The sequence below is a fragment of the Mustelus asterias genome, chromosome 29 (assembly GCF_964213995.1).
Source record: "Mustelus asterias chromosome 29, sMusAst1.hap1.1, whole genome shotgun sequence".
Lineage (NCBI taxonomy): Eukaryota > Metazoa > Chordata > Chondrichthyes > Carcharhiniformes > Triakidae > Mustelus > Mustelus asterias.
Window position 1 is genome coordinate 1,833,712 of NC_135829.1, and position 121,970 is coordinate 1,955,681.

A 121,970-nucleotide genomic window follows, 5' to 3' on the forward strand; every position below is an offset into this window, starting at 1 on the left:
GCAATATTACATTTAGTGCCAGTGCTGTTTGAAACGCAGGAGGCTGATGTTTGTGTCAGGTTCCCCAGATTCACATTTCTAAAAATGCCTTCCTAATCTCGACTCCATGTTTGTGGGTCCACAAATCCATCATCGAGATTTAACAATAAAAACACAGGGAATTGGCTCAGGGGAACAAGCAAACTAGAGGACTTGGCTGGATAACGTCACCTTTGATGACGTTAAGAAGCCTCACTGCTACTGAAGATGCCACAATGCCAAGCACTGTTATTAGCTTCATTCTGCTTACCAAGGATTTCTCCTTCGCTGAGCCCGAGAACATCACAATTCACTCAGATGTCAACTTACTGACCAGGGAACAGGCTGCTGCAACCACATGTGGTTTCTATGACATTGCACAACGGTCACCAGGGCCTAACTTTGATCCATTTCTTGTAGAAATGCATTGTGGTTATTGTCTCCCATTAAAATTGCTCAAGCCAGTTATCAAAGATAGATATTTCTAGATGGGAGGATCCGTTAACTCCAGCATGTGAAATCATGTTGACAATGCACCCTTACCCCAAGAGCTGACACCCTTACACTGTACATAGGCCCATTATCGCCCCCACAGCAGACAATTTTACCTTTCCATTAGTTTCTCCTTATCCCAGTTGAAGTGGCTGAGAAGTATCCTCGTGATTGTGGCTGGATTCTGGGGGGGGTAAAAGACAAGATCAAATTACACAATGTCCTTTGTTTGAAGCACGCTTCCTGTGATTCAGATCTTTAACTGCAGACAGAAGTTGGTGCTAACTCTCCTCTAGGTTTCCTCCATTACTTAACAGTTGACGCACAAATGACATCCAAAATTGTCATATTGGTGCTAAAGCTCTACAGTTGGAAGAGAACACTTCAGCCGACGCACTGAACTACCGCACGATGCATTTCAAGTATCATTCCCACCTCTGAGTCAGAGGAGGGTTCAACACACAAGTGAACATAATCTAGGCCGACAGTAGGACAGAGGCCGTGCTGCTATTGTGGAACTATTAAGTTGTAGCCCAGACTGCTTGTTCCAAAGGTTTAACTGCACTGTCTGAAAGAGAAAGGAGCTTCCCCTTAAGTCCTGGTCAACGCTACTCACTTAATAACCACCACAACAGGGTTTAGACACAAGATAGCTGCTGCAAAAAATCCAGTGCACCTTAAAGAGATTTGCTTTCTGTAAAACAACTATTTCAGATATATATGACATTGCGTAAATTCAGTTATCATTCACCACCGCCATCAGTTACAGACCTGTATCCACTCTTAAAACTGGGACTCCTAACAATGAGTAAACATGGACAATCCCACCCTACCTAGCAGCACAAGTATAGGAATCCACCAAACACAATCATGCATTATAATGTAGCTGAGGTCATGAGTCTCGGGTTGCCATGTAATAAGACACTGGTGTACTATCAGGACCAAATGACATGGAATTATTAAAAACATACAATGGTCTTCAGAGAAGCTGACAACTCTCGTTATAGGCGAATGAATTTTGGTACATACAAGGCTTTTTATTCAATTTTATTTATTCAGTTAATAGCATTACCATACGTCCTATCTCACAGGAACTTATGAGCAGTGTGTGACTCAACCATCACAATCTGGAGTTGACAAAGCTGGGACTGCAAAATTGTAAATAAAAGCACTCCATTAACACAGTGATCCTACCTTGGTTAACACATGGCTGATATACACATTCATCAGCTCTTCATGGGAAGTGGACGTTACTGACAAGATAAGCATTTATTGGCCGTCCTTAATTGCTCTTAAGATGGTGAGCTGCCATCTTGAACCGCTCTAGTCTGAGATGTACGAACACCCACACTGCTGCCAGGAGGGAGTTCCAGTATTCTGGTAGAGCGACGATGAAGAAACAGCAAAATAGTTCCAAGTCAGGATGATGAGGGACTTGGAGGGATTGTGCAGGTGGTGGTGGTATCCCCATGTGCCCGGCGTCCTTGACTTTTCAGGTGGTAGAGATGGCGAATTTGGATGGAGTAGTTGAAGCCTTGGCAGCGTATCTTACAGATGGTGCACGCCAATGTCACTGTGCGATGATGGTGAAAGGATGTGAATGCTTAAGGTGGTCAATGTGTAAATAAGCAGCCTGCTTTGTTTTGGAGTGTTGTTGGAGCTACACTCCTCCAGGCAGTTCCATCATACGCCTGGTGGTGGAAAAGTTTGGACAGTCAGCTGGTGAGTCACACCCCCACAGAATACCTCGCCTCCGATCTGGTCTTGTGGATCTAGTATTTATGCGGCTATTTCAGCCAAGTTCCACCCTAGTGGGTGAAGAGACACTGTTCCTTCAAGGGTAGGGTATCGTGCGTGCAGTGTGAGCTGTTCCTACCCCATGTGTATTGCAGATGACATTATGCAAGATGGTTAAAAAAACCTCAAATGAGGAAATGAAGTGCCTCAGATGCCAAGAGAAAACCTGAGGCACGGGTCGGACACAGAACAGAAAGTCCTACATAAAAAAGTGCTAATTGTTCTCCTGTATTGTTCATTTAGCCAATAGGTCCAAACTGGCTGTCACATTTCCACATGTACACAAGTTGGTACACAAGTGCCCTGAAAGTGCTTTAGGACCCCCGAGGTTGTGAAAAAGACTATAGAAATACAAATGGTCTTTCTTTTTAACCAATCTGCTGAATCTGCAATGAATGAGGACAGAGTGGGAAGGGAGAGCATATCACAAAAACCTTGAAAAACCAGTCAATTCTTCAGGAATGATATTCCTCACTTAATAAAAAATGATGAGTCGATAAAAAGAATACAAGCATACGAATTAGAAGTAGGCCACTCAGCCCCTCGAGCCTTTGCCATTCAAGAAAATGATAGCGGACCGGAGTTTAACCTCAACTTCACATTCCTGCTCATCCCCAATAACTTCTCACTCTCTCGCTCATCAAGAATGCAGGAAGCTTTCCTATGCACCATGAGGTACTGATGGGCATTGATTTAAATAGTTGAACCAGTTCATGCAGCTTTGGAACGGTGTTCAAATTCCCATAAGAGCCTTTGTCGCTAATGTTTTATTAAGAATTTATTTATGGAATGTGGGAAACACTAGCAAGGTCAACATTTATTGTCCAATATTGAATTACTTCTCATTGTTAGTACAAGGGTAAATATAGCAGCTAATTTGCCCATTAAGAGAAAACTGAGGGGAAAAAAAGCACAATCAGTTGTGACGGTGATGGTGGCCGAGGGAGGAATGTTGGCCAGGACACCAGGTGAGGTGCGAGCTTTTCTTCAAACAGTGCTGTGGGATCTTCCACATCTATCCCAACTGGCAGGCTTCCATTTAATATCCAAAAGGCGGCACTTCCAACAGCGTTGGACAAGCTTAGATGCTCACATTGTATAGAGGGGTTGGATTGAGAAGCAAGTGCGCTACCAAGTGCCTGACATCGGATATAGAGACCAAAAGCACACAAGCAAACAGGCAACACAGCAAATGCCAATTTCAAAGCTGCTGGAAAAGACTCCATGGACCTTTGTGAGCTACGAGACTTAACCGGTCATGGCACAAACCTCATGATGCAGAGAAGCACCACCATCACCTCAGCCCACCCCCCACACCAGCTACCCCCTGTGAAACTCGGTTTTTGCAACAACATTTTAAAAATAGCTGAATAGATCATTGCAACCAGACTCGGGTACAAATACCTTACAGCCCAGATAACATACATTACACAGAACAAATGAGTGGGTGGAAACCATCAAAAACACATCTCACCAAAGGGTTCAAAGTATGCTGTAAACCTTAACAGCAAACCTCTATGTAACTCCCAACAGAATTACCTCCCTAGAGACTTTGTCCCCTGTAGAACAATCCAATTCAGTCAAGATATAAGATTACAGTAACTAATGTTTTCTAATGTGAAGTAGCACTCATTCACAGATGTAGTCATCTATTCAAATACCCGTGCCCTTTCCTGTATCTTTCTGTAATCTTCCTTTGAAATATTTCTCCAGTTCCCTTTTAAATAACATTATCCTCTCAACAGTCACTTGCGCTAAAACATTTTAGCCATGGTCAATGAATAAACCCAGTGTTCTGTCCAGGATTGTTAGCGACTTGGTATATACAAGGGGCTAAGCGTGTGATAATCTTCATAGTCCCTGAATCTGCTACCACTTTGCTGTACAACTCAACATGTTTGGAAGGACAGAAGTTCAACAGGATGCAGGAAGAAACTCCTTACATAATAATACATGAAAGTCATGCTAACAGCTATAATGCTGTGTAAATGAATATATACACAGCCAGCAAGTGTGGTTTTGCCATATTATTGTACACAACGAATCTAATTTAAATCCCGATCCACAGAAAGCTGCAACAGCAAATAAACATTTTAAAATCTATTTACAGACTGTACACTGGCTGTAGTGACTGTTGGTAAAGAGCAATAACATCACTCTGCAGACATTTAAATGCACACTTAAACAGTCCACCATTTTGACGATTGTTTGATGGCCCTGGCAAAAAATGTCAAACTCCCAATAAACCGAACTACACATTGTAGTAAGCCTTTGCTGTTGTTAGTGGCCGCCTGATTCAGATGCAAATGGCCCCACCCAGACACAAATTTCAGTTTCTGCTGGGCAGGACAAGCTGCCACCCTGGCTACCTCTGGGAGAAAGCGGCAGAATAGTTAACCGCGAGCAGCCAAGGATTGGACCACAGCCAGCAGTCTGCCTGCACGCTCACCATAGAGACGAGCTCAAAAGTAATGACGGGCAGGCTTAGCATCATCTCACCCAAACAAAGGAAGAATCATCCATACTGATCCTGGCCAGCGCAACATTAGAGTGCTGAACTGAAGGCCGCCCATCACTGTTCAGAACCCATGTCCGGGACTCCAACACCATTTAAGGTTGCTCCAGAAGTGCTCCAGCCAGCAAGGTTTATTTTGATCAGCCACTTGTTTTGGGTAGAAAATCTGAGGTCCCCTTCTTCTAATGAGATCAATGGAAACCTGTAACTTTTGGAGAAAGTGTCCAGGCTAAAAACTCCTCTCGAGCTTGCTGCACAGAGGAGTCACAATACTTTTACAAAGAATGTACATTACACAAGGAAATAAACACAAATAAGTCAAATTTCATATTATTTAGTTCACCCCTTCAAAATGCTCCTCAGTGACTAATCTGTAACCCCAGCACTGCACTAGGTCAAAACGCTCCCTCCAACCGCAGCCCAAGTTTAGAATGACAGAACCTGGAGATGTACTGTTGACATATTAAAGAAAACGCCATACTCCAACCAGCAGGTTGTGCTGAAATCCTAGTACATCATGCTAAGCCACTGCCTGAAATGTGAGAGCACTCAGCCTCACATTTGGTAATAGGACAATTCTGGGAAATCAATTTCCTCTTCTGCAGAAAAAGGGGAAGACTCTCTGGGCTTGCCACAGCACGCCAGATATTTGGCTATAAAATTGATTAGTCAGGGCCAATCCCCAAGTCACTTGCCCCAAGCTAACTTCTGAAAAATGCCACCATTTGATGCAGGAACTAGAATATGATGAGCAGAATTAAGCTGCACATATCTCAATATAAATCAAAGTCATGCAGTAATGCATATCAAGTTATGAATTTAACTGTTGAACTGAAAACTGTGCTCTCACAGAGCATTAAACTCAAAGGTCAGCCTTCCTGATAGTTCAATCAGGAAGACCAAGAGCGTAACTCAGCCAGCGATGGCCAGATTTGACCCTCAGGAGGGCAGCTGAAGTTCTGATGCCAGGTCAATTAAGTGTGCACATAAGCAATGTGGCACCTCTCCCTCCGTGGCCAGATATCCCTTTGGTATCCACCAAGAGCACAAGAATGGCCATTAGAATCCTACATGGATGTGCAACTGGCACATATGGAACTATATACCAGCAAGGACTGGTTCATTCCAGAAATGGGGAGCAAATTGGAGAGAGAGAGAGAGAAAGAAATCGACTTGTATTGAACTGGAGCCGGAGCTTCAAATTCTGGAAACGCATCCCTGGAGGCCAATTAAGCTTCTGCTCAAAATAGCAATTGCTTTTGTAAATAACTTGGGGAATTTGATTTTCATCACTCTAGAGGTTACTGGCTTCACTTCTAGTGGTTCTGGCATTGCCAACCAAAAATACACCCTCCCCCCCCACACCCTCACCCATGTACTGGGATCTCTATTGAAAGAAAGCAGCATAATTGAATTTTCTAATGGATCACCAAATCCTTCAGCTGAATGACACAAGTGGTCAACACTTCAAATGTCAGGTTCCAGTCACCGCTGGATGTTAGTTCCAAAAGGATACTTCCCCACGACAGTTCAGTATGTTGACTGGAATTCCAAAGGTTGCCCCAAGGTCAGCCCTGACAAATCAATGTGGACAAAGGATTTAAACAACGTTTCCATTCCTGATTGTTCAATAACCCCATGGACATGAATCTCCGGCAAAGAGTGGATCAGGCTCGTAGTAAATAATTCATCCACACTTGTTAACTTGGTCTTTGAGAGCTCACTAGGTTTGAAAATCTTTTGTTACTACAAATTTAGCAAATTAATGTTTCACATTACCCAATGAAAAACTTAAATATAGATTTGCTGAAAGGGCAGTGAAAGAGACCCATATTAATATAACTAACATGCTGAATCCCAGAAGGTTGGTGACCTTCAGTGTTGGCATTTAATCCAAGATCTATTACCAAGCACATCAATGATAACAAAAACTCCAAAGCACTTCAGGTCTTCAAAGATACATGGCCTGATTATTAAAACCTGGCCAGTTCTCATGAGGCAACCTGAATCTTTAAGAGGGAGGATGTGGCACCAATTAATGGGCCGCTTTGTTCTGGATGGTGTCAAGCTTCTTTATTGTTGTTGGAGCTGACTCATCCAAGCTAGTGGAGAGAGTATTCCATCACACTCCTGCCTTATAGATGGTGGACAGGCTTTGGGAGTCAGGGTGGTCAAATCACTCATCACAGAATACCCAGCCTCTAACATGTGTTACTAGCCACAGTATTCATGTTGCTGCTTCAGTTAAGTTTCTGGTCAATGGTGACCCTAGCATGTTATTGATGGGTGTCCCAAGATTCAAACATGGCTGCTATTTCTGCTTTTTCAGGTGATGAGGTACCATAACCTTGCAGAAAGTTTGTTTCCATCTGCTGGGAATACAGTCTGTGTTTATGGATTTTCAGTGTCAGGACCTGCAATAAGATCTTCATGCAGCCCAACCCTATTTTGCTTAGGTCCAAGAGTAGCTTATGTACAGGATTAAGTTCAGTATTTTGCCCATTAATTCCTACTATAATTCACTTTATCTTCTTCTCGGATTCATTTTTACTATGGTCATGGCATGTCATTTCTTTAAAAGGACAGCCATTGCAGATTGGCATCATGGTCCAAAGAATATCCTGCACTGACTCCAACTCAAATCATTCAATACTAACACTAGAATTCCCCCACTTTGTGAAGTGAAACATTTTAAAATGAGCATTGCCTCATTTTTCCCAACCATGGCTGTTGGATATAAATAAAATTAGAAAATGCTAAATAGAAATATTCAGGTGGTCAGGCAGCATCTCTGGAGAAAGAAACAGAGTTATGTTTCAGCTTGAAGACCTTTTGGTCAGAACTGGTTTCCAAAGCCACCGAGTCGAGGGATTAGGGAAACCTGGTTTAAACCTATTGGATTTAAGCAATTCAAATGTTGGGGCCAGCAGCATCACATGTTACACATCAATTTTGGTTAAACATCATTACAATGTCTATTTCAGGCAAACTCTCACTTTAATCTCTTCCACAACTAAGTCCAAACTCCCACATAAAGACTCAACTCAATGTTCCCATTCATCCATTTCCAAGTGTTGCAGACAGAGCGCTATAGGCTAGCTTGTGGTGTGATCACACCTTTGCCAATAGTTGCATGCAATGCTTTCAAGAACACAAAACTTGTGTCAAGTTGAACAATTCGATTTTCTTTTTTATTGAGACGGTTAGGTGAAGTGGCAAGGACAGCGCAGGAGACACCAAGGCAGAAAACTGCTGGCAAGAAGACAAGATAACTCGAAGCGCAGCAGCCAACTTGGTTATTACTAACATTAGTTGCTCAAGCCAAGTGATCCAAATATCAATTTCATCCAGTACAGTAAAACTGCAGTACAATCAAAAGGACAGGCAGAATAAAAACCTATGAACTTTAGCTAATAAATTAAAAACTACCCCCATTGAGGGGAATTGCCTGAACCAGGAATATTGAGCAGAAGAGGAAAACATGCAGCTGACTCTGTCCACATACCTGCAAACAATCAGGGGCTCAGGAAGATTTCATTGTGTTTCCCCAACACACAATGAGCACAGAATTCGTGTCAATATATTTGACAAAGCCTGGGATCAGACTGACCAAAAAAAAATAAGCAAACTGGCTGCCCTCCTGGCACTTAAACTCCCAATGAAGCCCAGAAAACCCTGATCAAAACTGGTCAGTCATACCAAGCCCCAGGGAGAAACCACTCACTCATTCTGCCCACACAGACTGGCTGACTGTCCTCCCCACATTCTGCCCCCGGCCTCTCAATCCGCTCTGCCCCCACCACAGCTCTGCCCCAGGCTACTTTATCCCCACACTGGAGTCCAGGCCTCATGTCTGAGGCCTGCTGCCTCAGGCTTTCAGCGGGTTTTCCTGCGGCGCCCTGGCCGGCTCGGCCTTACCTCGATGACCTCGTTGACCTCCCGGATGCACTCCACCATGTGCTGGACGATCTGCTCGGCGCTCAGCACCTCGTAGCGGTAATCCTCCTCCTCCTGCTCGGCGCCCAGGCCGCCCAGCCCGCCCAGGCCTCCCAGGCCGCCGCCTCCTCCTCCGCCAACCCCGTCGCCATCCTGCCCGGGCTCCAGGCCCGGCTCCTGCATCTCCACCTCGCCGATCTCGAAGTTATCCTCGGGCTCGCTCTCCTCGCTGTACTCATCCTCATCATACATGTAGCCCTCGTCCGAGTCCATGTTGTTGTGTGCGTGTGTGTAAGGGTTAGTGTGAGGGCTGGTGTGTGGGGGTTTGTGAGGACTGGTGTGTGGGGGTGTCCCTGCCTCAGGCTCCGCTCTCTCTCTCTCCCCCCAACCCCCTCCCCCCCGGGCAGCGTTACCGCAACAAAGGGACTGGGCCGCGCTCTCTCTCCCGGCGACACCCGCGCCACGGCCTGCGCCCACCCGCCAGAGCCGCGCCGTCACTTCCGCCCCTCCAGCGAGCCGCTTCCGCTACACAATTTGCCCCTCAGTGACATGGCGGGATTCCACTGCGCGCCTACCTCGGGCTCACCGCGCTCCCAAGCCCCGCCCCCACACGCAAGCCGCGCCCCCACATCCGCCTCCTCTTAAATAGCCCCTCCTCCCCCCTCGCTGCACGACCCGTTAGCCCCGCCCCTTCCAGCGTGCCCCCCCCTCAGCCCCGCCCTCCTCGCTGCACGACCCAGTAGCCTTGTCCTTTTAGCTCCGCCCCCTGACGCGCACCCCCTCAGCCCCGCCCCCTCAGCCCCGCCCACCTCGCTGCACGACCCGTTAGCCCGGTTCTTTTAGCCCCACACTCCCCCCTCAGTCCCGCCCTTTTCGCAGCACGACCCATTAGCCCCGCCCCCTCCACTCCCCTCCCCCCGCTGCCTTGCCTCCCCCTCCTCACCACCTCATGTCTATTTCCTCGACCCCCAACCGGCACGCTCACATGGCCCCGCCCCCTCACCCCCAGTCCCGCCCCTTCCCTCCCTCCCGCGCGCCCCGCCAAGCCCCGCCCCTGTTGTCGCTGACAGGTTGCAAGCTGGCGGAGTTTTCTCAGGGAGCGGCAGTTTTCCCGCTCAGTCTCCCGCGCCCCCACCGCTTTCAAACATCCGGTGTTATATCTCCTCAGGATTATCCACCTCACACACTGAGAGAGCTTTGCACAGCCCCTCACTGATTAATGCCCATCTTTCTGGGAGATATTGTCGGGGCAGACTCGCTGGGCCTTTTCTGGACTCTGGCGGGATTTTACGGCGTCGCTCCGGCGAGACCGGAAATTCTCGCCCGAACTCAACGGAGATTTCCGTTGTCGGAACCTCGCCCGTTCCGATTCCGTGGCGGGCGAGTTCTGGCCGATATAGGGTGGGATTTTCCGGTTTTAGGGCGAGCGCGCCGGAGAATCCCGCCCCAGGTCAATGCACCTTTGCGTGGCCCGCCCTCTAGGATGGTCGTGGCGGGCGGGACGGGAGAATTCCCCCGTCATGACTCTGAGTCTCTGCTGTGGGTCCCCTCAGCCCATGCCCTGATTCACACATTGAGCCATGGTCCAGGCTGGCCACAAACAGACACCCAGCAGCAGCCAACAACAACAACATGTCCAGTGCCCCCAGCCCTGTTCAGACCCAATCCCCAAGGAGCAGTTCCCCAACACTGGAAAGTACCATGAACAGAGAGAGCGAGGTAAGAAAATGGGTAGAGTAATAAGAGAAAGCAAGGAAAAGTGAGGCTTAACTGAGAAAATGAGCCATAAATAAATAAAGGCTGGGATATTTATGGAAAATTACAGATTGGTTTTCAAAACTGAGTTGTTTGGCATGAAAGAAGAGACAACTTCTTGGAACTGCTGCAATTACTATTTTCTCAACTGAGGGAACATGAAGTTTCTTCCATTCACACTTTTTAATGTTGTCTCACTGACTCTCAATCTTTAATCTCGCTTTTTTTTCTCCCAAACACTGTCTTGTTCTCTGATGTGCACAGTAATACACATTCATGCTGATACAATACACTCAAATTTCATACTTTTTCCTCCCACCCAGTCTCATTGTTTTGTGCTCAGCAACACTACCGACTAAACCTACTCTCAGTAATCTACCTGTTGCACCTGTCTGTTGAAGTATTCATAGGAATGACCAACGTACAGTCCTTGTGGAAACAAGTCCCGTCTTCACATTGAGGATATCCTCCATTGTGTTGTGTGCTCAATCAGATAGATTCAGAACAAACCTAGCAGACCAAAGCTTCAGCATGTTTTCAACAGCAGCAGAATTTTATCAAACCACAATCTGTAACCTCATGGCCCAGCATATTCCCCACTCTACCATTTCCATCAACTCTGGCTCAATGAGGAACGCAGGACAGCATGACAGGAGGCAGAACCAGGCATACCTGGGGAGTCGGTTTGCTCAGTTGGCTGAATGGCTGGGTCGTGATGCTCAGTGATGCCAACAGTGCTGGTTCAATTCCCGTACCAACTGAGGTTATTCATGAAGGCCCCCCTTCTCAACTTTGCCCCTCGCCTGAGGTGTGGTCATCCTCGGGTTAAAATCACCACCAGTCAGTTCTCCCCCTCCAAAGGAAGAGCAGCCTATGTTCATCTGGGACTGTGGCAACTTTACCTTTTACTTTACCAGTGTCAGCCTGGTGAAGCGCCAAAACTGGATTATCTATGGAAGCAGCATGTGATATACAGAGCTAAATGATCCCACAAGCGTTGGATCAGATCAAAGTTCTGCAGTCCTGCCACATCCAGTTGTGGATGGTGGTGAAGAATTCAAAAACACACTGGAGGAAGAGGAGGTATCTCCACAAATACTCCTCCTTTAATGATGGGGGAGCCCAGCACATCAATGCAAAAAAAGGCTGAAGCATTTGCAACTGTCTTCAATCAGAAGTATCAAGTGGATGATCCATCTCGATCCCCTCCAGAAGTCAGCATCACAGATACCAGTCTTCAGCCAATTCAGTTCGCTCCACAAGATATCAAGAAACGGATGAACGCACTGGATACTGCAAAATCTATGGACCCTCACGATATCCCAGCAGTAGCACTGAAAACCTGGGCTCCAAAACTAGCTACACCCCTAGTCAATCTGTTCCAGTACACTGACATTTATCTGGCAATGAGGAAATTGCACTGTCATGTCCCATCCACAAAAAGTAGCACAAATCCAATCCAGCCAATCACCACCCTATTAATGTACTCTTGATCATCAGTAAAGAGATGGAAGGAGTTGTTGTATGTTGGTTTTGACTGGTGAAAGAATAGTAGCAGAGACATAGATATGTCTGAACTGTAACTGTATTGGATGATCAGATCATCAGCAATTGCTCCAATAAAGTATAACAATGTAGTGACTTGTTCCGCATCGGATTTACTTAATCCAGACGCAATTTTCAATCTTAAATATAACCTCCTCCATAATACCAAAGTCTGTGTCTGATCTGCCCCTTCCATGTGTCCTGGTTGGTCTGGCAAAGTGAATTTAAAATCCATAGTTGTTTTAAGCTCTTAGGAGGTTTGTTTGGATTTTGAAAATTTCTTGTCACATGAATGGAGTTTCCCCATGCTGCTCAGGCTTTTCCTGATACCCACTGACCCTCTTTTGAAAATCGTTCCTAAACTTTGCAGACTTTGAAACTGATCAATGGTTTCATTAAGGCTAGTTCACTGCACACCTTTCTTTGGGGAATCAGTAAGAAGTCTCACAACACCAGGTTTAAGTCCAACAGATTTATTTGGAATCACAAGCTTTCAGAGCACTGCTCCTTCCTCAGGTGAATGAGTCAACTGATGAAGGAGCAGCGTTCCGAAAGCTTGTGATTCCAAATAAACCTGTTGGACTTTCACCTGGTGTTGTGAGACCTCTTACTGTGCCCACCCCAGTCCAGCACCCGCGTCTCCACATTTTGGGGAATCATTTTGAGAAGTAAATTATTTTCTCTCCCAATTGCTGCCTCGTGGTTGCCACGTGTAATGGCACCAACCTCAGACCTAGGCTGTGGGGTGTATCCAAATCCTTGCTCGGTAAAATTGACTTTCTCCCTGTGCTGCTTGCTTACTGTGCCATAATTTTGATGCATATCAACCTGTTTCAAGGTTTACTCACTCTTCCTTGATTATCACCAGGCTTTTAGACTCTGCTGTTGAAGTGGAATTTTTCCCAGTGTCCTATGATGTGATTAATAGAAAGCTAAACAATTGATTTCTTCTCTGCCACTCAGCCTCCTTCTATGACGCCCTTTTGGTAACTGTCTTACCGTTTTGGTGCCTTTTTTCTGGTCAGACTTCCACACTTTTTTAAAGTTGATTTTCGGAAATTTCAGGGTCATTCACTGCTGCCACTATATTTTATATTGGTTGTGACTAGCTGAGGAACAGTAGCAGAGACATAGGTATGTCTGAACAATAACTGTTTATTGGATGAACATACCTTTTTAAAAAAAGTTTATTTATTATTGTCACAAGTAGGCTGTAATGAAGTTACTGTGAAAATCCCCTAGTCGCCACACTCCTGTTTGGGTACACTGAGGGAGAATTTAACATGGCCAATCGACCTTGCCTCTCACTTTCCTCCTCTGAAACACTCCTTAAAATTTACTTCAGCCAATCTTTTGGTCATCTGTCCTAATATCTCCTTTGGAGTGTGGGAGGAAACCGGAGCACCCGGAGGAAACCTACGCAGACACGGGGGGAATGTGCAAACTCCACACAGACAATGACCCAAACCGGGAGTTGAACGTGGGTCCTTGGTCCTGTGAGGCAGCAGTGCTAACCACTATGCCACCATGCCACTCGTACTGATATACAAGACTAGGTATTATTCAATCTGAGCCACCAGCATTCTCTTTCTAGACTCCTAGTCATGTATTTTCATCTGTTTCCTCAGTCCCACACACTAATACTTTCAACCCTGAACACCCTAAAACTCCAGGAGTACTATCATGTGTCACGCTAGACAGCAACAACCTGCTCACCAGTGTCCATTTTGCATTTGTCCAGGGCCACTCCTAGTCTGGCAACACATCAATTTTAAAATATTCATTCTTGTTTTCAAAACACTCCCTGGCTTCATCCATCTTTTCTCTAACCTCTGCTGATCCTACAACCTCCAACATCTCTGCGCTCATCCAGTTTAGGTCTTATGAACATCCTTGATTTTAATTGCTGCATCATTGGCACTTCTGCTGTCCAAAGCCACAAACTCGAGAGTTCATGCTCTAAACCTCTTTGCCTCTCCACCTCACTTTCCTCCTCTGACACGCTCCTTAGGGCGGGCATGCCGGTGGCACAGTGGTTAGCACTGCTGCTTCACAGCGCCAGGGACCCAGGTTCGATTCCCGGCCTCGGGTCACTGTCTGTGTGGAGTTTGCGCGTTCTCCCCGTGTTTCCTCTGGGTGCTCCGGTTTCCACCCACATTCTGAAAGATGTGCTGGTTAGGTACATTGAATCGAACAGGCGCCGGACTGTGGCGATTAGGGGATTTTCACAGTAACTTCATTGCAGTGTTAATGTAAGCCTTACTTGTGACTAATAAATAAATAAACTTTACTTTAAAATTTACTTCAGCCAATCTTTTGGTCACCTGTGGCATGTCTCTTGTGGGATGGTGACAAGTTTAATTTGATAACACCACTGTGAAGTGTACTGGGACATTGACTTCATTAAAGACACTAAATAAATTCAGTTTATTATTGGATTTGTGAATTTGCAGTTTTCCTGGCTGGGCAATAACCTGAATTATTTTCAATTGAACTGCTGTCTACACATATTCAGATGTTGCCCTCATAAAGACACAGAACAAAGGAAAGATACAAAGTTGTAGGCAATGAAGAAAGAAAGAGAAATAAAACAAACGCATAAAAGGAAGCCGAGATTAAAGATATAGAAATGTAGAATCTTACACCACAGAAAATGGCCTTGGCCCACCTTCATGCTAGCTTCCTAAAAGAGTTATACTTAGTCTAACCGCTGACCATTTCCCCATATCCCTTTGAAATACTGCATTTCCTTTTTAAAAATACTGTGAATCGTGGGAATTACTATGAACATTGAATTGGGAAGGCAAATGCAATCTTGGCCTTTATTTCAAAGGGAATGGAGTATAAAAATAGGGAAATATTGCTAAAACTATACAAGGCATCAGTTAGACCACACCTGGAATACTGTCAACAGTTTTGATTCCCTTATCTGAGGAAAGATTTACTGGCATTAGAGACAGTCCAGAGAAGATTCACTCTGGATCCCGGGTGTAGAGGAATTTTCTTATGAGGAGAGCCTGGGTAGGTTGGGCCTGTACTCATTGAAGTTTAGAAGAATGAGAGGTGACCTTATTGAGACAAATAGGATTCCCAGGGGGCTTGACAGGGTAGATGCTGAGAGGATGTTTCCTCTTGTGGTAGAGTTTTGGAGCAGAGGGCATAATCTCAGAATAAGGGGTTGCCCATTTAAAACAGAAGCGAGAGTTGTTAAGTATGTTCAAGATTTTTAATCAGGAAGGGAATCGAGGGTTATGAGGATAAGGTGGGAAAGTGGAGTTGAGGATTATCGCATCAGATCAGTCATGATCTCATTGAGTGGCAGTGCAGACTTGGTGGGCCGAATGGCCTACTGCTACTACATCTTACTGTTCGCAGAACTCAGAAATATGAGCCTACAGGAGTCATTAGAACTTTATAAAATGACCATATGACACACAATTGGCAGATGGAGTTTAATTTAGACAAATGCGGGGTGATGCATTTTTGTAGATTGAAGCAGGGCAGGATTTACTCAGTTAATGGTAGGGCGTTGGGGAGAGTTACAGAACAAAGAGATCTAGGGATACATGTTCATAGCTCCTTGAAAGTGGAGTCACAGGTGGACAGAGTGGTGAAGAAGGCATTCGGCACGCTTGGTTTTATCGGTCAGAACATTGAATACAGGAGTTGGGACGTCTTGTTAAAGTTGTACAAGACATTGGTAAGGCCACACTTGGAATACTGTGTGCAGTTCTGGTCACCCGATATAGAAAGGATATTATTAAACTAGAAAGAGTGCAGAAAAGATTTACTAGGATGCTACCGGGACTTGATGGTTTGAGTTATAAGGAGAGGCTGGATAGACTGGGACTTTTTTCTCTGGAGGGTAGAAGGCTGAGGGGTGATCTTATAGAGGTCTATAAAATAATGAGGGGCACAGATCAGCTAGATAGTCAATATCTTTTCCCAAAGATAGGGGAGTCTAAAACTAGAGGGCATAGGTTTAAGGTGAGAGGGGAGAGATACAAAAGAGTCCAGAGGGGCAATTTTTTCACACAGAGGGTGGTGAGTGTCTGGAACAAGCTGCCAAAGGTAGTAGTAGAGGCGGGTACAATTTTGTCTTTTAAAACGCATTTAGAAAGTTACATGGGTAAGATGGGTACAGAGGGTTATGGGCCAAATGCGGGCAATTGGGATTAGCTTAGGGATTTTTAAAAAAAGGGCGGCATGGACAAGTTGGGCTGAAGGGCCTGTTTCCATGCTGTAAACCTCTATGACTCTAATTCAGGAATAGATGAAAACACTACTAGCCCTTCGGAACTCAGTTCATTCCACAAGAGCACAAGGAAACAAGTGTAGACCATGGAGCCCATCAAGCCTGCTCTGCCATGCAATATGATTATGATTGATCCTGGGCTTCAACTGCACTTCCTGTACATTGTTCGAAAGAAAGGTCATCGACCTAAATCATTAATTATTATTTTCTCTCCACAGATACTGCCAGACTTGCTGAGTATTTTCAGCATTTTCTGTTTGTATTTCCGATTTCTAATATTCACAGTATGTTGTACAAATATTTGAGCTTAGAATTCGAACAAATTGGAAATTCGGTCACTCAATGTTTAACTTGGTTAGGAATAAGAAAGGGTATGTTTGGAATATACACATGGGAAAGCAGTACTTGGCCACCATTCTCTCAGAATCTAAACTAAATAACATTAACATCAAAGCACTAATAAATAGATTAATTTTGGCACGGTGGTGATCAGGATAGGCACAGTGGTTGTCACTGCTGCCTCACAGCGCCAGGAACCCGGGTTCAATTCCCGGCTTGGATCACTGTCTGTGCGGAGGCTGCACATTCTCCCCGTGTCTGCGTGGGTTTCCTCCGGGTGCTCCGGTTTCCTCCCACACTCCAAAGATGTGTGGGTTAGGTGGATTAGCCGTGCTAAATTGCCCCTTAGTGTCAGGGGGAACTACCTAGGGTAAAATGCATGGGGTTATGGGGATTGGGCCTGGGTGGGGTTGTGGTCAGTGCAGACTCGATGGGCCAAATGGCCTCCTTCTGCACTATAATTCTATGAATTTCTATTGCATGTTCAGTCTCCACTTTTTAATTAAAATATCTTTTATGAGAAAAACACCCAATTTACGGGTGGACACACAAACATGTTTAACTAAAAAGGTTAAAGATAGTATCAAACATTAAAAACAACATATAATTGTGCAAAATTGAGTGGCAGGTCAGAAGATTGGATAGGATATAAAAAAAAGCAAAGAACAATTAAAATATTTACAAGGAGCAAAAAATTAGAGTAGGAAAGAAATCTAGCTCGATATATAAAGACAGATTAGTAAGAATTTCTGTAGATAGTTAAAAAAAGAAGGGTTAAAGTGAGCAGTGGTCCTATAGAAAGTGAGTCTGGGAAGTTAATGGAAAATAAGACAATGGCAGATGAATTGAACAGGTATTTTGCATCAGTCTTCATTATAGAGTCTACAAGTAACATCCCAGAAATAGCTGCAGATCAGGAAATGGAAGGAAGGGAGGAACTCAAGAAAATTATAATCACCAGGGAAGTAGTACTTAGCAAATTGTTGTTAAAAAGTCTCTGATGTGATGTTTGCAGGATTGACTTCAGGAGGCTGTGAAAGTTCAGTGACCCCTGGTTTTTTGAACTCTCTGCCAAGGAAAACAGGTTTCTCCTGTCTACTCCATCTCTACCCCTCACAATTTTATACACCTCAATCACGTCCCCTTCTCTGTTCCAAGGAAAACAAATCCAGCCTCTCCAATCCTCTGCGAAGCTACAATTCCCCAGCCCTGGTAACATTCGAGTAAATCTTCTCTGTACCCTCTCTCCGGAGCAATTACATCCTTCCTGTAATGTGGTGACCAGAACTGCACACAATACTCCAGTTGTGGTCTCACTAGTGTCTTACAAAGTTTCATTGTTATATCCCCACTTTTGTATTCTATACATCTGTCAATGAAGGAGAACAGAACATTCTGTATGTCTTCTTTACAACCTTATCTATCTGTATTGCTACTTTAGGGACCTGTGCACTTGCATGCCAAGATCTCGCACATCATCTACCCCTCTCAGTATATTCCCTTTTATTGTGTATTCCCTTTTATTGTTTGACCTTCCTAAATGCATTACTGCATTACATTCATCAGAGTTGAACTCCATCTGTCACTTTCCTGCCCATTCCACCAACCTATCTATATAATTTTGGAGCTTACAGCTATCCTCGACACTATCCACTACAAGGCCAATTTTTGTGTCATCTGCAAATTTCCCAATCGTGCCCCCCACGTTCAAGTCCAAATCTTTAATATAAAACAAACAGCACGGATCCCAATACCAAATCTTGTGGAACACCGCTTGAAACAGCTTTCCATTCACAAGGACAGCCATCAACCACAACTCTTTATTTCCTGTTATTAAGCCAACTTTGGGTCCAATTCGTCACATTACCCCGTATCCCATGGGCTGTCATGTGGGACCTTGTCAATTGCCTTACTAAAATCCACAACATCCACTACACTACCCTCATCAATCCTCATTGTCACTTCCTCAAAGAATTCAGTCAAATTTGTCAGGCATGACCTTTGTGGCATAGACCTTGAACCAGGGTTTACTCCTGAAGCCTTGCCTTGAAGCACTCTGTCCATTACCTCAGAAAGTATTGGATCATTTTGGGCATGCTTCCTCAATTGTCCTGCGGCTAGAGGAGTATTATCTACCTGCTCAAAGTAGAAAATGTTTTCACACAAACTACTTATCGATGAACTATTTGGTAAGGTTAGTCGTTAGTTCTGCGCTACCATGACAGCTTGACTAACAATACTTGACAGTATACATGTGTGCTGACAACAACAATGCACTTCTCTGCATCCTGCTGCCCGTCAGTGATGGAATCCTGGTATGTGGTCCAGAATTGTCGTTAATGGATGATGGTCTGTCAATAATATGAATTTTCTCTCGTACAGGAATTGATACAATTTTTTTTGTCCTAAAGATAATTCCCTTAAGGCTTCTTTCTCTCTGCACGTAATTGCGTTTGGCTTTACTCAATGTCCTGGAGCAAAGGTTGTCGGTTTCTCTTCACCTGAAGGCATAATGTGGGATACCACTGCCCCAACACCGTAGGATGATGCGTCACACTCTTAACTGCAGGTTTGGATCAAAATATGTCAGGACTTCTGACTTGAGCAGTACTTCCTTGGTTTGTACATTGATCCACCCACTTCCACTTTTCATTTTGATGCAGTAATTATGCAAAGGCTTTAAAATAGTCTCAAAATTGGGGACAAACCTTCTATAGAGTAAGCATAAGAAAGATCAAAGTTGATTAACATTCTGAGGTGCGGATGCCTTGGTAATAGCTTTGACTTTCGAAGGCGACTTATGCAGTCCCTTGGCATTGATGACATGATCCAGATATTCAATCGAAGATTGGAAAAATTTGCAATTGTCCTTTCAGGCTCTTAAACCATAATCTTCTAATCTTTGCAATGTGTCATCCAGGTTGTGGGGATGTTCTTTCTCGTCCTTCCTATAAACAGATGTCATCTAGGTAACACTGGACTCAGTTTAACCCGCTTAAGATTTGGGCCGTTGCTCATTGGAAAAATGCCAGAACTGAAGTGATGCCAAATGAAGTGTATCAAAATAACCCTTTGTGTGTGTCACAATCGTTAGGAACTGTTGTGATTCCTGATTCATTCGTAGATATGCTCGACTGAGGTCAATCTTATTGAAGTGTTGGCCTCCAGCCAACCCTGTGAACAGGTCATCAATCAAGGGTACAGAGTATTGTTCCGCACAAAATACAGGATGGATAGTTACTTTGAAGTCACCACAAATCTAGATCTGTCTTTTTTTAATACTGGTATAATCGGTGTAGCTCATTCACTAAAGTTAACAGTTTTTAGGACTTCTATCTTAACCAGTCATTCTACTTCCGCCTCTACTTTCTGTCTCATTGCATAAGGCACTGACCTTGTCTTTAAGCATTTTGCCTGACTCTCTGATCTTTGATCTTCAACTTTACTGAGATGTCCTTCATACTTCCTAGTTCACCATTGAAAACAACAGCTTGCTTCTTCAGGATTTTAGTGAGGTCTGATTTGGAATCAAAAGAGAAAATGCTGGAAAATCTCAGCAGGTCTGGCAGCATCTGTAAGGAGAGAAAAGAGCTGAAGTTTCAAGTCCAGACGACCCTTTGTCAAAGCTAAAAGGCATAATAGAATCTGTCATTAGGTTTACTTCGGCCCAATTTAACAGGATCTTTTCCAACCAAGTTCTTTCCATTAGTGCTAGATAATTTCTTTGGACTATGTGCAAGGACAGATCTGCTGTCTGTCCATTTAGTTTTACTGCTACGTCATTACGGCCCCTCAATGGAACCATTTCTCCATTGTAATTTTTTAACACTATTTTCGAGGGTTTCAGAGAGATATGCCAGAGCTTTTCTTTCACAATGTCTGGCACCAGTGAGATTGTCCACCTTCATTTTTACCGGCTGAGTAATGGAGTGACCTGGTATCATCAGCAATAACTGGTACATTTAAAGACAATTCATCTTAGGACTCAGTTGAATCTCTCCTCTCATCCTTGCTGTACTACATGGACACTCTTTCCTTCGTTCTGTTTGCCAGTTGTTTTATTCAGTTCTTGCTTTTTGCAACTTATGCCTGAAACTTGCTTCTTTTTCCAATATGAGTGTTCAGTGTGGCCCTTTCTTCCACAATTTATGCACATGATTTCTTTGCACCCACAATCCGCTGCTGAATGTCCAGTCTTTGCACACCTATGTTAAGTATCAGTCTGGGTTTCAGCTAACATCTTGTGAATCCTTGTGTTTGAACGCAACTGCTGAGCTTCTTTGGCTGCTAGTTCCATTGATGCAGCAACTAACATAGATTTTTTTTCGGTTAACAACCCCCGCTTTTGAATTGCCTCACTCCTCAAACCACAGGCCAGTCTATCCCAGTTTGTATCATTTAATACATCCCCGAACTCGCAGTAACCAAAAGAGAAAATGCTGGAAAATCTCAGCAGGTCTGGCAGCATCTGTAAGGAGAGAAAAGAGCTGATGTTTCCAGTCCAGATGACCCTTTGTCAAAGCTAAAAGGCACAGAAAGTGGGAGATATTTATACTGCAGGGGGAGGGAATGAAAGATGAGTCATAGCCACAAAAACAAGGGGAAAGGCTAAGAGGTGCTAATGGCAGAATAGAAGGTGCGAATGGCCAAACGGTAGAGAAGCTGAAATAAGAGGGTAAGCAATGACAATGACTTTTGGTTTCAGATTCCAGCATGCACAGTAATTTGCTTTTATCCCAAACTCGCAATGTTATGTCAACCTTTTCAGTGTGTCCACAAATTGTGCAATCAATTCCTCCTCTTGATTGCGCTTCTGAAATCTAAAACTTTCTGCAATGACTAAAGGTTTTGGTGAATAGTGGCACTGCAAAATTTCCACTATTTCTTCATACGTCTCTGTGCCTGGTTTTGCCGGCTGCACCGGACCTTAGGAGGTAAATGTTTTCCATTCCATTATGCTCAGGAATAGGGAACTTTTATATCCTCTGCTATCTTGTTAGCCTGTACAAAATAGTCAAACTGTTCCATATACCAGCTCCATTGCTCTATATTTTCATCAAAAGGTTCTATGGCACCCGAAGTTCTTGCCATTGTCTCTCTATGGAAGGACCTGTGTGTGCACAGTGTGCCATGAAATTTTAGCACTACCTTGCTTCATTTCTCCTAAACTAAGGCACAACCGAGCCTCGGCCTGCCTATTCCTTTGTTTTAAACACCCTCTGCTCTAACTGTGCTGTTGCAGAGTAATTGCTACTCACAGTTACTGAATTCATTTTGGGCGGAGCATGTGGTGACCTTCCCTTCAAAGTTATTTTTTCAGTTTCTTTTCAATGATTTTAGGTTCCTCTGGGTGGCTGTTTGCCCTTGTCTTTGACAATGTTTGTGTGGTGTTCGCAGGATTGACTTTAGGAGGCCATAGCTTTATTCAGGAGATGTTAACACTACAGGCTGCGATCTTACACTGTCCAGTTACCAGCACAAACAGTCAATCACATCGTCTCTGATGACACAACGCATTCTCTTAAAGTGCCCCAGTTCAGCTGCAAGGTCCCTGATAAAGAATCGCCATGAATAATATAAAAACACAACACCTGCGTCCTGATGGACTTCATCCTGGGGTCTTAAAGGAAGTGGCTCATGATATAGTTGATGCATTGATTTTAATTTACCAAAATTCATTAGATTCAGGGATGGTTCCATTAGATTGGAAAATAGCAAATGTAATTCTTTTGTTCAGAAAGGGAGAGAGACAGAAAGCGGGAAATATAGGCCAGTTTGTTTAACACCTGTCATAGGGAAAATGTTAGCTCTTGTTAAAGTTGTTACGATGTGGAGATGCCGGCGTTGGACTGGGGTGGGCACAGTAAGAAGTCCAACAGGTTTATTTGGAATCACGAGCTTCCAGAGCGCTGCTCCTTCATCAGACTTTAATCTAAAGTTGTTATAACAAAGCATTTGGATAAATTCAAGGCAATCAGGCAAAGTCAGTATATCTTTGTGAAAGGAAATCATGTTTAATCAATTTATTGGCATTCTTTGAAGGAGTAACAGGTACTGTGGATAAAAGTGGATGTACTGTATTTAGATTTTCAGAAGGCAATGGATCAGGTGCCTCATCAAAGCTTATTGTCGAAAATAAAAGCTCATGGGGTGGGGGAGGGGGTCACATATTGGAGGGTCGGCACGGTGGCACAATAGTTAGCACTGTGCTTCACACTGCCAGGGACCTGGGTTCGATTCCTGGCTTGGGTCACAGTCTGTGTAGAGTTTGCATATTCTCCCCGTATCTGTGTGGGTTTCCTCCGGGTGCTCCGGTTTCCTCCCACATTCTAAAAGATGTGCTGGTGAGGTGCATTGACCCGAACAGGTGCCAGACTGTGGAGACTAGGCGAATTCCGCTGTAACTTCATTGCAGTGTTAATGTAAGCTTTACTTGTGACTAATAAACAAACTTTTTAAACTTTTAACAGGAAACAGAGAGTAGACATAAATGGTCCATTTTCTGGTTGGCAGAAAGTGATGAGTGGTGTGCCTCAGGGATCAGTGCTCTGGCCTCAACTCTTTACAATCTATGTAAATGATTTGGATGAAGAGACTGATGGTATCTTTGCTAAATTTGCTGATGACACAAAGACAGGTAGGAAAGTAAGTTCTGAAGCAGACATAAGGAGGCCACAAAAGGATATAGATTGGTTAGGTGACTGGAGTTAAATCTGGCAAATGGAGCATAATGTGGGAAAATGTGAGGCTGTTAATTTTGGCAGGACAAATAAAAAAAGAAGTTCTTTATCTAAATGATGAGAGATTGCAGCGTTCTGAGATGCAGAGGGATCTGGGTGTCCCAGTGCATGAATTATAAAAGGTTAGTATGCAGGTGCAGCAAGTAATTAGGAAAGCTAATAGAATGTTATCATTCATTACAAATGGAATTGGATACTAGTATAAGGAGGTTATGCTTCAGTGATACAGGGCATTTGTGAGACCACATCTAGAATAATGTATATAATAGTGGTCTCCTTATTTAAGGAAAGATATAAATGCATCGGAAGCAGTTTAGAGAAAGTTTACTAGATTAATACCTGGAATAGCTGGGTTGTCTTATGAGAAAAGGCTAGACTTGTATCCATAAGATCCTGAGGGGTATTGACCGGGTGGATGTGGAGAAGACGTTTTCTCTTGATGGAGAATCTAGAACTAGGAGCCACTGTTTAAAAACAAGGGCTCACCCATTTAAGACGGAAATGAGGAAAACAAAATTCTGAGGGTTGTGAGATTTTGGGATTCTCTTCCTCAAAAGATCATTGAGGCAGAGTCTTTGAATATCTTTAAGGCAGAAGTAGATAGATTCTTGATCAGCAAGGGAGTGAAAGGTTATCAGAGGTAGGCAGGAATGTGGAGTAAGGTTAAAATTCGTTCAGTCATGATCTTATTGAATGGTGGAGCAGCCTCAGGGATTGTGTGGCCTACTCCTGCCCCTAATTCATATGTTCAGATGTTTAGTTTTGTGATTTAAAATAAAACAAGTTGCCTAATCCAGGGTTGTGGCTTTTCTAGCAACTCAGCTCAGAACACATCACTTAGCAGCACCATTAACTTGTGACGATGACTCACAGGCTTTCACAAAACAGGTGAGTCAAATACTCGATTTATACTCGAGCACTGTCATCTGAGGCAGATCACCTGGGGCGGCACAGTGACACAGTGGTTAGCACTGCTGCCTCACAGCGCTAGGGACCCGGGTTAGATTCCCGGCTTGGGTCACTGTCTGTGTTGAGTCTGCATGTTCTCCCCGTGTCTGCGTGGGTTTCCTTCGGGTCCTCCGGTTTCCTCCCACAGTCTGAAAGACGTGCTGGTGAGGTGCATTGGCCATGCTAAATTCTCCCTCAGTGTACCCGAACAGGCGCCAGAGTGTGGGGACCAGGGGATTTTCACAGTAACTTCGCTGCAGTGTTAATGTAAGCCTACTAGTGACACTAATAAAATAAACTTCAAATAAATAAACTTCGAAGGCAGAGTTGTAATTACAAGCTAGGCAAGGCCAGTGAATTCCAAAGGTCATGAGGGTAAACTGGACACATTTTTCAAAGAGCTAGTACAGGCACAACTGGAAGAATAGCCTCCTTTCACGTTATAAAGTTCTAACGGCCGTGAAAACTCAGAGCCCAGGTGTGAGGGAAGATCATTCTGAAGGGTTGTCACTAGGGGGCAATATCAGTCTGTAGGCCTGGTCAGGGCAGCAACAATGTGACTTCGAACAATGGCGAAAGAGACTTGTAGAAACATGGTATAGCTTTCCATTTTCCAACTTGTTAAAAAGTGCTGAAGGATAAAAAATTTAAATTACTGCCTGCAGCCTCCAATCCAATCCAATCCACTCCTCTTGTCAGTGCAAAAACCAGAACTTTGAACTGTGACTAACAACATGAGTACATGGCAAGAAATATTATTTTGCAGATTAGTAATTAGAAATGGAGTTTTACCAAATACTAACAGAATAATAGTCATACGCACCGATGTGAAATTAATCCCTCTGGAAGCTCATCGAAGTGTAGACTCTCTTCAGTCAAATAGAAGTGTTGGTTGAGTGCACCAAAGAACCCTTACGATAAGTCGTTGCCCTCTAGTGGAATTGCTGAGCAATGTTTGAAGCAGGGTCTGACTCCATTCCACACATCAACCCTGTTAAAGAGAGACCTGAACCACACTCAGGTGCTTTGCTGAGGTGCCGATCCAACCTGAGAGTGTTGTCAGCGAGTTCCAGCAGCCTAATGGACAATGGATATTGTCACAACTAAATGGGGGTTAGACATTATTGAGTTGCCACACAACAATGTCGAATAGAGTTTTAAAGGGTTTTCTCAACAAATCAAAAACTCGCAATGATTTGCTTATCCTACCTTACAATTAATTTTATGTTTCCTGTGTAGCCAGAGGCAAAAATATCATTTTTAAAAATTTGTTCATGGAATATGGCCATTGCTGGCTGGGCCAGCATTTATTGCTCATTCCCAATTGCCTCTTGAGAAGGTGGTGGTGAGCCGCCTTCTTGAACCCGCTGCAGTCCATGTGGGGTAGGTACACCCACGGCGCTTTTAGGAAGGGAGCTCCAGAATTTTGACCCAGCAACAGAGAAGGAATGGCAATATAGTGTGTGACTTGATATCACAAATAAAATTTATACAAATATTATAGCCCCTTCAGAGAGATAATAATTTCGATCTTAGCTACATTTAATGGGGTCGGCACGGTGGCTCAGTGGTTAGCACTGCTGCCTCACAGCGCCAGGGACCTGGATTCGATTCCCGGCTTGGGTCACTGTCTGTGCGGAGTCTGCACGTTCTCCCCGTGTCTGTGTGTGTTTCCTCCGGGTGCTCTGTTTTCCTCCCACAGTCCAAAGATGTGCTGGTTAGGTGAATTGGCCGTGCCAAATTCTCCCTCAGTGTACCTGAACAGGCGCTGGAGTGTGGCGACTCGGGGGGTCTTCATAGTAACTTCATTGCAGTGTAAGCCTACTTGTGACAAATAAACAGACTTTTATTTAGCTGGAACTGGGTACGTACAGTCAGGCCCAAAAGAAGAAAATATTAGGCTGGCTTGCACTGCAGCTTTCCTTTCACGCCACATGGGAAATAAGAGGTATGACTAATAAACTGCTACTATTTCCAAATTCAGGTCTGTTTTGCTAAAATTCCGCCCCTGCAAAACCCCAATAAACGCTGCTGCATCTCAGTGTATCAGCAATTGCACCCTTTGGCAATTAGATTTTTAAAGACAGCTGTTGATCATTGACTCACGTAGAAATTGGATTAAAATAGTATAAATGAACACAAGCAGAACAATTGGCGTGAAAGGGAATAGAAAGCATCTGTCTCTCACTGCCGATAGGCTTAAGATAGAAGACAAGCTTCAGAAAAATCTTCCTTCTCCATATACACTTACTGGAACCAACAATGCAGTCCTTCCAGGATTCCTCTTCTTTAACATAAACACATGACTTTTTTAGAAATGTTTTTGTTATTGATTTTAAAAAGGGGCAAAATGATAATTCCTGATCATATTATAAAATAAACAGGTGATATAAAATTTTAAAATATCGGTTTCAGCTTTTTGATAAATTCAGTATCCTCACCCCATACTTGCTGGATATGGCCCGGAAATGGTATTTCTTTCCTCAGCCCAGTGACTCTGAAGCCAGTTGTTGTGGCAGACTCCAGAGGCAGACTTACAATGAAACACGTCATGCCTGGGCACAGGGCCCCACCTCTGCCCCATGCACAAGGCCCCGTGTTGGCCAGTGGCTGTGGGGGCACCAATCAGTGCCTGATTGGATGCAGAGCTCTCAGCAGGCAATGCAAAGCAACATCGGACTCTGGCCAAGACCCCTTCAAACGAGGGACTCAATTAGAGTCACGTTTCACTCAATCCCCCATTAAAACCCTAGGACTTGGGTCACAGTGTGCATTGGCAATAAATGGAAAGGTGCAAATGTTGCAACCGCTCAGCAGAATTTTAAAAGGGCAATTCCAGAAACCCAGGTGGCAAAAAGGTGTGGAGCATCCATTGCCAATGCCATTCCTGGTTTCCATGCTCCTGTTCAGCCTGCTGTAGGCAGCTCTGTGCAACTCCCAGGCCCTCCTGCACCACCCTGTCTCCCTGAGTCAACAAGTGGGGAAGGCTGAGCCCCGACTCCCAGCACAGTCGAGTGGAATGACAAAAACCGCGACCATTTCTTCACCAAAAGAGACAAGAAGAAGAAGAAACACAAAACCAGAGATGCCATGGCGGCACCTCCTGCCGGGGTGACCAAAGCTGCAGTGTCGACTAAGGCCCCCGGCTCTTGCACTGGCTCTGGACCCACTGCCACCGCCGTCTCCCTCATGCTTGTATTCCATCCCAGGTAACTAATCGACATGGAACCCATCCGTCTTCACCCCACAGTGCCAGAAATGAAGCATCTGCAAACCATCATGGGAACTCTAAGCTTGAAGCACAGTAACTGTTATCATCGACTATAGACTGGAATTGATAACAGGTTTGAATGAAGTGTCACTCACTTGAGCAACGTTTTGGATAAAGAGTAAAAATGCAGTCATTAAGTGGTCCATTTGTTTATAGTCTCGCTTCCCATTTGAATGATGAGCTTCAGCAAAGGTGACTAGCTCCCAGACCAAGCCTTTGGCCACTTACATCAACCAATGCTGGTTTATGAAGGAAGGGATGAACAGGATCCTAGTCAGAGAGGGCAGGATCCCAGGGACCCTCTTCATCCCTCTGGGTAACACCTGATTTTAAATTTATTGTCAACTTTATTCTGAGTTTTCCTCATCTTTTGCTTTCTAATGGTGGCAGAGTGGTTAGCACTGCTGCCTCACAGCAACAGGGACCTAGGTAAGATTCCTGGCTTGAGTCACTGTCTGTGTGGAGTCTGCACGTTTTCCCTGTGTCTGCGTGGGTTTTCTCCGGGTGCTCCGGTTTCCTCCCGCAATCTGAAAGACGTACTGGTTAGGGTGCATTGACCCAAACAGGCGCCGGAGTGTGGCGACAAGGGGAATTTCACAGTAACTTCATTGCAGTGTTAATGTAAGCCTTACTTGTGACTAATAAATAAACTTTTGCTATTGATAGCTAAACTCTGGGCAGAGCCCCAATGCTGTGTGGATACAAAGTACTCGGACCCAATCATCCCAAATAATATGTCCTCTTCTTTTAAAAAATCTTCTGAAAATTAAGGTTCATACTACTTTTGCCTGAGAGCATTTCAATAATTGTACTTAAAGTGGGAAAAAACAGAATTTGAGTTTAGAAATTTTGAATACAATATAAAATTGATTTTAACTGTTTTCAAAAACCTGATTTTGTTTGCACCTTATATTATAGTCTGGCTTGAATTTATACATATGAGTAAATTCAATTTACCAACACAAGTTACTTTTTAGGAAGCTTTTCAAACTACTTATGAATATTTACATTGTCACATTTAGCAATATTAATAGGAAGTGTAAAATCCTGATCTGAGTAGGCAACTTCCATTAATTCTTGAGGGGGTGAACTTTGGCTAAATTAAGACCAATAGATTTTTAGCATTTGAAATACAAATTCCATTGGGGACTAGGCATGGCATCATTGGGGCAGAAGATGGCATCATTGGGGGCATGTTGCCATTGGGGCAGAAGGTGGCATCATTGGGGGCAGAAGGTGGCATCATTGGAGGGCGTGATGCCACTGGGGCAGAAGGTGGCATCATTGGGGGTGTGATGCCACTGGGGCAGAAGGTGGCATCATTGGAGGGCGTGATGCCACTGGAGCAGAAGGTGGCATCATTGGAGGGCGTGATGCCACTGGGGCAGAAGGTGGCATCATTGGAGGGCGTGATGCCATTGGGGCAGAAGGTGGCATCATTGGGGGTGTGATGCCACTGGGCAGGGTGTGGCATCATGGGGGCAGGGTGTGATATCCTTGTGTGGGAGGGGTCCAGAAATGAAGGTAAGCATGGGGCCCCACAGATTGTAAGTTCACCACTAGCTGACTCAACAACGATTAAGAATTGAACCTGGGACCTTACTGCCCAATTTTCTGCTGGCGACAAATACATTCTTTTATTTGTACATGGAACGTGAGTATCACTGACAAAACCAGCCTTTATTGACCATCCAAAACTGCTTTGTGTCAGTCTCTCCTTAATCCTAACTCCCCCCCCCAACACATTTATACACACCTCCCCCACCCCCCCATCCACCGTCCCACACAAGAAAAAACGAACATGAGTAATATAAACAAAAGGAAAGGGCCCAGGAGACAAGAAGACAACAAGCTACAATAGAAGGGCAAGGCAACACAGGGGGCAAAAGGAGTTGGGCTGAAAGAAGAGGGAGAGCACAAAGGGGGCATGTCCTCTCTCTATTCTTGATCTTTCATTCTGCTCTTTCCCATCTCCAACTATATAATTTGTCACGTTTATATCCCTTTTCAGTTCAGCAATGTGGTTGACTCTCAACTTCCCTCCAAGGGCAACTAGGGATGGGCAATAAATGCTGGTCAGCCAGTGACACCCATGTCCCACGAATGAATTAAAAAAAAGAAGGGTCATACAAACTCAAAACCTTAACTGTGTTTCTCTCTCCATAGACACTGCCAGACCTGTTTATCCAGCATTTTCTGTTTTTATTTCAGATTCCCAGCATCTGCAGTGTCTTGCTTTTATAACCATGGTAAACAGACTTGCTTGAAAATGCTTGAAGGTTCCTTTAGTTAAAATTTATCTACAGAGTAAGCTGATCACCGGTGCGGGGACAGTCAGGTGAGAAATGCGGGGTCGGGGGTCAAGCAGTTGCTGAGAATTCACTTGGCGGGATGTCAGTTTCTGCCCCAGAGGATCCAGAGCAGTCCACAGAGACTGAGGAGCTGGACCAAATTCCGCACAGCTGCAGAGGACCGAGAAAATCCCAGAAATCCCACAGGGGACATAAGTAAGGATTAAGAAGGCTAAAGGAAATCTAATAGAATTTACAGAGGCCAAGACTAAGTCAGAGGAAAGTAAAGGTGCTGGATAAACACAGCAGAGGTTGAAGGGAATCCACCAGAGTTTTGGTTGGCAGGAATCTTTAAATATTTAAATAGGGACAGGGAAAGTTCCCAAACAGGCAAGCAGAAAGTGAGGGAGACGCCTCATTTAATTGAAGTGCCACAGTGGAGTTCAGCAGAGAAGGACATCCAACTGCGAGCAGTGGTTTTGCAAAGGACATGGGACAGACTGAGGGAAAACCCATCCCTGGAGTAAGGGAGAAAGGGAAAGCAATACACCCGAAGGAAAAAAACACTTGTGAAAACTACAAGGAAAGTAGAAGTGAAGTCATCGTGGATTTGCCCACTGAGCATCAAATGGTCAGGTTCTAAATCCAAGGTTAACCGAACCCAGCAATTTAGCTTCAAAACCCAGGAAAGACAAAGTTTAAAGTTTATTTACATTAACACTGCAATAAAGTTACTGTGAAAATCCCCTGGTCAAGTGCAGGAGGGGAACCAAGATGCCTTATAAGAGCTAAAGAATAGTTTATGTCCCAATGTCTTCCTAGAAATACAAATTATCAGTATGTCAGAACATGGACTATTGAACCTATGAGTTGTGGAAACAGCTATTAAGGGATTAAAACAGTCTGTGCAACAATGCAGCAACAGAAGTTTGTCATACACCTTGGTACAGAAAGGATATCTCTTCAGCAACCTGTGGAATTCAATCCCCTCAAGGACTGGAGGGTTGAACTTGAGTTTCCATTTAGTCCAGAGCACACCAAAGACCCTGTTACAGAAAGGAGAGAGAGAATCTGAACTTCTTTATCCTCTGCCCATCTGCCCCTGAGCAGAAGTGTTTTTGAATTATTTTTAAAGGATTTCCCCAAACTCTCAGTTTGTGTGATCCAATTTAAAAATAACTTGCAGAAAACTCAAATTATGGTGAACTCAGAAGGTTAGTTGATTCACATTCAAACCCAGGTGGGGAGTAGTATTTGCAACCTCACACATATTCAGTAAGAGGGTAATAGAAAATAAAGAAGATTTACAACCATGGGCAAAAGCAGCAGAATTGAATATTAGTTCATGTGATTTCCAAAGTCCAAAAAGTCAAAGCGCAGAGGATGTTTCCTTCATTACAGAGTTCAGTCCAGATGAGTTCCTGGGTGGAGACAGCAACTCAAAAATCCTTGAACCAAATTATGCTGCAGCACGGTGGGGTTTCTGTGCTTCGACCACTTGGCAGGTGATGATCAGACTTACACAATCCAACATGCTTCAAGGAGTTGAGAGGTGGTGGCCGGCCGCTTGTTCAGCTGGGATCTGCTGGGGTCCTTTCCAGTTGGCGTCAAATCAGCAGTCTAAGATGCGGGGCTAGAAATGTATTATTAATATGATCCCAAAAGCTAGAAACATGGGGTCATGTGATGCACCGCCCACTAAGGAGTTAATTACAGCCTTGCAAGAAGTTTCCGTGCTTCTGGCCAAAATCCATTGTTTCCCTTAGGAGTGAAACGGTGGTTGTTAACACATCTTTGGGTATAATGAATTTTGATGTCTGTGTCCTTGGTTATTGTTCCAGCTGGGAGAAGTCAGTTTATCTGTTGATCATTGTGGCCTTACAATGGAGTGTAAGGTTCCACAAGGATGAGAATAGAACTCTTTTGTTTATGTTATAACTCCCAGAACAGGTGGTCAATCTTCTGAACTAGCAGCCATTTTGTGGTTCAGTAGAAATTCAGTTTAAAAAAAGTAAAAAAAGGAATGAAGTTTGAATACACACAGTTTTGATTTCTTTTCATGTCTTTTGACAGAACAACCCTAAGGCTGTTGATAGAAATCTTCCCAAAGTATGACAAACAGATATCAATGAAAATCCAAATCTACAAGATGACACATAACTGAAATGTAGAAGGGAAAAAAGGACAGAAGTCACCAAGTCTAGGTCCAGACCCCAACAGTAAAAAAGAATTATAATTATGCCTCCTCAAAAGGGATGGTGGGAAACTTGAACCAGGAAAAATGGCTCACACAACAAAAACAGAAAATGCTGGAAAATCTCAGCACGTCTGACAGCGTCTGTGGAGAGAGAATAGAGCCAACGTTTCGAGTCTGGATGACCCTTTGTCAACTCTAGGGAAACCAATAGATTCATCATAAGGTTATGGCCTGTAACCTGGTTCCCCAGCACTGGATTTGTGGGGATGCGCTGGGGAATCCCTCTCAGAAATTTCCAAGTAAGCATTTATCTGGGGGCAGCACGGTGACCCACTGGTTAGCACTGCTGCCTCACAGCGCTGGGGACCTGGGTTTGATTCCCAGCTCAGGTCATTGTCTGTGTGGAGTTTGCACTTCCCCCCGTGTATGCGTGTGTTTCCTCCGGGTGCTTCAGTTTCCTCCCACAGTCCAAAGATGTGCAGGTTAGTTGGATTGGCCATGCTAAATTCTCCTTCAGTGTACCTGAACAGGCACCGGAGTGTGGCGACTAGGGGATTTTAACAGTAAATTCATTGCAGTGTTAATGTAAGCTGACTTGTGACTAATAAATAAACTTTACTTTAATGAATAATCTATCTTTCACAGGCTAAGTATTCCAGTTCACGAGGTTCTGTGAAAACTTGTGTGTGACTCCTATCTTAGAACATAGAACATAGAAAAGCTACAGCACAAACAGGCCCTTTGGCCCACAAGTTGCGCCGAACATGTCCCTACCTACTAGGCTTACCTATAACCCTCTATCTTACTAACTTCCATGAACTTATTCAAAAGTCTCTTAAAAGACCCTATCGAATCCGCCTTCACCACCACTACCGGCAGCCAATTCCACGCACCCACCACCCTCTGAGTGAAAAACATACCCCTAACATCTCCTCTGTACCTACTCTCCAGCACCCTAAACCTGTGACCTCTTGTGGCAACCATTTCAACCCTGGGTAAAAGCCTCTGAGAATCCACTCTATCAATACCTCTCAACATCTTATACACCTCTATCAGGTCACCTCTCATCCTTCGCTTCTCCAAGGAGAAAAGACCTAGCTCTCTCAACCTATCCTCATAAGGCATGCCACCTAATCCAGGCAACATCCTTGCAAGAAGTTTCCGTGCTTCTGGCCAAAATCCATTGTTTCCCTTAGGAGTGAAACGGTGGTTGTTAACACATCTTTGGGTATAATGAATTTTGATGTCTGTGTCCTTGGTTATTGTTCCAGCTGGGAGGAGTCAGTTTATCTGTTGATCATTGTGGCCTTACAATGGGGTGTAAATCTCCTCTGCACCCTTTCTATGGCTTCCACATCCTTTCTGTAATGAGGCGACCAGAACTGGGCACAGTACTCCAGGTGGGGTCTGACCAGGGTCCTATACAGCTGCAGCATTATCTCCCGATTTCTAAACTCAATTCCTCTATTGATGAAGGCCAGTATTCCATACGCCCTTTTAACCACAGCCTCTACCTGCGACGCTGCTTTGAGCGTCCTATGAACCCGGACCCCAAGATCCTTCTGATCTTCCACACTGCCAAGCGTCTTATCCTTAATATTATATCCTTTCATCCTATTTGACCTGCCAAAATGAACCACCACACACTTATCTGGGTTGAAGTCCATCTGCCACTTCTCCGCCCAGTCTTGCATCTTATCTATGTCTTGTTGCAACTGCTGACATCCCTCTACACTATCCACAACACCAACCTTTGTGTCATCAGCAAACTTGCCAACCCATCCTTCCACTTCCTCATCCAGGTCATTTATAAAAATCACAAAGAGCAAGGGTCCCAGAACAGATCCCTGGGGCACTCCACTGGTGACCGACCTCCATGCTGAAAAAGACCCATCTACAACCACTCTTTGCCTTCTGTGGGCAAGCTAGTTCTGAATCCACAAGGCAATGTCCCCTTGTATCCCATGCCCCTTCACTTTCTCAATAAGCCTTGCATGGGGCACCTTATCAAACGCATTGCTGAAATCCATATAAACTACATCTACCGCTCTTCCCTCGTCTATGTGTCTAGTTACATCTTCAAAAAATTCAATTAGCCTCGTAAGGCATGATCTGCCTTGGACAAAGCTGTGCTGGCTATTTCTGATCATACTATTCCTCTCCAGATGTTCATAAATCCTGCCTCTCAGGATCTCCATCAACTTACCAACCACTGAGGTTAGACTCACTGGTCTATAATTTCCCGGGCCATCTCTTCTCCCTTTCTTGAATAACGGAACCACATCCGCAATCCTCCGGAACCTCGCATCTCCATTGATGACACAAAGATCATCGCCAGAGGCTCAGCAAACTCTTCCCTCGCCTCCCACAGTAGCCTGGGGTACATCCCATCCGGTCCCGGCGATTTATCTAACTTGATGCTTTTCAAAAGCTCCAACACATCCTCTTTCCTAAAGTCCACATGCTCAATCTTCTCAGTCCACTGCAAGTCTGCACTGCAACTACCAAGATCCTTTTCCACTGTGAATACTGAAGTAAAGTATTCATTGAGTACCTCTGCTATATCTTAAGAGATAAACTTGAAGTGCAAAAGTTTTACCAACAAAGGGAGAGGCTCAGCTGATTCACTCGAAGGAATGTTTTTATTCTATTTGTGTCACTGTTTGAAAAAGTTACATTTAAATTTTGTGGACTACTTCCAGTTCTCTCGTAAGTATTGTGGTGTTCAACATTTGCCTTTGTATTTTTATGCTTTTGTAAATTAATTGGTCGTTTGGTAGTCATCATAGAAATCATAGAAACCCTACAGTACAGAAAGAGGCCATTCGGCCCATCGAGTCTGCACCGACCACAATCCCACCCAGGCTCTACCGCCATATCCCTACATATTTTACCCACTAATCCCTCTAACCTACACATCTCAGGACACTAAGGGGCAATTTAATCATGACCAATCAACCTAACCCGCACATCTTTGGAATGTGGGAGGAAACCGGAGCACCCGGAGGAAACCCACGCAGACACGAGGAGAATGTGCAAACTCCGCACAGACAGTGACCTAAGCCGGGAATCGAACCCAGGTCCCTGGAGCTGTGAAGCAGCAGTGCTAACCACTGTGCTACCGTGCCACCCCAAGTATAGAACTATAGAAGTATAGTAGTATAGAACTTGCGTACTGCTGTCCAACCAATCAGCACTTCTCTTCTCATGCAGTATGAATTGTTGTCCCCTTTGAAATGTGGCATTCTTACATCTGTCCTGATGAGTGCAAGTGGAAAAGCTGCGACAGCACATCTCTTTTTTCAACAAAATTTGTATTTAATTAACCCAGACTTGTGGTTTAGCGTAAAGTGGTGTCATAAATCTGGATTGACAGGATAGTAAGGGTTCGCCAGGAAGCCACTTACTGGAAAGTTGATATTTTATTGGATCTGAACTATGCTATCTCTTTTTCAATGGATTGATTCAATAATCCGATTGCAATGTTTGTGGGCTGGGACTGTGGACATCAGAAGGGTCAGGTCAGGTTTGGGGGTGGTGTGTCCTGTGTGATTGGGGATGGTTTAAGGCAATACTGCGGGAGAGTGCTTAGTGAGGGCAGGCGGGGGAGTTCCGTGGGTCAGGAATGTGGGGGTGTCCCACTGGGGGCTTGGCCTGTTGATATTTAACACACACAACTTGGAAAAGGTTTTATTTCTTCTGATTTTTACAGACTAACTATTAGTATAACACCAGCAGAACCATCTGAAGTTAACAATTTAAATCACTTTGTGGGATGTTTCCCTTGGCAGCGCTCTTGTCCATGAGAAGTTAACGCTTCTGCACAATTGTGGTGCAAATGTTTATTTGGGAATTTCTGAGAGGGATTCCTCAGCGCATCCCCACAAATCCAACGCTGGGGAACCAGGTTAAGGGCCGTTAACTCTGTGGCTCTCTCCATCGGTGCGAGACCAGTTAAGTATTTCTAACATTTCCTGTCTTTATTTTGGTATCTATACTATGTTGTTTTCCTGTTTGAACTGCTGCATTCCTAATAGTGATGGCACAGCCACCATGGGGGAAACACCAGGAGGTGACCCAGATGGCAGTGAAAGAATGCTAATAAATATCTGAGACAGGCTCGTGAGAGGCTTGGACATGATAGTGCTCTCGCAATATTGCTGCTCTTGCCCTTCTTGGTGATGATTTGATTTGATTTATTATTGTCACATGTATTAGTATACAGTGAAAAGTAGTGTTTCTTACGCGATATACAGACAAAGCATACTGTTCATAGAGAAGGAAACGAGAGGGTGCAGAGCGTAGTGTTACAGTCATAGCTAGGGGTGTAGAGAAAGATCAGCTTAATGCGAGGTAGGTCTATTCAAAAGTTTGATGGCAGCAGGGAAGAAGCTGTTCTTGAGTCGGTTGGTGCGTGACCTCAGACCTTTGTAAGTTTTTCTCGACGGAGGAATGTGGAAAAGAGAATGTCCGGGGCACGTGGGGTCCTTGATTATGCCGGCTGCTTGGAGGGCAGCTCCTGCTCTGCCCAAGACCACAAGAAACTACAAAAGGTGGTGAATTGTAGCCCAATCCATCACGCAAACCTACCTCCCATCCATTGATTCGGTGTGTGTGTGTGTTGGGGGGGGCGGGGCGGGGGCCTTGGCTCATTTTAGTCAGACCTGTATCTTACTTCTGGCTTTAGTCCTGTTGCACCACTGGGCAATTAGGACGACCTTGATGCAATGTGGAAAATGTGAATTTTGGGGGCAATCGCATCAAGAACGGGATTCCCACCAAAACAAACAGCATGGGTTTCCAAGGCAGCAGCCCCACCCAGGCGGCATGGTTGTGGTTCGGAGTTCGTTTTCTGCACTTAATTTAAACATCGGATGAAACCACACAGGGAACGGTTGGACTGACTCATCTCTTTATGAATGAAGCTGTGTTGAGCCCCCAGAGCTGTATGGCCTTTTTAAAAATATCCTGGGATTGTAATGTGAGAGAGCCTCTGTGCTGAGGGGCTGGTCCCTGGAACAGTGGATTAGTCACTCCCACCATATACATGCTGGCTGCAGGAGAGAGAGAAAAGAAACTTTTAGAAGGGAGTTGGGAAGTGCATGTGGGAGACAGATGGCTCCGATGCGGGGATCGGTTTCGTTGGCTATATCTCCAATGCTGCATCTCTTACCCATTCTACTGTCAAGTATTGCACTGACCTCTGGAGGTGAGTGATCTTAATTAATAATTGAAACAGTTCTATAGCTCACTGTGACGGTAGCATTTCTTTAGATCAAATCTTGTGAGATGAAATCAGTATTTTGGCGATAGTTAAGTCTGAGGTTCGCTACTGACACTTTAGTTGCAAAGGCATTTTCCTCCTCTTGGTCCCTGCGCCTGATTCCACTTGTTACAAATATCTCCAGTTTATCAGATCAGCGCAGTAATTATCTGCCTGATATCTACAGCCTTAATGCATGAGAGGTTCCGGTTAAATAGTAGTGATTTAGAGTAACGGTTGTCAGCAGTCACTCCATCAGCAGTGCTCCTTGCCTCCCTCTTAAAGGGGTAATACTGTCGGGGGTTAGAGCAGAATTTATTGCAGTTAAATGTTAAATATATTTGCATGTCCCTTTATAAAGCTATCAACAAAGTAATTGTTTTTAAGTACCTTCCAGCTCAGCTCTTGGGTCTGCAATTAAATATGGCCCTGCATTCATACTATTACACCTATATTTGCTTAGTGGGGTGGCACAGTGGTTAGCGCTGCTGCCTCACAGCGCCAGGAACCGGGTTCAATTCCCGACTTGGGTCACTGTGCAGAGTCTGGACGTTGTTCCCTCGTGTCTGCGTGGGTTTCCTTCGGGTGCTCCGGTTTCCTCCCACAGTCTGAAAGATGTGCTGGTTAGGTGCATTGGCCATGCTAAATTCCCCCTCGATGTACCTGAACAGGCGCCAGAGTGTGGCGACAGGGGGATTTTCACAGTAATTTCATTGCAGTTGCCTACTTGTGACATTAATAAGTAAACTTTAAACTTTAGTACTGTCCACTGTTTAACTGTGAGGCAAGTAGATAAAGCACAAGAGTTTACAGCATAGAGAGGCCATTCCAATCCATTGTATTCATGTCCTATTGTTGTTACAGAGGGTTATAGGTACAAACCTAGGGCAGGACTCTCCCAAAACCTTTCCAAGTGTCATAACAGAGAGAATCATGGAGTGATGTGCGCTGGTCTCAGACGCACGCCATACTGCAACCCTCTCACACTCGGTCACTTTTTGGAGAGGTGACAATTCTGCGCTGGTATTGGGAGGGCGGGGCCTTAACGCACTGGTGAGCCTGGCTTCAGAGCGCTCGGGCACCTTTGAGCAAAGGTGCCCCGATCTCACAGTACATTGGGAGACCCTATCCCTCACCCCACGGACATCAGGACTTCCCCTCTCATCGGGAGCATGTTCCCCTCCACTCCACCCACCAAACCCCTCTCCGACATGGGTCCTGGCATCAGGGCCGTCCCGATGGATCCCCTGCCCAACCTTCAACATGTCCCCCCCATCAGGACCCCCCCCGACATGATCCACCCCTGCATGACCCGCCCCCAGCATCACCCTCATGGCCCCCACTCAGGCCGTGCCCCCCACTATCCCGGGGCCTGTGAGCCCCCCTGATGTGTCCATCACACCAGGCCTCTGCTTGTGGGGACCAGTAGTGATCCTCGCCGTTATCACGCCCACACCTGAAGGCTGGTGAATTCCGTGTGCTAGGATTTGAATGGACCATGCACATTTAAATGCTGCTTTAAATATACGAATCAGACTCTCGCCCTTTCTGGGCACAATCTGGTTTGCACTATTAGGAGGGCCAGGAGACTTGCCAACTATTTGGCGCCAGGTGCAAAACAGATTTTTAGGCATGCATGCTATTCTCCAGCACTGTGCGATCGACTAACAGCTTGGCAAGATTGGAGAATCGCACCCTTGATGGCTATATTACAACAGTAAAGCTCTTATAATCAATAGAGAAACTTTAACCTCAGTTAGCTGAACCCTATAATAAGTACTCTCACTTAGTTTTGATAATGAGGTTTGAGTGTAAAGAGACGATGGCATTTGACTTGAATTCACTTGATCTGAATGAGCGGGATTTGAGCCTCATTGAGAGTAGATCTGTAGGCAGTACAGCAGCACAGCAATTACGTTACTGGTCTTATAATCCAGAGGTAAAAACTGAAAATGTTCAGCAGTCAGGCAGCAACTGTGAAGAGAGAAACAAAGCTAATGTTTTAGGTTGACGACCCTCTCTAATCCTAGACTCGTGATCCTGGGACGAGTTCAAATCTCATCACAGTAGTTGGAGAATTTAAATGCAATTCGTTAAATAAATCTGCAATGAAAACCTATCATCAGTAATAGAACATAGAAAAAATACAGCACAAACAGGCCCTTCGGCCCACAAGTTGTGCCGGTCATGTCCCTACCTACCTAGGCTTATATATAGGCTTACCTATAACCCTCAATCCTATTAAGTCCCATGTACTCATCCAGAGTCTCTTAAAAGACCCTATCGAGTTTGCCTCCACCACCACTGACGACAGCCGATTCCACTCACCCACCACCTAGTTTGGTGACCATCAAACTACTGGATTGTTGTCAAAACCCATTTGGTTCACTGGTGTCCTTTGGGAAGGAATCTGCCATCCTTACTTGGTCTGGTCTACATGGTTGACTCATTGCTGCCTCTGAAATGCCCCAACAGTTCATTCAGTTGCCAAAGAGACTGCTCACCAACTAATTGCACCAAGGGCAATTAGGGATAAATGGTTGCTTCAACGATGACCCCACATTCCATGAATGAATAAAAACAAAAATATGGTTGAGAAAATGTTCACTACAGTTGTACAATTGATCCCTCTTTGGAATGACTGTAAGTGGGAACTTCCTCACTCAGTAAACCCAATTAACCACATAGTGGCACAAAGAAATCGATCAATAAGAACTTCGAATGGTTAGGGTGAATCTAGGCGTGGTAGCTTAGTCATGAGTTAGAATGACTCAGTGGTTAGCACTGCTGCCTCACAGCACCAGACACCCGGGTTTGATTCCCGACTTAGGTCACTGTCTGTGTGGAGTTTGCACATTCTGCCTGTGTCTGTGTGGCTTTCCTCCGGGTGCTCTGGTTTCCTCCCACAGTTCGAACATGTGCAGGTTGGGTGGATTGGCCGTGCTAAATTGCCCCTTAATGTCAGGGGGACCAGCTAGGGTAAATGAATGGAGTTATGGGGATAGGGCCTGGGTGGGATTGTGGTCGGTGCAGACTCGATGGGCTGAATGGCCTCCTGCAAAAAAAAAAGAAAATGTGCCTAGCCTACGGTTGGAGTTACTCATGGAGGTGTGAGTATGGCTCTGAAATTCATTGAACCAACACATGGTTCGAAAATGGTGTACTGTTGGGACTGGTCAAAGTTGTATTACTTCCAGACCTTCTGAGTTCAAGTACTTCTGCTAGACTTCCTTTCCATAAATAGGCCTGATTCTGTGAGCATACACAGTCCACAGCACTCATAATTGTTGCTATAAACTGACATCAGAAGTAATGTTTAATATCACTGAGGTAATCGCATGTAAATAGATTTGCAATAACACGGCGAGAGTAATGGAGCCACTGTGCACTCTTCAAAACTCTTTGCTCTTTATTCTTTACGGCTTTGAAACCATATAAAGCAGAAAGACTGCCCAGATGTTGGCTCCTGCTTTAGAAATAATAACTTTAATGGAGGCAAATTTTCAGAGAAATTGGTTGTTGGCCAACACAAACACTACAGCCTGTTTACCATTCAACGGAAAGTTAAAAACTCTCTAAAAATACTCTAATAATCTTCGTATTTACACGGTCTTACTTGTGTTTTTTTTAACTTGAAGACTGGGAATGTGTAGACTGAGCACACACCCAAAGTGTAATCAGGGAAGGCAATGAATAACTAACTTGTACATTTCATTTGGATTGTATCTGCAGCAGAGGAATGGCCAACAGGGACACTTGGAGGAATCATGGTCTAAACATTGGCTTGCACCTGTTTAGAAGGCATTAAAAAGAAATCCAGTTTGGCAGACACATTCTGTGCTGGATGGAGTTAGGGTGTTGGTTAGAGTGTCCTGTAGTCACAGGGTCTTTGCCTGAAACAGTCATTAGGATCATTACCAATGGAAATGAGAGCTGTATGTACCTTCTGGCTACTTTCTAAAGTTGGTTAACAGCTGACCACAGAATGGATGATTGATGCAGTGCTCCGTTTTATCACTGGTCTTGAAAATTGTTTACTGAACTCTACAACAAGTCATGTTTCTTTGTTAACGTTTTTAAGTCATTGGTGGATACTGCTGATTACATTCCCCCCCACAACACGCACACACCCCCACAACACACACACCACCGCCGCCCCCACAACACACACACACCCCCCACAACACGCACACACCCCCCACAACACGCACACACCCTCCCCACAACACACACCCTCCCCACAACAGGAACACCCACCGCCACAACACGCACACCCCCCCACAACACGCACCCCCCCCACAACACGCACACACCACCCACAACACACACACACACCCCCACAACACGCACGCACCCCCCACAACACGCACACACCCCCCCACAACACGCACACCCCCTCCACAACACGCACACCCCCTCCACAACACGCACACCCCCCCCACAACACGCACACACCCTCCCCACAACACACACACACCCCCCACAACACGCACACCCCCCCCACAGCACGCACACACCCCCCCACAACACGCACACACCCCCCACAACACGCACACACCCCCCCACAACACACACACACCCTCCCCACAACACGCACACACTCCCCACAACACGCACACACCCGCCCACAACACGCGCACACACACCCCACCACAACACGCACACACCCCCCCACAACACACACACACCCCCACACAACACACACACACCCCCACAACACGCACCGACACCCCCACAACACGCACACACCCACCCCACAACACGCACACCCCCACAACACGCAGATACCCCCCCACAACACGCACACACACCCCCACAACACGCACACAAACCCCACAACATGCACACACCCTCCCCACAACACGCACACACCCCCCACAACACGCACACACCCCCCCACAACACACACACACCCTCCCCACAACACGCACACACTCCCCACAACACGCACACACCCCCCCACAACACGCGCACACACACCCCCCCACAACACGCACACACCCCCCCACAACACACACACACCCCCACACAACACACACACACCCCCACAACACGCACTGACACCCCCACAACACGCACACACCCACCCCACAACACGCACACACCCCCACAACACGCACATACCCCCCCACAACACGCACACACACCCCCACAACACGCACACACACCCCCACAACATGCACACACCCTCCCCACAACACGCACACACCCTCCACACAACACGCATACACCCTCCCCACAACACACACACACCCTCCCCACAACACGCACACACCCTCCACACAACACGCACACACCCTCCACACAACACGCACACACATCCCCACAACACGCACACATCCCAACAGGCACACACCACCGCACCCCTCACAACACGCACACACGCCCCACAACACGCACACACGCCTCACAACACGCACACTCGCCCCACAACATGCACACCCCCCACAACACGCACACACGCCCCACAACACGCACACACCCCCGACAACACGCACACCCCCACCACAACACGCACACCCCACAACACGCGCACCCCACCACAATACGCACAGCCCCGCCACAATACGCACAGCCCCGCCACAACACGCACACCTCCGCCACAACACGCACACCCCCCCCACAACACGCACACACCCCCACCACACGCACACACCCCCACCACACGCACACAACCCCACCACACGCCCACACACCCCCCCATCACACGCACACACCCCCCACAACACGCACACCCCCCACACAACACGCACACACCCTCCCCACAACACACGCACACATCCCCACAACAGGCACACACCACCGCACCCCTCACAACACGCTCACACCCCCCACAACAGGCACACACCCCCCACAACACACACACCCTCCCCACAACACGCACACACCCCACCCACAACACGCACACCCCACCCACAACACGCACACCCCTGCCACAACACGCACAACCCCGCCACAACACGCACCCCCCCCAACATGCACATCCCCCCCACAACGCGCACACCCATCCCTCAGCACACACACCGCCCACAACACGCACCCCCCACAACATGCATACAAGCCCCCACACACACCCACATAACCCCACACACACCCGTACACATCCTCACACCCCCCCACACGCCCCTCACACTCCCACACACCCCCTCACACTCCCACACGCCCCCTCACACTCCTACACGCCCCCTCACACTCCCATACGCCCCCTCACACTCCCATACGCCCCTCACACTCCCACACGCCCCCTCACACTCCCACACGCCCACTCACACTCCCACACGCCCCCTCACACACTCCGTCACACCCCCACACACCCTCACAAACCCTCACACACCCTCACACACCCACACACACACCCGCACACAGATCCCCTCACACACACCCCACAACACGCACACACCCTCCACAACACGCACACAACCCCCACAACACGCACACACCCTCCCCACAACACGCACACACCCCCCACAACACACACAACCCCCACAACACGCACACCCCCCCACAACACGCACACGCCCCCACAACACACACACCCTCCCCAGAACATGCACACCCCCCCACAACACGCACACACACCCCCACAGCACGCACACACCCCCCACAACACGCACACAACCCCCACAACACGCACCCCCCCCCACAACACACACACACCCTCCCCACAACACGCACACACTCCCCACAACACGCACACCCCCCCCGACAACACACACACACACCCCCACAACACGCACACACCCCCCCACAACAATCACACCCCCACAACACGCACACACCCCCCAACACGCACACACCCACCCCACAACACGCACACACCCCCACAACACGCACATACCCCCCCACAACACGCACACACACCCCCACAACACGCACACACCCCCCCACAACATGCACCCACCCTCCCCACAACACGCACACACCCTCCACACAACACGCACATACCCCCCACAACACGCACACACCCCCCACAACACGCACACACCCTCCCCATAACACGCACACACCCTCCACACAACACGCACATACCCACCACAACACGCACACACCCCCCACAACACGCACACACCCTCCCCACAACACGCACACACCCTCCCCACAACACGCACACACCCTCCCCACAACACGCACACACCCTCCCCACAACACACACACACCCTCCACACAACACGCACACACCCTCCACACAACACGCACACACATCCCCACAACAAGCACACATCCCAACAACAGGCACACACCACCGCACCCCTCACAACACGCACACACGCCCCACAACACGCACACACGCCCCACAACACGCACACTCACCCCACAACACGCACACCACCCACAACACGCACACACCCCCGACAACACGCACACCCCCACCACAACACGCACACCCCACCACAACACGCACACCCCCGCCACAATACGCACAGCCCCGCCACAACACGCACACCTCCGCCACAACACGCACACCCCCCCACCACACGTACACACCCCCCACAACACGCACACACCCTCCCACAACACGCACACACCCCCACCACACGCACACACCCCCCACAACACGCACGCACACCCCACAACACGCACACCCCCTCCACAACACGCACACAACCTCCCCCCACAACACGCACACACCCCCACCACACGCACACACCCCCCACCACACGCACACACCCTCCCCACAACACGCACACACCCTCCCCACAACACGCACACACCCTCCCCACAACACGCACACACCCTCCCCACAACACGCACACACCTTCCCCACAACAGGCACACCCCACCACAACACGCACACCCCACCACAACACGCACACCCCACCCACAACACGCACACCTCCACCACAACACGCACACCCCTGCCACAACACGCACAACCCCTCCACAACACGCACCCCCCCTAACACGCACATCCCCCCACAACGCACACACCCCTCCACAACACACAAACCCTCCCCAGAACATGCACACCCCCCCACAACACGCACACACCCTCCCCACAACACGCACACACGCCCCCACAACACGCACACACCCCCCACAACACGCACACACCCCCCCACAACACACACACACCCTCACCACAACACGCACACACTCCCCACAACACGCACACCCCCCCACAACACGCACACGCACCCCCACAACACGTACACACCCCCCCACAACATGCACACAGCCTCCCCACAACACGCACACACCCTCCCCACAACACGCACACACCCCCCACAACACGCACACACCCCCCACAACACGCACACACCCTCCCCACAACACGCACACACCCTCCCCACAACACGCACACACCCTCCACACAACACTACACACACCCTCCACACAACACGCACACACCCTCCACACAACACGCACACACATCCCCACAACACGCACACATCCCAACAACAGGCACACACCACCGCACCCCTCACAACACGCACACACGCCCCACAACACGCACACTCGCCCCACAACACGCACACTCGCCCCACAACACGCACACCCCCCACAACACGCACACCCCCCACAACACGCACACCCGCCCCACAACACGCACACACCCCCGACAACACGCACACCCCCACCACAACACGCACTCCCCACAACACGCACACCCCACCACAACACGCACACCCCCGCCACAATACACACAGCCCCGCCACGACACGCACACCTCCGCCACAACACGCACACCCCCCCCACAACACGCACACACCCCCCACAACACGCACACACCCCCCACAACACGCACACACCCCCCACAACACGCACACACCCCCCACAACACGCACACACCCCCCACAACACGCACACACCCCCCCACAACACGCACACACCCCCCACAACACGCACACCCCCCCACCACACGCACACACCCCCCACAACACGCACACACCACCCACAACACCCACACCCCCCCACAACACGCACACACCCTCCCCACAACACACGCACACATCCCCACAACAGGCACACACCACCGCACCCCTCACAACACGCTCACACCCCCCACAACAGGCACACACCCCCGACAACATGCACAGCCCCCCACAACACGCACACACCCTCCCCACAACACACGCACACATCCCCACAACAGGCACACACCACCGCACCCCTCACAACACGCTCACACCCCCCACAACACGCACACACCCTCCCCACAACACGCACACACCCTCCCCACAACACGCACACAACTTCCCCACAACAGGCACACACGCCCCACAACACGCACACACCCACCACAACACGCACACCTCCACCACAACACGCACACCTCCACCACAACACGCACACCTCCACCACAACACGCACACCCCTGCCACAACACGCACAACCCCGCCACAACACGCACCCCTCCCCAACACGCACATCCCCGCCACAACGCGCACACCCATCCCACAGCACACACACCCCCCACAACTTGCATACAAGCCCCCTCACACTCCCACACGCCCCCTCACACTCCCACACGCCCCCTCACACTCCCACACGCCCCCTCACACTCCCACACGCCCCCTCACACTCCCACACGCCCCCTCACACTCCCACACGCCCCCTCACACTCCCACACGCCCCCTCACACTCCCACACGCCCCCTCACACTCCCACACGCCCCCTCACACTCCCACACGCCCCCTCACACTCCCACACGCCCCCTCACACTCCCACACGCCCCCTCACACTCCCACACGCCCCCTCACACTCCCACACGCCCCCTCACACTCCCACACGCCCCCTCACACTCCCACACGCCCCCTCACACTCCCACACGCCCCCTCACACTCCCACACGCCCGCTCACACTCCCACACGCCCCCTCACACTCCCACACGCCCCCTCACACTCCCACACGCCCCCTCACACTCCCACACGCCCCCTCACACTCCCACACGCCCCCTCACACTCCCACACGCCCCCTCACACTCCCACACGCCCCCTCACACTCCCACACGCCCCCTCACACTCCCACACGCCCCCTCACACTCCCACACGCCCCCTCACACTCCCACACGCCCCCTCACACTCCCACACGCCCCCTCACACTCCCACACGCCCCCTCACACTCCCACACGCCCCCTCACACTCCAACACGCCCCCTCACACTCTCACACGCCCCCTCACACTCTCACACGCCCCCTCACACTCTCACACGCCCCCTCACACTCCCACACGCCCCCTCACACTCCCACACGCCCCCTCACACTCCCACACGCCCCCTCACACTCTCACACGCCCCCTCACACTCTCACACTCCCACACACACATCCCCTCACACACATCCCCTCGCATCCCCACACACACCCCCCTCACACACCCCCCTCCCTCACACACCCCCCTCACACACCCCCACTCTCACACACCCCCTCACACACCCACTGTCATACACACACAACCCAGCCCCTCACACACCCCACACACATCCACACACCCACTCTCACACACCCCACACACACCCCTCTCCCATACACACAATTCCAACATTTTGTTCAAGGTAAATAAATACTTCAATTAAAAATTGACATTCAAGTGGTTCTAAATTTGTTCCAAGTTTTTCAGAATTAGTTTTTCCAAGTTCTTCTTGTGCTGTCTTGGCACCGCTGGAACGGGTAAATTGGTATTGTGGTTATATGAAGAAGCAGGGAGATTATCAGCCCATTTGCTCACTCCTTTTTTTCTTTATAATTGCAGAACATGACCTATTTTCTATAACTAATTCCTGAACTAGGGCTAATAGCCAATGGACTCAGTGACAGAATCAGCAGGATACTTCCCTGTTGAAATTAGCCTTTTACAAAAGTGTCCCAGAGGAACTTTCTCCATCTTATACACACAAGTATATCTTTTAAAAAATCTTTGGGGGTCATGTGATGTGAATGTGGAAGTGGCTGCATACCGCAAGCTCTGACACTACTCATCTATTAATCCTCTCTTATATCCTAATGCACAACCTGTAATTAGTTGATCCCTGATATATATATATATTTCATCTGTAGAATGTTTTTGGAAGATCCTAGTTAACCACAGCAATGTGGTTGACTCTCAACTGCCCCCCAAGGGCAACCGGGATGGGCAATAAATGCTGGCCCAGCAACACCCATGTCCCACAAATGAGTTTTAAAAAAAACCTTTTGACTGCGGGTAGCCGAATTAAGTTGAAGAAATCCTTGTTAGTGTGATGCGGTTGGAACTGACTTGGGTGGGGCCCGGTTCACAGTGACAGCGTTGCTGGTGAGGAGGTCCATGCTTGCGTGGTACTGTTGGCACCAAGACGAAGACCACTTTCAAGAGCAAAAATATGGAAGCCTTATTCTGCTCCTCGGCACATTGAGAGTGCACCGTGGTGAAGTGCGAGATACCCTACAAAGAATGAATGGTGCGAGATGATAATCCTTTCAGCTGAGAAGAAGGTTTCCTTGGTGAGGGCTCACCTTTGGTCCTTGGAAATCCTGCTGCATGGTACATCAAGCATCCTATTTGCAGTGTTAACCTAAGCCTACTTGTGACAAACTGAAAACTTAAAAAGTCAAAGGACATGGCTGGATGAGGGCTGCTCGTGAGCTAGATCTCCCCCCCCCCCTCCCCCCCCTCCCCCAGGAAGAGGAGCTGTGGTGAGATTGCTGGTTGATTTTGAGAACTGGCTGCCATGCTTTCGCAATCTCATTTTGAGAGCTGGGCGTCTTGAATTTGATGGAGCAATTTCAACCGATTTTCCAGGCCTGGGTCCAGCTGGAGACCCCAGCCACTGGTGTTGCTTTGTTCTGACGTCAGTGCCTGTTGAGAGGAGGTGGATGGACATGATGGACATTCCCTGCCTGCAGCGGCCAGGACTCCTGCCCATCTGGGCTCTGGGACAGCGGCATGATGGACGAGTGGAGACTTTGGTGAAATCCTGGATGATTCCCGGATGTTCCTCACCTCTGCGGTCATGGCTTTGGCCTTTTCTAACTCTGTGGATGGTTTGTAATCCTGCAGTTCACCATCATTCCTAAATCTTGTTCCTTGTTATTTTACTCCTGATTGTGTGATGTTGTCTCTTATCCTGATGAGCACGATGTGGAGATGCTCCTTCATTAGGACTCACCTGATGAAGGAACAGTGCTCCGAAAGCTTGTGTTACCAAATAAACCTGTTGGACTTTAACCTGGTGTTATGAGACTTCATCCTGATGAGGGCATGTGTTGAGCACAGAGGCTTGGGATTCTTTCTTCTTTTCCTTTGCCTGTTATCCTGTAAATTCAGGATCACTATTTTTTATATCCTTGCTGATGGCTCTTCCACTGGTTTGCTCTGGTGATGGGAGGCACAAAGTGCCTTGGTTCTCTGTCTGGGGCCCTTTTCTTTTTATTTTCTTGTTGTGGAGTGCTTGGAATGGGTTGCGTATCTTAAGAACATAAGAACATAAGAAATAGGAGCAGGAGTAGGCCATCTGGCCCTTCGAGCCTGCCCCGCCATTCAACAAGATCATGGCTGATCTGAAGCGAATCAGTTCCACTTACCCGCCTGCTCCCCATATCCCCTAATTCCCTTATCGATCAGAAAACTATCTACCCGTGATTTAAACATATTCAACGAGGAAGCCTCCACCACTTCAATGGGCAGAGAATTCCAGAGATTCACTACCCTCTGAGAGAAGAAGTTCCCCCTCAACTCTGTTCTGAACCGGCCCCCCCTTATTTTGAGGCTGTGCCCTCTAGTTCTGGTTTCCCTTCTAAGTGGAAAGAATCTCTCCACCTCTACCCTATCCAGCCCCTTCATTATCTTATATGTCTCTATAAGATCACCCCTCATCCTTCTAAACTCCAACGAGTACAGACCCAATCTGTTTAATCTCTCCTCATAAGCTACACCCCTCATCTCCGGTATCAACCTGGTGAACCTTCTCTGCACTCCCTCCAAGGCCAATATATCCTTTCGCAAATAAGGGGACCAAAACTGCACACAGTACTCCAGTTGCGGCCTCACCAGTGCCTTGTACAATTGCAGCAAGACCTCCCTGCTTTTATATTCTATCCCCCTCGCGATAAAGGCCAACATTCCATTCGCCTTCTTGATCACCTGCTGCACCTGCAGACTGAGTTTTTGCGATTCGTGCACAAGGACCCCCAGGTCCCTCTGCACAGTCGCACGATGTAATTTTCCTCCATTTAAATAATATTCCAATTTACTATTATTTCTTCCAAAGTGGATAACCTCACATTTGCTAACGTTATATTCCATCTGCCAGATCTTCGCCCACTCGCTCAGCCTATCGAAATCTCTCTGCAGACTTTCCGCGTCCTCCACGCAATTCGCTTTCCCACTCACCTTCGTGTCATCAGCAAACTTGAATACCCTACATTCAGTCCCCTCCTCCAGATCATCTATGTAAATGGTAAACAATTGAGGCCCCAGCACCGATCAAAGGTTGCACAATAAATATTTACATTTTTTAATGTGTTGTAATCCTTGTATTTGCACATTCTTTTGCGGTATGCTTCGCTTTCATTATAAAAAAGATGAGTAGTGCCACAGCAGGGTGGTGGGTGAATGGATAGATGGAGAGGTGATTAGTATGGCTTCAAGTCCTCATTTTAAGAACAGAAAGGCCCCACAATAGAAGTATTGGTGTCACGTTTTTCTCTGTTGAGTTATTCTGGGTTGAATAAATCCTGTGCTTATTCTGTGGTGGTGCAGACAGACTAAATAACCTGGAGTGGAACTGGACTTCTTTTCCTTACTGTTGGTGCTTCTGATTGGTGGGAGTGTGGGGTAGGTGTGTGGGGGTGCATGCGCAAGCACAGTTGATAGGTCCTTGAGTTCTGAGTATCTTTGGACTGGTTTTCTGAGGTTACTTGACTGGAATCATAGAATCATCAAACCCTACAGTGCAGAAGGAGGCCATTCGGCTCATCGAGTCTGCACTGACCACAATTCCACCCAGGCCCTATCCCCATAATCTCATGCATTTACCCTAGCTAGTCTCCCTGACACTAAGGGGCAATTTAGGTTGGCCAATCAACTTAACCTGCAGATCTTTGAAGTGTGGGAGGAAACCGGAGCACCCGGAGGAAACCCACGCGGACACGGGGAGAACGTGCAGACTCCGCACAGACAGTTACCCAAGCTGGGAATCGAACCCAGGTCCCTGTCGCTGTGAGGCAGCAGTGCTAACCACTGTACCACCGTACTGCCCCAGGATAAGCAGAGTTGAGAGCTGTCTGGTTACTTGTTTGTGAGGGGTATCTTCTTAGTATGCGCTTTCCCCTTTGTGTAGAGGGTGAGCCGCATTTGGGGCTTTCCCTCGTCTCGATGGTGCCTTCCAATGAGCCTTGTTCTGAGAGACTTTCTTTCTATTTTGTCGGTCTGTGGAAGACGGTGCCCCATAGTGCCATGTTTCCGTGGCCTTATCCTGTTGTCTTGATTCCCCACATACTTCTTCTGTTATCCTTTCAATATCTGTACAGGAGGAAACGCTGACCCCAATGGCAGGATTATGATATCTTAGTCTTTGAATTATTTGTATTGATCTTTGCTGGTCTTCTCCATGTCATAGAATATAATCCCTACAGTGCAGAAGGAGGCCATTCAGTCCATCAAGTCTGCACTGATCACAATCCCACCCTGGCCCTACTCCCGTAACCCCACATATTTACCCTGCTAATCCCCTAACACTAGGGGCAATTTAGCACGGCCAATCAACCTGACCCGCACATCTTTGGGGTGTGGGAGGAAACTGGAGCACCCGGAGGAAACCCATGCAGACACGGGGAGAACGTGCAAACCCCACACAGACAGTGACCCGAGGCCAGAATTGAACTCGGGTCCCTGATGCTGTGAGGCAGCAGTGCTAACCACTGTGCCGTCCTCTGGAAACGATGACTGTTTTGTACTGTGCTGAATCGCAGCAAATTGTGTATCACACTTAATATAAAGTTGAAAATTCTCAATAAAAATATTTTTTAGTTAGAACAGATTGAGAACATGAGACACTTTTTATCCATTAATTGAACATGATCCCACTCAATGTGCTGTTAAGCATGTTTTAGGAACAGTATACCTCAAGTTTAACTCACATCATATTACTGGATTGAGTCACGTCTCTTGTGAGATACGCAAATTCTCCTAACTGTAATCTTCCTCCCATGTGTAATTTGCAAACATCTGCAATGCTGGTGAGATTAACTTAGTTTTATACTGCCTCTAATACAAAAGAGATTGATACCACATGAGTTTGGCATTGGAGTTCTGGCAAAATGTCTGGAACAACATGTTCTGAGCTCCGATAGTTTCTCAAATTAACTTTTAAAAGCACTAAAGGAGAACTCTGCTTGTGAGAGATCTCCACTGGCTGGATGGGAATTTCTAGCAATGGGTTTCTTGACGGATTGGCTACTGCAGGTGACAGGAGAGAAATTAGTTCAATTTGAGTTTACAATGAGAAGGGTCCAGTGATTAAATTCTCCAAATCTAGAGGTTAAACGTAACATGGACCACATTTGATTGACCATCTGAACGGAGTAGAATGTGATGGTTCCTCAGCTACAGGACCCATGGTACTGCCAAGTTGAGAATTAATAATATAGGATTTTCACTCTGGGTTTTCGCCTCTCCCTGGAGATCACATGGTCTGGAATGGGGGGGTGGGGGTGAGTTAATAGTTGTGATGAACAAAGCATCGTAGCTGTGAGGGACAGCTCGGTGGATAGGATATTGGTATGTAGATAGGCTGGAAAATTGGGCGGGGATCCTGGATTCAGGATTCAATCCTGGACCGGGGAGCGGCGCGGGCTTGGAGGGCCGAAGGGCCTGTTCCTGTGCTGTATTGTTCTTTGTTCTTTGTTCTTGTTCTTGATTAGTGAGTCTCACTATATTTGTCTCTGGAGAAGGAGCAGCAGTGATAATCTTTGCCAAATCTTTCTTCAGGAGATTAATAGTTTCTATTTGTGGGGCCGAAGGGCCTGTTTTGTGCTGTAGTTTTCTATGTTTCTATAGCAAGCATAAGAATTAGGATTATAAATGATCTGTTGAAGAAACTGGCAGAATTCAGATTCTCACTCCATGCAATCCTTCGAGCATTAGGAACCTGGAAACTCACAAAAAGAGAAGATTTTTCTCCCCAGCCCTAGGATGTTGTCAGACCTTCATAGCCGTAGCACTGGATGTTGGATTAACATTTGCTTACCACTTCCCCTGGCCAGGAGATGTAAGCGATTGTCTTCTGTAATGTATAAAATGGCAAGCGCTGGCAATTTTCTTTCAACTCAAGTCAAATATCAACATTTCTGAATTTAGAGTTCTGCCTTCAGTTTGAATCTTGCTCTGCCAGATTGGCTGCATATCCCTAACATATACTTTGGCTTTGTCTGTCCCTAATTGTGTTGAATGTTAACTCTTTGTGACCATTCTGTGAAAGCTTTTCATGACCACTGGGTGTGGTACAGCTATGGTTCAGCTTCTTAAACACTGACCTTCTCCACTCTCAATAATACTCTTTTCATTCTGTTTTAAACTGTGTGAAGCCCATTTCCTTTTTGTGGCTGTTTTCCTTACGGCAGGAACTTGGTCTGCATTTGTGAGATTGAGTGAGCAGCTCAGTTCGAAATTAGAACCTTTTTGCCTTGTTCTGGATTGAGTTATAATTGAACGCTGATGAATGTGACTCTTTCTGTCTTCACTTGCAGAAAGAGAAGATGTATGTGAGTGAGACATAGGCAGTTGGGATCATTCGGTAAGGGATTGAGTGTTGCAATAGGAGAAAAGAGCAGGAAATCACTCATTGTCACTTGTGGTTTATCGTGCAGTATTAGATGGTGGTGGTGTGTAACAAATCATCGGGGAATCTGAGTTGCTGGAGCAACATGCATTTTTATATGTAGCGTGGAGCTCCAATTTTCTTCCTGACTGACCAGGAATTTCTGAGGTTCTTGCCGCCAGCCATTGGTGCGTGTTGGATGGGTTTGCAGGCTTGGCCACAGTGTGAACACCTTTACTGGCCATCGTGTCCTGGGGTGGGACTTGAAGTGGAGATGCCGGCGTCGGACTGGGGTAAACACAGTAAGGGGCCTAACAACACCAGGTTAAAGTCCAACAGGTTTATTTGGTAGCAAATGCCACTAGCTTTCGGAGTGCTGCTCCTTCGTCAGGTGAGTGGGATCTCCCACTCACCTGACGAAGGAGCAGTGCTCCGAAAGCTAGTGACGTTTGCAGGGATGCTGTCCACTGCACCATAAGACCTCCCAATGCAGCGTTGGGTATTTTTCTCTTGTTCGGATTCAGCACTCATGGGGGTTGATGTTGACTTTTACATTACTGTAAAGCACTTGATAGCGAGTCAGCAACCCATTTTACATTCTCCTGGTTTTTATTTTCATTAAAAACAGGCTGCTGACTTGCACTGTCAGCATCTATTCAATCGTTTTTTTCCCAATTAGAGTCCATAAAATAAACATTGCATCTCCCCTGTAGAAGAATTGCATTGATATGGGGCGGGGCGGCACGGTGGTTCAGTGATTAGCATTGCTGCCTCACAGCGCCAGGGACCAAGGTTTGATTCCATCTATGGGTGACTTGTCTGTGTGGAATCTGCACGTTCTCCCCGTGTCTGCGTGGGTTTCCTCCGGATGCTCCAGTTTCCTCCCACAGTCCAAAGATGTGCAGGTTAGGTGGATTGGCCATGGTAAATTGCCCCTTAGTGTCCCAAGATGTCCAGGTTAAGGGTATTAGTTAAGTAGAAGAATTGCATTGATATGGGGCAGCACGGTGGCACAGTGTTAGCACTGCTGCTTCACCACCAGGGACCCGGGTTCGATTCCCGGCTTGGGTCACTGTCTGTGTGGAGTTTGCACTCCACGTGCAGGTTAGGTAGATTGGCCATGCTAAATTCTCCCTCAGTGTACCCGAACAGGTGCCGGAATGTGGCGACGAGGGGATTTTCACAGTAACTTCATTGCAGTGTTAATGTAAGCCTGACTTGTGACTAATAAATAAACTTTAACTTTTAAATGCGTGGGGTTGCGGGGGTAAGGCAGGGAGTGGGCCTGGGTAAGCTACTCTGGACCTGGTGGGCCGAATGGCCTTCTTCTGCACCATAGTGATTCTTTATTTAAAATGCAATCATTCATATTATAGTAAATGTTTCTTTTACCATCTCTCCTGAAGGTGATATATTTAATTGGGATACATTTCACTGGCTGCTGAACACTGAATGCTTTCTTCATGTCAGCGAATAAAGTGAGCACTGGCAGACTGGTTGACAGTTGAGGCCAATCTGTCCACACCCTATGTTTACTAACCCGTACATTCCACCAGATGTCACGTGCATTGTTTCAAAGAAGGGAATCAAGACTAAAACATGGGCTTAGGAACTTAGCATGAAAAGAGACTTGTGGAATCAATCACTTCTGCTAAAATAAAGTATTCACAAGACTAGCAACTAGAATTTGGGAGCCTTTCAACCATCATTTATAACCTTGCCAACGAGAGACAGAAAGGATAAACAATAGCAAGCAATATTAAGCTTTATACCTTAAAGGATAAAATACAGTGTGCAGTTTGTTCCAAACACATCTCGCCGTTGATGAATAGCTCATAGCTCTTAGATGATATCTCAACCTATTGTTTTTTTACTCTCCTTGAATCTATTGTAAATGTGCAGCTTCGATAAAACTAAAAGGGATAACTTCTGACTTTAGGACATCTCAAAGCTGCTTTACTGGAGATAACAGTACACCACATGTCTTGAAATGTGTCTCTGCGCTTGGTGCAGGAGTGCAGTTTGCTGCGACACTGTCAACATTCTCACAATCAATTGACCGGCAATTCCCACGAGCAACAAGTGGAATGAATGACCAGATATCCAATATTTTAGTTGAGGGAGGAATGTTGCTCAGGAGAAACCTTCTGCTCTCCTTCCAGTATTCTGTTGCTATGGAACTTCTTGGGCGGAATTTTACCGGCACGTTGGCCCGAGGTTCGTATGATCCCGTCCGAGGCCAACAGAGAATGCGGAATCGGGGCGGGCGTGCCGGTAAAATTATGGCTCTTGTCTCTTCAACCACCAGAACAAACAGCTTAATGTCTCATCTGAAAGTTATCACCCCTAACTTTATCTGGCCACTATTTATTCAGCAACCAACGTGTATCTCTCAATCAACCATGAAGAGAAATAGATTATCTAGTCGTAGATTACTCTTTGTTGGAGCTTTCTCTGCACAAATTAGTTATCATGTTTCCTACATTGCAACAGTGACTACGCTTCAAAAAGTACTTTGGTTAAGTGCTTTGGGATGTCCTGAGGATGTGAAAGATATATTTTAAATTCAAGCCTTTTTTTCCTTTCTATGTTGCACTGAAATGTCAGCCTCAATCATATCCTTATGCCCTGAAGCTTATTTAATATGTACTGGTACCATAGACCCCAGTAGTCAATACATAATAGTATACAATCTTTATATATGGCTTTTGCTTCTCTTTCAACTCTTCTTTTTTAAACTCATTCATGGAATGTGGGCATCGCTGGTTAAGCCAGCATTTATTACCCATCCCTGATTGCCCTTGAGAAGGTGAGCCGCCTTCTTCAACTGCAGCAGTCCATGTGGTGTAGGAATACTCACAGTGCTGTTAGGAAGAATGTTCCAGAATTTTGACCCAGCGACAGTGAAGGAACAGCAATATATTTCCAAGTGAGGGTGGTCTGTGACTTGGAGGGGGACTTGCAGGTGGAGGTGTTCCCCAGGCATCTGCTTCTTCTCGGTGGTAGACGTCGCGGGTTTAGAAGGTGCTGTTCAAGGTTCTGTCTGAATTGTAATGCCCTGACATGGAAGAACATCACCGTGAAAAGCACGCACAATTATCAAGCTGACAAAATTAGCTATTCCGGCAGTTCCACAACAAACTGCACTCCTGCACCAAGTGAAAACACAAATTCCACCCTTTCAACACATATTCAATTCTGAGGTGTTGTATATTAAAGTGGTCAGCTCACTTTAACAACAAAGATAAATGAATGAAAAGGTTGCCACATAGTGGTTACTTAACCAGTTAGTGGAACTTTATTTGATATGTGGCGCTTGCAGTCCAGGATGGAAGAGGGGGGAAATCTCCCAAATGCGTCTGACGATGTCACCGCGTAATCATATGACACAGAGATGCATTGGGTTACAATGCATAACATGAGGTATGTTGTTATCTGCAGCAACGTGGCAGACTATTTTGCTAACTGATCAGTAGATATGATGTTACACAGTAGAGATTCTGGCAGGGGTTGGTGGAATAAGCTCTCTGTGGGGTTTGACCAGCTGCATTGTGGGCATAACCTTTTAAAAGCAGGGCTGCATGTTATTTCTGTTGTAGTACCTGACATGTACAATACCTGTATAATGTGAGAAATATAATTCTCCTTCTGCTTCTACAATGTGTCCCGGCTCCTTCTTCATGTTACCTGTGTAGTGTCTTTACTGTTTGAATCATGGCTGCCCCAGACATTCCTTCATGGCAGAGGTCACATGACTATGGCAAGTCGGGGAGGATGTGTCGTAACGATTGCATTTTAAAACCCAAACATCCTCTTTTCCGTGATGAACAACCGATAACCTGCCATGCACTATCCTGTGTACCTGTGAATTGCCCAAGTTATCCACCACACCACAACTGTTCTCTTCCATAACAAACTGTTCATTATTCTCATTAGTTTCTGCAACTGCATTGTAAATCTAGTTGTTCAAGCATTCAGATCTCTTCACGGTATACTTGTGTGTTGAAATTAGCTGTTCATCTGGATGTTGTTCCTTCTCCAGGGAGTCTAGTTCCCATGGCACTAGTTGCTGTGCTACCTGTGAACTTTCAAGCATTCTACTATCTCTCCTGTCTTTGTTGAAGTCAGTTGGTCTGCCTCCCAGTAGTCAGAGTAGTCGTCTATTGTGACAAGGTAATTAGTTCCTGCTATAGTGAAGAGGTCTACTTCCAGTTTCATCCATGGTCAGTCTTGAATGTCATGTGTCATCAACAGCTCTCTGACTTGTGTAGCTTGGTATTGGTTACTCACACCGCACTTGCCGACGTGGTTTTTAATTTCATTGCTCGGGTTTGACCAGAAGAGCACTTCACTCACCTTCCTCAGAATCGATTCAGTTCCTTGGCGGTTTGCATGGATGCATTTCAGCACCCCTCATGTCATCTCCTCAGGGATGATCACTCTATTTCCTTGGTACTAGATGCGAACTTGGGCTGTCAATTCACCTCGGTATGTCCAACACACTCTTGTGACCACTGGTGTGTCCTTGATGATATCAGGTCATCCTTCCATCAATACTTCTTGCAGCACTTGGAGATTTGCATCTTGTTGGGCAGTATTTTATTTTGATTCAATGGGTGGAATAGTAGGTCATGAAGCGGCGGGGGCTGGGGCTCAAAAATCCATTGACTTTGGCAGGACAGGAAAATCCTGCTGACGGAAGGGGCTGTAAATTAAAGTAAAAGCAAAGTTTATTTATTAGTTACTACAAGTAAGGCTTACATTAACACTGCAATGAAGTTACTCTGAAAATCCCCTAATTGCCACACTCCGGCCCTGTTCGGGTAACACTGAGGGAGAATTTAGCACGGCCAATGCACCCTAACCAGCACGTCTTCTGGAGTGTGGGAGGAAACCGGAGCACCCGGAGGAAACCCACGCAGACACGGGGAGAACGTGCAGACTCCGCACAGACAGTGACCCAAGCCGGGAATCAAACCCGGGTCCCTGCCGCTGTGAGGCAGCAGTGCTAACCACTGTGCCACCACGCCCCAAATTCCATCCAGTGCCTCTCCTGGGTTCATGACTTCAGAGTCTGATGAACTGCTGCTTCATGTTGAATCTGGAAGATTTCACATTCTCTTGTAGCCCCCTCAAAGTTCCTCATGGGGAGCGCCACCCTTGATACCATGGCAACGATATACATCCCTTCCCTGTATGTCCCATCCAGATAATATCACTGCAAAGAAAGTAACATTTTGGCAGACACTTTGGAACAGATAGTAGTGGTTTGAGAAAAATGCTTTGAAGTGGCTTGTGGTCAGACTCGACTGTTACTCTGACTCTCCCAAGCAGGTACCGATGAAAATGCCCACAAGGCACAGTGGTTAGCACTGCTGCCTCACAGCGCCAGGGACCCGAGTTCAATTCCGGCCTCGGGTCACTGTCTGTGTGGAGTCTGCACATTCTCCCCGTGTCTGTGTGGGTTTCCTCCGGGTGCTCCGGTTTCCTCCCACAGTCCAAAGATGTGCGGGTTAGGTGGATTGGCCGTGCTAAATTGCCCCTTTGCGTCAGGGGGACTAGCAGGGTAAATACATGGGGTTACGGGGATAGGGCCCGAGTGGGATTCTTGTCAGTGCAGACTCGATGGGCCGAATGGCCTCCTTCTGCACTGTAGGGATTCTATGATGAATAGCCAAGCACTCTTTCTTGATAGGAATGTAGTGTTGTTCAGCTTGCATTATTGCCCTGGATGCAAATGCTACAGGTTGGCCTTGCTGCACTAGGACTGCTGCACTAGGGTTACTGCATTAGGGCTGCTGCATCAGGGCCGCTGCATCAGGGCCGCTGCATCAGGGCCACTGCATTAGGGCTGCTGCACTAGGGTCGCTGCATTAGCGCTACTGCGTTAGGGCTGCTGCATTAATGTTGCTGCATCAGGGTCGCTGCATCAGGGCTGCTGCATTAGGGTCTGCATTAGGGCTGCTGCATCAGGGTCGCTGCATTAGCGCTGCTGCATCAGGGTCGCTGCACTAGGGTTGCTGCATTAGGGTCACTGCATCAGGGTTGCTGCATCAGGGTCACTGCATCAGGGTTGCTGCATCAGGGTTGCTGCATTAGCGCTGCTGCATCAGGGTCGCTGCACTAGGGTTGCTGCATTAGGGTCACTGCATCAGGGTTGCTGCATCAGGGTTGCTGCATTAGGGCTGCTGCATCAGGGTCGCTAAATTAGGGTCACTGCATTAGGGTCACTGCATCAGGGTTGCTGCATCAGGGTTGCTGCATCAGGGTTGCTGCATCAGGGTTGCTGCATTAGGGCTGCTGCATTATGGCTGCTCCTAGGACAGCATAACACCGGACGTTGACTTCATCATTGATGTCACAGTACTTCGGCACTAGTTTGTAGTCACTAGTTGTTGTCACCAGCTTGTTAACTAAATCTTTTGCAGTCTTGAAACTTTGCCACTGCCAGTGGAAAAACCTCCGGTCTGTCACACGTTGCCTTTCATTTCAACAGGAGCTGGGAGTGGAACGCTTACAACCATTTTTGTCTTGCCCAGTATTTTACTTGTAGCCTTTGCTTTTTGTTCGCTTTTCCTTTTGTCTGTGTTTGTTTTTCTTCAGCTTTTAGCAGGTTAGAACATTTCAGTGTTCCTCTTTTCATAGCTTCTCCTCCAGCTTTCCAAAACTGAGTTACAGCTCCAGTTCTCACACCACGTTACCAGCTCAAAGACGATATACCCTCTAGCGTAGCGTCTTGATTGAAATGGTTGTATTATACCTGTCCCCAGAAATTCCCTCATGACAGGAGGACACATGGCTATGGCAAGCCAGGTAGGGTATGTTGTAAAATGATGGCATTTCAAACCCCAAACACCTCGGAGGGGCACCAACCACTGGATCCATGTGACATTTTTCTGTTTCCCAGTGTCGGTCTTTTTGAAATTGTCGTTTTGTGTAGCGGTTTCAAGTCCAGTAGGAACTGAACTGAGATGACACAAACTCAGCTGGGAAGTTTACAGTCAAAAGGCAAGGAAGATTTTCATGCCAGCTAACTGGGCTGGAACTGGACATGGATCCCAGAGACAAAGGGAGAGTCAATCACCCAGTCCTTCCATCGTCTAACATATTCCATGTTAGGAATATAAACTGTGTAAAGTAACTCCAGTAGAAGGGTGCAATAGAATTAAATGATTCAATGGTTAATATACACACCTTCTGGGACTTGAATCCAGTTCCAATCTGGAACTGGCTCAAATATCGTGACTGAACGCATTGTAAATTAGAAACAATATTACTATAAAATAAATCATAAATCCACCTTCGGAGAAACAGAATAAGAATCAATTTATGCTTTAAGGGAAACAGAGCAACATTTTTTAGCATGAATTGGAAATGAACAGTATTTATTATCCTGACCTTTCCGTGTGCCAGTGACCAAGCCCAGTTTTCCTTGGAGTTTTCTTTCTTTACATCTTTTGGCAGAAATGTATTTTAGGCATACATTATGAAACCAAATCCTGTTTGACTAAACTCATGGAAAGCAAATTATCTGTTAGTCATCCTTTCCAACTTTTAATGAAAGGCCAAAGTTGTTTTAGTCGATGTCACAGCCACCCGACCAGAATATTCCTCAGTTCGCTATCCACAGCTAAAAATACATGGGAAAGAATAAACTTTCCACAAATAAAGGCCTTCAGAGCTCACATTACACCAAATATGCTGGGGTTGCCAGCCTGTGTAATTGCATGGGATATAGATTGGGATTGTCTGTGGAATTCCATCAGAAACACTGGGATTGTCTCCCTGTCATTACAGTACATCAGTGTCTTTCGCTAACAGATGAGTACCATATGTCACTGCCACTAATTGACAATCGAATTCAGGGCAAAAACTTGGTGCCTGCCTTTGACTGCGATTAACCATAAATTAGTCTGTGAATCTGATTGTGTCAGATGAGTGGGAATGTTAATATGTGAGACTATTTCTGTGCTTAAGTGGCACTGAGACAGGGTACATTGATCAATGACTGTGACAGCCTGTGAGTGAGTGTCAGTGATTATGAGTGCGTTCATCGGTGAATGTGAGAGACTGAGTATATGCATCATTGAGAGAGTTTTAACTTCCAAATGGGTTAGTTGGGGATATAGGAGAGACGGTAAAAATGGTCTAAATCACGAACCAGGCCCCCAACCCATCTCCAACCTGCCCACACAAAAACTTTATTCGGACAGAACAGAACAAAAAGTGGGCAGCAAATCGCTCTCAAAAGGTGACTAAAATCTTTTTAAGGAAGCTGTAGGCTTTCTTTTTAAATTAATTTTTATTTTTAACAAATAAGAACAGTACAAAGAACAATACAGCACAGGAAACAGGCCCTTCGGCCCTCCAAGCCTGTGCCGCTCCTTGGTCCAACTAGACCAATCGTTTGTATCCCTCCATTCCCAGGCTGCTCATGTGACTATCCAGGTAAGTCTTAAACGATGTCAGCGTGCCTGCCTCCACCACCCTACTTGGCAGCGCATTCCAGGCCCCCACCACCCTCTGTGTAAAAAACGTCCCTCTGATGTCTGAGTTATACTTCGCCCCTCTCAGCTTGAGCCCGTGACCCCTCGTGATCGTCACCTCCGACCTCGGAAAAAGCTTCCCACTGTTCACCCTATCTATACCCTTCATAATCTTGTATACCTCTATTAGATCTCCCCTCATTCTCCGTCTTTCCAAGGAGAACAACCCCAGTCTACCCAATCTCTCCTCATAGCTAAGACCCTCCATACCAGGCAACATCCTGGTAAACCTTCTCTGCACTCTCTCCAATGCCTCCACGTCCTTCTGGTAGTGCGTCACTGAGCTTTCATTTACCCAGTGCTCTGCAATAAACACAGCAAGGAGATAGCAGACTGTGTTGAGTAGCTGAGTGGTTAAGAGGTTCTCCACCCTTCAGAATAACTGTACTTTCTTCACTGCTTCCTGTCTTTTCTTTATTGTAACCATCTGTGTCAGCAGGCCTTTACTCTTCAGAGACTCCAGCCCCTGTAAAATAAGCACGAGGATGGCATTATGGACACTTTCCCTGGATCTGTTACTAATTAGTCCAGCTTTCCAGTAGTGACTGTTAGTAGCCTTACTGGCGGGAGAAAAGATTCCTTGTGTGCAGTATCTGACAAAATTGGAAATTTGTCACAAAAATCCAGCTTTAAATATATCATGCAAAAGCAAATCTATTCCATGAGAGGCCCCAAATGTGTGAGGTTCCTCCAGGGCTAGATTTCAGCTTTATGCTTGAAATAAATATATCTAACATTTTTTAATCGTTTTCCATTGGTGATTAGAAGTATTAATAGTATGAAAAAAATTACCTGCCATTCAATTTGAAAACACAAATATTAACTTGAAGGAAAAAACACACATTAAGCTAGATGAATAACTAATACTTTTTTTTCATTCATTTATGGGATGTGGGCGTCGCTGGCTAGGCCAGCATTTATTGCCCATCCCTAATTGCCCCTTGAGAAGGTGTTGATGAGCTGTTCTCTTGAACCGCTGCAGTCCATATGGTGTAAATGCACCCACAGTACTGTTAGGGTGGGAGTTCCAGGATTTGACCCAATGACGGCGAAGGAATGGCAATATATTTCCAAGTCTGGATGGTGTGTGGCTTGGAGGGAACTTGCAGGTGGTGGTGTTCCCATGTATCTGCTGACCTTGCTCTTTTAGATGGTAGTGGTCGTGGTTTGGGAAGTGCTGCCTAAGGAGTGCTGGTGAGTTCCTGCAGTACATCTTGTAGATGGTACACACTGCTGCTACTGTGTGTCAGTGGTGGAGGGACTGGATGTTTGTAGATGTGGTGCCAGTTAAGTGAGTTGCTTTGTCCTGGATGCTGTCAAGCTTCTTGAGTGTTGTTGGAGCTCCACTCATCCAGGCAAGGGAAGAGTATTCCATCATACTCCTGACTTGTGCTTTGTAGATGGTGGATAGGCTTTGGGGAGGCAGACGCTGAGTCATTCATGCAGAATTCCCAGCCTCTGACCAGCTCTTGTAGCCACAGTATTTGTATGACTAGTCCAGTTTAGTTCCACCCAGATAATTTGCTTCCTATACCAAGGATTTCCTCAATTCCTCTGTATATTTGACCAAGTACTTCAGTTCTCCTCGGTACCTAAAAGCTAATTTTTAAAAAATTTGCGAGTCGTGCATTTCATTCTGTAAATCGGAAGCCAGAGACTTGAGCACGGTGTCAGTTCTGTATAGGATACCTCTTCATTACTCAATTAACAGAGATTTTTAAAAATGAATCATTTACAGACAGGATGTTTAAAATGCAGATTCACTTTGTTGTTCGGATTTCCTGTGAACCCCATTTGGGTCAGCAACTTTCTATCCAAACAGATGGATTTAAAGAGTAATTTTATCAGTCTGGGAATTGAAGAGGGGGAGGTATTTGGTCATTCTAAAGTTGGAGGAGCGTTCCCTTGGGGTGAATGAGAACCTAACTTCCCACATTCAGAATTATGCAGGCAGCTATTAAGGGAAAGTAACAGTAGTTGGGGACCATTTTTTTTTCATTTTTATTTGTAAAATATCTGGAAGAACATTTCAAAATGGCCATCACAGAGATTGCAATAACATTCCATAAGACATAGGAGCAGAATTAGGCCACTCGGCCCATCGAGTCTGCTCCGCCATTCAATCATGGCTGATATTTTTCTCATCCCCATTCTCCTGCCTTTTCCCCATAACCCCTGATCCCCTTATTAATCAAGAACCTACCTATCTCTGTCTTAAAGACACTCAATGACATGTCCATGTTTTCGACATGGATCAGGTTGCAGTCTGAGGTGCTTCCATACAGTTGTGATACATGTAATATTAACCACATGCATTCAATGTGAGTCATATGGCTCGAGGGATCTGACACAATTCCTTTCCCCTTGGTGAACTTCTGATGTGGGGATGCCGGTGTTGGACTGGGGTGGGCATGGTAAGAAGTCTCACAACACCAGGTTAAAGTCCAACACGTTTATTTGGAACCATGAGCTTTCGGAGCGCTGCTCCTTCATCAGGTGAGTGGAGAGGTGGGCATCACAAACACAGCATATATAGACAGAGACACAATTGCAAGAGAATGGTTGGAATGCAAGTCTTTTCAAGTAATCAAGTCTTTACAGGTACAGTGCAAGTGGAGAGAGGGATAATCATAGGTTAAAGAGGTGTGAATTGTCTTAAGCCAGGACAGTTGGAAGGATTTTGCAAGCCCAGGCAAGTCGTGGGGGTTACACATAGTGTGACATGAACCCAACATCCCGGTTGAGGCTGTCCTCATGCGTGCGGAACCTGGTGAACCTAGACAGCGACCTTCCCCATTGCGCCTCTGTGGCAACTGACCCGAGCTTTAGTGCGTCTCTCAGCATGTGGTGCTGGGCTTTGGAATGTGCCAGTTTGCAACACTCGGTTGGGGACAGTTCGTCGCACTGGAAGACCAAAAAGTTTCAGGTAGACCAAAGAGCATCTTCCACCAAGCTGATGACCCTCTGGCAACAGCTGATGATTGTCCCGGTGAGTGTCCCTGGGAACAGCCTGTAGAGCACAGAGTCCTGCATCATGGAGCCGCACGGGATGAACCTCAATGAATCTGTCTCCAGACCTTCTTTGCAAAGGCACAGTGGTTGGGAACCATGTTAGAAGTGTTCTGTTGCACTCCTTAAACCTGACAGCTATTCTGCAAGGAAATGACTGGCCCTGGCAAATCAGCATGATTGCATTTAAAATGAACTTTCCGTTACTCAGAGGCAGAGCATTTATTAACAGATTTTATAATGGCAAATAAATTACTCTTTTTTTTTGTTATTCATTCATGGGGCATGGGCATCGCTGGCTGGCCAGCATTTATTGCCCATCCCTATTCTCCATCTAAATTTATATATAAATAAATATAAATTTATCAAATATGTCCCCTGAAACATTTTTGATGGTGATTTGAATCCTGCTGGATGCAGCCTTTCAGCAGGAAACATTAATAATCAAGAGCAGATTTGCACGGTTATCTGCCAATTTTCAAAGTGATTCAGAGGATGAGCATATTCCATGAGGTACAGTCGCTGGGCTGAAGCGTAAGACTGAATTAGATTCACAATGTTGTTTTATTAATGTATTAATTAATAGGATCGGAGAGATGAGCTTTGCAGTTGTTTATCTTTGAATACCGGCCCCTCGGTGAAGTTCCAATTGTATTACCTTTCTCCCTGTTTGCCTCGTCTCTGCTAAAAGTGCTAACTCTTCCTGCGATACAGTTCTACAGACAATAGAAAAACCCTTTGGTGTATTAGCAAGTGATCGTTCTCTGTGCAGTTCACCAGCACATTGAGGGATACGTGTACTTTCAAAGACATCTGGGATGGGAGGTTGCTTTGTGTGTTTGGGATTAAATATTCTAGTGAGCACATATTTAATTTGCAGCTTCTGTGCCACATACGGATAGTGACTAAGCTCTGGTGGAATGTGCGCACTGACAATCAAAGTTGTCTTGTTTCAGAGTTAAGGTTGGCTGATATTCTTCGTGTTTCTTCAACATATTTTGTTCAATTCCTCTTTGGCTGCATTTTTTCCAATAGGTCTAATAGTTTTTGGGCTGTCACCAAAACTACTGCTTGCCACATATCCATCCAGTGCTTGCATTAAATCCTCATTAACACTGTGCAGCATTTGACTCTGAATATGCGAACTTAAGAAGGAATTGACTGTCACGAGAGGCTTACACATGGCTATCGTACTTCAAAACTAATAAATATGTTTGATGTTATAAGATGTCATATTAAAAATTCCTTCTCCAGTGGTTTCTCTCTCTGCTGCTGACATTACTACGTAGTAGATAAATGAATATTTGAATGCATTCCTTTAGTATTACTATTAGTGGTTTTGATGATTGGAGTACTCTACTGTAGACTGGAGCTCGTAGACAGATTTCAGAGCATCAGCATGTCTCTCCCAGTTTTTGTGGTCTGGTGTATATATCTCGAAGCTGAGCTAAATACACCAGGACTGCACTGCGTAAAGAGACCAAGAAGATCTGAACTTCAGTCTCCAATCTCTGTTCAACAAATAAGTTTCACCAGAAGTATTGATTGGTTCGAAGATTTACCTAACCCTAATCTCTAATTTACCTATTTTCTTTCAAAGGTCCTCTTGTTTGCAAAACCCTTCACAGCCTCAGCATGGCACGGTGGCACAGTGGTTAGCACTGCTGCCTCACAGCACCAGGGACCCGGGTTCGATTCCCGGCTTTGGTTACTGTCTGTGTGGAGTCTGCACATTCTCCCCATGCCTGTGTGGGTTTCCTCTGGGTGCTCCGGTTTCCTCCCATAGTCCAGCGATGTGCGGGTTAGGTGGATTGGCCATGCTAAATTGACCCTTAGTGTCAGGGGAATTAGCAGGGTAAATATGTAGGGTTAAGGGAATAAGACCCGGGTGGAATTGTGGTTGGTGCAGACTCGATGGGCTGAATGGCCTTCTTCTGCACTGTAGGCATTCTATGATTCTATGAAAAGCAAAATACTGCGGATGCTGGAATCTGAAACAAAAACAGAAAATGCTGAGAAAATCTCAGCACGTCTGACAGCATCTGTGGAGAAAGAATAGAGCCAAAGTTTCGGACTCTGATGAAGGGTCTTCCAGACTCGAAACGTTGGCTCTATTCTCTCTCCACAGATGCTGTCAGACTTGCTGAGATTTTCCAGCATGTTCTGTTTTCCTTCACAGCCTTGCCCCACCCTTTTGGGTTGCATCCTCTAGCTACAGACATGAGACTGTACCCTTTGTTATTCCAGTCTGCTCTTCCTGTCTGTCGCCCTCCATGCCACTATCGGTGGTCGTTTTTTGAATGAGGATGGCTGGTCCCCGGGAACTGCCGTTCTCACGGCCTTGTCACCATTATCCCCGCCTGAAACGGCATCCAAGAAATCTCCCAACTCAATCTCCCGAACTTCCTTAATTTCTAGTCAGCACCTGTTGCTCTTGTCAAGCAATGTGAGCTAGTTTAAAGAAGAAGAATGTATAACTATAAGCTGTTAAATATCAAGATTATAGGACAATGTCGCAACTAACCACAAATGAGTCCAAAAGCAAAACAATTGGAAAATAATATGTTCCCTCAGAAATTCAATAGAAGAAGGTCAATAATCAATTAAACAATTGCAGAACATGTTAAAATTCCACTTTGAAATAATACACTGAATATAAAAAAAGACTTTGCCGCCTCTTAATGGAGACAGATGTAAGTTGTGGAAATATTGATATTGGCAACAGGTCATGGAGAGTTTGAGTGGGTGGGTTAATTTAAGAAGATTTGTGAGAGGAGAGAGAGAACGATTAGCATGTTGTGTTAGCAATACATTTTTCACATCTGGGTTCAAATGTGATTCAGACTGATGGGTTGAAAATCTATACGGATGCTTTGTGAATTGGATTTGTGCAGTCTCCGTTCACCCCTGCTGGGTATGGACCAATACTCAATCTTTGTCCTATTCAGCTGACCCGACACTGAATTGGCAGCCACTTTCAGAGAGGCCACAGGAGCCTGCTACCTTGCACAGCACTAACAAAGTATAGGCTGGCTCTGAATAACCTAGAAAGATGGCATATTCCAGAAGCCTTCAGGTGTTCTTCTTTCCATCAACACCAGAGTCACAATCCTGAACAAAAGAATGCAAAAGACAAAGGCATTATGTTGGCCTGGATTTTGTGGTCAGCGCTGTTCAAGGCCTTGGTGCTTGTTAACTGAGAAAAAATTAACCTGGGTTCATTCCCCAATACTGTTCAATGAGCCCTGCTGGAAAGTGTGCATTTTGGGCATTATGTAGGCGACGACTGGGATAATCTTCGTGGTGAAATAGCTTACCAAATCTAAATACCAAGGTTAGAATCATAGAATCCCTACAATGCAGAAGAAGGCCATTTGGTGCATTGAGCCTGCATCGGCAACAATCCCAACTAGACCCTATCTCTGTAACCCTACATATTTACCCTGCTAATCCCCCTGACACTAAGGGGCAATTTAGCATGGCCAATCAACCTAACCAGCACATCTCTGAAGTGTGGGAGGAAACGACACGGTGGCACAATGGTTAGCACTGCTGCCTCACAGCACCAGGGACCCAGTTCAATTCCGGCCTCGGGTTACTGTCTGTGTGGAGTTTGCACATTCTCCCTGTGTCTGCGTGGGTTTCCTCCAAGTGCTCCCGTTTGCTCCCACAGTCCAAAGATGTGTGGGTAAGGTTGATTGGCCATGCTAAATGAACCCTCGTGTCAGGGAGGTTAGCAGGGTAAATATGTGGGGTTATGGGAATAGGGCCTGGGTGGGATTGTGGTCGGTGCAGACTCGATGAGCCAAATGGCCTCCTTCTGCACTGTAGGGATTCTATGATTCTAACCTCGGTATTTAGGGATTCTCGGGATTCTCTGAAACTGGAGCACCCAGAGGAAACCCACGCAGACACGAGGAGAACGTGCAAACTCCACACAAACAGTCACCTGGGGCCAGAATCGAACTCGGATCACTGGCGCTCCGAGCCAGCAGTGCTAACCACTGTGCCACCCTTGAGAATGTCTGAAGAATGGCAATTTGATGAAGGCACATGAAAAGGTGCCCAACATCATGGTACATCAGCCAGGTCAAAAAGGAAAGCACATTCGGGGAATTGGGGCCAGACTAACATTAGTACCAAGTGAAACAGCAATGTCATAAAAAGTGATAGATGTTATTGATGCCATGTATTGACGTTCCTGTCATTGTTGAATACAGCGCAAGGACAAAATACATTGAAAGCTGCAGATTCTATTTAAGCAGCTGAAATGTCAAACGCTCACCCTAGAACTGAATGTACATCTGAAAAAATGCCCTGTAGTATTTGAAAAGGACACTGTTTGTGGTTATTCTTTGATGTACATTTGCTTTTGAAAGCATGCCTGCTCTGCAAAGTCTCTCAGTGGATTGGTGCTACAGCTGCAAGCAGAGCTCCTTTGAGTAAATCATAATCGCTCGCTACAAAGCACAGAACGGCTGGGTTAGTCAGGGCGGGAGTGCCCACTATCCTCAAGCAAGGCTTTGTGATAATGTTGGATCACATTTTAATGGCACCATTGCCCAACAACCTATTTCAGTCTTTTAGACGTTCTGTCAGAGAAACAAATAATCTGGGGGGAAACTAGTTATTCAGGAAATGGTGAGTCATTCTATTGGGCCCATCATAAAACAGCACTTGTATTCTCACATTGCTCCTGCTCTGCTCAAACTGATGAATAGCAGACTGCAGCCAAGTCACCGAGATTTTTTCCGTGCAAAAGAATAGAGCCTTTTTAGCAACTTAGATTATAGATATTCTGGAAAAAGAGTGCACACACCCTCTTTCTTCCTCTCCCCAGCCACCCACAATGTATCTTACTTACACTTATTCACCTCTACCCAACCGTTGGTATTCTCACGTGTATTCTTTTTTCCTCAAACTTGCTTACAGTGTGATGAAGTGTTTTTCCTCCACCTCAGGCCCTCTTGTTAATTTTCTCTCTTCCGCGTAGGAGAGAAAGAGGGAGAACTTGTATTTCTCTCGCGCCTTTCGCAACTTTGAGACATTCCAAAGCGCATTACGGCCAATGAGGGCCTTTCTGAAATGTGGCCACTGTTGTGATGCAGCAAATATATTCTTCCATGGTGTTACTTAAATACTATTGTTTGCAAATATCCAAGTTTGATCTCCAACCTATACAGAGATCACTGATCAGGGTCATAGTGGAGGTGCAACAATTGAACTTGGCATCAATGGTCTAAGGAGTGGAAAATCAGCCACGCGTGATATCCAGCAGTCTTTGCTGGAAGGGAGACTGTGTGGCTAGCAAGCAAGAAGAGAATTGGGTTCTGCTGTGATATCTCCAGTCGTTGAAAAGTTCTCTTAGATTTAAATAAGAATAATTACTACTAAAATCATAGAATCCCTACAGTGCAGAAGGAGGCCATTCGGCCCATCAAGCCAGCACTGACTCACCCAGGCCCTATTCCTGTAACCCCTCATATTTACCCTGCTAATCCCCCTGACACTGGGGGCAATTTAGCATGGCCAATCCACCTAACCAGCACATCTTTGGATGGGAAGAGAAATTGGGAAGAGAACAAGCTGTACTCACTGAATTGTACCCCAGCCGGGAGTCAACTTGTTCAGACATAGGAAGAGGGGGATTAGCGAGAAGAAAATGTATGTATTTTGTGCTCCTTTCTTTTGTGCTCCTTTAGACTGACATTTTATTGTTTGTTGCAGTGTCATTCTTTGGAGACAGTTACATGGAGGTGAGGGAGCTTGGGGCTTTTATCTCCAGCAGGCTCTCCATGAAGTTCCTGACCAGTAGACAAAATGGGCTTCTTTTTCTGGCTTCAGGTCACAGTGACTACTTACTGATGGAATTGTATGCTGGAGCATTGCAGGTACAGTATTATGTGGGATAATCTGTATTTAAACTCATTCTAAATACAGCCATGATAACCACACTCAGTTCATTTAGTGAATACTTTTTCACGTTGAGTAGAATATTTCTCAAAATAATTATCATCATTGGATTAAGTTTAGGTTTATTTATTAGTATCACAAGCAGGCTGACATTAATACTGCAATGAAGTTACTGTGAAATTCCTCTAGTCGCCACACTCCGGCGTCTGTTCGGGGACATTGAGGGAGAATTTAGCGTGGCCAATGCACCCTAACCAACACGTCTTTGGACTGTGGGATGAATCCGGAGCACCCGGAGGAAACCCACGCAGACGCGGGGAGAACGTGCAAACTCCACACAGTCACCCAAGGCCGTAATCGAACCTAAGTCCCTGGCACTGTGAGGTAGCAGTGCTAACCATTGTGCCACCGTGCCGCCCTGAGCAGAAGTCCTTGGTTAGTATTTTCAGCATGTAGACGTACCTTGCTTTCCTGCCGCATAACTGAGCCATGTGAGCGCCACTTGTATCCCAGTCTGCTGTGCTAACTTTGTATTCTGGGTTTAATTCATGTACATTTCAGAATGGCCCTGTGAACTTATGTGGGAGTCTACGCTTCAGACTGATTTAGAGCAGGAAAATAGCAGTGCACTCAGCCACAAATAAATTTCCTGACTTGGGTATTTCCGGATTGAAGTTTAAAGTTGGTTTTGTAGAAGTACATAAAGCTAGTCTAGCCCCAAGACATTGCTCGGGCCTTCTCCCGCACCTTGGCGGATATTCAGCAGAATCTCCATTTACACACGCAGACGAAGCTCGCACCAGTGACACGGCAGGAGAAACCATGAAGAAATTCTGGGTACAGGACTTTTCAGGATTGCCCGCATGACCAAAGGAAATGAGAACTGTCATTGTTCAGCCTGTTTATTCCCCAGTCGTATATAACATGGTCTATCATGGATCCGATCCAAAGCAATTTAATCTCTTGAAAAAGAATTTTCCCACCCCCCCCAAAATAAGCAGACCAAAATCCAAGGCTATCTAGCTAACTTCACGTTCTGTCCATCTGCTGTTCCCGAACCCATTTGCTTAATTCCTTTCACCTTTAAACTTTCCATTTTTTGTATATACAAGTTAAGCTGGTGTGTAATAAATGTTCCACCGGATGATGGATTCATATGTAGAATGCAATAATGTTTATTTCACAGAAATGTTTGTGTTTAGTCATTGCTGTGAGGCCCACAAACTCCTGAGTGTTAAGCTCAAATATGCAAGTACCCTGTTCTTCCTCTGTCAGTCGTATGCTGTGCAGAGGGACCTGGGTGGCACGGTAGCACAGTGGTCAGCACTGCTGCTTCACAGCTCCAGGGACCTGGGTTCGATTCCCGGCTCGGGTCACTGTCTGTGTGGAGTTTGCACATTCTCCTCGTGTCTGCGTGGGTTTCCTCCGGGTGCTCCGGTTTCCTCCCACAGTCCAAAGATGTGCGGGTTAGGTTGATTGGCCATGTTAAAAAAAATTGCCCTTAGTGTCCTGGGATGTTTAGGTTAGAGGGATTAGTGGGTAAATATGTAGGGATGTGGGGGTGGGGCCCGGGTGGGATTGTGGTCGGTGCAGACTCGATGGGCCGAATGGCCTCTTTCTGTGCTGTAGGGTTTCTATGGTTCTATGGTTGTGCAAGAATCACAAGGAGTTGGTTTGCAGGTGCAGCAGGTAATTAAGAAGGCAAATGGAATTATGTCCTTCATTGCTAGAGGGATGGAGTTTAAAAACAGCGAGGTTATGTTGCAGCTGTATAAGGTGCTGGTGAGGCCACACCTGGAGTACTGTGTACAGTTTTGGTCTCCTTACTTGAGAAAGGATATACTGGCACTGGAGGGGGTGCAGAGAATATTCACTAGGTTGATTCCGGGGTTGAGAGGGTTGGCTTATGAGGAGAGACTGAGTAGACTGGGGCTATACTCATTGGAATTCAGAAGAATGAGGGGAGATCTTATAGAAACATATAAGATTATGAAGGTAAGAGATAAGATAGAAGCAGGGAAGTTGTTTCCACTGGCAAGGAAAACTAGAACTAGGGGGCATGGTCCCAAAATAAGGCAGAGCAGATTTAGGACTGAGGAGGAACTTCTTCACCCAAAGGGTTGTGAATCTGTGGAATTCCCTGCCCAGTGAAACAGTTGAGGCTACCTCATTGAATGTTTTTAAGGCAAGGATGGATAGATTCTTGAACAGTAAAGGAATTAAGGGTTATGGTGAGCAGGTGGGTAAGTGGAGCTGAGTCCACGAAAAGATCAACCGTGATCTTATTGAATGGCAGAGCAGGTTCGAGGGGCCAGATGGCCCACTCCGGCTCCCAGTTTTTATGTTCTTATGTTGATCACAGTGGGATTGATTATGGGGTCCCGTCTATAATGGCCACTGCTGTTTAAGCGTTGCACACACCTCTAGTGCAGTAAACTGGCTTTGCTCCTTAAAATGGCACATCCAAAGCCCAGGACTACATGCTGAGTCAGTCCAATCTGTATCATTCCACTAAACAGACATATGTATCTTTAAACTCTGTGGAAGATGAGACTTGAAAAGCTTGGGGCAGCAGCTGCAGAGACATAGTGGAGAAAAATCACTGTATAAGGCCTTTCAGCCGTAATGCACTAAAGGGCTGGAAATTGAACAGACCCCCCTTGAGTTTATGACTCATATTGAATGTAATCAGTGACTATTACATGGATCACAATTATACTGAAGCACCTCAAGAGTGCAATCTGATCTTTGTAGAAGATATAAATACCATTGCACTTTCTGCAATGACCATTTTGTAATGTTTTCCAATGTTCTCTTAGAAACTTTATGAAAAAATATTTTTTTGCAAAAACTAAATGTGGGCAACTTAATGGGGAACTGGCTCCAAAAGTGCCAAGGCGTCAAACTCTGGGATGTGGCATTAAGAAACTTTCTGTCAGGGGATTTTCTTGCAAAGCAAAGAGATGATCAAGAATAAAGAAGCATTGAAATTCTTGCACAGAAGTGCAGCATCTATTGACAGCAAGGTCCCTTTTAAGCAAAAGAGCAGAAACATAGGAAGGAGTTTTCCCTGCAAAAGGTTCCATTCGAACACTTTATCGAGATTATTGTGCAGACATCTCAAAAGCACTAACGGGTGATTTCCACATTGAGCCTGGTGAGTATACACCACTGTGGGTACTGGCAACAGGTGGTTTGTGCGCTTCATCTTCATCAGCTCAGGAGAATATTTCATTTATTAACATTGAGGGTGGCACGGTGGCTCAGTGGTTAGCATTGCTGTCTCACAGTGCCAGGAACCTGGGTTCAATTCCGGCCTTGGGTCACTGTCTTTGGAGTCTGCACGTTCTCCCCGTGTCTGCGTGGGTTTCCTCCCACATGCCAAAGATGTGCGGGTGAGGTTGATTGGCCAGGCTAAACTGATCCTAGTGTCTGGGGGGGGTTAGCAGGGTAAATATGTGGGGTTCTTAGAAAGAAATCTTAGAAACCCTACAGCACAGAAAGAGGCCATTCGGCCCATCGAGTCTGCACCGACCACAATCCCACCCAGGCCCTACCCCCATATCCACCCACTAATCCCTCTAACCTATGCATCCCAGGACACTAAGGGCAATTGTAGCATGGCCAATCAACCTAACCCGCACATCTTTGGACTGTGGGAGGAAACCGGAGCACCCGGAGGAAACCCACACAGACACGAGGAGAATGTGCAAACTCCACACAGACAGTGACCCAAGCCAGGAATCGAACCCAGGTCCCTGGAGCTGTGAAGCAGCCGTGCTAACCACTGTGCTACTGTGCCGCCCTGGGGATAGGGCTTGGGTGGGATTGTGATCAGTGCAGACTTGATGGCCTCCTTCTGCACTGTGGGGATTCTATGATAATTGATTCAGGCATTATCTGTAGAAAGATTTTCCACTCTTCAAACCTGCTTTATTGTTTTAGATTTCAGGATCTGTTAGAGGGAGATGAATTGTGATGAGGACATCCCCATCACTGCTGCATCTGAAGTAGTTAAATTGGTGCTTCAGCTGAGGGAACATGGACTGGAGCTGCAGTGATAGAATATATTGGTAGACTAAGCTGTACAACCATATTAGTAATTATTTATACTTCATGTCCAACTAGAGTCAATGCAGACCACACATTTCCAAAGCAGAATAAGTAATCCAGGCATCGCCTAGAACACTGTTCCTGGAATGCAATTCAAAGATGAAAAATTATCCATCACTTATCAAACCAGGGGTTTTCAAACACAGATTGGGTAATAGGAACTGTGATAAAATAGCAATCACTAGCGTTAATTCCTTGAGTGATCAGACTATAGATGTATTGTCTTTTCATGCCACCAAGTGCATACAGTAAGATAAATATTTTGATTTTGAAATATTCAGTCGGAAATATTCTCTTTATTGATGTGCAGCCAGTTCACCACAACTCTCTTTTATTCTGTAATTGTCTGATTTTTAGCTCAGCCTCTGCTCTACTGACTGGAGCTCCCCCCAATCGATATCCTAACACCAAACAGACATTTGTATCTTTAAGCTCGATCGAACATGAGACTCCCCTCTTGTGTGCTTTCCAATCCCTGTGCTGTCTGCACTCCCCCACTTCAGTCTACTCTCTGCTTTACTATTGGTGGAAGACTAATTCAGCCCCACAGGATAGAGCAATCGCAGCTTACATAAGAACGTAAGAAATAGGAGCAGGAGTAGGCCATCTAGCCCCTCAAGCTTCTAGGCCATCTAGCCCCATCCAGCTTCACCAATCTTGCTGTTTCCAACCTCCATTATTCCCGTTAAATGTCTATTTTTTTTGTGTCTTTATCTTTCAGGTGAAATTAGAACTTGGATCTGGAGAGGTTGTATTGCATTCTCAGCCTGGCCTGAAGCTTAACAATCTTGTCTGGCACGATGTTTCTCTTGTGCATGAGAACAAGACTCTAAGTTTGACTGTAGATGAACTCTTCACATCTTCAGTGAAGGTACCTGGCCATCTTAATAAACTGAATATCGACAACAGCCTATATGTGGGTGGACCTGGGAAGGTGAAGATCCCATACTTATCGAGGCAATCCAGTCCTTTCAGAGGCTGTATTTCCAAGGCTGAGTTCAATGATTATGACATCTTATCCTCACTTACTTCACTCTCTGGGTATAGAACTGTTTACGAGATAGAGGATGGATGTAGTAATGTAATTGTAGCAGAGGACGATTATCCTATCAACTTTCGAGGGCCAAAATCCTACATCTCCTTCCCAAGCTGGAATGCAAGAGAAGAAGGAACATTTGAGTGCTTTCTGAAGACAGTGGTTCAGCAAGCTCCTTTGCTTTATCACGCAGGATGGCAGACAGACTTTATTGTCTTAGAAATTGCAGATGGTCATTTCCGTGTTTTACTTGACAATGGAAGTGGAATTGTTGTACTAGAAAATATTCGATTTGTTAGCGATGGAAAATGGCACAGTGTTCAAATGTTTTTTAATATGAACCATATACGACTTAAAGTGGATGATGAGTTATCTCAAAAGCAACTAATTGTCAATAAGAAGGCCTATCTGGATCTCCGAGGGCACATGTTCATTGGTGGAGTAAACAATGAAACTTCATTGGAATTAATTAAACGTGGATTGTCCTATGTGTTGGTGGAAAGAACAGTATCTGGCTCCTTCATTGGCTGTATTCAAAATATCCAGGTAAACTTAGAGAAGAAAGGTTTGGCAGGTGCACTCGTCACCAAGGGTATTGATACCGTATGTGAAGATGAAGAGAGTGAGGAAATGGAGATCGGCAAGGATAAACTGGAAGATGAGATTTCAGCAATACCAATTCCAAGTTTTTTGAAGGTTCGAACAACTAATGCATCTTGTGTGCTCAGTAAGAACCTATCTAAAGTCTTCAGTAATTTTACCAGACTCTTAGATCTGAAACCATTAACTGTAAAAGAAGCAGGAATTTCTACCTTGGAGCTCAAACACATGCATCCCACTATTGACCTGAGTAGAATTGGAGTGAGAAATTCCCAAGTAGTTTTCAAGATAATTGAGGATGCAAGACATGGGCACCTGGAACTTAATATTCCAGGTGCGAAAAATAGGAAAGCATTTACCCTGTTAGATGTGATTCACCATCATATAACATACCATCATGATGGCTCTGAAGGGTCACTTGACCAGTTAACCATTGATGTATCTATTCGTAGTAAACAAGAGATCCCTAACTGTTTAAGACAGGGTCAACAGTACATTTTTAGGATAAAGATAATTCTTATCAATGACCCACCAGAAGTAGTCTTCCCAAATGGAAATCTTATGATGATTCTTAAAAATACTTGGAAAACCCTTGGTCCAGATGTCATTCATATTGTAGATGCTGACAATGTTTGTTCTGAGTTAAAAATTATTATAATTAATAAAGATGATCCAGGTTATATTGAAGACACGAGAAACCCTGGCCAGAGAATTGGAGAATTTTCATGTCAAGATTTGAGAGTGGGAAATATTCGCTATGTTCACAGTGGGGCCAAAGTTTCTGAATTATTGCTTCAGGCCAGCGATGGAGAAAGAATAAGCGACGCAACTCCTTTGAGAATTGTGGCCTTGAAACCTGATGTGCAAGTGGGCAACAACACTGGTTTAATTCTTTCACAAGGAGGTGTCAGTCTAATCACCATCAGCAATCTGTCTGTCGAGACGAATGCAGTCAGGCAGAAGGTGGACATTTTGTATAACATAACTGAGCCATTATATTACGGTGAGGTACAGAAACTTGACAACAACTGGGAATGGAAACCGGTGAAGACCTTCCATCAGGATGATATAGAACATGGCCATCTTCGATATTTCAGCACAGATCCTGAGTTTCGCAGAGAAGACATAACAGAGAAACTTAAGTTTGACGTAACAGTGGGAGAGGAAATTCTTGAAAATAATATATTTTTTATAAAAATAAAGAGGGCAAAAATAAGTCTGGTAAGGATATCTCCAAATGAATTAAATAATGTCAGACGAGGAAAGATTACACAAAATGAACTGCAAGCTGCAATAGAAGGCCATACAATCCCTGCTGATCTGTTCAGGTATGTTATTCTAAAATCTCCAGAGAAAGGAAGGTTGCTGGTTCGAGATGAGGAGCTAAAAGTAGTTTCCAGCTTCACACAAGAGGATTTACAGCAAGTAGGTCTCACCTATGAAGCAACAGTGAGAAATGCTGAGGAAACCCAAGATAGCTTCCAGTTTCAAGTTTTTGTTGGAGATCAACACTCCCCAGTATATACTTATCCAATATTGATTGGCATTGATCCAGAGGTACCCATTTTGATGAGTAAGGCATTGATTGTGGTAGAGGGAGGGACACAAACCATCACCAAGGATCAACTCTTCACCATAGGTCAGAGCACCACTGCTTTTGTGTATGAAGTCACCCAGGGTCCTCAACATGGACAACTGATGATGCAGACCAATCCTGAGAAAGCTGTCACAATGTTTACCAATGACGACATTCTCCAAGAGCGGCTGATGTATAAGCACGATGACTCTGAAACTTTGGAAGACGAGATTGTCTTTGTTGTTGTGGAACAGTTTAATGATGGTGAACCTGAGGCAGATGTGATTCTTGGCAAGTTGAGTATTTCTATAAGACCAACCAATGACCAGCCACCAGTGCGAGTGGTGAACAAGACATTTAATGTGACATTAAATGGGCAGCACTTGCTAACCACAGCCGAACTCCGTTTTCACGATGCGGACTCGGATTTTGATGATTCCCAATTGATTTATACCAAATGGGGAATCTCCAATGGTAATATTGTCTCTGCAGATGACACTGCTCATGAACTCTCGCGATTCAGTCAGGATGACATGGAGAAGAAGCATGTGTTGTTTAAACATCATGGAGCTCGTCAAGGAACTTTCCAGCTCCAGGTGTCTGATGGTGTGCACCAAACTATGACTGTTTTGGAAGTGCATGCATTAGAACCATATCTGAGAATAGTCAATACTTCCATGTTCTTGGTTCACCAAGGGCAAGAGTCACCTATCCTTGGCCATCTCCTGAGCGTGGAGTCCAATATGGACATTTGGAGTGAAGAGGAAATAGTATACCAAGTGACATCTCCACCTAATCATGGAGAAATTCTAATCAGTGGTCATCCGGATCATTCTTTCTCGCAGAAAGATATAAGCGATGGCCTCGTGGTCTATCATCATGACAACAGCAGGCATTCAAGAGACTTTTTCAACTTTGTAGTTGTAGTGAAAGAGATCAAGGCAAAGGGAACATTTCCCATTTTAATCTTCAAGGAAAGTCATCAGTACCCACTGATCGTCATCCATAATGAAAAGCTCTTTGTAGACCAAGGAGAAGCAAAGAAAATTTCGGATGAGCAACTCCTCGTAAGTCTGGTTAAACTTTTTTTTAAATTCCCCCCAATTTTCTACCCCCTTCTGAATGCACCAGCTCGCACTGTCCTGAAGTTTCACGGGATTCTCTAAAATGCTGTTTTGCCCCTAATGAGTAAGGCACTACAGTTATTTAGAAAGCAGCTAAATTGGCAGCATGCAGATTGACACACATGCAGCCATTTTGCAACCCAAGCCGCTGAACATAGCTCGCTCAGCTTGATGCGAGTGAGTGCTTCGGTCCTGTGAGGTATCACATTCCCAATAAAATCAAGTGGACAAAGATTGCTTACTGCTGCAGAGTGATTCAATGTTCCAGTATTTCTACTTGAAAAGATTACCTGTGCACAAAGATGTGTCTGTTGTGACCTGTTGAATAGTTAGTCTCCTCCTGGAGTCTGCCACACTGCATGCTGAAAGAAATTCTTGAGGTCACTAATTAACAGCAGAGAAATGTGGGATTATTTGCCTGGATTTTTTTTAATTGAATAGTTGCTCCCAGATGGATCTGATTAGCTACATCTGCTTTTGATCAACGGTTAGGTTGAGAACAGTTCATTACTAGAACTCCAAACATCTAGTTATTTTAAGACTCTGTAAGAAATACTTTAAATTACATCTAGTTTAGATCACAGGAAGCCCTTAAGGTGTTAATAAATTAAACGGGATTGGTCGCTAGTGAAAAATTGACAATCTCTTACCAGACAGACCCCTGGGGTTGGAGAGTGTTTCTATATTATTTACTTATGGTCACTGAGTTGAAGTTGCAACGTGCATCGAGGACTTAGTTCTCAATCACAGAAAGATAATATTGGACTTGGCCTTAGTGAACTGTTTTGTTGATGACATCATTTAGTTTGATTATTCCTGACTTATTTAACTATTGTGGCCAATATTTTTCTTGCAAACACTGACTTAAATAAGCAAGAGAAGTGTCAGGTTGGCTTAGTTAATAGGAGTTCAAGTCTCATTATATGTCTAAGCACGTAATTTGCACTGACAATTCAGTGTAGTACTGAGGGAGTGCTGCACTGAAGTGCGATCTTTTGGTTAAGATATTATAGCCGGGTCGTTTGTTTGTTCCGATGGATGTGAAAGATTCCACTGATCTAGTCAAAGAAAAGTTTGAAAGTTCTCTCAAAATCAACACTCTATCAACACCAAAACATAGCAGTTATTCATTTTCTGTTTGTGATATTTTGCTGTGTGCAAAATTGTCTATTGCTTCCGCTGAATAACAGCGACTACAATTCTATAGAAATTTGTTGGTTGATAAAACACTCTGGGATGACCCATTGACCTGATTAAAGCATTATATCAATCCGGATTCATTTGTTCTTAAACAGCATGGTAGCCTCACAGTGCCAGGGACCCAGGTTCGATTCCCGACTTGGGTCACTGTCTGTGTGGAGTTTGCACGTTCGCCCCGTGTCTGCGTGGGTTTCCTCCAGGTGCTCTGGTTTCCTCCCACAGTCCAAAGGTGTGTGGGGTAGGTGGATTGGCTGTGCTAAGTTGCCCCTTAATGTCCTGAGATGCGCAGGTTAGAGGGATTAGCGGGGTAAATATGTGGGGCTACGCGGATAGGGCCTGGGTGGGATTGTGGTTGGCGCAGACTCGATGGGCTGAATGGCCTCCTTCTGCACTGTAGGGTTTCTATGATTTCTATTATCACTGTCCCAGTATGTTAGAGTACTGCCCAGTTTGGAGAAGGATGGAGTGCTGTGAATCTGCTGGTGGTTTGTGGGTTAATATATTTTCCCTGCCTCCAGACTCTGATTAACAAATAGAAGAATTAAAATTCAAAACTCCTGTTCCTTTCTTGCTATTCAGGTTTAACACACACAGCGCCACCCTCCCCCCCCCCCCCCCCCCACCCCCCCACCAGCCCCCCAGCAATATCTGTGTTCCTATCAATCAAATAAATAATTATTAGGAATAATTCACATTCCTGCCACTTCAGCTCTGAATTTTATCGATGATAGTTAATTACTCTCCAATCCGTTAGTCCAGTATAATTAACAAACTAAATTGAATTTTGTTACTCTTTGCTTCTCCAATTAAATCAATAAATAATGGATTGTTTACTATCTCATCTCCCCTTGTCATTATCTGCCTGAGTAATAAATTCTCATTCTGTCAGCCTTCCACATTGACAATAGAGATGCTTTAGCTGCCCCTTAATTTATTAATATTTTCCCCTCTTCTCTCACTTAAGTACATTAATTATGCCTTGTATATCCAGATGAAGAGGAATTTCTTCAGAGGGTTTGATTTGATTTATTATTGTCACCATGTATTAACACACAGTGAAAAGTATTGTTTCTTGCACGCTGCACAGACAAAACATACCGTTCATAGAGAAGGAAAGGAGAGAGTGCAGAATGTAGTGTTACAGTCATAGCTAGGGTGTAGAGAAAGATCAACTTAATGCGAGGTAGGTCCATTCAAAAGTCTGACAGCAGCAGGGAAGAAGCTGTTCTTGAGTCGGTTGGTGCGTGACCTCAGACTGTTGTATCTTTTTCCCGATGGAAGAAGGTGGAAGAGAGAATGTCCGGGATGCGTGGGGTCCTTAATTATGCTGGCTGCTTTGCCGGGGCAGCAGGAAGTGTAGACAGAGTCAATGGATGGGAGGCTGGTTTGTGTGATGGATTGGGCTACATTCACGACCTTTTGTAGTTCCTTGCAGTCTTGGGCAGAGCAGGAGCCAGACCAAGCTGTGATACAACCAGAAAGAATGCTTTCTATGGGGCATCTGTAAAAGTTGGTGAGAGCCGTAGCTGACATGTCAAATTTCCTTAGTCTTCTGAGAAAGTAGGGTAGTGACTCTTTGGAATTCTCTACCCCAGAGGGCTGTGGAAACTCAGTCTTTGGGCAGAATTTTACCGGAGGTTCGTATGATCCCGCCCCAGGCCAACGGATAATGCCGTTCTCCGAGCCTCACCCACCTCTGGAATCAGGGTGAGTGTGCCGGTAAAATTCCGGCCATTTTGTCTGCTCTAATTTGAGGTTGATAGATTGCCAGATACCAATGACATGAAGGGATGAGGGGATAGTGCAATAGATGGTTTTGCATTAGAAGATCAACCATGATCTAGTAAAATGGTGCAGCAGGCTGGAGGGGCCAAATGGCCTACTCCTGCTCCTATGTTCCTATGAATTGCTTTCAGCCATCATCCATTGAATAGGTTCCAGACGGTGCCGAATGAGGCCATTCGACCTGTCAAGTTAGCACTGACTCTCCGAGAAAGCATCTTATCCAGGCCTCACCCCTCCCCTTTCCCCACAACCCCTCCCACTTTATCCCAGCTTGGAAACTAAGGGGCAATTTAACATGGCCAACCCACCTAACCTGCACAGCTTTGGACTGTGGGAGGAAATCGGAGCACCCGAAGGAAACCCACACAGACACGGGGAGAATGTGCAGACTCCAAGTACCCATTCCTTATGTGAGCACTTTGACAATGAGTGTCAGCAACTCTTCAGCTATCGGAAGCACCATACCAAGCTGAACTATACCAAACCTCATGGAGGATCAGTACTTTCCAGCAGGGATTGTGATGGTGACCTGACTGGGGAATCCTGGTCTGTTTGTCCCCTTCTTATTTCTAGGGACACGAGGACAATTGTGGCACCCATGATCTGCCCTAGTTGAGATCAGCTGATGTCGCACAGACCCGGCATTCGACTTTGAGACATTGGTCCACATGGTTTTGCTGTAATCTGAGATTCCCAACTGAGTTATCAGGGTGCTCGTTATCTGACTGTTAAGCAGCTATTAAACCCTGCGATAAATAAATCTTCAGATTAATTAATACTCTTCCCACAACTCTATAACCCTGATCTGATTTGATTTGATTGAATTATTATGAGTATACAATGAAAAGTATTGTTTCTTGCTTGCTATACAGACAAAGCATGCTATTCATAGAGAAGGAAACAAGAGAGTGCAGAATGTAGTGTTACAGTCATAGCTAGGGTGCAGAGAAAGATCAACTTAATGCAAGGTCGGTCCATTTAAAATTCTGACGGCAGCAGGGAAGAAGCTGTTCTTGAGTAGGTTGTTACGTGACCTCAGACTTTTTTATCTTTTTCCCCGACGGAAGAAGGTGGAAGAGAGCATGTCCAGGGTGCGTGGAGTCCTTAATTATGCTGGCTGCTTTGCCGAGGCAGCAGGAAGTGTAGACAGAGTCAATGGATGGGAGGCTGGTTTGCGTGATGGATTTGGCTACATTCATGACTTTTTGTAGTTCCTTGTGGTCTTGGGCAGAGCAGGAGCCCATACCAAGCTGTGATACAACCAGAAAGAATGCTTTCTATGGTGCATCTGTAAAAGTTGGTGAGAGTCGTAGCTGACATGCCAAATTTCCTTAGTCTCCTGAGAAAGTAGAGGCGTTGGTGGGCTTTCTTAACTATAATGTCAGCATGAGGGGACCAGGACAGGTTGTTGGTGATCTGGACACCTAAAAACATGAAGCTCTCGACCCTTTCTACTTCGTCCCCGTTGATGTAGACAGGGGCATGTTCTCCTTTACGCTTCCTGAAGTCGCTGACAATCTCCTTCATTTTGTTGACATTGAGGGAGAGATTATTGTTGCCGCACCAGTTCACCAGATTCTCGATCACATTCCTTTGAGTGAAGTCGTTCCCTTAACTTTCCTCCCCTGCCCCTGCTGCCTCATTTTCAATTCATGTTTCTTGGGATTTGAACCTTTTGCCACCAGGAACAATTTGCTTGGAACAAAGTATGAATTCCCTTCATAATCCTAAAAAACTTTTCGATATTGTGACCTTGGAGACTTCCCTTTCCCAAGTAAAACAAACCGTTTCCTGAAACATAAATGAAAGTGGAATAATCTGGAATGATCTGAGGAACTGCTCGATATGAAGCTTTGATTCAATCCTTGTTCAGTTCATTTTTTGACCATTTGTATATTTTGTTATTACATTTAGTTGACATTTTCATTATGTGCAACGCACACGAGGCTATTAACTCTGCTTTTGACTTTCAGCAATGCAGGCAACTCCTAATATTTTGTTCGGTTTCTAAGCTATTGATAAGTCAGTTAAGCATTGGACTCAGAGCCAGCGATCCCTGGGCTTTAATCCGATGGGGTTTTTTCCACTTCCCGTCATTCTGAGATGGCTGAGCCTTAGGATTTAGCGATAGGCAGCAAAGTGCTTGATTATCACATGTAGGATCTATAGATATCCTGGGTAATAACAATCAGCACTGCCTCACACTACCACCTGGTGGTGATGTGACAGCTTTTGCTCTCTCTCACTCTACTGCTTTGACAGTCTGGCTGTTTTAATAGTTCTTGAGTTGAGGAAATGGGTTTGATTGCTTCCGAAGTTCTTTCAGAGAGATCTGATTCTGCCTCGAGATAATTGATACCACTTGCTTGGCCATTCCCCACCACTGCAAAAATGTGCCCCCCCATTATTTTTGCTGGAAGATTTGGATTTGACCTTCTTCTTTATGTTCAGTCCACATTAATGAGGTGAAACGGTTGTATATCTGTCTTCTTGCTCACTGCAGATTCTGGAATTAATTTAATTAATCTATTGCCTCGAATTTAAATATCTAGCTGACAGTTGTCTGTGAGAAAGCAGCATAAATGCTGCATGTCAGCTGTTCAAAGCTGTTTCATAGCCCAGCGCTTGTGTCGTTGGGTTTAAACCCAGCTGGATAAGTTTGGAAAGGGAAATTTAATACTTGGAAAATGTTCTCTCAAGTATGACCTTACTCTAATTTAACTCCTGCCTACCATCTTTTATTTATGGTTAGCGTAAAGTGTTCATTCCACAGATTGAGCAGAAAGTTCCCGGTTGTGTAATATTTCCATCTAATTTCACTGTTAAGAAAATGTTTTCCTGTTTTTTAAACTTTTTATTTATGGTTTTTTTTATCTCTGATAATTAGACGACCCAAGGCTCAGTGATAGCCACACTGAGCACAATTCAGCTAACAGCACAGCAACTTGCAGTTAGATAAAATATTTTATATACAAAGCTTTCCGACATCAGGGGTCAAAGCTGTTGTCGGTGCATCAGATTTACAGCACAGAAAGAGGCCATTCGTTCCAGCTGGTTCATACTAGTTGATGCTTTGCATGAGCCTCCACCAACCCTACTTCATCTAACCCAATCAGCATCTGGTTCGATTACAAAACATACCAAACAGGAGCAGAAGTAGGCCATTCGGCTCCTTGCGTCTGCCCTGCAACTCAACAAAGATTGTGGCAGATATGTTTGTGTTTCGAGTTCTACATTCCCATCTACCCTCGATAACCTTTGATTCTCTGGCCTAACAAAAATCTACCTTAAAAAATATTCAGTGACCCCCGACTCCTCTGCCTTCTGCCGGAGAGTCCCAAAGTCACACAAACCCCACAGACAAAATATTCTTCTCATCTCTGTCCTACGAGGGTGATCACTAATTTTAAAACAGTGCCCTCTAGTTCTGGATTCACCCACAAGAGGAAACAGCCTTTTAACATCCACCTTGTTGAGACTGTTCAGGATCTTATATACTTTAACGAAGTCACCCCTTCACTCTTCTAAACTCCAGTGGAAACAAGCCCAGCCTGTCCAGCCTTTCCCCAGAAGACAACCCACCCATTGCAGGCATCAATCGAGTAAGCCTCCTCTGAATTGCCTCCAGCGCATTTACATCCCTTTTCCCTCATCTGCTTTTTTGATTCCCCTTAAATATATCAATTCTATCATATTCACCTCAACTATTTCCATTTGGTTGTAAGTTCCACATTCACAACACTCTCTGGGTAAAGTCTATTGAATTCTTTGGTAGATTTGACAGGTGGCACAGTGGTTAGCATAGCTGCCTCACAGCACCAGGGACCCGGGTTCGATTCCTAACTTGGGTCACTGTCTGTGTGGAGTTTGCACATTTTCCCCATGTCTGCGTGGGTTTCCTCCGGGTGCTCCGGTTTCCTCCCACACTCCAAAGATGTGCGGGTTAGATGGATTGGCCATGCTAAATTGCCCCTTCGTGTCAGGGAGAACAAGCTAGAGTAAATCTATGGGGATAGGGCCTGGGTGGGATTGTGGTCGGTGCAGACTTGACGGGCCGAATGGCCTCCTTCTGCACTGTAGGGATTCTATGATTTATTATATTTATGGCCCCTTCATTTGGTCTCTCCCACAAATGGAAACATATTTTCTATGTCTACCCTATCAAACTCTTCCATGATTTTAAATATCTCTATTGGGTGGCACAGTGGTTAGCACTGCTCCCTCACAGCGCCAGCGACACCGCTTTGATTCTGGCCTTGGGTGACTGACTGTGTGGAGTCCACACGTTCTTCCTGTATCTGCGTGGGATTCCTCCGGGTGCTGCGGTTTCCTCCCACATTCCAAAGATGTGCGAGTTAGGTTGATTGACCGTGATAAATTGCCTCTCAGCATCCAAAGATGTGTAGGATAGGTGGATCTTTCGGAGAGTTGGTGTAGACTCAATGGGCCGGATGGCCTCTTTCTGCACTGTAGGATTCTATAGATCGCTCCCTCAGTCTTCCATTGTCCAGTGAAAAGCAAGCCAGTCTATTCAGTTTGTCCTGATTGTTATAACGTCCAGTCTCATACTTGTAAATCTATTGTTTGACACCTCCCCCTGTCTCCCTGTCGGTTCAAAGCTAATGAAAGTGCACTGCAAAGCTGGACAGGGGAAACAGCAGGAGAATCTACATCTAATTGGGAATTGGGCAGACAGGTGGCAGGTGAAACTCAGTGTAGAGAAATACATAGTGTCTCACAAGAGGGACAAAATTTAGGAAGGATGATTTAAATGAATAATGTACATGGAAAATGAAAGCTATCTGGGTGATCCTGTTCGAAACTACCGCAACAATGCTTAGTGGAAGTGAGTAAAAGAAACCAGATGTTGGGATGTACTAACAGGTCAAAACTGAGCTGAAATTATAGAGTAAATCTGCAACTTTATAAATCAGTGATGTGACTGCACTTGGAATAATGTCGAGTGTTCTTTGATTTGATTCATTATTGTCACATGTATTAACACACAGTGAAAAGTATTGTGTCCTGCGCGTTATACAGACAAAACATACTGCTCATAGAGAAGAAAACGAGAGAGTGCAGAATGTAGTGTTACAGTCATAGTTGTAGAGAAAGATCAACTTAATGCAAGGTAGGTCCATTCAAAAGTCTGACAGCATCAGGGAAGAAGCTGTTCTTGAGTCGATTGGTACGTGAGCTCAGACTTTTGTATCTTTTTCCTGAAGGAAGAATGTGGAAGAGAGAATGTCCGGGGTGCGTGGGGTCCTTAATTATGCTGGCTGCTTTGCCGAGGCAGCGGGAAGTGTAGACAGAGTCAGTGGATGGGTTGTATGATGGCCTTTTGTAGTTCCTTGCGGTCTTGGGCAGAGCAGGAGCCCATACCAAGCTGTGATAACAACCAGAAAGAGTGCATCTGTAAAAGTTGACTCCCGAGAGACGGTGGAGGCAGTTAATTTCCCTCAGAAAATAGTATTTTGGGATCCAGTATGTGAGTAATTTGAGACGTGATGTGTGTTGTGATTGGGAAGAACCTGTGACTAGGGGTCTAATTGTTTTCAAAGATTTCCACCACTGGGGCTTTTCCTGGCCTCATGTCTGGATCTGTTGTAGACTCGTTGGTAGAGATTGATCGTTGTTTCTAGTCAATAGCTCCATTATCATTGTACCAGGCTGGTAGTAGGTGAACTGATAGATCTTGGATTGTTTTCATCCAATGATCCCAATGTTTCTGTTTACCCAGAGTGGCACAGTGGTTAACAATGCTGCCTCATAGCACCAGGGACCCGGGTTCAATTCCAGCCTTGGGAGACTGTCTGTCTGGAGTTTGCACGTTCTCCCCCTGTCTGTGTGGGTTTCCTCCCACACTCCAAAGATGTGCAGGTTAGGGGGGGATTGGCCATGATAAATTTGTGGGGTTACAGGGATTGGGTGGGGAGTGGGGCTGGGTAAGATACTCTGTCAGGGAGTTGGTGCAGACTTGATGGGCCGAATGGCGTCTTCTGCACTGCAGGGATTCTCTGATTCTATCCAGCTGAGGATATCTGAGCAATGTTGTCAGGCTGAAGAGTCTGTGATGATTTTACGCCAGGGGAGGGAGCCAGGAGAAATTATTCAAGAATAAAGATTCTTAAAGGACTGGAAGATTTGAATTTCACTAACCTGTTTGCGATGGTCACAGACTCCAGGATTGGAACATGGGGCTGACGTTTAAAAGGAGGATGGTGCGCAGACAGTTAATACTCAACCACTTTGCATTTGAGAAGATTGAACATGTGGAATAGTCTCACTGGGGCCATGACGAAGGCAGGTTGTGTGGAATGTTTTAAGAGAAGGTTTGGTGGGCGTTAATGCGGGTGGGCAGCTGAGACTCTGGGATCAGGCAGATGAGTGGAGGAGTATTCTCTGCCCCTGTACTTTCCTATTTTTCTTATGTGGGAATTTTAAATAATGCGATCCTGATGTGAGAGATTAGCATTTGAACGTTTTGACAACTGTATGGATTTCTGCTCTCTCCCATTTTGCCATGGCGTTACTACAGCTCTTGTTAAAGTAACACACACAAGAGATTTCCAGAAAACTATGTTGTTGGCCAGAGGCCATTGTGAGAGTTTTATTTTGTGCCGATGACTCCTGGTGTATATTTCTCACGTAGCTGGCTGTAACCCAGGATTAAACTTGCTGAGATGCACCAAGGATCCACAAAGGATGGTCGACCTATTGAAGGCGAATCTCAGCAATTCGACAAACGGGAGGCTATTAACTTTGAGCTAAAAAAGGATAGATCAGAATGGTGAAAAGTTACAAGGAGTGGAGTTCTAAAGAGACTTTAGGGGCCCAGGTACACAGACCATTAAAATGTAATTGCCACGCACAAACAACAATCAACAAGGGTAATGGAAGACTGGCCTTTCATATCGTAGAATCTATACAATCCCTACAGTGCAGGAGGAGGCCATTTGGCCCATTGAATCTGCACCGATTCTCTGACAGAGCATCTTACCCAGGCTCCATCCCTGTAACCCCCACGTATTTACTCTGCTAATCCCCCTAACCTACACATCTTGGGACACTAAGGGGCAGTTTAGCATGGCCAATCCACCTAACCTGCACATCTTTGGACTGTGGGAGGGGAAACCAGACCACCTGGAGGAAACCCACGCAGACAACATGCTAACTCCATACAAATAGTCACCCACAGCTGGAATTGAACCCGGGTCCCTGGCGCTGTGAGGCTGCAGTGCTAACCATTAAATGGCAGAACAGACTCGAAGGGTTAAATAGCTTCCTCCTATTCTGATGTAGAAGAGCTTTGGGACATTTTTATTAAACTAAAGGGTTTATATGTGACAACTTGAATACAAGGGATAGAAATGACGCTTCAACAATACAAGTCCTGGTTAGACCACACCTGGAGTTACTGTGTTCAGTTCTGGGAAGCACACCTTTGGCGGGAATGTTGGCCTGGGGGGTGTGGGGAGAGGGTGTGCAATGTAGATTTACCAGTACTCCAAAGGATAAATCACAGGAGAGATTACACAGCGTTGTATTCCCTGGAATTTAGGAGGTTAAGGGGTGACTTGATCAAAGTTTTCAAAACATTAAGGGGAATTAAATGATAGGTAGACAGAGAGAAACTATCTCAGCTGACTGGGGAGTCTAGGACTAATCTTTCATGGTGGAGTTAGGAAATACGTTTACACTCAAAGGGTAATTGAAGCTTGGTCAATTGTTCATTGTAAATATGAGGCTGACAGATTTTTGTTAACAGAAGGTGCTTCGGGATATGAGGCAAATTCAGGTATAAGGAATTAGGTCACAGATCAGCCAGGATCTCATTAAATGGCAGAACAGACTCGAAGGGTTAAATAGCTTCCTCCTATTCTGATGTAGAAGAGCTTTGGGACATTTTTATTAAACTAAAGGGTTTATAAATGTACGTTGGTGTTTACATTCAGAAGGCCACCCAGTGTCTGAACTATCTGCCTTACAGAGACGGCCCGTGATTTATGAAGATCTAATATATAATTCTTTTAAAATATTGGTTGTGTCACATCATTCCATTTCATCATTCATAGAAAATTCCTTTGGGCAGAAACACATTGTGCAATTATCCAGTTAGACCTGCAGGAGGCGCTATAAATGCCCAGTCTCCATTTTAAACCTGCCATGGTCATGTTTGGTGGAACAATGGGTTTCGGTCTTGCGACTAAACTTGTATTCATTCCCGGATTTGGGCATCGCTGGCTAGGCCACCATTTATTGCCCATCCTTAATTGCCCTTGAGAAGGTGGTGGTGAGCTACCTGTTTGAATTGCTGCAGTCCATGAGGTGTAGGTACACCCACAGTGCTGGTAGGGAGAGTTCCAGGATTTAGACCCAGCGACAGTGAAGGAACGGCCGATTATATTTACCAGTCAAAAAAAAACTCAAATCTTAATTAAAGGCCAATATTTCTGGATGTAATTCAATGTTTTCCCTTCATTATTAGGACAGTGTTCCCATGAGCTTGCTGCCCTTGAATTTCTAGATGGTAGTAATCCATGGGTTTGGAAGGGGCTGCCTAAGGAGCCTTGGTGAGTTCCTGCAGTGCATCTTGTAGATGGTACACACTGCTGCCACTGTTCGTCGTTGGTGAAGGGAGTGAACCTTTGTAGATGTGGTGCCAATGAAGTGGCTGCTTTATCCTGGATGGTGTTGAGCTTCTTGAGTGTAGTTGGAGCTGCAGCCATCCAGGCAAGTATTCCATCACACTCCTGACTCGTGCCTTGTAGATGGTCCACGGGCTTTGGGGAGTCAGGAGGTGAGTTACTCGCCGCAGTATTCCCAGCCTCTGACCTGCTCTTGCAGCCACTGTGTTTTTGTGGCTGGGTCTAGTTAAGTTTCTGGTCAATGGTATCCCCCAGGATGTTGACAGTGGGGGATTCAGCAATGTCAATGCCACTGAATGACAAAGGGGCGAAGGTTAGATTCTTTCTAACAGACAACTGCCCCCCGTCGCACCCCTCCATCCATCATAACCTTTGGAAACTGAGCAGCTATGTATCAGCCAATGCTATGACAACACCTCCCCCCCCCCCCCCCCCCCCGCTTTCCCATTCAAAGACGTCTACACCTCAGGAGGAAACAGTGATTTCTGCCCCAGCCACTTATTTGTTTAACATTTCTCCTTCCTTTTGTCAGTCCTGCTTCTCCTATCTGATTGCCGTTTCAGAGTTCAGGGGACATTGTCCCCGTTGGTATGTGTTACACAGCCCAGCACCCACTCAGATATATTCCTAGCCTAATGGTTCTGTCTGAGTTGATTGTCATTGTTAACAGTTTGAAGGTGTTTACTTCCACTAATACGGACCAGTATTGCAGAAACTATTAATATGATGGAACGTCTTCATAATTACTTGCACGTATAATATCCTGCCAGATTGTTTATTGAGACCTAACATGTCTGATGAAGGAGCAGCACTCCGAAAGCTAGTGGCGTTTGCTACCAAATAAACCTGTTGGACTTTAACCTGGTGTTGTTAGACTCCTTACTCAGCAAAGCAGCCAGCATAATTAAGGACCCCACGCACTACGGACATTCTCTCTCCCACCTTCTTCCGTCGGGAAAACGATACAAAAGTCTGAGGTCACGTACCAACCGACTCAAGAACAGCTTCTTCCCTGCTGCCATCAGGTCCATTTTGAATGGACCTACCCTATATTAAGTTGATCTTTCTCTACACCCTAGCTATGACTGTAGCACTACATTCTGCACTCTCTCCTTTCCTTCTCTATGAATGGTATGCTTTGTCTGTATAGCGCGCAAGAAACAATACTTTTCACTGTATACTAATACATGTGACAATAATAAATCAAATCAAATCAAAAGAAAGTAGAACATAGAACATAGAACATAGAACATTACAGCGCAGAACAGGCCCTTCGGCCCACGATGTTGCACCGACCAGTTAAAAAAAAAACTGTGACCCTCCAACCTAAACCAATTTCTTTTCGTCCATGAACCTATCTACGGATCTCTTAAACGCCCCCAAACTAGGCGCATTTACTACTGATGCTGGCAGGGCATTCCAATCCCTCACCACCCTCTGGGTAAAGAACCTACCCCTGACATCGGTTCTATAACTACCCCCCCTCAATTTAAAGCCATGCCCCCTCGTGCTGGATTTCTCCATCAGAGGAAAAAGGCTATCACTATCCACCCTATCTAAACCTCTAATCATCTTATATGTTTCAATAAGATCCCCTCTTAGCCGCCGCCTTTCCAGCGAAAACAATCCCAAATCCCTCAGCCTCTCCTCATAGGATCTCCCCTCCATACCAGGCAACATCCTGGTAAACCTCCTCTGCACCCTCTCCAAAGCCTCCACATCCTTCCTGTAATGTGGGGACCAGAACTGCACACAGTACTCCAAGTGCGGCCGCACCAGAGTTGTGTACAGTTGCAACATAACGCTACGACTCCTAAATTCAATCCCCCTACCAATAAACGCCAAGACACCATATGCCTTCTTAACAACCTTATCTACTTGATTCCCAACTTTCAGGGATCTATGCACACATACACCTAGATCCCTCTGCTCCTCCACACTATTCAAAGTCCTCCCGTTAGCCCTATACTCAACACATCTGTTATTCCTACCAAAGTGAATTACCTCACACTTCTCCGCATTAAACTCCATCCGCCACCTCTCGGCCCAACTTTGCAACCTGTCTAAGTCTTCCTGCAAACTACGACACCCTTCCTCACTGTCTACCACACCACCGACTTTGGTGTCATCAGCAAATTTGCTAATCCACCCAACTATACCCTCATCCAGATCATTAATAAATATTACAAACAGCAGTGGCCCCAAAACAGATCCCTGAGGTACACCACTTGTAACCGCACTCCATGATGAATATTTACTATCAACCACCACCCTCTGTTTCCTATCCGCTAGCCAATTCCTGATCCAATTTCCTAGATCACCCCCAATCCCATACATCTGCATTTTCTGCAGAAGCCTACCATGGTGAACCTTATCAAACGCCTTACTAAAATCCATATATACCACGTCCACTGCCTTGCCCCCATCCACCTCCTTGGTCACTTTCTCAAAAAACTCAATAAGGTTAGTAAGGCACGACCTACCTGCCACAAAACCATGCTGACTATCACCTATCAATTCATTACTCTCCAAATAACTATAAATCCTATCCCTTATAATTTTTTCCAACAGTCTCATCTTTGAAAGAATTGTCAGAAAAGTTACTCACAATGCCCCCTGGTTCATGTTCAGGCCATTTAGCTCTGTGATTGGTTAGATTGTTACAAAACAATTGTTTGTATTTTAAAGAATGAATTTTGTTGTTTCTTTGTGTTTTCTCCAACAGGTCTTCCATAACGATAGTGTTCCATCAGATTTGATCTACTCTGTGAAAGCAGCTCCTGTGCATGGTCAGCTGGTCATGGTGTCTGAGAGGCAGAGCGGCCAACAGGAAGCTCTCGAGTCGTTTTCCCAGGAGGATATAAACGGAGGCAGAGTTCAGTATGTGAATTCCAGATTCAGCCCCCAGGGGGATTCATTCATTCTCGACGTGTCCAATGGATTCAAGAAGATAATTGGACTCAGAGTACTGGTGGAACTCATTCCTGATGCCATTATCTTGGTGACACAGAACATCTCAGTGAAAGAAGGAGATGCAAAACTCCTCACTGGAGATATCCTAAATGTTTCCAATTATCGCACCTCTTCACATTTCAAATTCTACATCACCAAAGCCCCGAAATATGGCAGAATTGGTCACCAAGGACTCCCTGAAGGCAGTGTTTCTTCTTTTACTATGGAAGCGGTAGGTTGACTGGGTATTTCCTTTTGGTGATCTTTCTTCTCTGGTCTAACTGCCCCTTTTGCAATCTCAGAGCTTTGGACATTGTCACCTCGGTATGTTTTATGCAGCCCATCACCCGCCACCCATTCAGAGGAACCTCCAGGCAATTCAAGGGCTCAAATGCACAATCATCGTGTCCTCAGAGTGCTGCCCTGGTAAAGTTTACAGGTGGCTGTTGTGTTTTAGATGTGCTTAAAACTAATACGGAAGTTTGTGTCTTTCTTGTCTTGAGGAACTGGGTAATGTTCTAACATTCTCCCCGAGATACCTGCTCATTCCTGACAATGGACTGCTTAGTAATGACCAAAGTGTCAATGAAACGCAGCAACTGGGTCATGATGTATGGGGCTCAATTGGTTTAAATCAATTGCTCAGTATTTGTTCTGCTGCTTCTGAGATCTTCCTTCCTAATATTCCTTTTCTGCACCTTTCTAGGTCAAACAAGAAACAGTGTTTTATTTTCATGACAGCAGCGAAACGTTGATGGACAGTTTCACTCTAATTGCCAATATTTCCGAGATTGGCAGACAGAGTGAGCCAATGTCAGTGACTGTCACTGTGATTCCTGTGAATGACGAGGCTCCTGTTGTTACCATTAATTCTGAACTGAAGGTAATTGTGTTTTATATTCACTCCCCACAGAGACGTTACGAGGTGATAGAACTTAACAACCTGAGCATCCAAACAAGTTCACTGAAAGGAAGGAAACTATCTCTACTGATTCCCCACCCCCCCCCCAACCCAAACTAGGCGGGAGGGAGGGAGAGAGAGACTTTTCAAATCTGCTACTAGATACAGACTTTGGATAATTTATATTGTTGGAAAACCATTAAGTATTAGCAGAGGGATAGTGTAACTTTAAAAGATATCAAAGTAACTTGTAATATTGACCATTTCAAAAGCTTTAACTTCATATTGATAAAATCTATCTAAATGAACGTTGATAATTTTCCTTTGGTTTGGTTGAAAATCAGTTGGAGTTGAAGCGAAGGAGATATTTTAATCTTTGCACACACAATCCATGCCAACATTACAAGGCGTGGACCCTGGGTGGCAGTGTTACCGGGGATGGACACTGGGTGGCAGTGTTACTGGAGATGGACACTGGATGGCAGTGTTACTGGGAATGGACACTGGGTGGCAGTGTTACTGGGGATGGACACTGGGTGACAGTGTTACTGGAGATGGACACTGGATGGCAGTGTTACTGGGAATGGACACTGGGTGGCAGTGTTACTGGGAATGGACACTGGGTGGCAGTTTTATTGGGGATGGACACTGGGTGGCAGTGTTACTGGGGATGGACACTGGGTGGCAGTTTTATTGGGAATGGACACTGGGTGGCAGTTTTATTGGGGATGGACACTGGGTGGCAGTGTTACTGGAAATGGACACTGGGTGGCAGTGTTACTGGGGATGGACACTGGGTGACAGTGTTACTGGAGATGGACACTGGATGGCAGTGTTACTGGGAATGGACACTGGGTGGCAGTGTTACAGGGAATGGTCGCTGCGTGGCAGTGTTACTGGGGATGGACACTGGGTGGCAGTGTTACTGGGGATAGACACTGGATGGCAGTGTTACTGGGAATGGACACTGGGATGGAATGTTACTGGGGCCACTGGATGGCAGTGTTACTGGGGATGGACACTGGGTGGCAGTGTTACTGGGGATGGACACTGGGTGGCAGTGTTACTGGGGATGGACACTGGGCGGCAGTGTTACTGGGGATGGACACGGTGGCAGTGTTACTGGGGATGGACACTGGGTGGCAGTGTTACTGGGGATGGACACTGGGTGGCAATGTTACTGGGGATGGACACTGGGTGGCAGTGTTACTGGGGATGGACACTGGGTGGCAGTGTTACTGGGGATGGACACTGGGTGGCAATGTTACTGGGGATGGACACTGGGTGGCAGTGTTACTGGGGATGGACACTGGGTGGCAATGTTACTGGGGATGGACACTGGGTGGCAGTGTTACTGGGGATGGACACTGGGTGGCAGTGTTACTGGGGATGGACACTGGGTGGCAATGTTACTGGGGATGGACACTGGGTGGCAGTGTTACTGGGGATGGACACTGGGTGGCAGTGTTACTGGGGATGGACACTGGGTGGCAGTTTTATTGGGAATGGACACTGGGTGGCAGTTTTATTGGGGATGGACACTGGGTGGCAGTGTTACTGGAAATGGACACTGGGTGGCAGTGTTACTGGGGATGGACACTGGGTGACAGTGTTACTGGAGATGGACACTGGATGGCAGTGTTACTGGGAATGGACACTGGGTGGCAGTGTTACAGGGAATGGTCGCTGCGTGGCAGTGTTACTGGGGATGGACACTGGGTGGCAGTGTTACTGGGGATAGACACTGGATGGCAGTGTTACTGGGAATGGACACTGGGAGGGAATGTTACTGGGGCCACTGGATGGCAGTGTTACTGGGGATGGACACTGGGTGGCAGTGTTACTGGGGATGGACACTGGGTGGCAGTGTTACTGGGGATGGGCACTGGGCGGCAGTGTTACTGGGGATGGACACGGTGGCAGTGTTACTGGGGATGGACACTGGGTGGCAGTGTTACTGGGGATGGACACTGGGTGGCAATGTTACTGGGGATGGACACTGGGTGGCAGTGTTACTGGGGATGGACACTGGGTGGCAGTGTTACTGGGGATGGACACTGGGTGGCAATGTTACTGGGGATGGACACTGGGTGGCAGTGTTACTGGGGATGGACACTGGGTGGCAGTGTTACTGGGGATGGACACTGGGTGGCAGTGTTATTGGGGATGGGCACTGGGTGGCAGTGTTGAGCTATATTCAATGCCAGTTCAGTGACTTTGTTACTAAATTATGCTGGAAATATTCAACTCAACATCTAAACAAACGAGAGGTCACCGGCCTGAAACATTAACTCTGTTCAAATGCTGTCCTGGGCTGCTGAGTACTTCCAGCATTGTCTACTTTACTTTCAGTCTGTATCCTGATTCAACCAGTTTGAATCCATTGATTACCCTTCTAGATCGTGAGCTATTGGAATTCCATCCATCCTCTCTCGCTCCACTCACTTTCCTCCTTTAAGCTACTCTTTAACGCAGCGTTTGTCCATCTCTCCTCGTATTTCTAAGTAACCCGGTGTCAAATTTTGTTTTCTACTTGCTCCTGTGAGGTTGCTTCTCTACACAAAGTCTCTATATAAATGCAGGTGGTTGTTATTAAAACGTCAATTCACTGTGCTTCTATTTTAACCTCTCTATCCTCCATCCTCCTAAGCGGTTATTGGATAGGCACATGGAGCACACCAGGATGATAGGGAGTGGGATAGCTTGATCTTGGTTTCAGATAAAGCTCGGCACAACATCGTGGGCCGAAGGGCCTGTTCTGTGCTGTACTGTTCTATGTCCATTTAGTGTTATCTAAGTCTCTGATGTATTTGTCTTTTTTTGCTGATTTTTCTAATTTCAGCTCCTTTTCGTTTGCTCTCAACATCATTTCTACCATTTACCCACCCTCTGTTTACTCTGTGTACATGTGAGCGTGTATCATGTGTGTATGTGTGTGCATGTGTATGCGTGTATAATGTGTGAGCATGTGTATGCGTGTGCATTTATATGTGTGCGTGTTTGTGCATGTATATGTATGTGTGTGTGTGTGCATGCATGTATGTGTGTGTGTGTTTGTGTATATATATATATGTGTGCATGTGCATCTGTATGTGTGTCTGTGCGTGTGTGTCGTCACTGGGGTATTTTCCTCTTTACCCGAATCCTGTCCTGTTACTGACACCCTGTCTGCCTGTAATATTTCGCAGCTCTGACAAAGGGTTCATATCTGAAATGTGGATTTCCGTGCTCCCCTGCTGTCAAACCCGCCGAGGGTTTTCAGCATATCTTTGTCTCTAAGAGGCTCTTTGTTAATTCTTGGTGGAGAGGTAACAATCTCGCTGTGGAGATTGCAGGTGACAGCCACACACAATCACGACTATACAGTGATGACTGGTGATATGGGGGATATAATCTATCAGTCTGCAAGGAACGATGGTGGTGCTTTATCACGGGCCATTCGGTAATGAGAGTGAGAATTTATGAACCTAAATGTTGGATGTAAATCTATTAAGAATCTGTGCCTCAATGTATTTTACTGGATTGAGAAATCTGGACAGTAAAACTCATGTTAGCTGGAGAGGTATTCGCTGTGTATTGTGTATTCTTTAAAGATATTCTATTCTCCTCTTAATCTGCTCTTTGCTAATAGTTCCTTTAGACTCCTGTCTCTATTAATATCACCCCCCGTCCCCCGTCCCCGTCCCCCTGGGAGTTAAACTCCAATTAATGTTGTAATGTGACATCTTGTCAGTTAATATCCATTAATGATCCAACCCCAGTCTGTTCTCAAATAATATTGATTCTAAACTGGGCATTATTCTTCTAATAGGTAACTTTCTACACAAGTATTCATACAATCCTCAGTCATTCTGGTCAGTATATTGCCAGATGATAGTCCTACATTGGTCCAGTTCTCTTCCCACACCTTGTGGCACACTAAGGCAGACTTTTGTCTGATCCCATGGTGAGTAGTTCCAGGAACAAGTCGCCAGTCTGTTGCCAGGGGGCTTCTAGCTTGAGGGGCTCCACTCCACATCAAACATGGCTGACCAGGAGTCTTTCCCGCTCTTACTGCCAGCCATTGGTGTGTTTGGAAGGGTTTTGCAGGTTGACACTCCACCTGTTTGGCCGCGTTATGAACGCACCTTCCTTGGCCGTCAAATCCGAGGGTGGGGCTCAAACCCGGAGCTTCTGGTTCAGAGGCAGGAATGCTACCCACTGTGCCACAAGATCTCCACTCTACATTAGTACATCAAACAATGAAGAAGTCTTCTAGAATGCTAATCAATTAGCAGAGGCTCGCAATTCTCTGGTGGGCAAATCACCTCCTGACTCTCCAAAGCCTGTCCACTATCTACAAGACGATCAGCCATGATCGAGATGAATGGCGGAGCAGGCTCGAAGGGTCAAATAGCCTCCTCGTGCTCCTATCTTCTATGTTTCTATGTAAGACACAAGTCAGGAGTGTGATGGATACTCCCCACTTGCCTGGATTGGTGCAGCTCCAACAACACTCAAGAGGCTCAACACCATCCAGGACAAAGCAGCCCCGCTTGACTGGCACCACATTTAACACCTTCAACATTAATTTCCCCCCTCACTCATGTACAGTGGCAGCCGTGTGTACCATCTACAAGATGAACTGAAGCTACTAACCAAAGCTGCTTAGACAGCAGCTTCCAATCCCACAACCTCTGCCATCTAGGACAAGGGCAGCAGACACATGGGAACACCACCACCTGCAACGTGCCCTCCAGATCACTCACTATCCTGACTTGGAACTATGTCATGGTCAAATTCCTTCCGAACAGCTCTGTGGGAGTACCTGCACCACATGGACTGCAGTGGTTCAGGAACACAGTTCACCGCCACTTTATTGTGGGCCATGAAGGATGGACAGTCAATGTTGGCACTGCCAGTGTCACCCACACCCTGAGAAGGAAAATAAAACGTTAGGATTCACCATAATTTGAAATATCCAAGAGTTAAGTTGTTATTGGCTCTTGTCCACTCACAGCGTGTTATAGATTGGTTAATGATTAACTCCGATCAATCACGTTCCTCTTTCCAGCAACGAGCTTCTTTCTCAAAACCAAGTTTCCTTTCCAGTCAGAAATATTCCTGTGGCTCACACTCTCTCCTCCATTTTAAAATGCTGGGAATTAACTGGAATACAGTCGAGGGTGTGGGGCTCCTAATGGACACAGGATCTGTCTCAGGAAGGGTCAGGGGTTTTAGAGGAGTGAGCTCGGTGGATGCTGGAGGGAGAGTCAGTTTGGTGAACCCCATCATTCTGGATGTTCCTCTGCACCGTACGGTTTTATAAAAGCAAATACTGCGGATGCTGGAATCTGAAACCAAAAGAGAAAATGCTGGAAAATCTCAGCAGGTCTGGCAGCATCTGTAAGGAGAGAAAAGAGCTGACGTTTCGAGTCCAGACGACCCAAACATTGAGCAAACTCTGCACACCATCTGATGACCATAACTAACAACAAGAACTGTATTTGTATAGCACCAGTAACTAGGAGCATCATCATAAACAATCGGCACTGAAACATTGAGGAGATATCGGGCAGGTGACCAAAAGCTTGGCTGAAGGGGTAAGTTTAATGGAAAAAAGGGAGGTGGAGAGGATCAGGAGGGAATCCCAGAGTATTGAACCGAGGCAGCCAAATGGACAGCTGCCAATGGTGGAGTGATTAAAGTCAGGAATATTCCAGAGGTCTGAGTTAGATGAAGGTGTGGATCTTGGAATTGGGGGAGAATGCTGAGATTGGGAGGGGCAATGACAGTGAAGGATTTGAACACAAGGATGAGAATTGAAAGTGGAGTATTGATAATGAGTGAGATAAGGGGCCCTGCAACTTTAAGCATTTATAATAGATCAATATTTTCTTATTCTTAGATGTGGGAAGGTAGCAATGCTGAGATTTCACCGGATTTACTGAGCAGTGAGGACCCAGATTCCCCTGCAGAAGAATTGGTTTATTCGATCAAACCTCCATCAAATGGCCATATGGCTCTGAAATCATCGCTGGATGAGAGCATTCTGGAGTTTAGCCAGGCACAGATCAACAATGGACAGATCACCTTTGTGCATCATGGTGAGACAGGAGTCATCATTGATTACCGAACTGGTTGATTATATGTTTTGATTATTATCACCTGACCTGATCTGACAGTAAGGTCTGGCTAGCACAGTCCGAGTGAGCACCTTAAAAACTGACAGTGTCAAGGACAGTAAGGTCTTCATGGACAGAGGAAAAAGCATTTACAAAGGCTGAAGCAAACTCAGGAGCGAGAGCTGGAGACGGTGGCAGAGTGGACTTGTAATCCAGAGGACCAGCTCTGGGGACATGGGTTCGAACCCCACCATGACAACTGGTGGAATTGAAATTCAATGAATAAAAGGCTGGAACTGTAAGTTATTCTCAGTAATGGTGACCATGAAACTGTCACCAATTGTTGTTAAAACCCATTTAGGGAAGGAAATCTGCCATTCTTGCCCGGTCTGGCCTACAGCCAATGTAGTTGACCTTTAACTGTCCCTCTAAAATGACCTAACCAGCCTCTCAGTTCAAGGGCAATTAGGGATGGACAAAAAATAGACATTCCATGAGAAAATAATAAAGAACAGGGAGTTAGGCAGCAGAGTGAGGGGTTGGAATGAGCTGAGAGATGTTTTCTCAAGCGTGACTTCTCTGAGATTATTGAGTCATTGTGAATTCACCAATAAATACATTCCCAGAGCTGGTCCACCTTCAGACTAAAGTTGTGCAAAAGTCAGAGTGAAAGCAGTAAGTTGTAGCGTGCAGTCAGTGATATCACCAGTTACCGTGAGGAAAGTGAGCTGATTGGGTTTCTAAATAAAGAACAAAGAAACTTACAGCACAGGAACAGGCCCTTCGGCCCTCCAAGCCTGCACCGACCATGCTGCCCGACTGAACTAAAACCCTCTACCCTTCCGGGGACCATATCCCTCTATTCCCATTCTATTCATATGTTTGTCAAGACGCCCCTTAAAAGTCACTCTCGTATCCGCTTCCACTACCTTCCCCGGCAGCGAGTTCCAGGCACCCACTACCCTCTGTGTAAAAAGTCTTGTCTCGTACATCTCCTTTAAACCTTGCCCCTCGCACCTTAAACCTGTGCCCTCTACTAATTGACTCTTCCATCCTGGGAAAAAAGCCTCTGACTATCCACTCTGTCCATGCCTCTTATAATCTTGTAGACTTCTATCAGGTCTCCCCTCAACGTCCATCGTTCCAGTGAGAACAAACCAAGTTTCTCCAACCTCTCCTCATAGCTAATGCCCTCCATACCAGGCAACACCCTGGTAAAATATGAGGGATATTTATTTTTCATGATGTATACTGGGGGTGACATTATATTTGTACAGTGAGAATACTTCTGTTGTTAAGTTTTTGGGCGGAATTTCCCCGTCCCTCCCGCCTGCCACGGGAATCAGCGGCGGACCATGCAAAGGTCCGTTGACCTCGGATGGGAATCTTCGGTCTTGTGGGGGGGGGCGCGGCTGGGAAATCCCATCCATTGTCTCAGTCTTGTAGATAAATCCAGCGCTGGCACCAAGTACATCCTGCAGTGACTCTGTAATAATCCTGCGCGGGCTACAAACTCTTCCTCTCCCTAATTAAAAAATATCTTCCTGTTTTTCCCCCAAGTCTCGAATCACTTGCTTTAGACCCTCTTCCTCCTGACTCCTGACTGTGTTAAAATCCAGCCCTATCTCACCACCATCCAACTCTAACTCATTCTGTCCCAGGTCTTCACTCCTTCCCTTCTTTACCTTCCACTCCTCAAGTTTTCCAAATACAAGACTGCAGTGAACTAACCGCCAGCTTCTCAAACAATCCTTTCACTCTTGGTGTTGTCCTCCACATGGGGTTTGGCCTTTCACCCCTGGTCGCTCAATTAAATATTTAAAAATTTATCCTTGGGATGTGAGTACCTCTGGCAAGGCCAGTATTGGTTGCTCAACCCTAATAGCCCTCGAACCTTCTCTGAGGGGTAGGTACACCTACAGTACATTTTCTCTGTAGCAGTTTTATACATTGAGTGACTTGCTAGGCTATTTCTGAGGGCAGTTAAGAATCGATCACATGTGGCTCTGGAGTCACATGTCGGCCAGACCAGGTAAGTACGGCAGATTTCCTTCCCTAAAGAACATTAGTGAACCAGATGGGTTTACATGACAATCAATGATAGTTTCATGGGCATCATTACTGAGACTAGCTTTCAATTCCTAATTTTATTAATTGAATTTAAATTTGGCTAGCTGCTATGGTGGGATTCGAATCCAAGTTCCCTGGGCATCGGCCTGGGCCCCTGGAGGACTCGTCCAGTGACATTAATCACCATGCCACCATCTCCCCTCAATAGTGATTAATAACATAAAAAATGCTGAATGGATTCTACTGTACATCAAAAGGTGGATATCTTTTCATAGACATCAGATATGTGTAATATTAAGTGTGTTTTAATCTATAATCTGCTTTTCTGCTGGTGTCTGCAGGATCATTGTCTGGAGGGTTCAGCTTTGAGGTGTCTGATGGAGTGAATCGTGCATCCACTCAGCTATTTACAGTAAGCGCCAGACGCTTGAAGATCCTGATTGAAACAGAGGAGACTCTCGTTATTTATCCGGGTAAGGGCGTGGGTCGCAGTAACTGGTGTGGGGTAGGTTAGGCACTGAGAACATTCAGACATCCCTCGCTGCCACCATAGCTGAGGACAGCTAGCTCAGAACCAAGCGGGAACGAAACTGGGATTTCCCTGTTGTGTGTGACTAGCTGACACCAGGAATGTTTCACCTAGTCCAGCATTAGGAATCTGGACTGAGTCCTTCAACATGGTCTCCTCAAGAATAGCAGCACTCAGGATACGTATCTCCACGTGTTTGGAAGTATAATCATTTCAATCACAAATTTGCTTGAATTTTTTGAGGAGGTAACTAAGTGTGTAGATGAAGGCAGAGCAGTTGATGCCAGATACATGGATTTTAGTAAGGCGTTTGATAAGGTCCCCCGTGGTCGGCTCATGAAGAAAGTAAGGAGGTGTGGGATAGAGGGAAATTTGGCCGATTGGATAAGTAACTGGCTATCTCATAGAAGACAGAGGGTGGTGGTCGATGGAAAATTTTCAGACTGGAAACCAATTACCAGCGGTGTACCACAAGGATCAGTGCTGGATCCTCTGCTATTTGTGATTTTTATCAATGACTTGGAGGAGGGGGCTGAAGGGTGGGTCAGTAAATTTGCTGATGACACCAAGATTGGTGGAGTAGTGGATGAGGTGGAGGGCTGTTGTAGGCTGCAAAGTGACATTGATAGGATGCAGAGCTGGGCCGAAAAATGGCAGATGGAGTTTAACCCTGATAAGTGCGAGGTGATTCATTTTGGGAGGACAAATTTAAATGTGGATTACAGGGTCACCGGCAGGGTTCTGAGGAATGTGGAGGAACAGAGATCTTGGGGTTCATATCCACAGATCTCTGAAGGTTGCCACTCAAATGGATAGAGCCATGAAGAAGGCCTATAGTGTGTTAGCATTTATTAACAGGGGGTTTGAGTTTAAGAGCTGTGGGGTTATGCTGCAACTGTACAGGACCTTGGTGAGACCACATTTGGAATATTGGGTGCAGTTCTGGTCACCTCACTATAAGAAGGACGTGGAAGCATTGGAAAGAGTGCAAAGGAGATTTACCAGGATGCTGTCTGGTTTGGAGGGTAGGTCTTATGAGGAAAGGTTGAGGGAGCTAGGGTTTTTCTCTTTAGAGCGGAGGAGGATGAGAGGCGACTTAATAGAGGTTTATAAGATGATGAGGGGGATAGATAGAGTGGACGTTCAGAGACTATTTCCTCGGGTGGATGTAGCTGTTACTAGGGGGCATAACTATAAGGTTCAGGTGGGAGATATAGGAGTGATGTCCGAGGTAGGTTCTTTACTCAGAGAGTGGTTGGGGTGTGGAATGGACTGCCTGCTGTGATAGTGGAGTCGGACACTTTAGGAACTTTCAAACGGTTATTGGATAGGCACATGGAGCACACCAGAATGATAGGGGGTGGGATAGCTTGATCTTGGTTTCGGACAAAGCTCGGCACAACATCGAGGGCCGAAGGGCCTGTACTGTGCTGTACTGTTCTATGTTCTATGAGCCTTGCACAAAATAACGTAGAACAAAAGCCACAAGCCTGTGGTGAACACAACTGGTCCCAACTGGGACAATACAATAATGGGCCCGCTCAGGGTCCTGCTTTATGCAGGGTTTGGTATACGAGCTCCACCTGGTTAGTTAATTACCAGTCCCCAGGGAGCTCGTATTCAACGCGTCCTACAGGGAGATCAATCAGTGATTCCCCCGTGGGGTTACCACAGGAAAGGAGTTAGTGTTTGCTCTAAGTGGGAGAGTAGAGGAAGAGATGTCACAGTTTTATCGATGAGAGTTTGGGAGAGTCCAAATCAAACAAAGAAAATAAAATCTTCTTCTCATGTCCTCCAGGAACACGCAAGCCAATCACAAGCCGACATCTGAAAGCGAGAACCAGTGATGATAGCAAAGCAAGCAATCGACCAATCATATTCACGGTAGTGACTGCCCCAGAAAATGGGGAACTAATGCGGGTCCAAGGAGGCAATGTGACCGGGAGAGTTTCCACCTTCACTGACAGAGATGTGAGTTCAGTCATTATTTCTCTTTATTTCACTGCAGGGTCTTGCTGAACAGATTCTTATGTGAGTGCAGTTATGTAGAGACTGTGAGCAAGCTTTACAATCACTGAAACGTCCATTAGAATTCTGGAATGTATACCTGTGGACCTCGGTGTATTCCACCCTACCCTCCCCCAATGAGAATATAGTTTAATAACACTTCCAAGACTTCAGTAATTACTCCAGCACTGAAGGTAGATGGGAGGTAATGTTTTAACCTCAGTTAATCTGTAAACAAAATATCTCAGAAAAAAAATGGATGAGTTTCAATGAAACTTGGTACCCAGATAGGGTACGGCCCAAGGAAGGACTGATTATTTTTTAGTCCAACAAGTTTATTTGGAATCACAAGCTTTCGGAGCACTGCTCCTTCATCAGGTGAGAGGTCACTTACCTAGAATCATAGAAACCCTACAGTGCAGAAGGAGGCCATTCGGCCCATCGAGTCTGCACCGACCACAATCCCACGCAGGCCCTACCCCCCCACCCCCTACCTGATGAAGAAGCAGTGCTCCGAAAGCTCATGATTCCAAATAAACCTGTTGGACTTTAACCTGGTGTTGTGAGACTTCTTACTGAATAAGAGTCATATTGGACTCAAAATGTTAACTCTGTTTCTCTCTCCACAGATGCTGCCAGACCTGCTGAGTTTTTCCAGCATTTTCTGTTTTGATTTCAGAAGCATCCGCAGTGTTTTGCTTTTATCATATTTGACTAACTTGTTTGAGTCCATAGAAGTAACAGAAAGGTTTGATGAAGATAACACAGTTGTGTATATGGACTTTGAAAAGGCATTTGCCAAGATGCCACATCAGAGACTGGTTAGGGGCGGCACGGTGGCACAGTGGGTTAGCACTGCTGCCGCACAGCGCCAGGGACCTGGGTTTGATTCCCGGCTCGGGTCACTGTCTGTGTGGAGTCTGCACGTTCTCCCCGTGTCTGCGTGGGTTTCCTCCGGGTGCTCCGGTTTCCTCCCACTGTCTGAAAGACGTGCTGGTTAGGGTGCATTGGCCGTGCTAAATTCTCCCTCCGTGTAACCCGAACAGGCACCGGAGTGTGGCGACTAGGGGATTTTCACAGTAACTTCATTGCGGTGTTAATGTAAGCCTTACTTGCGACACTAATAAATAAACTTAAAACTTAAACAAAATTTTAAATACCTGAGAGGAAAAAAAATGTATCGGGCAACGGGAAATAACAGGTAAATGGGACTAATTAGAAAACCTGTTCAAAGAACCAGCACAGGTACAATGGGCCGAATGGCTTCCTTTTGTGCTGTATGATTCAAACACTCACACATGAGGAATGACCACTTGGGCAAAGTAGTGAAGGATCTGCCAATACCTTCAGCAGAAAATGAAAACACAGAAAGGATATCACATAAATTACCCAGGAAAAAGACTATAATGTAATCTGAACATTGGCTCTTTGGTTTTAATGGGTTGCTGCTGAAGCATGACTTTCCAACTCGTGGTACCTGTTAGTGTCAGGGGAGATAAACGACTCCCTGAAATCGCAGAGCACATATTCCAAGCCGGAAGAAAATAATTAATATCCACACTGGAAACAATGCCAGATCATAGACTGCATCGACACATCTCAAACCAGCCCCAAATGAATGGGCACCATTACCTTATCTGTCAGATTGCTGCCAATCTCCTTCACACTGAGCTGGCTTAATAAATTCACTGAACTATTTCACAGCTCCCTGAACGCTTCAGGTCCTGGAGATGTTTGAATAGACTACACCAGGTACAAGGTCACTTACAGGAGATCAGACGTTTCACTGAACTGCCTTTTCCACTGAGATTCAGCTGCAGGTGAATTCCATCAACTGAGTCGTTTTGTGCTCCCACTTCCGTCAGCCTAGGGAATTGCAGATGGGAGGGTTATGTGGAAACCCCCGGAGAGATGGTGTAAATGGCCACCTCTCCAAGAGCCTCTAAAGTTCACACTGCAATGAAGTTACTGTGAAAACCCCCTTGTCGCCACACTCCGGTGCCTGTTCGGGTACACTGAGGGAGAATTTAGCATGGCCAATGCACCCTAACCAGCACGTCTTTCAGGCTGTGGGAGGAAACCGGAGCACCCGGAGGAAACCCACGCAGACACGGGGAGAATGTACAGACTCCGCACAGACAGTGACCCAAGCCAGGAATCGTACCTGGGTCCCTGGTGCTGTGAAGCAGCAGTGGTAACCGCTGTGCCGCACCTCACTGATCTACAACCTAACTCACAGCAATGGATCAGGGGATCTCTGCAGTCGGGAGGGAAGCCGTTCCCTTGTGTGTCCTGTGAGCACACAGGAGTTGATACTCGGCCATGTGTGTGCCGTACATTATCTGTCCCTGCTCGTCTGTGGAGCCCAATCAACAGAAACCTTATCACTAACCCAGACTATCAGGTCATTGCTCCTATATCTAAACTTACAGTCCTTTGATGTGATTAAATGGGATAGAAATGGTGGCCATGATAGGAGGTGTATGTGTTGTGCTTTATTTTCCTTTCATTTCCTGCCATTTTTTCTCAGAGTTCTGTCTGAAACTGCATAAATACATAAAGATATGCCACCAATCCTCAACTTCATTTCAACTCATCATGTTGCTGGGATGAACTGTGGCAGTGAGTGGGGAGGATCAGAGCCAAGCTTGTTTCTCAGCTCACCACAAACTCAGGAACTCATTAGTGATAGAACCAGGCTCTGGGGCCTGGGTTAGTGATAGTAACCAGGATCCAGGGCCTGGGTTAGTGATAGTAACCAGGCTCCGGGGCCTGGGCTAGTGATAGTAGTCATGATGTGGAGATGCCGGCGTTGGACTGGGGTAAACACAGAGTTTTAACAACACCAGGTTAAAGTCCAACAGGTTTATTTGGTAGCAAATGCCATTAGCTTTCGGAGCGCTGCTCCTTCGTCAGGTGGAGTGGATATCTGCTCTCAAACAGGGCACAGAGACAAAATCAAGTTACAGAATACTGATTAGAATGCGAATCTTTACAACTAATCAGGTCTTAAAGATACAGACAATGTGAGTGGAGGGAGCATTAGGCACAGGATAAAGAAATGTGTATTGTCTCCAGACAGGACAGCCAGTGAGATTCTGCAAGTCTAGGAGGCAAGCTGTGGGGGTTACCGATAGTGTGACATGAACCCAAGATCCCAGTTTAGGCCGTCCTCATGTGTGTGGAACTTGGCTACCAGATAGTTGTAAAGATTCGCATTCTAATCAGTATTCAGTAACTTGATTTTGTGTCTCTGTGCCCTGTTTGAGAGCACATTTCCACTCCATCTGACGAAGGAGCAGCACTCCGAAAGCTAATGGTATTTGCTACCAAATAAACCTGCTGGACTTTAACCTGGTGTTGTTAAAACTCTTACTGTGTTTACCCCAGTCCAACGCCGGCATCTCCACATTAGTGATAGTGACCAGGCTCCAGGGCCTGGGTTACTGATGGTAACCAGGCTCTGAGGCCTGGGTTAGTGATAGTGACCAAGCTCTGAGGCCTGGGTTAGTGATAGTGACCAGGCTCCAGGGCCTGGGTTAGTGATAGTAACCAGGCTTCAGGGCCTGGGTTAGTGATAGTAACCAGGATCCAGGGCCTGGGTTAGTGATAGTAACCAGGCTTCAGGGCTGGGTTAGTGATAGTAACCAGGATCCAGGGCCTGGGTTAGTGATAGTAACCAGGCTTCAGGGCTGGGTTAGTGATAGTAACCAGGATCCAGGGCCTGGGTTAGTGATAGTAACTAGGCTCTGGGGTCCGGGTTAGTGATAGTAACCAAGCTCCGGGGCCTGGGTTAGTGATAGTAACCAGGCTTCAGGGCTGGGTTAGTGATAGTAACTAGGCTCTGGGGTCCGGGTTAGTGATAGTAACCAGGATCCAGGGCCTGGGTTAGTGATAGTAACTAGGCTCTGGGGTCCGGGTTAGTGATAGTAACCAGGATCCAGGGCCTGGGTTAGTGATAGTAACTAGGCTCTGGGGTCCGGGTTAGTGATGGTAACCAGGCTCCGGGGCCCATGCTATATCATTGACCCAGGGTTTGCTGAACATTTCCAAGGTCAAAGCTTCGGGTTGGGGTCGCTCGAGGGGACGCCGCCACATGGAGTGGTTGAGATAAGTAGCATTTAAGGAGAAGTTTGATGAACAGATGTGGGAGAAAGGGTCTTGTTAATAAGGTTAAGATGAAGAGGATTGGGAAGAGGTTGGAGCATAAACACCAGCATTGACAAGATGTACATGGTTTGTATTTATTCACTGCGATATTGTGGGGATAGTATCTCTTGGGACAATATCGGTGAGCAGCATTCATAGACATTCTCTCCTCTTCACCAACAGCTGGAAGCTGGGAGCATTTTCTACCAACACAATCGGCCTAAGGAGCCTTTTTGGAAATCTCAGGACTCGTTCCAGTTCACAGTCTCCTCTCCCCCAGTGGTTACAGAGAGGCAGAATCTGACACTATGGATCTCCTTTGAAAAGCATCATCCCGGACAAGGCACTCAGCTGTGGCACAATAACGGTAAGGTACAGTTTAAACACTCCCAGTGTTCCCCCTTCGTTCAAAGTAGCAATGAGTCCTGAGGTTCAGTTCCAAAGGAAACATCTGTCATCAGCTGCCTCGCCCGTGTGGCCAGTGGTTTAATCAGAGTGTCCCAGTTGACTGGTGCCTCATTTCTGTATCTCCATTCCCAGGGTCCCAAATTAAAAATGTCCAGGGTCAACAGGGGGAAGGGGGAGTGGCTGTGGGGGGGGGGGGGGGGGGGGGGGCTCCAGGGTCAACAGGGGGAAGGGGGAGTGGCTGTGGGGGGGGGGGGGGGCTCCTAAAATAGTGCAATCCCTCTGTGGCCTCACCTACTCCCCCCGCATCCCCAGTGCTATACCCGTCTGAGGCATCTGGCCACCTCAGGCTCTGGCCTCCTGAACATTCCTGATTTTAATCTCCCCACCATCAGTGGCTGTGCCTTTTGCTGCTGGAACCTGTCTCCTGAAATCTCTCCCTTCCTTGAAGGTACTCCAATTAGAACCTCCCTCTCTGACCAAGCTTTTGATCACTTTCCTAATCCCTGGGGCGATCAGCGTCAGGTTTTGTCAGGCAATCTTTCAGTGAAGCAGCTTGGGACATTTCACTGTGTTAAATATGTGATATCAATACAATTTGTTGTTGGCCGCTCTCACTCCAGCCGGACGTACAGTGTGGGAGAGGGATGCAATGTTTAATCAAAGTCCAGGGTCAAAAACCAGATCAGAAGGATTTCATGTCAGTAAAAGCCATTTTCTTTTGCAAATGGATCAGATTCTGTGTGCGAGAAAGACAGCGGCTGTGCGGAACCGAGTGGCTGCATTACCTCCCACAGGACAAGACGAGGCAGAGATCTTTACAGGGAATAAAATGGAAGCAAAAGCAATAACTTGTATTTATGTAACGGCACCCTGGGGCAGGCGCTTCACTGAAACCACTCTGACACCCAGCCACATAAGAGATATTAGGACAGATGACCCGAGGCTTGGTCAAAGAGGAAGCTTTAAAGGAGCTTCTTAAAGAAGAGAGAGACTGAGAGGTGTAGGAGGGGATTTCAGGGCTTAGTGATGATGGCACAATGGTTAGCACTGCTACCTCACAGCTCCAGGGACCCGGGTTCAATTCTGATCTTGGGTCACAGTTTGTGTGGAGTCTGCACATTCTCCCCGTGTCTGTGTGGGTTCCCTCCGGGTTCTCCAGTTTCCTCCCACAGTTCAAAGATTATGGTCAGGTGGATTGGCCATGCTAAATTGCCCCGGAGGGTCCAAGGATGTGTGGGTTATGGGGATTAGTGGGGTAAAAACATAGGGTTTCGGGGATAGGCTCGGGGTAGGATGCTCTGCGGTTAGTGCAGATTGGATGGGCCAAATGGCCGCCTTCTGCACAACATGGTTTCTATGACCAGTCAGCGAAAGGAACAGTGACCAATGGTGGAAAGATTAAAATTCGAGCTGCACCAGAGGCCAAGGAAAGGAAGCTTTTTTTATTCATGGGATGTGGGCGTCGCTGGCTGGCCAGCATCTATTGTCCGTCCCTAGATGTCCAGGGGAAGGTGGTGGTGAGCTGCCTCCTTGAATCGTTGCAGTCCACATGGTGTAGATACACCCACAGTGCTGTTAGGGAGGAAGTTCCAGGATTTTGACCCAGCGACTGTGAAGGAACGGAGAGATGTCAGTGTGACTCTGTAGTCCATTACTTCACCCAGTTAGTTGTTGCACACTTTCTATCTTTGCATTGCTCTGGCTCCCTTGCTCGAAGGATTGCAGCTTCCCAAAGGGAAAACAAGTTCAACATTTGCTGGAGCGTTTTCGTCTTGGATAGAATAGTCTGACAGTTTAGAACACACCATGAATCTGTTCACCTTCATTCCCGACCTCTGTACTCAATCAGGAGAGGAGACACAGGCTCTCTCCTACGTCTCAGCTTGCTGAAACATCAGCTCTTTTCCAATTCAGATCAATGAATTGTCGAATGGATGACAGCTCAGAAGGAGGCCAATTGGCCGGTCCTGTCCTGTCCTGGATCTTCTCGAGAGCTGTCTAATTAGTTTCACACCCCTGCTCTTTCCCCATGCTGCTCTGGAGTCGATGTTTAACCTCTGCAATTTAACGTTCGCTATGCAGGCAGCAAATATTGCCAAGCACAGTGAATGAATTTGTGGCGAATTCCGCACCACATTAGCTGACCCGTCTCTGTCCAAAGAGCTGGCACTGCCACGATGGGCTGAGTGGCCGCCTTCTACACTGTATGATCCTATAATTCCTCAATCTGAAATGGGAAAAATGTTAATGATTTCATAAGGTTTTCAGCAAATTGAAACTGAGAAAGCTTGAGATCTGTCCCAGTGATCAGTTTCTATAGTGAATGAAGCAAATGCACCAGAAGGATTAGGAACCCCCGCCCCCCCCCAACTTCCGCACTCTTTCCCCCTATTTTATGCCCTCTCTGTACCATTTCACCCCCTTTGTTTCCACTTTTCCCCCCTTCCTCCATTTTACCTCTCTCCCACTCCCACCCAATCTTCATCTGTCACAGTTTACCCTCTGATTTCAGCTTCTCTGCCGTTTGGCCATTCACACCCCTTATTCTCTCTATGGACAGCCATTAGCACCTCTTAGCCTTTCCTCTTGTTTTTGTGGCTATGACTCATCTTTCACTCCCTCCCCCCTGCAGTTTAAATATCTCCCACTTTCTCTGCCTTTTAGCTTTGACAAAGGGTCGTCTGGACTCGAAACGTCAGCTCTTTTCTCTCCTCACAGATGCTGCCCGACCTGCTGAGATTTTCCAGCATTTTCCCTTTTGGTGGAAGGATAAGGAAGGTGACTATTTGAGTTGAGATCAATCCTATGACTTCTATCCAACCATCTAGAAAGGAACAAGCTTCATTCCCTGGTGAAGTACAGAACAAGTATTTGAGAAGTGCCTTTCCTCTTCCACATTCCCTCTCTGTCGTTCTGGTTTTCTGTGTAATTATAAGTGATTCCAGTTCCATGCATTCAGTGATGCAGAGGCTGAGGGTTACAGTTGGCAGGAAATTAGACCCCGTTAATTTAGCTGAGCAAATACCAAAATATAAATAATGAGGGAGTTCTTGTAAATATGGCATAGTTTAGAAAGGGCAAGTGCTTACTTTTGTAATTGAATTAAAATGATAAAAACCTGCCTCTCGGCAGATTCTCGGAGAAATTTGTTGACTTTTCCACAGCAGTCTGTTGCATGTAAATGCTGAAAGGAGCAATGGTTACTCTCCTGTAGTCCCAGGACTGAACCAGAACCAAGATTAATTGACTTTTCTTTTTCTACCTTCTTTCGTGATTAACCTTATGTTGACAATCAGGAAAATTGCAGCAGGCCTAGTCCCTTTAGGCTTCCTGTTATTGCAGAGTTTAGACCGAAGAATCCCCAATATAAGTTTAAATATAAGAGATTTGGGACAGGGAAGAGGAGAAACCTCTTACACAGGGGTCGTGAGGCTGTGGATTGTCTTGGTGATTGATTCAGAGACCAAGTCAACATCAGAAAGAAATACAGAAAAAGATGAGGGTAAATGCCAACACAGACAGGTTGGGCTGTTTCCGTGCTGTAATTTTTAAAATGAAATTAGCTAAAATCAAACTCTCTTTTCTCCAGGTCTTGTACTTCCTGAAGGTCAAAGTGCAGCAATTGACCAGTCAATGCTAGATGCCTCGAATCTTCTGGCCAGTGTCCCGAAACCTCAGCAGTCTGCCTACGATGTGATATTCGAGGTGACCACGCAGCCTATTCACGGCTTTCTCTCGTTAGCTGATACGGGCAAGGTGCAGCACTTTACACAGTCCGACCTGTTTGATTCTGTGCTAAAGTACACTCACGACAGACCCGGGGCACTAACAGACAGCTTCGCGTTCCGAGTCTGGCTGAGTCCAAGGAGAAAGCCATTTTCACACCCTGTGGATGATGGATCTATTATTGTTATTTCTGAGCTCTTCAATGTAACTCTGGTGCCAGTGAAGGATCATCCTCCGCGGATTGTGACCACAGGACTCACCGTGCAGGTTCAGCAAGGCTCCAGCTTTGTGCTGACTCAAGATCATCTGAACACGGTTGACTTTGATAACTTACCGGAAGAAATAGTGTACAGTGTCGTCTCAGGGCCAAACAATGGTTTCTTTGTGAATCAGGTTGATGACAGCACGGCCATAAGGAAGTTCACACAGGCGGATATCAATGCTGACAGAGTGTTATTCAAAGCAGCTGGACCACCAGCTTCCCGCACTTTCCAGTTCAGCATCTCCGATGGGAAGCACTCAGCACTCGGGGGGTTTGTCACTATTGAAGTTACGCCAGCGACTGTTAATATGATCCACAACAAAGAAATTGTGTTAGTGCAAGGCAACACATCAGTGCCGATTACCAGAGAGGAACTCCTAATAGACACCAAAGAAAATAATGTTATACTCTATAAAATAACCCAACAACCAAAGTATGGAGAAATAATTATAAACCAGTCTGTTGTGATGGAGTTCTTGCAGAAACATATTGATAATGGAGAATTAAAATACCACATGAAAGATTTCTCTCATTATCGAGACAGCTTCCAATTCTGTGCAGTAACCCATGAGGGCAATCTATCAGGTACTGTGAATGTAACAGTGCAGCCCTTGGTAAGAGCAGCCAAGGATGTGTACTGGCCCAGAGGTACCACCATTCTGATTGACACGCATGTTTTGGATGCTAGTGAGCTAGCCAAGAAAACCGGGAGCGTTCCTTCCTTCGATATCATTCAACAGCCCAAAGCTGGAAAACTAATCAAACTGCACAAACAGAATGGACGTCAAAGCCAGCTGAGAAATAACTTTACCCAAGCTGATCTGGAAGATGGAAGTGTGGCAGTAGAGGTTTTTGATGATGGTGGGGTTAGCCCTTACCCTGACGTTGATGGCTTCCAGTTTCTCCTGAGAGCTGATGGAGTGCCACCTGGAATGGGTGCTTTTGAATTTGGGGCCGTCCCGTATATACCTATTCATCTTTACAATGCGACCCTGATTGAAGTCCCCTCCTTCAGTGGGACAAAGTCACCAAATTCCAACAGCAGCCCCACAGTCCAGGAAGGCGATGAAATGGATATTTATTCATCGACTGTAACTTGGGATCCCTATGAAATTGCCAGAAGAGACAATATGCCAACACCTGACAATGTAACAGGATCTGAACCAACAGCCAGCAGTGAGAAGGTTCTTACATCAGCAGGGAATAACCTTCTAGCTATTATCATTGCAGTCATCCTGATTGTTTTGCTGTTGCTGATTGCTGTCATAATCGCAATCTATCTGACAAAACGCAACAAAACAGGAAAGCACAATGTTCAGATGCCTCCATCAAAACCCAGGAACGGCACTGTAGAGAAGGAGACCTTTAGGAAGACGGATCAAGTTCAGTCTGTTCCTCTAGTGAATGTCCGGCCACTAAATGGCACAGAAACACCACCCAACAATGGGCGCATTAACTCTGATGCCAACCAGTTCTGCAGGACAAGTAATCCTACTTTGAAAACCAATCAGTACTGGGTGTGATGTCTGCACCGGCTCACCTTCTTCTCCAGTCCAGTGCAGGACAGTGCTTCAAGTGAGTTACTGAAAAGATGTAATCACGCCAATATCAGCACCTTATGTACTGGAGACAGTAACATTTCCACTGGGTCTCTGCTTTTACATCAGAATAGAGAACATTCTCCAACCTCATTTGAAAGAAAAACGTCCCCCATTGGATGGAGCCCTGACTGATCTAACAGTTCATTGGAGGCTGATGGCTTGTAAGGTCATTTTGCAATCCAGGTCCTTATTGGCTCCCAGGGATTCCACAATTCATAGAATCCCTACAGTGCAGAAGGAGGCCATTCGGCCCATCGAGTCTGCACCGACCACAATCCAAAATACCCTACTTATTTACCCTACTAACCACCTGACACTAGGGTCAATCTAGCATGGCCAAACCACCTAACCCGTATATCTTTGGAGCGTGGGAGCAAACCGGAGCACCCGGAGAAAACCCACGCAGACACGGGGAGAACGTGTAAACTCCACACAGACAGTGACCCGAGGGAATTGAACCTGGGTGCCTGGTGCTGTGAGGCAGCAGTGCTAACTACTGTGCCAAAAAATATATTTTGAAAAATATGCTTCAAAAGCTGGTTTAATAACAAACACACTAAGATAAGATTCATTCCAACTTCATCAACGCTTACAGGCGCTGTCATGTAGTGGTACTGACTCTTGTTGGTGGAGACAGAGAAACAGTCGAGAGTATTTGGACAGATCACGATGAGGATGTGGAGTTGGGTTGTGTTTGCAATCTGATTTAACAGGACCAGATATTATTTAATAGGATATTGCTCAGATTCTGAATGTTTTCTACACTGTAATGAGAAACACAGACAATTTCACACAGTCACGCTGTCCCCACAGAACTTCCGTGTAATTAACACCATTTATTTCACTCAAGGAGAGACTCCCAGTGGCAATCATGCTGGTTCTTATTATTTCACACTGTTAAACAGGAGTTGGCATATTTGCTGTAGACTTTTGATCAAATTGATGTTTATTTAATTCTTGGTACAATGTGGTCCTATTCTGATTCTAGTAAAGGACAGCAATAAATCAGCACCTGTAAAATGGCTCACCAATTCTCCCACCATTTCTTCTTCAATTTCATTGCCTGTCTAAGTTAGACTGCAGCTCATACTAAACTGAGCACCATCTTTCCTCACTCCCATGCCAGCTGATATGCGTCCTTTTCCTTAGACACTGTCCCCTTTCTTTTCAACATGGTCTCACTCCCTCAAAAAGTCCACCCGCGACTATACTGTTCCTATCTTCAATCCTCCTTCTCTCAAAATCCGCGAATCTGCCCGAATCCCTCCATCGGCCCAGATTGTGCACACAATGATAAGTGAAGATGCTGAAGGCAAAGTTTCTTTGGTGGGAACGCACACTCAATTCACCATTCTGAACACGTTAGAACGAACCTTCATTAAAAAGGGTGTGAAATAACTCTTCAGAGGCCGTTGTCTCTTCATCAGACTCCCCTTATTTACAAACTTACCTTCACTCCTAAGAGCGGTACAAAGTCAGAATCCAGAGTGTCAGTAGACCTGACACTCCTCAATATGTACACAGGCGAGACTTCCTGATTGGGCAGGCAATCATTACCTCAATCAGTGAGCTCATACTCAAAGAGACCAGCTTCATGGCCTCGCTGAGGTCATTACAGGGTGCTGCCAATAATTCTAATTCTTTGTTGCAAGAGTCAAGTAAACAGCCATCTGTCAGAAAATCAACTAAAATGAATATAAACCCAGAAGAAAGGATCGCTGTTCTTCCATGATGTAACAGCAGCTACAGTGGGCCCCACTAATCAGAATTCGCACTCGAGGCGAAAATTGAATCTTTTGTTCTGATGAATCAGTGAGCCAAGAATCCTGGAAGCTCGCGAGCTCTTCCCAGAGCAGTTTGGGACCAACAAAGGAAGTTGAGTGGAAATTCACACAAGTCAGGAATGCCCAAACACGGGTTGTACATGAAATTGGCAAACACAGTGTAAATTTCTCATGCTGGATATAATAAAAATAATTGTTCTTGTAGCAACGTGGAACTTTTGTTCAATTACACAGAGCCAGATGAAGCAGGACATTGCCAGGTTTGAGCTGACATTCCTGACCTTCACTACTGCATGAATCGGCCTCAGTGCCTGCTTGGTTCAGGAGGCTGCCTGCTTTTGATTTTTGATTGGATTTGATTTGATTTATTATTGTCACATGTATTAACATACAGTGAAAAGTATTGTTTTTTGCGCGCTATACAAAGCATACCATTCATAGAGAAGGAAAGGAGAGTGCAGAATGTAGTGTTACAGTCATAGCTAGGGTGTAGAGAAAGATCAACTTAATGCGAGGTAGGTCCATTCAAATGTCTGATGGCAGCAGGGAAAAAGCTGTTCTTGAGTCGGTCGGTACGTGACCTCAGACTTTTATATCTTTTTCCCGATGGAAGAAGGTGGAAGAGAGAATGTCCGGGGTGCGTGGGGTCCTTAATTATGCTGGTTACTTTGTCGAGGCAGCGGGAAGTGTAGACAGAGTCAATGGATGGGAGGCTGGTTTCATAGAATCATAGAAACGCTGCAGTGCAGAAAGAGGCCATTCGGCCCATCGAGTCTGCACCGACCACAATCCCACCCAGGCCCTACCCCCATATCCCTACACATTTACCCGCTCATCCCTCTAACCTACACATCTCAGGACACTAAGCGGCAATTTTAGCATGGCCAATCAACCTAACCCGCACATCAGATAAGGCTGAAGCATTTGCAACCATCTTCAGCCAGAGGTGCCAAGTGGATGATCCATCCCAGCCTCCTCTGGAGATCACAGATGGCAGTCTTCAGCCAATTCAAATCACTCCACGTGACATCAAGCAATGGTTGAAGACATCGGATACTGCAAATGCTATGGACCAATACTATAGGACAGCAAGCTCAGGTGGTTAGGGGCTGTAAAAGACTGGGCCTTGTGATTGGGGACTCCACAATTAAGGGGACAGATAGGAGGGTCGGAACTAAAGGTAGGGACTCAGGGTTGGTGTGTTGCCTACCAGGGGCTGGGGTCCGGGATGTGTCTGACAGGGTATTCAGGACTCTTAGGGGGGAGGGAGATAAACCACAAGTTATTGTACATGTGGGGACACACGACATAGGGAGGATAGGGGAAGGGGATATTAGGCAGGGATTTATGGAGTTGGGGTGGAAACTAAAGGCCAAGACTGACAGAGTGGTTATCTCTGGACTCTTGCCTGTACCACGGGATAGTTTAGAGAGGAATAGGGAGAGGGAAGGTTTGAATTCATGGCTGAGGGGATGGTGCAGGAGGGAGGGGTTCAGGTACTTAAGCAATTGGGGCTCGTACTGGGGAAGGTGTGACCTCTATGAGAAGGATGGTCTACACCTTAATCAGAAGGGGACCAATATCCTGGGGGGTAAATTTGCTAAGGCCATGCAGGGAGGTTTAAACTGATTCGGGGGGGGGGGAGGGATCCTGAGTAGTGGGGCTGAAAGTGAGGGATGCATGGATGGGGACTGCAATGCACGGCATTGCAGAGGTGGGGTGGAGCAGGGTTTGAAATGTGTATACTTCAATGCCAGGAGTATTCGCAATAAAGTGGGTGAACTTGCAGCGTGGATCAGTACCTGGGACTTCGATGTTGTGGCTATTTCAGAGACATGGATAGAGCAGGGGCAGGAATGGATGCTGCAGGTCCCGGGGTTCAAATGTTTTAGTCGAAGTAGGGAAGGAGGTAGAAGAGGGGGAGGGGTAGCATTATTGGTCAGAGATTGTATCACAGTGTCAGAGAGGAGGTTTGATGAGGACTTATCTGTTGAGGTAGTATGGGCGGAGATTAGAAATAGGAGAGGAGAGGTCACCCTGTTGGGAGTCTTTTATAGACCTCCTAAAAGTTCTAGAGAGGTTGAGGAAAGGATTGCGGAGTCAATCCTGCTTAGGAGTGAAAGTAATAGGGCAATTGTTATGGGGGATTTTAACTTGACTAATATTGACTGGAATTGTTATAGCTCTAGCTCGTTAGAGGGGTCAGTTTTTGTTCAAAGCGTGCAGGAAGGTTTTTTGACTCAGTATGTAGACAGGCCAACTAGAGGTGAGGCTATATTGGATCTGGTGCTGGGAAATGAGCCAGACCAGGTGCTAGACTTGGAAGTTGGTGTGCATTTTGGTGATAGTGACCACAATTCGGTTACGTTCACCTTAGTGATGGAAAGGGATAGGCATGAACCTCGGGCCAGTGGTTTTAGCTGGGGGAAGGGTAATTATGAGGCTATTAGGAGAGAATTAGGAAACATAGGTTGGACTAGGAGATTACAGGGACTGGGAACGTCCGACATGTGGAGTTTTTTCAAGGAGCAGCTACTGCGAGTCTGTGATAGGTATGTCCCTGTCAGGCAAGGAGGAATTGGTAGGGCTAGGGAACCGTGGTGCACCAAAAAAGTTTCTTTGTTGGTTAAAAAGAAAAAGGAGGCTTATGTTCGGATGAGACGTGAGCACTCGGGTAGTGCACTAGAAAGCTTTAGATTGGCTAAGAGGGAGTTGAAGAGCGAGCTTAGAAGGGCTAAAAGGGGACATGAGAAGACTTTGGCGGATAGGGTTAAAGAGAATCCTAAGGCGTTCTATAGGTATGTCAAGAACAGAAGGTTGGTTAGGGCAAGTTTAGGGCCAGTTATAGATGGCAGAGGGAAGTTATGTGTGGAACCGGAGGAGATTGGTGAAGCATTGAACCAATATTTCTCTTCGGTGTTCACGCAAGGGGACATGAATATAGCTGAGGAGGACACTGGGTTGCAAGGGAGTAGAATAGACAGTATTACAGTTGATAAGGAGGATGTGCAGGATATTCTGGAGGGTCTGAAAATAGATAAATCCCCTGGTCCGGATGGGATTTATCCAAGGATTCTCTGGGAGGCAAGAGAAGTGATTGCAGAGCCTCTGGCTCTGATCTTCAGGTCGTCGTTGGCCTCTGGTATAGTACCAGAAGATTGGAGGTTAGCGAATGTTGTCCCATTGTTTAAGAAGGGGAACAGAGACTTCCCCGGGAATTATAGACCGGTGAGTCTCACTTCTGTTGTCGGCAAGATGTTGGAAAAAATTATAAGGGATAGGATTTATAGTTATTTGGAGAGTAATGAATTGATAGGTGATAGTCAGCATGGTTTTGTGGCAGGTAGGTCGTGCCTTACTAACCTTATTGAGTTTTTTGAGAAAGTGACCAAGGAGGTGGATGGGGGCAAGGCAGTGGACGTGGTATATATGGATTTTAGTAAGGCGTTTGATAAGGTTCACCATGGTAGGCTTCTGCAGAAAATGCAGATGTATGGGATTGGGGGTGATCTAGGAAATTGGATCAGGAATTGGCTAGCGGATAGGAAACAGAGGGTGGTGGTTGATAGTAAATATTCATCATGGAGTGCGGTTACAAGTGGTGTACCTCAGGGATCTGTTTTGGGGCCACTGCTGTTTGTAATATTTATTAATGATCTGGATGAGGGTATAGTTGGGTGGATTAGCAAATTTGCTGATGACACCAAAGTCGGTGGTGTGGTAGACAGTGAGGAAGGGTGTCGTAGTTTGCAGGAAGACTTAGACAGGTTGCAAAGTTGGGCCGAGAGGTGGCGGATGGAGTTTAATGCGGAGAAGTGTGAGGTAATTCACTTT

The 121,970-nt window shown here is 45.9% G+C and overlaps 2 protein-coding genes across 3 annotated transcripts in view; one reads left to right on the top strand and one right to left on the bottom strand.

Annotated features, from left to right (window-relative positions):
• Positions 1–9,257, bottom strand: part of LOC144480459 (E3 ubiquitin-protein ligase ARIH1) — a 68,684-nt gene extending 59,427 nt beyond the window's left edge. Inside the window, exons 1-2 of the mRNA XM_078199903.1 lie at positions 8,741–9,257; positions 627–694 (exon numbers count right to left, since the gene is read on the bottom strand). Of these exons, the coding sequence (XP_078056029.1) occupies positions 627–694; positions 8,741–9,031 (359 nt within the window). The 5' untranslated portion in view covers positions 9,032–9,257. The remainder of the gene's footprint in view (positions 1–626; positions 695–8,740) is intronic.
• A 27,937-nt stretch (positions 9,258–37,194) lies between these two features.
• On the top strand, positions 37,195–118,525 carry LOC144480474 (chondroitin sulfate proteoglycan 4-like). Of its 2 annotated transcripts, none has more exons than XM_078199940.1 (10): positions 37,195–37,308; positions 71,376–71,539; positions 76,396–79,953; positions 94,369–94,827; positions 95,302–95,478; positions 101,384–101,582; positions 104,012–104,143; positions 105,998–106,170; positions 110,539–110,722; positions 114,353–118,525. In XM_078199940.1, the coding sequence occupies exons 1-10, from the start codon at positions 37,215–37,217 to the stop codon at positions 116,272–116,274; spliced, it is 7,062 nt and encodes a 2,353-aa protein (XP_078056066.1). In that variant the 5' UTR covers positions 37,195–37,214; the 3' UTR covers positions 116,275–118,525. The 2 variants fall into 2 exon arrangements, with proteins under 2 accessions (XP_078056066.1, XP_078056067.1); XM_078199941.1 differs by lacking the exon at positions 37,195–37,308 and adding an exon at positions 66,146–66,182.
• The last annotated feature ends 3,445 nt before the right edge of the window (positions 118,526–121,970 follow it).

Coding starts and splice junctions, on each gene's coding strand:
- LOC144480474 (XM_078199940.1), top strand. CDS start 37,215: ATGGCTCCGATGCGGGGATCGGTTTCGTTGGCTATATCTCCAATGCTG. Junction 71,540..76,395: donor TGTATGCTGGAGCATTGCAG/GTACAGTATTAT, acceptor TTTATCTTTCAG/GTGAAATTAGAACTTGGATC. Junction 79,954..94,368: donor TTTCGGATGAGCAACTCCTC/GTAAGTCTGGTT, acceptor TTTCTCCAACAG/GTCTTCCATAACGATAGTGT.